At 36.8% G+C, this 144,179-nt stretch overlaps 1 protein-coding gene across 1 annotated transcript; it reads right to left on the bottom strand.

Annotated features, from left to right (window-relative positions):
- Positions 1-49,552: 49,552 nt before the first annotated feature.
- LOC136151626 (butyrophilin subfamily 1 member A1-like) lies at positions 49,553-103,465 on the bottom strand. The gene is made up of 12 exons (XM_065912897.1): positions 103,369-103,465; positions 86,938-87,048; positions 83,034-83,051; positions 79,856-79,876; positions 66,901-66,921; positions 65,550-65,570; positions 58,947-58,967; positions 52,890-52,910; positions 51,847-51,873; positions 51,309-51,335; positions 50,718-50,744; positions 49,553-50,550 (listed from the first exon to the last, which is right to left on the bottom strand). The coding sequence occupies exons 1-12, from the start codon at positions 103,427-103,429 to the stop codon at positions 50,027-50,029; spliced, it is 900 nt and encodes a 299-aa protein (XP_065768969.1). The 5' UTR covers positions 103,430-103,465; the 3' UTR covers positions 49,553-50,026.
- Positions 103,466-144,179: the final 40,714 nt, after the last annotated feature.

Genomic DNA, 144,179 nt, shown 5'->3' with positions numbered 1-144,179 from the left:
CATGTACATGGCCTCTGTGACAGGAGTCCTAATATTGGACATGTTCCAGGAAAAGATACAAAATGAAAACGATGTCCCTGTCAGATTAGTGCCTTTTATCTCATTGCCTTCTGAGTGAAATCATAGTAACTGCTTGGAAAACAGAAGAAGCTAATGCTATAGGGAAAGAGCACTTTGGAATGAAAAGGAAGGAATATGGAAAATATAGAAACAGGAAGTTGTAAGAAAAGAAACTTAATCTGAAAAAGTCTATAAGACGTTAATTAAAAAACTAAAGGTAGACCCCCAGGAGAAGTGTGAACCAGTGACTGACATCAGATGGAAAAGCAGGAAATGCTAACGCAACAGGAGAGCAGTCATTCCACTGAGGTGGGGAGGAGGTTTACAGGATTTCCGAAAATTTACCATATGATGTCCAATGTTGTTCTGAAATAATATCATGGAGAATGTGAAAAAATTCCAACTTAATGGAAAATTTATACATAATAATAAATCAGTGAGGACAAGATGCACACACACACACACAAATGCTGTGATATAGGGCCTGTTTTACCCTGAGGGTATACTCCCTGAAATTAAAATGTTATTAAATTAGTGAATTTAGTGATCTGTGAGAAAATTTTAGGAATACTATTTCCCATGGTTGCCTTTTAAAATGTTCCTTATCCTTTTAGACATTGCTTAGGGTTTTATTATTCAATTTGTATGATTTCATAAGCACACTGGTTTTCAATTTACATGCACCGTATTGACTCTATTTATTATACAATCTGTTTTCCACAATAAATACTAGATGAGAGGATCCTGAAGCACTGCTTCCAGAGATACTACACAGAAATTTACCTGGGCACCTCAATTCACTTTTTAACCAACTGATACATACATACATAACCTGTGTTTTGTAAGTTTCTATTTTTAATAAATCCCTAACTAATGTTCTTATTAATAAAATTACATGAAACGAGGAAAAGGAACTGTTACATATCAGTGAAATGTAACTGTAATGGTTTAAATCAAATAACCTGACATATCTAGGACAAAACTTTCTCATCTGCATTATGGAAATGCCAATACTTTAGATGTATATGTTTAATAAGTTGCCTGGCTTGAAAGGAATATCTGCATAGATTGCAACAAAAAGACAAATCAAAGAAGAAACAACTTGGGGTATTTGAATAGTAAATGATGATGGCAACCATCAGGGCAAAGATAAGGTTGGAGAAAATATAGTAAACATATGTAAGTTCAATGAGAATGATGATTTAAGGGGTTTAGAGAAAAGACAGAAAACAGATAATACTTTGATTAGGTACACAGGGAAATACATTAATGTGATTTGCCACTTTCTTCTTCTTATTTATTGAGAAAATAAAAGCAATAAAAAATTATTAATTCAAAATGAAGGCACAATATCAGGAAGAAAGGAAAACAGAACTTTCAAAGACTGTTATAGTTATCACTGTGATCCCAACTGGCACACATTCCTGAGAACTGGTGCTACAAGATTGAAAACCATCTCACCAATCAGAAAAAAAAAAAAAAAAAACCACTGTGTGTGTTTTACTTCCTTGTACCCCTTATCAACAAAGGAACAAGATTGCAAATACAGCACACAAGGAAGTAGACTCAAAAGCTATTCTATTTCTCTGGGATACAAGAAATATCAGTCATTGGTCTTGTATTTTACTTTCTACATCTTTCAGAATAAAATGAAAATACACACATATTCCTAAGAGAGATATTTGGAAATAGATGAAAAGAACAGTATGAAACTGTCCATCTGTCCATGACTCTGTGACTATAGTCATATAAAGATTACATACATGATAAATCAGCATATTCTTGAGTTCTCTTTGAATTAAAAACTTCCATGGAAAAACTATCATTAAAAGAGGTCGTTTAACTTCTAAGAAGTGTATTTGGGTATAAGAAATATATTTTTTAAAAACTTACACTAATAGTTGCCCATGCATTACATATGAGAAATTGAGGATTAAGAGATATACTATGATTGAGCACTCTCTGTGCTATAGAACTCCTCTTTACATATTTAATAGAAATTGCAGTTTGTGTTAATTATAAATGTGACAGTGAGAATGCCCAAAACACAAAACAATGCTTATGGCTAAAAAAGGTTCTGAGAATACTCATAGGAAACATTTTTACACCTGGGATTCTTTGGACAATAAGTTCTGTCACAGAGAATAAGCCTTCATTTCTCATTGACTAGTAGATTCTAACATAAATTTCTTAGGCTTTGAAAGAACAAAGGATGGACAAATTTCATTAAGTATGTGAGATCTGAGTGATCTCACCTCTCATCTCTTTTAGTTTGGGCAAGTTTCATTGGCATCGAAATGAGCCCATATTCTTGAGATATGTTCCAGAGTTCCCATCTTGCAATGTGTTCTGGAACAATATGCAGAATGGAAACAGTGTGCCTTTCAACTGAATACTCTTCATCCCAACAACTTCTTAATGAAATTATAACAGATCACAGAAAGAAGAAAATACTAATGATTACAGGAACAAAATTATATGGAGCAGAAAAAGTGAGAACTGAAAAAGATTATTAGAGAAACTAAGGAAAGAGAACATAATCTGAAGAACTGCAGCTTAAAAATTAGGGAGGGAAAGGCAGACACGTAGGAAAAGAACCAGACAAGGAAAGGTGTGTAGATTAAGAGCATGAAGATCTCAAGGGCTCAAGAAATCAATCATGTGAGAGCAGTCGGTGAGTAACAAGTTTTCAGAAATTTTACCATTTTTTTCCTGAGGATCTTCTGCAAAATAAAAATGGGGAGATCAATGAAAAATAATGTAAATACAAAGCGAATGCACAATTAATTTAAAATTTAGGTTTCAAACTAATCCTATCACAATTCAGATAAGCATGTCATTACTCACACATACAAGCATGCATACATTGCACGTAGGTACACAACGCATGCATACAGATGCATCATGTCTAAGGTCTCAATTTTCTCCATAGCATGCATGTGTGCTAAGTCGCTTCAGTTGTGTTCAACTCTCTGCGGTGCACCAGGCTCCTCTGTCTATGGAATTCTCCAGGCAAGAATACTGGAGGGGGTTGCCATGTTCTCCAGGGGATCTTCCTAACCCAGGGACTGAACACTCGCTCCTGTGGCTCCTGCATTGAAGGCAGATTCTTCACTGCTGAGCCACCAGGGAAGTCCTTTCCATAGCATATTCTCCCCCAAAGGAAAGTTGGCATGAAATGAATGAATGTAATGTATTGAGAAAAATTGGCAGAATATTTCTTTCCATGTTTACCTTTTTAAAATGGTCCTGATCCCTTTTGTCACTAGTTAGACTTTTATTACTCAGTTCATTGAGATTTGATAAGTTTATTTTGCTTTCAACTACTGCATATACTCAATTTTATATTGCAAAGGGTATGTGGCATAGAATTGCCACAAATACTAAATTAGAGAATATTGAATTACTGCATTGTAATATACTACAGGGTAATTTTTCTGTGTACTCTATTTATAAAATTTTCATCAACTGATTAATACATAAAACTGTATTTTGTGAATTTCTATTTAATGCCTAAATTAAATTCTTCTTAATGGAATCCCATGAAAGGAAAGGAGACATTTCTTTAATGGCAGCAGATTAAACCTAAGTCAAATGATCTGAATATATATATTGTGGATAAAACATTCACATTAACCATGTGGAAAATGTCAGCACTTCAGAGGTGTGTGATTAATAAAATTTCCTTGACTCAAAAGAAATATCTGCATAAATTACAACAATCTGATAAATTAAAGAGTCAATAAGAGGGGATCACGAATAACTGATGAAGCTTTCATTTGGAAAGATTGGTTTCAAGAACAAATCATGATCTTTGGGTGTGAAGAAAAAGGTGTAAGTCACAAATGAGTTAACTCAAGGTTCATGGTGAAAAACATTTATAGGAATTACCTTTGACTTCTTCACATTCATGAATAAAATAACAGAAAAGCAAATCAATATGAGGGCACAATATCAAGAAGGGAGGAGGATAAAGATTTTATTCACTTCCATAGTTTATAGAGCTCCTATCTTTGCATGTGTTTCAGAGAGACAAGCAAATATGCCTATCAACTTGGTTGCCCTTCAGCTCACCAATTTCTCCATGAAAATATTGCAAGTCTTTAGAAACAAAAAGTCAATGTCCATAGGTAAAGAACGGTATGGAATAAATGAAGTAAGAAAGGAATATGAAAGAAGTTTGTGAAATTAAAAGGAAGTTAACTTTAGTTAACTTAAGAAAGAAGTGCATAAATATTTAATTGAGAGGGAAGGTAGATATCCAGGAGAAGAGCAAGTCAATGGATGGTTATAGGTTAAAAGGCAAAAGACACTAATGCAAATAGAAAACATCATCTTGATGGGCTTGGGAGGAAGAGGTTTTTTGAAAATTTACCTGATTTCACTGGAGTTCTTTCTGAAAAACAAAATGAAAAGATCAAAATAAATATAATATAAAAAAGGGAAGGTCATTCAAATTTAATGCAAAAGTTGTCTTTCAAGTTGAACCCATGCAGATGTGCAAATATACACATGTATATGCCATTGCAGGAAGGCATCCACACTCGAATACTTATACAAGTGCCCAATAGTTGAGAGCCCAGTTTTATCCAGTGAGTGTTTTTCTCAAAGTGAAAATGGACATAAAGTTAGTCAGTATTCTGATTTGAGAGAACTTTCTAGAAACAGCAGTTCTCACGCTCACGTTAAAAATGTTCCTTCTGTGAGAAGGTTTTTTAAATTCAGTTCGTATGTTGTAATAAGTATTTTGTCTTTTAATATGTGTATTCAATCTGGTTATTATGACATTTATATGGTATAAAATAGCAACAAACACTGAATTGGAGGATCTGAAACCACTTCTTCAAGAGGTAATATAGGGTATACCACCTGGGCTCTTCTATTAAGGATATTTGCACTACCCAAGGAATATACAACATGGTGCATGTAAATTTATCTTTTGCAACTGTTGTTGTTCAGTCGTCCCACCATGTCAGACTCTTTGCAACCTCATGGACAGAAGCTCGCCAAGCCTCCATGTCCCTCACCATCTCTCAGAGTTTGTCCAAGTTCATGTTCATCATATCAATGATGCCATCCAGCCATCTCATCCTCTTATGGCCTCTTCTCCTTCTACTCTCAATCTTTCCCAGCATCAGGGACTTTTCCAATGAGTCATCCCTTCTCATCAGATGGCCAAAATACTGGAACTTCAGCTTCAGAATTAGTCCTTCCAGTGAATATTCAGGGTTGAACTCCCTTAGGATTGACTGGTTTGATCTCCTTGCTGTCCAAGGGACTTTCAGGAGTCTTCTCCAGCACCACAGTTCAAAGGCATCAATTCTTCACCATTCTGCCTTCTTTAAGGTCCAGCTTTCACAACCATATGTGACCATTGGGAAGACCATAGTCTTGACTATATGGACCTTTGCTGGCAGAGTAATGTCTCTGCTTTTCAGTACATTGTCTAGGTTTGTCATAGCTTTCCTGCTGATAATGAATCGTCTTCTGATTTCATGACTGCAATCACCATCCGAGGTGATTTTGGAGCCCAAGAAAAGGAAATCTGTCACTACTCCCACCTTTTACCCTTCCATTTGCCATGCAGTAACGGGGTCAGAAGCCAGCTCTTTCACTCCCCTCCTTCACTCTTATCAAGAGGTTGTTTAGTTCCTCTTCACTTTCTGTCATTAGTATGTTCTCATCTGCATATCTGAGGTTGTTGAAGTTTCTCCCATCTATCTTGATTCCAGCTTGTAACTCATCTAGCCTGGCATTTCTCATGATGTACTCAGCATCTTGATTAAACAAACAGGGTGACAACAGACAACCCTGTCTTACTCCTTTCTCTATCTTGAACCAATCAGTTGTTCCATACAGGGCCCTAACTCTTGCTTCTTGATCTGCAAACAGGTTTCTCGGGAGACAGATAAGATGGACTGGTATTCCCATGTCTCTAAGAACTTTTCACAGTTTGTCATGATCCATTTCCTCAAAGGCTTTAGCATAGTCCTTGGAACAGAGACAGATGGTTTTCTGAAATTCCCTTGCTTTCTCTATAATCCAGTGAATGTTGGCAATTTGATCTCTGGTTCCTCTTCCTTTTCTAAACCAAGATTGAATATCTGGAATTTCTTGGTTCACATTATGTTGAAGCCTACCATGCAAGATTTTAAGCATGACCTTACTAGCATGGGAGATGAGTGCAAATTTATCTTTTAACTATGTACAAATGAATTTTCTCTAAAGTTCCATGAATACAAAAGAAGTATTAAAAGTCAGTGAACCAGGTCTAAATGAAGTGACCTGAGCATATCTTAGAAAAAACTTTCACTTCAGCCACTTGAAAAGCCAACACGTTAGAGAATATTATTGATAAAATTTACTTGACTCAATGGATGGGAATGCCTGCATACATACAGCAAGAGGACAAATTAAATAGCAGTACTGGGGGATAATTGAATAGCTAATGAAGATGGAGCCCTTACTTGCAAAGATCAGACTAAAGAGAAAAAATCTTGTAAAATATGCATATCTTGGAGTTGAGAAAAATGTTGTTTGGCACTTGAATTAGAAGGTATTAGTAACAAGTAACAAGTAACAGCTGAAACCAGAATCTGTGGTAAAAAAAAAATCCACCTGCCAAGTAGGAGATGCCTGTTTGATCTCATAGAGAAGGAAATGGCAACCCACTTCAGTATTCTTGCCTGGAAAATGCCATGGATAGGAGCCTGGTGGATTACAGTCCATCGGACTTAAAAAATCAGACACAAGTTAGTGGTTAAACAATAATAAAACTGTTGAAACCATGCTTAAGGACAAAGGGAAATATTTTTATGGGGCTTTTATCTTTTTTTCTTCACCTTTGTCAAAAACTAAAATAAAGAAGCCATTCATTCAAAATGAGGCCCACTACCACAAAGGAGGAGGACAAAACTTTCAAGCATTTCCAAATTTGTTTCTGACAGCTGTCTTCTGAGAATTGAAAGTGCAGTAGTGTTCAAAGACCATCTCACTAACCAAAAGAAGATTTATTTCACTTCTGAGAAATCTCTTGATGACAAAGGGACTAAGCAGAAATCACAGAATGCAGGACAGTGGAATAGCACTTCCTCTGTGTTTAAAGCTATGTGTGTGCATGCTCAGTTGCTTCAGCCATGTCTGACTCTTTGAGACCCTATGGACTGTAGCCTGCCAGGCTCCTCTGTTTGTGGGATTCTCCAGGCAAGAATCCTGGGGTGAGTTGCCATTTCCTCCTCCAGGGGATTTTGCCAATCCAGGGGTTGAACCCGTGTCTCATGTCTCCTGCATTGGCAGGAGAGTTCTTTACCACTAATGCCAGCTGGGAAGCCTGGGTTAAAGGCTGTGGGATACATCAATCACTGATTTCTACTGGGCCTTTGACTTTTTTCAGAATAAAGGAAAACACAAAGGCATACAAAGAAAGAGGTACTTGAAAGGAGACAGAAAGTACAATTAAAGACACCATTGTAAAATATTCTCTGCATTGGTAAATTCATACAGGGTTTTATAGAAGCCTTAAATCAATATATACTTGAATTGTGTTCCCTTTAAAGTAGAATAATCATTTAACATATCATTGCTTGGGGTAAATGTACAAAATAAGGAGAAGGGTAAGCAAAGGAAAGAATAAAGATTAAGAGACTGGGAATGTTAAGGTCTCAAGAAGCCCACCATGTAAAAGGGTTTGTGAGAAGCAAGATTTTAGCATACATACCATTTCTTTCCTGAGGTTCTTTGTAAAAATAAAAGGATAGTTTAAGGTCAATATTATGGAAATGGAACAAGAAAAAACCAAAATGTATAAAAAATGTGTATTTAAAATTATAACACTCTGAAACCACATGTACAAACACACACTGCAAGCACAAACACACAACACACACGCACACAGTAGTTGAGAGCTCACTTCTTCAGGGGACTATTCTCCTATATGACAGTAGAGTAAGAGATAAAATTGTGTGCCTTAACTGAGGAAAAATATTAAAATAATAATTTTGAAGTTTACCTGAAAATATGTTCTTTACCTATTTAGATATTTGTAGTCTCTTTATTAGCTCTAATATGTTCCTTGGCAGTTACTAAGTAGATGGAATCAAGTTTATTATTGTAAAAGCAAAGATGTATTAAGAAGGCATGAACATTGAAATAACATTCTGAATCACTGCCATAGAGAAAATGTCTGGTTCATTTCCCATATGATTCTATTCATACTTAGGTCAACTAGTGAACACAAAAAGTCCTGTAACGTGAATTTCTACTTTAACTCAAACCTAAGTGATGCATGTCTTAATGAAATCATACAAAAAAGGGATTTAATTACTAACTGATAAAGAAATTGATCGTAAATCAAACAATGGCACATATTCTGGAGAAAACCCATACTTCAATAGCTTGAGAGAATGCAAAATTATGAAAAATACTATTACTCACATTTAGCTGACACAAAAGTAATGTCTGCCTAAATTACATCAAAATGAGAAATCACAGGAGTACTAATGGAGGAAATTAAATACCAATTACAGAAGGCAAACCTCTAATACCGAGGCTAATATCTCTCATGGCTACAAAAATCATAATAAAATAAGGGCACTTCACTGGCAACACATACAATAAAGCCTTAATGTTTACAGAGAAGAAAAGATATGAAACGAAAAACAAGAAATGAAAAAGGAAGGAATTTGTAAAATCAGCAGGAGGGAAATTAATACAGCATAGTCTATATCCAAAACTTAGGAGGGAAGGGTGAGCATATACATAGAAAGGCAGGGAATGTTAGCATCCATTTAAAGGTTATGGGGCAAAGAGTGTCAGAAAAATTTATTGATATTTTTCCTCCACAAATCTGAAAAGTAAAATGTAAATATGGAAAGAAACAAAAAAGATAATTCAATATTTTTGAAAAATTTTATACAGATCTGCATTTACTATAAAATAATTAAAATGCAGATACACACACAGATTAGGAAAACCCTTATGGAATGTGAGAATATATAAGAATACACACACACATGCTCATAAATCCACACTGGCAAACCTTGCTCTTGCTAAAAGATATTCTCCAGAAGTGAAGAGGGGTATAAGTTGATATATAAAATGTATCATACTTAGAAATATATTTAGAAACTTTGTCCTAGAATTTACCTTTTTAAAAATTCCTTAACTATGTTTGTCATTAGTACGGTTGTCTTTTTCAGTTTGTAAGACAAAATGGGCTATTTGGGTGCTACTATGCATCTTGAAAAAAGTATGGAAAATCACTAGACCATTCAGGTATGACTTATTCAAGACAGCATATTAAAAAGCAGAGACATTACTTTGCCAACAAAGGTTCATCTAGTCAAGGCTATGGTTTTTCCTGTGATCATGTATGGATGTGATACTTGGACTGTGAAGAAAGCTGAGTGCCAAAAAATTGATGCTTTTGAACTGTGGTGTTGGAGAAGACTCTTGAGAGTCCCTTGGACAGCAAGGAGATCCAACTAGTCCATCCTAAAGGAGATCAGTCCTGGGTGTTCATTGGAAGGACTGATGCTGAAGCTGAAATTCCAATACTTTGGCCACCTCATGCGAATAGTTGACTCATTGGAAAAGACCCTGATCCTGGGTGGGATTGGGGGCAGGAGGAGAAGGGGATGACAGAAGATGAGATGGCTGGATGGCATCACCAACTCGATGGACATGAGTTTGAGCAAACTCCGGAGTTGGTGATGGACAGGGAGGCCTGGCATGCTGCAGTCCATGGGATCACAAAGAGTCAAACACGACTGAGTGACTGAACTGAACTGATGACTATAGAGTGGCAGTGGCAAGTAGAGTCAAGGTTTTAGATCTGATAGTGAGTTTGAAGAACTATGGATGGAGGCTCATAACATTGTACAGGAGGTGGTGACCAAAACCATCTCCAAGGAAAAGAAATGCAACAAGGCAAAATGGTTGTGTGAAGAGGCCTCACAAATAGCTGAGAAGAGAAGTGAAAGGCAAAGGAAAAAGGGAAAGATTATACTCATTTGAATGCAGGGTTCCAAAGAATAGAATGGAGAAGTAAGAAACCCTTCTTAGTGAACAAGACAAAGGAATAGAGGAAAACCATAGAAAGGGAAAAACTAGAGATCTCTTGAGGAAAATTAGAGATACCAAGGGAACATTTCATGCAAAGATGGGCACAAAAAAGGACAGAAACAGTAAGGACCTAACAGAAGCAGAAGAGGTTAAGAAGAGGTAGCAAGAATGCACAGAAGAACTGTACAAAAAGGTCTTGATGACCCAGATAACCATGATGGTGTGGTCACTCAACTAGAACCAGACATCCTGCAGTGTGAAGTCAAGTGGGGCTTAGGAAGCATTACTATGAACAAAGCTAGTGGAGGAGATGAAATTCCAGCTGAGCAATTTCAAATCCTAAAAGATGCTGCCAAAGTGCTCTACGTATTATGCCAGCAAATATAGAAAACTCAGCAGTGGTGACAGAGCAGGAAAAGGTCAATTTTCATTCCAATCCTACATAAGGGCAATGCTAAAGAAAGTTCAAGCTTCCCACACAGTTGTGCACATTTCACATGCTAGTAAAGTAATGCTCAAAAATCCCTCAAGTTAGGTTTCAACAGTATGTGAACCGAGAACTTCCAGATGTATAAGCTGGATTTAGAAAAGGTGGAGGAACTAGAGATCAAATTGTCAGCATTCATCAAATCTTAGAAAAAGCAAGAAAATACTAGAAAAACATCTACTTCTGTTTCACTGACTAGGCTAAAGCCTTTGACTGTGTAGATCACAAAAAATCATGGAAAATTCATAAGAGATGGGAATACCAGACTATCTTACCTGCTTCCTGAGAAACCTGTATGCAGTTCAAGAAGCAACAGTTAGAACTGTCCTTGAAACAATGGACTGGTTCAAAACTGGGAAAGTAATACATCAAAGCCATGTATTGTCACCCTGCTTATTTAACTTGTATGCAGATTACATCATTGAAATGCTGGACTGGATGAATCACAAGCTAGAATCAAGATTGCAGGGAGAAATATCAACAACTGCAGAGAGGTAGATGATACCACCCTAGTGGCAGAAAGCAAAGAGGGAGTAAAGAGTCTCTTGATGAAGGTGAAAGAGGAGAGTGAAAAAGCTGGCTTAAAACTCAACACTCAAAAAGCGAATATCATAGTAACTGGTCTCATTACTTCATGACAAATAGAAGGGGAAACAATGGAAACAGTGAGAGACTTATATTCTAGGATTCCAAAATCACTGTGGATGGTGACTGCAGCCATAAAATTAAAGAAGCTTCCTTCTTGGAACAAAAGCTAATACAAACCAAGACAGTGTATTAAAAAGAAGAGACATTTTCCCTACAAAAGTCCACATAGTCAAGGCTATGGTTTTTCCAGTAGTCATCTATGGATGTGAGTGTTGACCATAAAGAAAACTGGGAGCCAAAGAATTGATGCTTTTGCACTGTGGAGCTGGATAAGACTCTTGAGAGTCCCCTGGGCAGCAAGGAGATCAAACCAGTCAATCTTAATGGAAATCAACCATGAATATTCATTGGAAGGACTCATGTTTAAGCTGAAGCTCTGATACTTTGGTTACCTGATGCAAAGAGTTGACTCATCAGAAAAGACCCTGATGCCAGGAAAGACTGAGGCCAAGAAGATAAGGGGGCCGCAGAGGATGAGAAAATTGGATGGCATCACTGACTCAAGGGACATGAGTTTGAGCAAGTTCAGGGAGATAGTGAAGGACAGGGAAGCCTGGCATACTGCAATCCATGGGGTCACAAAAGAGTCAGACATGACTGAGTGACTGAACAACAACAAATGCATCTCTGGGCTTCCTGAGTGGCTAGATGACATAGAATCTGCTACAATGCAGGATGGAAAAGGGAAAGTGAAAGTCGCTCAGTTGTGTCCAACTCTTTGTGACCCCATGGACTATAACCTGCCAGGCTCCTCAGTGCATGGAATACTGCAAGCCAGAATACTGGAGTGGGTAGACTCTCCATTCTCCAGTTTATCTTCCTGATCCAGGATTTGAACCAGGATCTAGTGTACTGCAGGTGGATTCTTTACCAGCTGGGTTACCATGGAAGCAATTCAGGATACTTGGGTTCAATCCTGGGTCAGGAAGTTCCACTGGAGGAGGGCATGGTAACCCACTCCTGTATTCTGGCCTGGAGGATTCCACGGACAGTGCAACTTGGCACATAGGCACACATTTCAACCAATGCCTAGATGAAATTATCTGAGTTAAATCTCATGAAAGGAAGGGAAATAAAATATTCAATTCCAGTGAAACTAGTTCTAAATTACATGACAAGAGCCTGTCTTAGACAAACTACAAGAGCCACACTGAAAATGACAGTAGTTCAGAGGTATATTATCACTATCTTTAAATTGACAGGAGGAAAACATCTGCAGAGATTGCAACTCTATGATGAATCATAAAAGTACCAGTGGGGAAAATTAAATAACAACAGAAAATGTCAAACATCCCTTGACAAGACAAAGAAATGAGACAAAAATCATACAAGAATGTTCATATAATATCTTTGAAAACGATGGTAACTGAATGTTAATGACAAAAATACCGTATCAGATGAATTCATGACTAGGTACACAGGGAAACACATCAATAGGATTTGCCACTTTTCCCCCCATATTTATTCACAAAGTCAAAGGAACAAATGATTCACTCAAAATGAAAATAAAAGGTCAGGAAGGAAAGAGGACAAAACCTTCTTTAGTTACCTATCAGATTCTAACTGACACATATTTCTGAGCACTGAAACTGTGAGATTCCAAGACTATTTCATTAAAGATAAAACAATGTATACCTTTATATATGCCTAGGTTTAAAAGAGAATATTATTGAAAATGACACCAGGCAAAAGAAACAAGACACTAGAAGGACAGAGTAAAGGCACCCATCTGTCAACAATTCTAGCTAAGATAGCAGTCAGATAAAACCTGCTACATAAACAAATTTGACATTTAACTGAATTGAATTATTTTTGAAATGAGCATTATTACTAAAGCTGTCTTTCGGAAATATCAAAGTTTCAAGCATTATATGCTGTTGTAGGTAAAGAAATTCTTTGGCAACTTCCTAGGACAATGTCTTCTTTGCCTTTCACATCAAAAGTTAAGAACTGAAAGAGATAATGTGAAAGTTAAAGTGGCTCCATCGTGACCGACTCACTGTGATCCAGTTCTTTGTGAATTCCCTTTGTGAATTCTTTGTGAAGACTCTTTGTGAATTCTCAAGGCCAGAATACTGGAATGTGTAGCCTTTCCCTTCCCCAGGGGATCTGCTCAACCCAGAGACTGAATCCAGGTCTCCCACCTTGCAGGCGGATTCTTTCCCAGCTGAGCCACAAGGGAACCCCAAGACTATTGGAGTGGGTAGCCTTTCCCTTCTCCAGCGGGTCTTCCCAATCCAGGAATCAAACCAGTGTCTGCTGCACTGCCAGCAGATTCTTTACCAACTGAGCTATGAGGCAAACCCAAGCAAGAGATAAACGTCTGAAAATTTCCTGGAATATATATTTCTTCTTAAAACACTAAACAAAGTTTGTGTTGCCAAGATGATCATTGTGGCATTCAAAATGCAAAACAACAATTCAAATGAAAAGGAAAAATTTACCATTGTTGAAAGAAAAAAATTTCTGAAAATAACTCTGAAAATGTTTTTTTGCCTGGAAATGCTAGGGCAATGTATCTGGGTACAATGGAAAAGTGTGTGTCAAATTTAGGGTCAGGAAGAGAAGCAGAATTTACACAGGCCTTCAAAGTGAGGAAGAACTAAAGAACTTCTTGATGAAAGTGAAAGAGGAGGGTGAAAAAGTTGGCTTAAAGCTCAACATTCAGAAAAATAAGATCATGGCATCCAGTCCCATCACTTCATGGCAAATAGATGGGAAAACAGTGGAAACAGTGGCTAACTTTGCTTTTCTGGGCTCCAAAATCACTGCAGATGGTGATTGCAGCCATGAGATTAAAATACGCTTACTCCTTGGAAGGAAACTTATGACCAACCTAGACAGCATATTAAAAAGCAGAGACATTTCTTTGTCAACAAAGGTCCATCTAGTCAAGTCTATCGTTTTTCCAGTGACCATGTATGGATGTGAGAGTTGGACTATAAAGAAAGCTGAGTGCCGAAGAAGATGCTTTTGAACTGTGGTGTTGGAGAAGACTCTTGAGAGTCCCTTTGACAGCAAGGAGATCCAACCAGTCCATCCTCAAGGAGATCAGTCCTGGGTGTTCACTGGAAGGACTGATGTTGAACCTGAAGCTCCAATACTTTGGCCACTTTATGTGAGGAGCTGACTCATTGGAAAAGACCCTGATGCTGGGAAAGATTGAGGGCAGGAGAAAGGGATGACAGAGGATAAGATGATTGGATGGCATCACTGACTCAATGGACATGGATTTGGGTGGACTCCGGGAGTTGGTGATGGACAAGGAGGCCTGTGTGCTGCGGTTCACGGGTTGCAAAGAACCGGACACGACTGAGCAATTGAACTGAACTGAACTGAAGGGACAATGAATAGACAAACTTCACTAAGGCTGTTAGGTATCTTCTCTGAACTGTGCAGATTTGGGGAAGTCTTATTGACCTAAATGTGTGCCCTTAAAAATAGAATATGATGAAGTTCCTGACTAGGAATGTGCCCAGAAGATGAATAGGATGGAACCCTGTGCTTTCAATTTAAGGTTCTTTAGCTCTTCATTTTCAGTGAGCTTACATCAAGTCCGCAGAAACAGACTGAGGAAAACAGAAAATGCTGATATGTGTAAGAAAGAAATGATGTGAAATGGGAAAGGTGGGAATTGAAATGGCTTTTCGGAGGAGAAACTAAATGGAGAGAACATCCTCTGAATAAGTCTATCAAAAATTTGGAGACATAGGACAGATATCTTGGGGAAGGGCAAGACAAGGAAACCTATGGATTAAGATATTGTGAATGGTTTAGTATGAAGAAATTAATTATGTGTAAGTATTTGTGAGTAATAAATTTTTACTTACCACTTCTTTCCTGAGGTTCTTTAGAAAAACAAAATGGAAAATGTAAGGTAAGTTATGGAAATGGAAGATCAAAAAACAAAATTTATAGCAAATATTGAATACATATTTAAATTTATAACTCTCAGAAAGCAAAAGGAAAAGATTACTAGTGTCTGAAGAAAAAATTGCAAGAATAACTTTGGAAATATTATTATACCTGGAAATGCATTCAGGCACAGTGGAAGAAAAGTGTTGTTTATGGATCAAGAAATGAAAGCAAAATTTATACAGGCTTTGAAGGGACAATGAACAGGCAAACTTCATTAGCCTGTTAACCTCCTTCTCTGATCTCTGCAGGCTTCAGGAAATCTCATTGACCTACATGTGGGCCTGAGATAATGGAACTGAGGTGCATCCTGGCAGATAAACAGGATGGAACCCAGTTCCTTTCAACCTGATATTCTTTATCTCATTAACTTTTAAGTAAGCCTATAACAAGTTGCTGAAAATAGATGAAAATTAAATAGAAAGGAAATGATATAGAATGGAAAAGGAATTGAAATAGATTTTAGAAGGGGAAATTAATGAAGTGAACTCTCTATGGGGAAATCTATAAGTAACAATTGGAGAGGTAAAGGTAGACATTCAGAAACAGGGCAATATAAAGAAAGCATGTGGATTATGAGAGTGGGAATGTCAAGCCTCAAGAAATCACTCATGTAAATGAAGTTTGTGAGAAACAAGTTTTAGGATACTTACCATTTTTCCTCTGGGGTCCTTTAAAAAGATAAAATGGGAAATTTAAGGGCAATATCATGGAAATGGTACACCAAGAAACAAAATTTATTGTAAAATTCATATTTAAATTTTAAGTATCCAAGTGCAGATACACACACACACACACACACACACACACACACACACACACACAGTGGCTGAGAGCTCACTTGGTTAAGAGATTATTCTCCAAAGGGAAATAAAGATAAAAAATAAAAGTATTGCATTAACTGTGAAAAAATTTAAAATAATAATTCTAAAGTTTTCAGTTAAAGAAAAGTTCTTTACCTATATTGAATGTACTACTCTTGTTATTATTTGGCTTATTAGCTCTAATAAACACCTGTGCTTTTACTACATAGATGCAGTCAACTTCATTACTGCTATAACTAAGAGAGATTGCAACAACAGGACAAATCACAGAATGTGGGAAATTGAGTAACAAACGAATGTCACACAACCATTGAAAAGACAAAAAGATGAGACAAATTATAGAAGAATATTAGTATCATGACTTTGAGGAAGATAATGATTGAGCATTGAAGACAAACGTTCAATGACAGATGAAACTATGATTCAATACCCAGGTCGTAGTACATTACGTACCCAGTACATTAGCAAGATCTTCCCTTTTTTTGCCTAACAGTTACTGACAGTCAAAAGACAAATACAAAATTCACCCCAAAAGAAGTACATGTCAGGAATGGAGGAGGACAAATTTTTCAAACACTGCCGTCGTTTTCTGAGGGGCCTACACAATATACATTTCTGAAAATCAGAATCATGAGATTCAAAGACCATTTCACCACTTAGAGGGAAATACAGTCTTTCTTGGTGGTTCAGATGGTAAAGAATCTGCCTGTAATGCAAGAGACCTATGTTCCATCCCTGGGTCGGTAAGATCCCCTGGAGAAGGGAACGGCTATCCACTCCAGTATTCTTGCCTGGAGAATTCCATGGACAGAAGAGTCTGGTGGGCTACGGTCCATGGGGTCACAAAGAGCAGGACATGATGAGCGACTAACACTTTCACTTTTCACTTTTTTCATGTTGCACTTCCATATATGCCCGGGTTCCAAAAAGAATAAGATTGAAAATGACACCATGCAAAGAGGTAGCAGAGCTTGCCCTCAGTGATAAAAGTCATATCAGTAACTGGTCTTGCCTTACTCCATTGCCCTTTTTAAGAACATGCAGACGACAAAGAACACTCATTTGCAAGAGGGGTACTTGAGAAGACATGAGGAGGGACCGAGTCCCTCTGTCCACAAATCTACCTGTAAGAGTAGTCATTTAACTCCTGTCAAATAACATTTATTTGATATTACTGAGCTGAATTCTCTTTGAAATAAAAATTCACTGAAAACTGTCAGTAAAGGATACCAAAATTATTAAAAGTTTATCCTCTTTTAGAAAAAACATTCTCAGTGACACTCCAGGACAATGGTTTCATTATCTTTTACGTCAAAAATAGAGACTTGAAAGAGAATACAAAAAAGTGAACATTTCCTGAGATACAAATGTAATATTGGAAATCTTAAATTCTGGAGTGTTTGGATAAGATACTCAAGCTCAGTGGATGAATGTGCCTCGAGTTTATAGATGAAGGAAGAATATCAGAGTATACACAGGCTTTGAAGGGACAGAGCAACTGCACTCCGTTGGCAGTTTCTCTCAACTCTGCAGGCCTGGGAAAGTCTCGTTGGCTTAAATGTGGATCGGTGGAATTGGACTGTGATAGACGTACTAACTAGGGAGGTGTCCTGGGAGACACACAAAGTGAACTCCTAACCTAAGCTCTTTATCTCATCAACTTGTCAGTGAGCCTTATAACAAAGCACTAAAAAATAGAAAAAATAAAGACAGTGTCAATAGGAAATAAATGATACATAATAGAAAAAATAAATTGAAATGAATTCTAGGTTGAGAAAATACATGGAGAGAACTTTCTATGGGGATGTCTATAAATGAAATCTGCAACTGCAAAGGTACACATCCAAGAGAAGGGCAAGACAAGGAAAAGAATTAAGTCTGGAAAGATAAGGCTGCAAGCAGTTCAGTCATGTAATAGGAATTTGTGAATAACAAGTTTTTAAAATACTTACTGTTTGTTTTCTGAGGTTCTTCAAAAAGATAAAATGAAAAATTTAAGGTCAATATCATGAAAATGGAAAACCAAGAAACAAAATTCATTATAAAATGTATATATAAATTTATAACTATCTGAATGCAGATACACAAACACACACCACACACTTAGGGGATAACATCTCACATTGTCAATAGAGGAAAAGGAGTAAAAAAAATCATCTTAAGAGAAAACTATTAAAAGAATAGTTTTGAAGTTTATATTTGAAAAATATTCTTGGACATCCTTAGTGTCTCCGTGGTAAAGAATCTGCCTGCCAATGCAGAAGACATGGGTTTAATTCCTGGCCCAGGAAGATCCCACATACCACAGAGCAGCTAAGCCCATGTGCCATCACTATGGAGCCTGTGCTCTGGAATTCGCTAACCACAACTACTGAGCCCACGTGCCACAACTACTGAAGCCTGTGCACTCTAGAGCTTGTGATCGGCCCACAACAGAGAGACGTCACTGCAATGAAAAGCCCACACACCACAACTGGAGAGTAACCTCTGTCTCTACAACTATAGAAAAGCCTGCACAAGGATGAAGATCCAGCAGAGCCAAAATCTAACTAAATGAAATTATACATATATATATATTCTTTAGCTTTTTTGCTATTTTGTCATATCAAGTGATTTATTATGAGTATTAGATTTATTTTTTACTATTACTAATTATTTATCATTAGAGTTATTAGCTGTAATAAATTCTTTGAGTTGTTACTTAATGAATGGTCTCCACTTCTTTATTATAATACCTAAGTTGTCTTTGAAGGTATGAACATTGACTTAACATCTTTGGCCAGTGTTGCAAAGGCAGAAAGGGAAGGAAGAGTTCAAATATTTTTTAATGCTTCCTTGGTTTTCTCTTAGATTAAACTGACAGACATCTGCAAGAATCCAAACCATATGGTTCGTGTCCATCTCACTAATGAGGTCATGTAGTTTGAAGTTCATACAATCATTTCCCAAATGGATATACAATGGGAAACAGCCCCATAAGAAGAGATAGATTAGCAGGTTCTGCAGGTTAAGCAACATCAATCTTTGGTATTGTGTTAGTCCTTCTAACTATATAAAAATAAAATAAAAATTAATATCATTAGCAGACATACTGGAGATATATTTAAAAAGTGATGAGGAAACAAACAGTAAGGGACCTTTCTCTATACATGGGTTAATGGAGAATCAGGTGCCTCCTACAAAATATAAAGAGATATCTTGCTAAATTGAATTTCTCTGAAATAAAAATGTAAGTGAAAAATATCAAGAGGGTAGAGGTGACAAAAACTTAGCAGATGAACTCACCTTTCCTGAAAAACTCTTTTAAAAGTTTCCAAGGAAAAAAATCACTATTTTTTTCACTAACACAACATTTCATTAATGAGAAATATGTTATGAAATGAGCCTTCTTCAACTGGGAAATTCTTATTTAAGAAAAATGCAGTTTTCAAAAACTAGTAATTTTGAAAGAAAACACAATATTAGGTAAAACATTGATTAACCTCAGAGCAAGTGGTTAATAAGATCAAGGTTTATTGGAGAGTTAGCTTAGAGCTCACACTTGACCAATGAATGACATCAGAATTTATAGTCTTTGGAGGAGCAGAAGATGGAGAAGTTTTACTTTGCAAATTTGGAGTTTTCTTTTCACTTAAGTTTTGGGTCAGTATCAATTGCATGGATATTTTCCCTTGAACTTGACAGGTCCTAGAGATTCTACATCAGTGGTTATTCGCATGAGAACATATACAGGATGGAAGTGATGTGGTGATCAACCTAACACATCTCAACTTTGCAAAAATCAAAATCAAACCAACAAGTCTCTGGAGACATATGAATCTTTTTAAAGCTAATGTGTACAGAAATAAAAGTTCTCCAAAGAAACCAAGGAATGGGAAGAGATAGAATTGTGTAAAAACAAATAGAAAAAATTACAATGGTTGTAGTCTATATAAAATATTGGCAAATGAAGGGAGAAAAATTACTCAATGAATGAAATACAAAGAGAAAGGCAGACAATGTTACAATAATTTATAGGTGTATGGGGTAAAGGATGTCAGAAAAATTTACCAAATATTTTTTGAAGATCCCCTGGAAAATAAAATGAGAAGATCTATGTAATTATTTAAGAAAACAAAGACTATTCACTTTATTTTAAATATTTCTTATAAAAATTAAAGTTATTCTTAGTTTAAAACACACAAATACAAAATAGTAAGACACTTATGGAACATAAATATACACAGGAACACACAGACACACACACATTTAACACATTCACAATGACCAAACCCCCACTTTGCTCAAAGATATGCTTTAGAAATAGAGAGGGGCATAAAGTAAGTCATTTTACTATATTGAGAAAGAATTTTAGGAATTTTAAGTCTAGAATTAATCTTTTAAATAGTTCATAGTCTCCTTTGTCATGAATTAGGCTTTCATTATTCAGTTTGTGCTTCTGTTAGGTCCACACTATTTTTGTCCTTTATGGTGCCCATTTTAATGTGGAAAATTCTTCAAGAGATGGGAATACCAGACCACCTCACCTTCCTCCTGAGAAATCTGTATTCAGGTCAAGAAGCAACAGTAAAAAGTGGACATGGAACAACAGACTGGTTCCAAACAAGAAAAGGCTGTATATTGCCACCCTGCTTATTTAACTTATATGTAGAATACATCATGTAAATGCTGGTCTGGAAGAAGCACAAGCTGGAATTGAGAATGCCAAGAGAAATATCAATAATCTCACATATGCAAATGACACCACCCTTATGGCAGAAAGCAAAGAAGAATTAAAGAGCCTCTTGAAGAAAGTGAAAGTGGAGAGTGGAAAAGTTGGCTTAAAACTCAACATTAGAAAACTGAGATCATGGCATCCAGTCCCATCACTTCATGGCAAATAGATGGGGAAATAATGGAAACAGTGAGAGACTTTATTTTCTTGGGCTACAAAACCACTGCAGATGGTGATGGCAGTCATGAAATTAAAAGACATTTGCTCCTTGGAAGAAAAACCCTGACCAACCTAGACAGCATATTAAAAAGCAGAGACATTACTTTGCTAACAAAGGTCCATCTAGTCAAAGCTATGGTTTTTCCAGTAGTCATGCATGGATGTGAGAGTTGGACTATAAAGAAAGCCGAGAACCAAAGAACTGATGCTTTTGAACCATGGTTTTGGAGAAGACTCTTGAGAGTCTATTGGACAGCAAAGAGATCCAACCAGTCAATCATAAAGGAAGTCAGTCCTGGATATTCACTGGAAGGACTGATGCTGAAGCTGAAACTCCAATACTTTGGCCACTTGATACAAAGAACTGACTCACTCGAAAAGACCCTGATTCTGGGAAAGATTGAAAGCGGGAGGAGAAGGGGATGACAGATGATGAGGTGGTTGGATGGCATCACCAACTCAATGGACATGAGTTTGAGTAAACTCTGAGATTTGGTGATGGACAGGGAGGCCTGGTGTGCTGCAGTCCACATGTGCTTGTGCGCTGTTGTCCAGAATCAGACAACACTGAATGGCTGAACTGAACTAAACTGATTCAGTTTGTAAGATAAAATAAGCTATTTGTCTTTCAACAGGGAAACTAAAAGAATAGAATTGTCTAAGGCAAAGTCTATATCATTAAACCTTATCTGTAACAGTACTCATATAATCATTAGATACATTTTTGAAATGAACTCCATTGAAATCTAAAATACAGTTGTAATATATCATTGCCTAAAATGCATTAAACACTAAAGATTATATTCTTGATTGAAAGTGATTCAAAGAAATGGAAAGATATTCCATGTTATTGGATTATAAGTAATAATACTGCTAAAATGTCCATACTACACAAAGCAATAAAAAGTTTAATGTGATCCCTAAAAATTACCTCTGACATTTTTCATAGAACTATAACAAGTAATCCTGAAATTTCTATGAAACAACAGAAGACCTAGAATTGCCAAAGCAATCCTGAGGAGAGAGAACCAAACTAGAGTCATAATGCTTCCAAACTTCAGACAGTAGTACTATTTTCCAGGAGAATTATGCAAAATTATTTGTATACCTGACAATGCTTGGACAGTATGGTACAGAGAACTGGATAAATGAGCTTCAAATTTACATTAACTAATGTCTGATGTTTACCCATGTTTGAGTGGAAAATACATGGAAAAACATTACTCACATGATAGACATCTTCTCTGATGTCTAAATGTTTGGTAAGTATCATTGCCATAGAAATGGTCCCTTGAATCTGATATACATGATGGACATCCTATCTTTGGATGTGTTTCAGAAGGGATAACAAAACATACTTATCAGACTAATGCCCTTCGTCTCACCAACTACTCAGCGAAATGACTGCAAGTGTCTGGAAAAGCCAATATCCATAGGTAAAGAATGGTTTAGAATTAAAAAAGCAGGAATGGAAAATAAAGGAAGTTTGGGAAACTAAAATGACACTAAATTTATGTCACTTAAGAAAGAAGTTCTGCTGCTGCTACTAAGTCGCTTCAGTCGTGTCCGACTCTGTGCGACCCCATAGACGGCAGTCCACCAGGCTTCTCTGTCCCTGGACTTCTCCAGGCAAGAATGCTGGAGTGGGTTGCCATTTCCTTCTCCAAGAAAGAAATGCATAATCGTTTAATTGAGAGGGAAATGTTGACATTCAGGAAAAGAGCAGGCCAATACTAGATACAGATTAAAAGGCAGAAAATGTTAATGCAATGAGAAACCATCATTTTAATGGAGTTGGAAGCAACAGGTTCCTTGAAAATTTACCTACTCTCATTGCAGGTCTTTCTGAAAGAGAAAATAAAGAGATCAAAGTAAATACAATGTAAAAATGGGAAGATAATTGAAATACAATAAAAAACTTATGTTTCAAAATGAACCCACATGGATGTGAACACAAATACACACATGTAAATACCACTGCATGAACATGCACATACTCTCACAATATATGCGTGTCCAGTGGCTGAGAGCTCAAATTTTTCCAAAGAATGTTTTTCTCAAAATGAAAATGGGCATAAAATGAATGAGTATTCTGATTTGATAAAACTTTTAAGAAACTTCAGTTCTTGTGATATCCTTTAAAAAGTTCCTCATCCTGTTTGATATAGCTAGACTTTTATCATTCAGTTTGTATGATGTGATAAGTACTTTGCTTTTTAGTTAATATGTACATTCATTTTGGTTATTACATCTAAGTGATATAAAGTAGCCACAAACACTGAACTGGAGGCTCTACCACTGAACGAGAGGATCTACCACTACTTCTAGTGGTAATATAGAATATATTGTCTGGGCTCCACTAATAAAAATATTTTCATCAACTAGGAATACATAACACTGTGTATGTGAATTTCTCTTTTCCTAAATAAAATTTCTCTTAAGTTCCTTTAGAAGAAAAATCAAATAATGACTGTGAAGTGGGTCTAAATCAAATGACTTAGGTATATCTTGGACAAAACTTTCACTTCAGCCACCTTGAAAATACTAATGGCTACAGAGGACTGGGATCAGTAAAATTTACTTGACTGAAAAAGAAATGTCTGCATTAATTACAATAACAGGAGAAATCAAATAACAATATTGGGAATATAATTTAATAGAAAATGAAGATGAAACCCTTAGTTGCAAAGATAAGATTCAGAAATAAATCATGTAAAATATTCACATCTTAGAGTTGAGATAAATGATCTTTAAAAGTTGAAGTGAAAAGCACAAGTAACGGATGAAACCACATGCATATAGACAGGGAAACACACTTATAGGACTTACCTTGTCCCTCTTCACATTTATCAATAAAAAAAGAAAGAAACAATTCATTCAAAACTGGTCATGATGTCAGAAAGAAGGAAGACAAAACTTTCAAATACTTCCAAAGTTGTTTCTGAGAGTTGTATTCTGAGAATACAGACTACAATGTTCAAAGACAATCTCATCAATCAAAGAAAGATTTATTGCATTTCTATACATGATGCACCTCCTAATGACAAAGGGATAAAGTGGAAATTATAGACTGCAAGGCAGTATGATAGTCCTCCCTCTGGGTTAAAGGATAGGGGATATGCCAATCATTGGTTTGTATTGGGCTTTCCACCTTTTTCAGAATAAAAGGAAAACACAGATTTATAACCAAAATGAGGTACTTGCAAAGAGAAAGAATAGATCAAAGCCACCATTGCCCAATAATCCTGGCATTACACACAGTTTCATTGAAATATTAAGTCAATATATAGTAGAATTTCCTCTAAAATAGAAATTATTTAAAAATACAAATACATGGAACATGTTAAAGTTCTAATTGCATTTTATTTATATTGCAAGACAATATCTTAGGCAAAATCTCACAGTAATGATCTCTATGTCTTTCACAGGAAAAATTGAGAAATCAGAAAAGTTAAAATGTTAGTTGCTCAGTCATGTCTGACTCTTTGTGAACCCATGGACTGTAGCCTGCCTGACTCCTCTGTCCAGGGGATTGTCCAGGCAAGAATACTGGAGTGGGCTGCCATTTCCTCCTCCAGGGGATCTTCCAAACCAGGGACTGAACCTGGATCTCCTGCATTGCAGGCAGATTATTTATGGTCTGAGAGGTACATAGCAATTGAACGTACCCTGTGAATTAAATTCTTTCTACAAATATAAAATAAGAACTGAAGTTTAATAGAAAATAAATTGTTTCATTGCAAAGGTAAAAGAGAAAGAATAACATTGTTATATACAAGAAAATTTCCATGAGAATCATAAAATAATATTCACATACTTTGTAAGTGTTCTTTATATATTCTAGATATTGTTGATGTTTAGTCTCTGAGTCACATTGGACTCCTTTGCGACCCCATGGACTATAGTCCACCAGCCTCCTCTGTCTGCGGAATTTCCTAGGAAAAGAATGCTGGAGTGTGTTGCCATTTCCTTCTCTATGGGATATTCTCCACCCAGGAACTGAACCTGAATGTCCTATATTAGCAGGTGTATTTTTAACACTGACTCCCCTGGAAGGTCCAAATATTCATATACTTTGGAATGCTGGGGTAATGCGCTCTATACCAGTGGAATAATGTGGCTCAAATTCATCTTTGAACAATGCACCATGTCAGAATTTACACGTGCCTTTTTAGATAGACAAACTAAAATCAGCAAATGAGAGTCTTCACTCATCTCTTAGATTATAAAAGCATCAGAGGTATAAAAACTGGCTCACGCACATGGCTTCTGTGACAGGAATCCTAATATTGAATGTGTTCCAGGAAAAGGTACTAAATGGAAATGATGTCCCTATCAGACTAATGCCATTTATCTCATTGCCTTCTGAGTGAAATCATAGCAAATGCTTGGAAAACAGAAAAAGCTAATGTTAGAGGGAAAGAGCACTTTGGAATGAAAAGAAAAGAATATGGAAAATACAGAAAGAGGGAAGTTGTAAGAAGTGAAACTTAATCTGGGAAAAGTCTGTAAGATGGTAAATGAGAAAGTAAAAGTAGATCCCCAAGAGAAGTGTGAACGGGTGACTGACATCAAATTAAAAAGGAGGGGATGTTAAGGCAACAGGAGAGCAGACATTCTACTGAGGTGGGGAGGAGGTTTACAGGATTTCAGAAAATTTACCATTTGATGTCCAATGTTCTGATATCAAAATGGAGAGATTAATGTAAATATCATGTAAATTCCAACTTAACGCAAAATTTATACATAGTAATAAACCAATGAGGACAATGATGCACACACACACAAATGCTGTGATATAGGGCCAGTTTTACCCTGAGAGTATACTCCTTGAAATAAAAATGTTATTAAATTAGTAAATTTAGTGATCTGCGAGAAAATTTTAGGAATAGTTGTTCTCATGGCTGCCTTTTAAAATGTTCCTTATCCTTTCAGACATTACTTAGGGTTTTATTATTCAATTTGTATGATTTCATAAGTATGCTGGTTTTCAATTTACATGCACTGTATTGACTATGTATTATACAATCTGTTTACCACAATAAATACTAGACAAGAGAATCTTGAAGCACTGCTTCCAGAGATACTACAGAGAAATTTACCTGGGCACCTCAATTCACTTTTTAACCAACTGATACATACATACATAATCTGTGTTTTGTGAGTTTTTATTTTTAATACATGCCTAACTAATGTTCTTATTAATAAAATTACATGAAAAAAAGAAAAGGAAGTGTTACATGGCAGTGAAATGTAGCTGTAATGGTTTAAATCAAAAGATCTGACATATCTTGGACAAAACTTCTGCATTATGGGAAATGCCAATCCTTTGATGTATATGTTTAATAAGTTGTCTGGCTTGAAAGGAATATCTGCATAGATTGCAACAAAAAGACAAATCAAAGAAGAAACAACTTGGGGTATTTGAATAGCAAATGATGATGGCAACCATCAGGGCACAGATAAGGTTGGAGAAAATATAGTAAACATATGTAAGTCCAATGAGAATGATGATTTAAGGGGTTTAGAGAAAATACAAAAAGCAGATGGTATTTTGATTACGTACACAGGGAAATACATTAATGTGATTTGCCACTTTCTTCTTCGTATTTATTGAGAAAATAAAAGCAAGAAAGAAACAATTAATTCAAAATGAGGGCACAATGTCAGGAAAATAGGAAAACAGAGCTTTCAAAGACTGTTATAGTTCTCACTGCAATCCTAACTGGCACACATTTCTGAGAATTGGTGCTACAAGATTGAAAGCCATCTCACCAATCAGAGAAAAAGAAAGCAAAACTGTATATGTGTTTTACTTCCTTATACCCCTTATTGAAAAAGGAACAAGATACACCACACAAGAAAGTAGACTCAAAAGCTATTCTATTTCTCTGGGATACAAGAAATATCAATCATTGGTCCTGTATTTTACCTCCTACATATTTCAGAACAAAATGAAAATGCATACTTATTCATAAGAGAGATACTGGGAAATAGATGAAAAGAAGAGTATAAAGTTGCCCATCTGTCCACGACTCTATCTGTGGCTATAGTCATATAAAGATTATATACATGATAAATCAGTATATTCTTGAGTTGAATTCTCTTTGAATTAAAAATTTTCATTGAAAAACTATCATTAAAAGAGGTCGTTTAACTTCTAAGAAGTGTATTTGGGTATAAGAAATATGTTTTTAAAAAACTTATAATAATAGTTGTCCATGCATTACATATGAAAAATTGATAATTAAGAGATATACTATGATTGAACACTCCCTGTGCTATAGAACTCCTCTTTACATATTTAATAGAAATTGCAGTTTGTGTTAATGATAAGTGTGACATTGAAAATACCCAAAACAGAAAATAATGCTTATGGTTAAAAAAAAATTCTGAGAATACTCATGGGAAATATTTTTATACCTGGGATTCTTTGGACAATAAGTTCTGTCACAGAGAATAAGCCTTCATTTCTCATTGTCTAGTGGATTCTAACATAAATTTCATAGGTTTTGAAATAACAAAGGATGAACAAATTTCTCTCAGTATGTGAGATCACGTCACATCTCTTTTAGTTTGGGCAACTTTTCACTGGCATCAAAATGAGCCCTTAAACTTGAGATATGTGCCAGAGTTCCTATCTTGCAACGTGTTCTGGAAAAATATGCAGAATGGAAACAGTGTACCTTTCAACTGAATGCTCTTCATCTCAACAACTTCTTAATGAAACTATAACAGATCACAGAAAGACAGAAAATGCTAATGAGTACGGGAACAAAATTATGTGGAGCAGAAAAAGTGAGACCTGAAAAAGATTATTAAAGAAACTAAGGAAAGAACATAATCTGAAGATCTGCAGCTTAAAAATTAGGGAGGGAAAGGTAGAGATATAGGAAAAGAACTAGACAAGGAAAAGTGTATAGATTAAGAGCATGGGAATCTCAAGGGCTCAGGAAATCAATCATGTAAGAGCAGTCTGTGAGTAACAAGTTTTCAGAAATTTTACCATTTTTTTCCTGAGGATCTTCTGAAAAATAAAAGGGGAGATCAATAAAAACATAATACATGTAACTATATGGCTGATTCATGTCAATGTATGACAAAACCCACTGAAATGTTGTAAAGTGATTGGCCTCCAACTAATAAAATAATATTAAAAAAAATAAAAAATAAAAAAAAAAAATAAATAAAAACATAATGTAAATACAAATCAAATGCACACTTAATTCAAAATTTATGTTTCAAACTAATCCTAACACAATTCAGATAAACACATTCTTACACACATATACAAGCATGCATACATTGCATGTAGGTACACATAAACTTATGCATACACAGGCACTATGTCTAAAATCTGAATTTTGTCCATAGCATGCATGTATGCTAAGTCGCTTCAGTTGTGTTCAACTCTCTGCGATGCACCAGGCTCCTCTGTCTATGGAATTCTCCAGGCAAGAATACTGGAGGGGGTTGCCATGTTCTCCAGGGGATCTTCCCAACCCAGGGACTGAACACTCGTCTCCTGTGGCTCTTGCATTGCAGGTGGATTTTTCACTGCTGAGCCACCAGGGTACTCCTGTTCATAGCATATTCTCCCCTAAAGGAAAGTTGGCATGAAATGAAAGAATGTAGTGTATTGACAAAAATTGTCAGGAATATTTCTTTCCATGTTCACCTTTTTTAAATGGTCCTGATCCCTTTTGTCACTAGTTAGGGTTTTATTATTCAGTTTATTGAGATTTAATGTTTTATTTTGCTTTTAACTACTGCATATACTCAATTTTATATTGCAAAGGGTATGTGGCATAGAATTGCCACAAATACTAAATTAGAGAATATTGAATTACTGCATTGTAATATATTACAGGGTAATTTTTCTGTGTACTCTATTTATAAAATTTTCATCAACTGATGCATCCATAAAACCATGTTTTGTGAATTTCTATTTAATGCCTAAATTAAGTTCTTCTTAATGAAATTCCATAAAAGCAAAGGAGACAAATCTTTAATGGCAACAGATTAAACCTAGGTCAAATGATCTGAATATATATATTGTGGATAAAGCATTCACATTAGCCATATGGAAAATGTCAGCACTTCAGAGGTGTGTGATTAATAAAATTTCCTTGACTCAAGAGGAATATCTGCATAAATTACAACAACCTGACAAATTAGAGTCAATAACAGAGAATGATGAATAACTGATGAAGCTAACTTTCAGTTGGAAAGATTGGTTTCAAGAACAAATCATGATCTTTCGGTGAGAAGAAAAAGGTGTAAGTCACAAATGAGATCACTCAAGGTAAATGGTGAAATACATTTATAGGAATTACCTTTGATCTCTTCACATTCATGAATAAAATAATTGAGAGAGAAGCAAATCAATATGAGGGCACAATATCAAGAAGGGAGGAGGATAAAGATTTTATATATTTCTATAATTTTCTCTGGAGCCCTAAGTGATACACATTTTGGAACCATGAAGTTCAAAGATCTCACCAAACAGAGTAAATACTGTTTTACTAGAAAACATCATTTGCTGTCAAAACAACTAAGCTTGTAAATGACACCATATTAGGAGATAGAATAGCACTTCCTTGGGAATAAAGATGTATATATAAAAAGCATTGATTTTTCATTGAGGCTTACATCTTTCAGAATAAAATAAAGACCTTTACTTACACAAGAAAGATGCTTATAAAGAGATAGAAAAACAGCAGAGTAAAGGCATCCTCTGTCCAAAACTATTTTAGCAGTAGTCAGATAGAGCCCAGTATATGTATTAATTTGATATATTCCCTTATTGAATCCCCTTGAAATTAAAAGATAAGTTGAAGAAATGGCATTAGAAAGAGCATGCTTTAGTTCTAATGATTATGATTATATTATTGTAAGACAAAAATGGGAACATTCTAGAATAATTGCTTCACATATCATGTAAGTGAAAATTAGGTCACAGGTCACACAATGCACTTGGATCCTGCTTCTTTTGACACACAGCTGGTAAGAGGAGAGATCCATTAGAATCAACATCCCAGACAAAGGATATTATCTATCTCCATTGGTACTTTATTTGATTATATCATGAGTTCTTGTCAATGAAAAGTGAGCAAAATTAATAGGGTTATTTCTTGCCTGGAACCTGTTTCCGTTGTGACTTTCTCATGACCTCTTTCTGCATGAAAAGGAAAAATATTAAAGTTACTTACTTCATAATTTTTGTTAAATTCATTCAATTTCCCAGTTTTCTTACTCTGATGAAATACACATAAGAAAATGTTTTATCTTAACCATTTTCCAGTGTAGAATTTGGTTGTGTTAAGTATATTCATATTGTGCAACCATCATGAACAACTACCTTCTAACACTGAAACTCTGTACCTATTAAAAAATAATACATATGATTCCCTCTTTTCAATCCCTGGAAACAATCATTGTACTTCAGCTTTCTTTCCTTTTTAAAAAAATTTCTCCCTTTTCTTCATGCTCCAGTTACTGATAGAGCAGCATTCTACTCTGTTTCTGTGTTTGGATTTTTTTTTTCTTTTGCGTCCACATATAAATCAGATCTTGCAATATTCATCTTTATATGTCTGGCTTATTTCACTTAGCAAAAATGTCTTCCAGCCTCATTCATCTTGTCACAAAAGGTAATACTTTATTGTTTCTTAAGGCTGAATAATATATCAACATATCCTATACATATTCTCCTTATATACTTGTCTGTTGATGTACAATTAGGTTTTTCAATGTCTTTGTTATTGTATAATGCAGCAATGAACATAAGAGTGAAGATATTGCTTTGTGCTCCTGTTTTCTTCTAGTGGTTTTATGATTTCAGATCTTATGTTTAAGTAATTCATAAGGGAAATAATACCAGAAGGAAAATCAAAGTGTCAGAAAAGACTAAACAACATCAGAAGTGGTAAATGTCTATGTGTATATGTGTAAGTAAATGTTAGTTGCTCAGTCATGTCCAACTCTTTGTGACCCCAAGGACTATGGCTTGCCAGGCTTCTCTGCCTACAGGGAATTCTCCAGGCAAGAATACTGTAAGCAGGTAGCCATTCCCTTTTCCAGGGGATCTTCCTGACCAGAGACTGAACCTGAGTCTCATGCATTGCATGCAGATTCTTTATTGTCTGAGCCACCAGAGTAAATATCTAGATATATAAAATAGTTAACTTTCTCTTATTTTCTCTTAAAGACATAAATATCTGATTTATAAAAAGTTGAATATTGACATGTGTTATTCATAAAGTACAGAAGGCAGGGGAGTTAAAAGGACCTATGTTGTTGCTGTTTCTATATTTTGAATAAATATAAAATGCAAGAATGATGTAAAGTGTTAGAGCTAAAAAGTCAAAAGATAAAACAACATCCTATCCTGAAGTTATTCAAATAATCCAAAGAAAACTGAAAAGGGAAGACAAAGTACAAAAATCAGAGGAGGTAAGTAAAAATATATACAAAATGGTAGACATGCATCCAACTATATCAAGAACTACACCAATGCACTGCAGAACATATTCTAGAAGCAAATTGAATGCAGAATATAACTAGAAGAAAGGCAATACTTACACTACTTTGAATGCTTTTTCAACAACTTGTCAATTTCCACTAAACAACAAAAATCTACAAAATAAAAGAAACAAATAATTGAGAAAAAAATTTAAAAGTCGAAATTTGGGTCTTTGCATAGAGCAGCAAAGTTGATAAAATATTCATCTATCTAATCAAGAATAATACAGATCAAGAGATATTGCAAATCACCAACATTAGGCATAAAGGTGGAGCTGTCATCAAAAATTCTGTATATATTAAAAGGATAGTGAAAGAATATTTTATCAACTTATAGGGCAAATTGCATAAGCTTGATTAAATTTTTTAAAATTCCTTGAAAATACAACCTACTAGAGGTGATGGAAGAGAAACATAAAATATCATTATCCCTAAGAAATGGAATTTATCAAAACCTTTCCTCAAAAAAAGTTCAGAACAGTGATTTCACTGGTGAATTCTGACTATTTAAAGAAGATATGACATGTCTTTTTACAAACTCTTGCATAAAATAGTAAATGACGAAACATTTATCAATTTGTTTCATGAGATCAGTATATATCTGAAAACAAAACCAGGCAAAGATATTACACAAAAAGTAAGTTTTCACACCATCAGCACTCCTAAGCAAAAATAAAAGAAATCTTTTACAAAGAAATTGCAACTCCAAATCCAAAATATATTAAGACTGGGGTCAGCAGAATTTATCCCCACAATGCCAAACTGTTCAGTCCTCTTAAAGCAATCAGTGCAACTCATCATATTAACAAAATAAAGGGGAAAAAACAGGTAATCATTTCAAGGACTTAAAAAGCATTTGAAAAAATATGCCATCTGTTCATAGTTTAAAAAACTAAAATGCCATTGTTATAGCAATGTGGGGAATCTCCTCAACTTGATCAATGACATTCATGAAAAAATCCTAAGACTTATATTGCACTTAATGTTGAAATATTGAATGTTTCCTCCAAGATTGAAAAACAGGAAAAGGAACCCATTCTCACTGCTCTTCATCAATAATTTACTTGAGGTTCTAGCCATTGCAGTAAAAAGGAAAAGAACGTTTAAAAATCAGAAAGTTAAAAAGTAAAACTATCTCTATTTGCAAATAATGCGTAGAATATACATGTAAAATTTCTAAAGAATCTACAAAGCATCTGCAACTAATAAGAGTATTTAGCAAGGTTTCAGAACACTGTTAATATACAAATATCAATTTAACTTTATATATTAGTGATAGACAGATGACAAATTAAATATAGAAAATGCATTTGTATTAACAAAAGTGTAAAATACTTAAGGCTATACATCACAAAAGGCATGTAGTATATCTGCTGTGAAAACTGCTGATTATTGTTAGGAAAAATTAAAGAAGGCATGAAGGGAGAGAAATTCCATTTTTTTCTTTTATGATTTATAAGACTCATAATTGTTAATTTTCTATTCTCCCTAAAATAATCTACAGCACCAACCTCATCTCCATGAAAAATTTAACCGCCTTTTCCTTTGTGGAAATTCACAAACTGATACCGAAGGGCCTATTTTAGTCAAAACAATATTAAAATGAGAAAAAAGTGAGAGTTTATATATATTTTTTTAATTTCAAAAAAGGTATATTAACTCAGAAAAGTATGTCATTAGCATTAGGAGAGATCCATAGACTAATGAACCTGAATGAGAAATACAGAAATCCATCCATATTTATAAGCTTAAATAATTAGCAATAAAAGTGCCAAAGCCATTCAATGGGAGAAAGAATAATTTTTCAACAAATGGCATTGGAACAATTCAGTATCCACTTAGAAAAAAATAATCAGCAACTCTAACTTCATAATATTAAAAAAATAAAATATTAGTAGGGTTGCATATAAAACAAATCATAGATGTTCTAGAAAAGCACACAGTGGGAATTTTCAGGACTTTAGGCAAGTATTTCTTAGAATATACAAAACACGAATTAAAAATAATTTATAAATTGAATCTTAAAATTTTTAAATTTTGTTCTTCAAAAGATATAATCAAGGAGAGAAAGGAAAATATTTACAAAATAGGTGGCAATTTTTTTTGTGATACAGCATGACCAATTCTGCAGGTAATCTATTCCCTTATGGGATGACAGAGCATAGTACTCTCAAATCGGCAGCAAAAGTCTAACTGGTACAATTCCTTTGTTTTCTTAAAAACTAAAGCTTTGATTTGAGCATCTGTATGAAAGAAAGTGGAGAGAATTATGTTTTTAAATCTTACAGGTCTCTTTTAACATGCTTTGCATTATCATGGCTTTCATATCCTGTTTTGTTGTTGTTGTTTAGTGGCTAAGTAATGTCAGACTCTTTCACAACCCCACAGACTGTAGCCTGCCGGGTTCCTCTGTCCTTGGCGATTTCCCAGGCAGGAATTCTGGAGTGGGTTGCCATTTCCTTCTCCGGGGATCTCCCTGACCCAGAGATCGAACCCATGTCTCTTGCAAGTCTCCTGCATTGCAGGTGGATTCTTTACTGCTGAGCCACCAGGGAAGCGCATCCTGTTTTAGACATTGATACTAAATAAGTAAGAGGGTACAAAGAAGTCTTATGAGGGATTTCAGTTTATAAAGGATTGACTTTAAGTAGAGAAGTACAGGGCAGAAACAGGACTCACAATATTCTCACATGACCGAAAAAAATGTCCGTTGGACAGATGGTGGTGGAAGGAGAATTCAGAAATGAAGGAAGGACAGAGACTGTGGAGGGGATCCATGACCAACAGAGAAAGAGCCAGACTAGTTGTGAGAGTCAGAGAGAGCAGGGTGAAGGCCCAGTATCCAACGCTGGAGAGCGCTCGGCTCTTCTAGAGGAGCTCTTAAGGTTTCTAACTAGGAAAAGAAAAAATAAAAGATAGACAAATCATGAGGATCAGAGCCACTAAATCTAGATCCTTTTATCTAAATTCACCATGTCTCTATTGCGCTTTCTCAGGCCCTTCATGCACACACACACGAACAAACACACACACACCCACACCCACACACTCCACTTCTCAATTCTCAGGAAACAAAAAACTTTAAACTCACCTGGCTTAATTATCACCAAAGCAGCGTCAGTTTCCTCTCTTCTCTTGAGCCCCCTCTGAAATACTGAAGCTTAGTCAGCTTCTTCCTCCCTGCTCTGTGACCAACAGGGATATGAGGGCGGCAGGAGGGCAGGAAGCAGCAGAGAAGGGAACTCTGGACTGCACTTTGCTCCTCTGCGTTCATAGGACGGTAATAAACACGGCGCACATGAACCTAAAGCTGATACATGCGCTCTTGTGAAGACACACACACATTTAAAAAGTCTGTGAAGAATGGCTGTCCTTCTTCCTGCTTTTATTGTATTATTTTCAAGAGAATAGCATAGAGGTAGATATTTAAGTAAAATATTATCATACTGACTTTCTAGAATTCTGTTATTCCCTTTTTCAGAGTAAGGAAGTGTATATATATATATATATATATATATATATATATATATATATATATATATATATATTTGCAATCTAAACTTATTAAAGTTTGTGGAAAATCTATGTGGGACACTGAGGGTGGCTGATTCTTAATTTTACAGTTCCATAATTGTTTATAACCTGTCTGTGCAAAAAGTCCTGATAGATATTTGCAATTGTCAAGTGTTTACTTTCTCCAGGATACCCCCATGCCTTAAACAATATCAATCCATAAAACTAAATTAAAAACTCTAATAGTTGCTACAGGCAAGAACTCAGAAACAACCCAACTTTCATTTGTTGGTCATTTGCACTAGCTTTTTAGGATATAAACTAAATTCTAGGGGTTATTACCAGAGTATATTAGATACATCTTGATTCCTCTCATTTTGGTCCCTGCTTGAGAACACCATTGACCCTCATGGCTGTCAGTCCCCACGCTAACATCAGCATCATGCATTTCTTTGGCAGTGGAGTCATTCATTCCATGTCTGAGAATGATCCCTTCTCTCAGGTGGGCAATTTGGATGACTGAACACAAGATGTTCCCACACCTACCCCCTCCTCCTGTCAGAGAGAGTGGTGAAAATATGTATCCCGAACATGTTGTAGATGAGAAATGCAGAACTCTGCTATTTGGAGGATGTACTTTGAAAATAACAGAAACGATTAAAAGCAGGTTTTAATGGTCTTGTATGTACGAAGGACATCTGATGAGCAAGCTCCTCTAGATCCTTCTTTCTTCCTTGCTTTGTAGAACTTCAAGAACTTGAAGAAAATTGTGGCCATAGTTTTGTGAATGTATAGATATCACAATGTCAAAGTGATGGTCTTCATATCCCTCTTAATCTATGAGCTTATTACTTGCTATTCACTGCCTTACTACTGGTGAAATTGTTGTTCCATATCAGTGTAAAAATATCAAACAGGAAAAGATTAAGCCCCAAATAACACCCAAGTCCTACCATAAAAATCCTATGAAAGTATCAGGAATTTCTGCCAAGTAACTGTACTTAACTTTCTAAGCTACTCAGTGACAGATCTTTGGCCTATTGCTGACTGGATAAGTGGGGGATGGTTTCTCTACAGTTAACTCACTATGGAGAACAGAAAAAAAAGTTAATACTGATAAACACATTCTGGGGAATCTTCATAAATCCTTCACTTTAAATCCTAACCTTATTGGTAAAAATGACTGGCTCAGCTTCCCTAGATTGAGACTAGCTTGTGTCTCACTCAGGTGTGTCAGTCCTCTGTGTAACTTCCCTTCCATTCAGTTTTTGGCATTTCTAAGTTTTATATATATATAAATATTTATAAATATATATATAATAAATATAAATATATATATAAATTTATATATATAAATATATATATATTATTATTTTTTTTTACTTTTGGAGTGTGTTGTGATTTTGCGTGTTTGTAATTTTGTGCTGTGTTACTTTAAGTGTGAACTCCATGGCCCAACCTGTTGGTGTCAGAATGGGAATTGAGCCTGGCACACCTCTTACAGGGGCAGATGAAGAAATGCCATGATGTACATTCCTCCAAGTGCATAGTTTTATCTCAAAATGTATTTTCAATAATAGAATTAAGTCAGATATCAAATAAAAGAATAATCATTTACTTGACCCACCTAGTGCTCAGATTCCTTGCTTTCCAGTTTTTTAAATTTTTATTAATTCATACTTGCTTGTGCAGTATGGAAAAGGGTGAAAACTGAGTTAAGTGCTTTTAGAACAAATGAACAGTTGAATTAATGGATTTATATGCCTTTATATTATCTTTATGACTCTATTGCAATCTACATTTTTAAATCATTCATATGACATAATTCATGCATCTTCCTTTTCAAGAGCTTGCTGATTTTCCCATCTCCATTTCTCTCCATGAATTCTCTACTGAGTGTAATCAGGAGACTGTCTCCCTGTCATTCTCTTTCTCTTTGCTCACTTCTTAGTATGTTTTTGATCTTTGAACATAGGACTTTAGAAAATATGAGAAGGAAATATAAATGTCTTTATTGCCCAGATAAGAATGATTACAGAAATAAATCAGTCGAAACTAATACTTAGCAAAGATATCTCTCTGGGCTATAAATTTGTTTACCTTTGTAATTTTGTCCATAGGTTGGGGAGGGGTGGTATTGCTCTTACTGCTGGGAGAGGAACTTAATGTAGAAACTGTTTTTGTGTTTCAGTGTTGAAAACTTAGAGAATCTTCTGGGTTTTGTAAAAAGGAACCAAAATATTGGTACTTTTCAGAGGCAAAGGCCATGATAAAATTGGTGCATGAGAGCAATTAGAGGAAAGATTTGAAAAGGATATAAAAAGCAAATATACAGATCAGAGAGACTTTCAGAAAGGGTAGAGAGAAAAATGCAAAGACCCCAGAGAATGTTGGAAGATCATTTCTGCACAGAGATAAATAACATCATCTATGGAAGTCAGTATTAACTGGTTGGTAGTAACAGGAGCTTGAATCTGGGCTAAGTCTAAGGTTGTGGTTATGATATACAAACCTAACGGGACATGGTAATGTATGAGCTCCTCCCTCAAAAAAAAAAAAAAAAAAGATTAAATGGTGACAAATCTAGACCATAATTAACTGAGAAACAAAACTGCAACTGGGACAATTTCTATGATTTACCTGCACAAGCACTCCCATGGTTTCTTGCACTTTCTCATCATCTCAAGCACTCAGAGATGTCCCTCTTCTCCAGAGTCTATGGTTCCCTTTGCTTTCATAATGTTTCCTCCAGTTTAGTATGGTCTTAGCCCCCAGAGATATTAACTTTCCACTGGATCCGTTACTTATGCATATTATGTTAGTCACCTCTTAAAAACAGCCTGAGGACATTTTAACCACCAATTTGGTAGGTAATTTTTCTCCCTTAAAGATCTGTCCACCATGTGTACCCTTATTCAGTCTTCAGTAGTGGTCATTAAGCCTATGACACTCAAATCTTGTTTGATTCCCATGAATCAATGGTTTGTATCTATGGTTCTCTGTAAGCCTGTTATAGGCCTACATCCCAGCTCTTAACCTCTTCCCTAGACCCCAATTATATTCATCTTGAGCTCCCAACAGATATTTAATGACTTCTAGAACATCTCACTTTGGTCATTTTATTTGTTCTTTGAATTCAGTGTATACAAACATGAATTCACCATTTACTCCTGAAATTTTGTCCTGCGCTATGTAATATCATTCTCAAAAAGTGTCAAATTATCCACTCATATTTAGGAGGTTCAATGTTTTCTGATCATTGTTCTTCAGAGAAAATACATTTTTGAAAGATACACTATTTTCTCTATTTTTACTTATGAGTCTTTCCATAGAAATTTTACATTCTTGTCATAATTTCAGAGAATTATTGCTGGGAGTACAGGTGTATTTGCTTGATATCTTAATTCTGTCTATCCAACCTGATATTTTAGCAGAATATAAGTACAAATGATCAGGTTCCTACAGGTTTAAGTTCTGCCATCTTTGAAAACATGGTTCAAAACCTGACAAATGTATATTTGCTGAGAGTTTTTCCTTCTAGGTAAGCTTTTTCTTGCAAGCACTTCAAAATTGTGGGAAATATTATACTACTCTCCTCTTTTCCCCTGCTACCCCTGCCAACCTCCTGCACTGCCCAGCACTTAATAAATGTCTCATGGGAAAAAATATGCCTCAGAGTGCGGGCCTCTAATTTCTGCTTCATTGCTGCAGATTCACCTGTCTGTCAAAGGCTATACCAGTGTCCCTCTGCTCCAACTAAGCCCTTTCCTGAATTAGCAAATGACCCCCAGGAAATAAACTGCCCAGTGAATCAGCTTATTTGTTCAAGTCAGTATTTCTTCCTTAGCTTTTGGTCATTAAGACCAAGCTCACTCTGCTTGCAGCACAAAAGGCCAATAAGTGTATAGATGTGATGTGAGGCAAATGTCATGCTTAGTTTCTGAGTTTGTCCAACTCTTTGCGACCCCATGGACTGTATCCCATCAGGCTCCTCTATCCATGGGCTTTCCCAAGAAAGAATACTGGAATGGATTGTTCCTTCCTTCTTTAGGGGATCTTCCCAACCCAGGGATCTAACCTGAGTTTCCTGTGTCTCCCACATTGGCAAGCAGATTTTTTACCACTGAGCTACCTAGGAAGCTCCCAGGTTGAGGCAAGGGATGTGACTTTATTAGGAAAGCCAGCAGATCAAGTACATGGCTTACTAATCAGGCTAATGTCTCAATAACCATCTTCTCGGGGTCTAGATACCAGATTCTTTTATATAACAGAGTTGAGGGGAGGTGAGGAAATGAAGTTAATCTGACAGATACCTCCTAGAACGGCAAGACTCAGGGACAGGATGTGGTTCATTTCTTCCTTCCTGTAGCCACCCACAGGTGGACAGGGTCCCAAACAAAGGCATTTTGGTTTAACATTCAAGCAGAGGGATAAGGTTTCCCAAGGCAGGCCATTAAGTATAAACAATATCCTTTCAGTGAACAAAAGCAATGTCAAGGTTAAAGTCAAAGAAGCAAATCCAACATGGAGACAAAATTGGCTCTTCCCAGTCATTTTGACTTGTTTAAATCTATGATTTAACTTACTCATTTCATTTATTCTCATTTTTTTTATTAAGAGTATTACCCACCACATTCTACTCAGAAACACAAGTCACCAATTAACTATGTTTCTTAGTGGAATAAATTTTAATGTGAATTTCCCTGCTCAATTTGATTTAATTTCACATGAAATAGAAGACAAACTCCTCTACCTCTCATGATCATTCTTTCTATATAAAATTTGAAATAAAAAGAATTAGAGAAATTTGTTTTTAAAGTTTAAATTTTTAATATATATAAAAGCAATTTAAATGCCAAATAAAGATAGTAGATTTCTTTGTTAAAAAACAAACATGCAAGATGGCGGAGGAATAGGACAGGGAGACCACTTTCTCTCCTACAAATTCATCAAAAGAATAATTGAATGCAGAGCAAACGTCACAAAACATCTTCTGATCACTAGCTGAGGTCATCAGGTGCCCAGAAAAGCAACCCATTGTCTTTGAAAGGAGGTAGGACAAAATATAAAAGATAATAAGAGAGACAATAGAGCTAAGGACGGAGATCCGTCCTGGGAAGGGAGTCTTAATAGAGGAAGTTTCCAAACACCAGGAAACCCTCACACTGGCGGGTCTGGGGGAAGTTTTTGAATCTCGGAGGGCAACCTGACTGGGAGGGAAAGAATAAATAAAACCCACAGATTACGTGCCTAAAAGCAACTCCCAGCAGAAAAGTACCCCAGACACCCACATCTGCCTCCAGCAAGTTTGGGCAGAACAGAGAGGAGCAGGCGGCATTGCTTAGGGTAAGGACCGGGCCTGAGTGCCCTGAGGACAATCGGAGGGAGCTTTTGTGAGTTACCAACTTAAACTGTGGGATAGCAAGAGAGAGAGAAAATTAACCGGCCCAAGTACACTGCCAGCTGTTGGCAGAACAAAGGGTCTGAGCAAGTCCAGAGAAGAGCTTGCAGGCTGCGGACTGGCATATCCCCGCCAGAGGCAGGAGGCAGTGGGGAGAGGAAAGGGGCAAACTTGGCCCCAAAGACGGCATCCCCTACCACACTGCAAACAGGCCTCCAGTTTCTAATCAAAGACTTCCTAAGATTCTGGATGGTCGACATCCGCTGGGAGGGTCGCGGCTAGACACAGGGCGCATGTACCCGACCAGCGCTGGCAGGGATTGGGGCTGGGACGCCGAGGGGAGAAGGCACACACACCCGACTGGCACGGGCGGAAACTGAGGCTGCGACCGCGGAGGGGAAAAGGCACGCCGCACCCGGGGAGAGTGCGCCCCATCAAGGGGAAGGCACAAAACTCAGGCGCAGCTTTTTGTTCTGCGCTTTTGTGGAACACCCGAGGGCTGGAACCATGCGCAGCGCAGGGCACACTCCATATAGAGCATCCGGGAGCCTGAGCAGCGCAGTCGGGGAAAGCAGCGCCAGTCCCTCCCCGCAGCGCGACGGAACTAGCAACCTGAATAAGAGACCACCTCCACCCGCCTGTGTCAGGGCGGAAATTAGGCACTGAAGAGACCAGCAAACAGAAGCCAAATAAACAAAGGGAACTACTTCAGAAGGGACCGGTGCAGCAGATTAAAATCCCTGTAGATAACACCAACTACACTGGAAGGGGCCTGTAGATATTGAGAAGTGTAAGCTGGAACGAGGAGCTATCTGAAACTGAACCGAACCCACACTGACTGCACCAGCTCCAGAGAAATTCCTAGATTTTACTTTTATTTTTAAGTAAAAAAAAAAAAAAAAATTTTCTTTTTTCTCTTTTATTTTCTTTTAAAATTCCCTATTACTCCCCCATTATTCCTTAACTTTCATTTTCATAGATTTTTATGATTTTTTTACTTAGGAAAAAATTTTCTTTTCTTGTTTTTTTTTTTTTTCCTTTTTCTCTTTTTCTTTTTTTCTTATTTCCTTTTAAAGTCCTCTGTTACTCCTCTACTACTCCTTAATTTTCATTTTCATTACACTATAACCTTACAAAAAAAAAAAAAAAGAGAGAGAAGCCCTATTTTTAAACCGAACTTCATATATAATCCTATAATTTTGTTGTGTTTCGGTTTTTGTTTTTAATATTGTATTTTTAAGAGTCTAACCTCTACTCTAGATTTTTAATCTTTGTTTTTCAGTATATGATATAAATTGTGGACATTTAAGAATCCAATATTCAGTTCCCATTTTTATTCAGGAATGTGTTGATTACTCTCTCCCAATCTTGACTCTCCGTTTTTTACCTCAGAACACCTCTATTTCCTCCTTTCCCCTTCTCTTCCCAATCCAATTCTGTGAATATTTGTGGGTGTCTGAGTTACGGAGAACACTCTGGGAACAGACAACTCCGTAGACCTGTCTGTCTCCTCTTGAGTCCCCCTTTTTCTCCTCCTGCTCATCTCTATCACCCTCCTCCCTCTCCTACTCTTCATGTAACTCTGTGAACCTCTCTGGGTGTCCCTCATGGTGGAGAATATTTTCACCATTAACCTAGAAGTTTTATTATCAGTGCTGTATAGTTGGAGAAGTCTTGAGACTACTGGAAGTATAAAACTGAAATCTAGAGGCAGGAGACTTAAGCCCAAAACCTGAGAACACCAGAAAACTCCTGACTACATGGAACATTAAGTAATAGGAGACCGTCCAAAAGCCTCCATACCTACACTGAAACTAGCCACCACTCAAGAGCCAATAAGTTTTAGAGCAAGACATACCACGCAAATTTTCCAGCAACAGAGGAACACAGCCCTGAACGTCAACATGCAGGCTGCCCAAGGTCACAACTAACACATAGACCCATCTCAAAACACATTACTGGGCACTCCATTGCACTCCAGAGAGAAGAAATCTAGTTCCACGCACCAGAACACTGACGCAAGCTTCCCTAACCAGGAAACATTGACAAGCCAATCATCCAACCCCAACCACTGGGTAAAACCTCCACAATAAAAAGGAACCACAGACCTCCAGAATACAGAAAGCCCACTCCTGACACAGCAATCTAAACAAGATGAAAAGGCAGAGAAATACCCAACAGGTAAAGGAACATGAAAAATGCCCACCAAGTCAAACAAAAGAGGACGAGACAGGGAATCTACCTGAAAAAGAATTTAGAATAATGATAATAAAAATGATCCAAAATCTTGAAAACAAAATGGAGTTACAGATAAATAGCCTGGAGACAAAGATTGAGAAGATGCAAGAAATGTTTAATGAAGACCTAAAAGAAATAAAAAAGAGTCAATTAAAAATGAATAATGCAATAAAAGAGATCAAAAACACTCTGGAGGGAACCAAGAGTAGAATAACGGAGACAGAAGATAGGATAAGTGAGGTAGAAGATAAAATGGTGGAAATAAATGAAGCAGAGAGGAAAAAAGAAAAAAGGATCAAAAGAAACGAGGACAAACTCAGGGACCTCTGGGACAATGTGAAACGCCCCAACATTCGAATCATAGGCGTCCCAGAAGAAGAAGACAAAAAGAAAGGCCATGAGAAAACACTCGAGGAGATAATAGCTGAAAACTTCCCTAAAATGGGGAAGGAAATAGCCACCCAAGTCCAAGAAACCGAGACAGTCCCAAACAGGATAAACCCAAGGCGAAACACCCCAAGACACATATTAATCAAATTAACAAAGATCAAACACAAAGAACAAATATTAAAAGCAGCAAGGGAGAAACAACAAATAACACACAAAGGGATTCCCATAAGGATAACAGCTGATCTATCAAGAGAAACCCTCCAGGCCAGAAGGGAATTGCGGGACATACTTAAAGTAATGAAAGAGAATAACCTACAACCTAGATTACTGTACCCAGCAAGGATCTCATTCAGATATGAAGGAGAATTCAAAAGCTTTACAGACAAGCAAAAGCTGAGAGAATTCAGCACCACCAAAGCAGCTCTTCAACAAATGTTAAAGAATCTTCTCTAGACAGGAAATGCAGAAAGGCTGTATAAACATGAACCCAAAACAACAAAGTAAATGGCAACGGAACCATACCTATTAATAATTACCTTACATGTAAATGGGTTGAATGCCCCAACCAAAAGACAAAGATTGGCTGAATGCATACAAAAACAAGACCCTTATATATGCTGTCTACAAGAGACCCACCTCAAAACAAGAGACACATACAGACTAAAAGTGAAGGGCTGGAAAAAATATTTCACGCAAATGGAGACCAAAAGAAAGCAGAGGTCGCAATACTCATATCAGAGAAAATAGATTTTCAAATAAAGATTGTGAAAAGAGACAAAGAAGGACACTACATAATGATCAAAGATCAATCCAGGCAGAAGATATAACAATTATAAATATATATGCACCCAACATAGGAGCACCGCAAAATGTACGGCAAATGCTAACGAGTATGAAAGAGGAAATTAATAGTAACACAATAATAGTGGGAGACTTTAATACCCCACTTACAACTATGGATAGATCAACTAAACAGAAAATTAACAAGGAAACACAAACCTCAAATGACACAATGGACCTGCTAGACCTAATTGATATCTATAGGACATTTCACCCCAAAACAATCAACTTCACCTTTTTCTCAAGTGCACACGGGACTTTCTCCAGAATAGATCACATCCTGGGCATAAATCTGGTCTTGGAAAATTCAAAAAAATTGAAATCATTCCAGTCATCTTTTCTGACCACAGTGCAGTAAGATTAAATCTCAATTACAGGAAAAAAATTGTTAAAAATTCAAACATATGATAAAAATCATACAATTATCTTAATAGATGCAGGAAAAGCCTTTGACAAAATCAACATCCATTTAAGATAAAAACTCTCCAGAAAGCAGGAATAGAAGGAACATGCCTCAACATAATAAAAGCTATGTATGACAAACCCACAGCAAACATTACCCTCAATGGTGAAAAATTGAAAGCATTTCCCCTAAAATCAGGAACAAGATAAGGATGCCCACTCTCCCCACTACTATTCAACATAGTTTTGGAATTTTTGGCCACAGCAATCAGAGCAGAAAAGGAAGTAAAAGGAATCCAGATAGGAAATGAAGAAGAAAAACTCTCGCTGTTTGCAGATGACATGATCCTCTACATAGAATACCCTGAAGACTCCACCAGAAAATTACTAGAGCTAATCAACGAATAAAGTAAAGTTGCAGGATATAAAATTAACACACAGAAATCCCTTGAATTCCTATACACGAACAATGAGAAAACAGAAAGAGAAATTAAGGAAACAATAACATTCACCATTGCAACAAAAAGAATAAAATACTTAGGAGTATATCTACCTAAAGAAACAAAAGACCTATACATAGAAAACTATAAAACACTGATGAAAGAAATCAAAGAAGACACAAACAGATGGAGACATATACCGTGTTCATGGATTGGAAGAATCAATATTGTCAAAATGGCTATTCTACCCAAAGCAATCTATAGATTCAATGCAATCCCTATCAAGCTACCAATGGTATTTTTCACAGAACTAGAACAAATAATTTCACAATTTGTATGGAAATACAAAAAACCTCGAATAGCCAAAGCAATCTTGAGAAAGAAGAATGGAACTGGAAGAATCAACCTGCCTGACTTCAGACTCTACTACAAAGCCACAGTCATCAAGACAATATGGTACTGGCACAAAGACAGAAATATGGATCAATGGAACAGAATAGAAAGCCCAGAGGTAAATCCATGAACCTATGGACACCTTATCTTCGACAAACGAGGCAAGGATATACAATGGAAAAAAGACAACCTCTTTAACAAATGGTGCTGGGAAAACTGGTCAACCACTTGTAAAAGAATGAAACTAGAACACTTTCTAACACCATACACAAAAATAAACTCAAAATGGATTAAAGATCTAAATGTAAGACCAGAAAATATAAAACTCCTAGAGGAGAACATAGGCAAAACACTCTCCGACATGAATCACAGCAGGATCTTCTATGACCCACCTCCCAGAATATTGGAAATAAAAGCAAAAATAAACAAGTTGAACCTAATGAAACTTAAAAGCTTTTGCACAAGAAAGGAAACTATAAGCAAGGTGAAAAGACAGCCCTCAGATTGGGAGAAAATAATAGCAAATGAAACAACAGACAAAGGATTAATCTCAAAAATATACAAGCAACTCCTGAAGCTCAATACCAGAAAAATAAATGACCCAATCAAAAAATGGGCCAAAGAGCTAAACAGACATTTCTCCAAAGAAGACATACAGATGGCTAACAAACACATGAAAAGATGCTCAACATCACCCATTATCAGAGAAATGCAAATCAAAACCACAATGAGGTACCATTACACGCCAGTCAGGATGACTGCTATCCAAAAGTCTACAAGCAATAAATGCTGGAGAGGGTGTGGAGAAGGGGGAACCCTCTTACACTGTTGGTGGGAATGCAAACTAGCACAGCCACTATGGAGAGCAGTGTGGAGATTTCTTAAAAAACTGGAAATAGATCTGCCATATGACCCAGCAATACCACTTCTGAGCATACACACCGAGGTAACCAGATCTGAAAGAGACACGTGCACCCCAGTGTTCATCACAGCACTGTTTATAATAGCCAGGACATGGAAGCAACCTAGATGCCCATCAGCAGATGAATGGATAAGGAAACTGTGGCACATATACACCATGGAATATTACTCAGCCATTAAAAAGAATTCATTTAAATCAGTTCTAATGAGATGGATGAAACTGAAGCCCATTATACAGAGTGAAGTAAGCCAGAAAGATAAAGAACATTACAGTATACTAACACATATATATGGAATTTAGAAAGATGGTAATGTTAACCCTATATGCAAAACAGAAAACGAGACACAGATGTACAGAACAGACTTTTGGACTCTGTGGGAGAAGGTGAGGGTGGGATGTTTCGAGAGAACAGCATGTATATTATCTATAGTGAAACAGATCGCCAGCCCAGTGAGATGTATGAGACAAGTGCTCGGGCCTGGTGCACTGAAAAGACCCAGAGGAATTGGGTGGAGACGGAGGTGGGAGGAGGCATCGGGATGGGGAATACATGTAACTCCATGGCTGAATCATGTCAATGTATGACAAAACTCACTGCAATGTTGTGAAGTAATTAACCTCCAACTAATAAAAAAAAAAAAAAAAATAGGGAAACCAACTTTGTTGATGAAATTAAAAATCTGTAATATAGTTCTTTTTTTTGGTAATACAGGCTAACTAATAATAATTAAATTCTCACTTGTCTCTTTTTTCTAGAATTAAGGTAAACATTTTGTTTAATTGAGGTTCAACATTATGGTTTCTTATCTCCAGATTTATTCCAGATGTTCATTAGTGTTGATCAATAATGAGATTTTATGTATTTCAGTGGAAATGACAAATAGATTCAAGGGATTAGAACTGATAGAGTGCCCGGAGAACTATGGATGGAGGTTCATAACATTGTACAGGAGGCAGTGATCAAAACCATCCCCAAGAAAAAGTAATACAAAAAGGTGAAGTGGTTGTCTGAGGAGGGCTTAAAAATAGCTGGTACAAGAAGAGGAGTAAAAGGAAAAGGAGGAAAGGATAGATATATCTATCTATGCAAAGTTCCAAAGAATAGCAGGGAATGATAAGAAAACATTTTTAAATGAACAATACCAAGAAATGGAGGAAAACAATAGAATGGGAAAGACTAGAGATCTCTTCAAGAAAATTAGAGTTATCAAAGGAACATTTTATGCAAAGATAGGCACAATAAGGACAGAAGCTGTATGGATCTAACAGAAGCAGAAGATATTAAGAAGAGGTGGCATGAATACACAGAAGATCTATACAAAAAAAGATCTTAATGACCTAGCTAACCTGGATGGTGTGATCACTCACCTAGAGCCAGGTGAGTCCGAAGTCAAGTGGGCCTTAGGAAGCATCACTATGAACAAGGCTAGTGGAGGTGATGGAATTCCAGTTGAGCTATTTCAAATCCTAAAAAATGATGCTGTGAAAGTGCTGTACTCAATCTGCCAGCAACATTGGAAAATTCAGCAGTGGCCACAGGACTGGAAAATGTTAGTTTTCATTTCAATCCCAAAGAAGGGCAATGCCAAAGGATGTTCAGACTACTGCACAATTGCACTCTTCTCACATGCTAGCAAAGTAATGCTCAAAATCTTTCAAGCTAGGTTTCAATAGGATGTGAACTGAGAATTTCCAGATGTCCAAGCTGGTTTTAGAAAAGGCAGAAGAACCAGAGATCAAATTGCCAACATCCATTGGATTATTTAAAAAGTAAGAGAGTTCCAGAAAAACATCTATTTCTGCTTTATTGACTATGCCAAAGCCTTTGACTGTGTGGATCACCACAAACTGGAAAATTCTTAAAGAGATGGGAATGCCAGACCACCTGACCTGCCTCCTGAGAAATCTGCATGCAGATTAAGAACCAGTTAGAACAGTTAGAACCAGACATGCAAGAACTGACTAGTTCTAAACTGGGAAAGTAGTATGTCAAGGTTGTATATTGTCAATCTGCTTATATAACTTCTATGCAGAGTACATCCTACAAAATGCTGAGCTGGATGAAGCACAAGGTGGAATCAAGATGGCCAGGAGAAATATCAATAACCTCAGATATGCAGATGATACCACCCTTATGGCAGAAAGTGAAGAGGAACTAAAAAGCCTCTTGATGAAGGTGAAAGAGGGGAGTGAAAAGGCTGGCTTAAAACTCAACATTAAAGAAATGAAGATCATGGCATCTGGCCCCATCACCTCATGGCAGATAGGTGGGGAAACAATGAAAACAGTGATAGACTTTTGGGCTCCAAAATCAAAGCAGACGGTGACTGCAGCCATGGAATTGAAAGACACTTGCTCTTTGGAAGAAAAGTTATGACCAATCAGAAGCAGAGGTATTACTTTGCCGACAGAGATACATATTGTCAAAGATATGGTTTTTCCAGTAGTCACATATGGATATGAAAGCTGGACAATAAAAAAGGCTGAGCACTGAAGAATTGATGTCTTCAAATTGTGATGCTGGAGAAGACTCTTGAGAGTCCCTTGGACAGCAAGGAGATCAAGCCAATCCATCCTAAATGAAATCAAGTCTGAATATTCATTAGAAGGACTGATGCTGAAGATAGAGCTCCAATAATTTGGCCACCTGATGCAAAGAGCCAACTCATTTGAAAAGACCCTGATGCTGGGAAAGATTGAGGGCAGGAGGAGAAGGGGACAACAGAGGATGAGATGGTTGGATGGCAAAGGACATAAGTTTGAGCAAACTGGGAGATGGTGAAGGACAGGGAAGCCTGGTGTGCTGCAGTCCATGGGATTGCAAAGAGTCAGACAAGACTGAGTGACTGAACAACAACAGTAACATGAATTCATGGGCATTTATTTTAGTTTATTATAGTCATTGTTTGGATGTCTCAAAAACTAGTCACTTTGTTTACATTTCAGTTTGACGACTTTGGGTCTATATAGTTCATGCTGAGATTTTGCCTTGTCTTCTTGTGTATAGATTTGCCTATTGTTCCTGGTTTGATATTACTAATGCCAGCCTCAAGTAGACAGCTAGTGCTAGACTCAATTTCAATATTGGATCTCCACTTGTTGAGGACTACATTCTGTCCTTCCTATACCAACTATCTACTTGATTTGGTTTCTGTTTGCTAGGCATGGCCAACAGAATCTGTCTAGTTTTTTCTGCTTTGTCCTCATGAAGGGCCCTTTTTGAGATGGATACCCGTCTACCTGTCCCTGCTATTATGTTATTTGAGATCTTCCTAACTTGATGGGCTCCTTCTTTTTCCTGCTGCTGGAATTGAGCCAAATATCTGCCTCATCTTCACCACCCTCCTCAGTGTATCTAGTTTCTCTAGCCTTCCTGTCTAGCTTGTCCAACTACCACCCAAACTCTAGTTTCATCTGAATATTCAACTATAGGTGTCATCTGCTACCATTCTTAATAGGAGGGTGCTTTAATACTGAGTTAGTATTGAATTGAATCACAACTGACAAAAATTCAGCATGCAAATGACTTAAGGATGTAAAATTTTATTTCTTATGGGTAGTAAATAATAGGGCATAGAGTAGTTTCATAAAGTTGTCAAAACCCCAAGGTGATTCCATCTTCTCATCCATGTATATCATATCACATGATAATATTACATGATCTGAGATGTTCTTAGAGATCCATCCATTATGCCACATTCCAGGCATCAGAAAAATTAAAGAAAATAAGAACATCACATAATTTTCCTTTAAAGACGCATTCCAAAGATCATAGATACTAATTCATCTTATAATGCACTGGTCATAATTTAGTCACATTTGGCAGGGAATGCTAAGAAATCTAATCTTTGTACTAGGATGTCATAGGCATAATCATAAGAGTTGATATGAGGGCAACCACCAGTCTGTGTATCAGAGCTTCATCTTGAGAATAAACCAGTAAGGGAGGAAGAAAAAGAATCAGTTTGTGTCTAGTGGGGAGAATTGTAATTGTCAGGGAAAGGTAGGCACACAAATTACAATATTAATGTGTTCTACTCCACTTGGACAATCGTCAAGGAGCCTGAGTCAGAGGACCAAAGTCTAAAAAGTGGTCTTAGGACACCATAAAATGTTTGCTTGGAAAATGTGAATATATGGGATTCATCTGTCATGTTATAGAAAGATACATCTCCAGCCTCATAATCCAGGAATACCCGCACCCTACAGGGTTTTTCTTTTAGAGTAAGAGAAGTTTCTGGGGATGTGAGGCCCCAGTACTCCCCTTCATAGAGCCTAATGGCCCAGAAGCCACTCTGTGGTGACATTGTGACCCTCCCATTCCTTGCTACATTATCCCTACAAACTCCCAGGTCCCAGGAATGTGCGTTCTTAACCTCCACCTCCCAAAAGCATTTCCCTGAGCTGACATGCAGCTGACCAAGCACACAGGGAAGGGAGACAAATCTCTGTGAGCAGCTGGGAAGTTCCTGAGATGGTTCTTTCCAGGTTACTCTTCTCCCCTCTTCAGACAGGAAGAGGGCAGGATGGGCAGTGGCTGCATCCAGAGTCAGATTTACTGCAAAGACAAGAGATCAGGTTTCTGGGAGGGTCTCAGTAGGTTTAGGCCAGAGTCTCCCTTCTGTGAGGGCTCCTCTGGCCCTGGGAGGTCCAGTTCACCTCTCTGCATCTTCCCTGGGACTACCTACAAGATACAGGGTCTGTCTTGGACTATGATAGACTCACCAGTCTGGAACTCTTCTTTTCTCCAATCTGCAAAGAACAAATGAACATGAGAATCCACCGTCTGACAGGTAGAGCTGCCCAACTGTCCAGAGCACTATAGTAATAAACTCCTTAATTCAAGAATAACAGCAAACAACAAAGAAAAAACCTCTTTTATATACTTGAACCTCTTTTTACAAGATGCTAAACTATATATGTCTTGTAGACCTGCCTTGTCCCTATGCTCTCCTCATCCAAAATTCATATAGGATAAATATTTGTAATCTATTTAGGATGTTTGAAAGGACATATAGTATATGATGAGTCTGGCCAAATAACTTATTGTTCACTTTAGATTCCTCAAATTTTAGCAGATGAAAATGATTCCATCTACACTGAAAACATAATGCTACCTGCAATCAAAAATAATAAAACTACTAAAATGCAAAGCTCCAGGCACACTATTATCTGTTAGAATAATGAGTTATCTATTGAATTCATGAAATAAATGCTTAGTGTTTCCTTAATTTTCAGCAAATGTTTTGCACACACTAAATGTTCTATAAAATCTATGATAATAGGATATTCTTCATCAGAGTCTGTATTGCTCACCAGGATACAATGGTGTTTCTCTCCATACTGCAAAAGAACAAAATAGAAAAAGCTTTACTTTTATCCTTTTATTCTTTCATTGTCTTTTTTGTTATATTAAAAACAAATATAAGAAATATTTGCCTTTGCTCTATTTCTTCTACTGAATCCTTTAAACTTCCTCTTTCTTTCCTATATCCTCATATTCCAACATTCAAACATGGTGATCAAAATGATTAGGTGGAGGATAGAAAGAAATATAGAAAAAAGCAAAGGTGGCAGGGATAGGAGCATGAAGGAAGGAGCATAGAAGGAAGGAAGGAAGGAAGGAAGAAATGAATGAAAGGGGAGGGGAAGAATTACAGGCTGAATAATTAGTGGCTTGCATTTCAGAGAGAATTTATTGAAAGCATTGATACTAATAAAGATAATGCTTCCAATGCTGCTGTGCTTACACTAAACACTTCTGTTGTATTTCTGCATTCTATTCCACTGACATAGGGGCAGAATCTAAGAAAAACAGAACAGTGAAGGTTTCTGAGAGATGATCATTACTCACCAGACTTGAATTGAGCCTTCTTCTTCTCTGAAAGAAAAGACACAATCATGTATGTATATATAAATAGATTTTCTTAACATCACAAAGAAGATGCCAGTAATGCCATACATCTGTCAATATTTGTGTCTGAAACTTGCTAAGTAATGTCCATTTCAAAAGCAATGAAAGAAATGTCTAAAGCTCATTTCACCTGGAAATTCCACTATAGTATGAAGAATATAATCTGATATGAAAGGACATGAGGATTTAATATTTTTATAGTAAAATACTAAAATAAAATAGAATAATCTTAGAAATTAACCATAAGATTTAGAGATATATTATCAATGAAGTTTATCTGAGTGACTGAAAAATGCTCAAGGCCCTGAAGGAAGAGAAATTTGTTGAATCAACTAATAAGTGGTTAAAATAAAAATGAATGAAGGGTAATAATTTTGGTTGGAAAGAAACAACGATGCAAAGTTATATAAAAAATATTTATATGCCTAAGATCACTGTAGATTATGGCCAAGCAAAGTGTATCAAGATTACACTTGACATTAGTATATGCAAAATATTTAAAAGGTCATCAAAGGAGGAACGTATCTTATTCAGCAACTTTGGAGTCTGAACCCTGTTCTTAAATTGAAAGAGTATAATATATAAAAAATTGGGACTCAATCTCAGAGCACATGAGGAAAAACCGAAGTTAAGGCAAGTTTTCTACTGAATGAAAATAACCACACTGTTCTTAGCCTAATCCCTTTCATCTCACCAACCTTTTTTTTTTTTTTTTTTTTTCACCAACCTTATAACAAAGTTATGGTAATCACTAGGAAGATAAAAGAAAAGGGATAGAATAAAAAGGTAGAGGAAAAAATTAAGAGAGTTAATATGGGAATTTTATTAGAAGTTCAGGATGCCAAAAAGAAAATGGATAAGGTCATTTTAAATTCACAAGCAGGCAAAGGAAAGACAGGATTATGTAAGAGGTGCATGTCAAGAAATAAGAGGAAAAAATATATCTAGGAAATAAATCTTTTGAAAAGAGTAATTAAACTTACCAATTTCCTTCTTGAGTTGTTCTGAAAAATATAATGGAAAAACTCATGTAAATTTCAAGGAAAACCAGTAAATGAAAGTGAAAATAAAATTTCCACTGCTCAGTAAATAGATAAGATGGATGTAATTAGAAGAAAAGAAAAAAACAAAGAAAAAGTCCTGAAAAATAATAAGGAAGCAAATATTTTTATCTTGGAAAACTGGTGACAATTTTTTCTTGCAGACAAAAAAATGTTGCCTGACATTTTGGTAAACAATGAATGTTACCTACGATGAAGACAACAGAACCAGATGGTGTACACTGGGGGGATTCAGGATGGAGAAAAACAGAATACTGGCCCCAGTAGTTAGGATGCATATCAAAGGAATAATTTCAATAAGCCCCGACTCTTGTATCTTACTATATATAAAAAAGCATTAACTTGAGATGGCTGCAATCATATTTAGCAAGTCATAAAGAAAATTCCATGGACAGAGGAGACTGGCAGGCTACAGTCCATGGGGTCGCAATGAGTTGGAACCGAATGAGCAACTGAGCACAAAGAAGCCTATGGCTTCTCAGGTGGCCCTAAACGTAAAGAACTCACCTGCCAATGCAGGAGATGTAAGTGACATGGGTTCAGTCCCTGGGTTGGGAAGATCCCCTGGATGAGAGCATGACAATTCACTTCAGTATTCTTGCCTGGAGAACCCCATGGATAGAGGGGTCTGGAAGGATGTGGGCCATGGGATCACAAAGAGTCAGAAACAACTGAAGTGACCAAGCACGCACGCACCCATGCACACAAAGAAGCTTTCAGTAAAAGCACTGGTCAGTCTAAAATAGTATCTGTAACTGTAGTCTTATGAAGGCTGCTCAGTATATAGAAGAGGTATATTTCTAGGTTCATTAAACCTGTAAACACAATACAGTTTGAAAACCATCATTAGGAAATCAAGGATGTTAAACTTTGAATGTTTATATCATTGTATTATGAAAAAATCTTTTGGGAGTATCTTATGATTATAGTTTCTCATGGCATTCACATAACATTTCAATATTGGGAAATGTGTTGTATGTTTCCTTAAATTAAAAATTCTTCTACCAAAATCTAAAAATAAGGGCAGTTTGCTAAATTAATAATAATGTCGGAATAAAAATGCAAGAAAAAATCAGAACAATTACTATAGTAGGACAGAAAATAAACCCAGGGTATACCATTAAATGTTTGTTATTTAGGGCACTTGGGTGATAGGATCAAAGTCAGTGAAAGAGGGAGCCTGAAAACCACACTGAAACCATGAAGGATATCTGAGTTTACATAGTCCTTAAAAGGACCATAGGCCAAGAAGCATCACTGAGAAAGAATGAAGTCTTAGCTCTCATCTCCTAAAGTTTGGGCAGATAGCAACTGCATAGTAAAGGACTTTGAATTTTGAATATATGGCACTTGCACTAACAATAGACAGCTTTCAGAAAATATATGCAAAATGCAATCATGTACCCATCAGTCTCTTCCCTTTTGTTTCACAACATTCACATGGAAACTGTGGTGAGACTCTACTGAATAAAAGAAGGCAGTGTTTAGAGAGAAGGAGCATGGTTCTGAAAAAATAAAAGAATGAGGCTAGAGGGTAGAAAAGCAGTATTTGAGACAACTTAATATGGATGATGTTTATGAAACAAAATAAGAGAAAATAACAGACATTGAATGCTAGGGCATGCCAAAAGATGGTGTATAGTTAAAAGAAAGGGAATGTGAAAGACTCAATGGAAGCAGTCATTTAGAGTCTTATTGGAGTAAAACACTTGTCAGAGAAATTTACCAAATTTTTTCAGAAGCTGGTCAGAAAAATAAAATGAAAAAATCCAAATAAGTGTTAGAGAACAGAAAAGAAAGAATATGCACATTTGATGAAAATTCACATGCAATGTTAAATGTACCAGGATGCAGGCCAATCCACAAAATACACACACATGTGCCAGCACACACACATATACAAACTGCAGCTGAAAACTACCATTTTCAGGAGAATATTGGTTAAGATTACAAAAGAAAAAACTGAATGAATTTACTTAGGGAAAACATCACAAACAGTACTAATAGTGGTAACTTTTAAAAAATGTTTCTGACATCCTGCTTTTATGCAATTTCTTTTTTTGCAAAGAATTTCTTTAAAAAATGAAAAGGAGAAAAATGAGTGAACTTTCTGTATTGGAAAAAAATTTTTTTTTTCTTCCAATTATTATCTTATAAAATTATCTTGATTTAGGTTGTTTAAATTTCTATTTCTTGGAGGTTAGCCTTCATAAGTTCCTTGACTGGTATTAAATTTAGAGACAATACTTATTATTTTGGTAGTGCTTGTTGTACACAATAGCCACACTCACTGAATTAAAAGAATCTGAATCACTGCTAATAGAAAAATATCATGTTAGTTTCCTGAGTGCTTCTTTTCACAAAGTTCTCAGCAACTGAGTAAACTATAACTTCTTAAAATACAGATTTCTATTTAAATGCATGGCTAAATGAAGTTCATCTTAATTAAATCACATGAAAGTAAGGAAATGATGCTCTAGACACAGCATATGGAAATTGAAATAAATGACCTGGGCATTTCAAACTAGTCTCTGAGAATGTCAATACTTTAGAAATGTATAGTTAATAAATTTACACGGCAGGAAGGTCTGTTTATGCCAGTTGAAACAAAAAATTAAAGAAATCATAAAAATTAAAAAACAAAAAATTAGAGAAATCATAAAATCAAAAAACAAAAAATTAAAGAAATCATAAAAATTAAAAAACAAAAAAATAAAGAAATCATAATGAGAGAAATTGAACGAGAAATAAAGATGATGAATTTCAGTTGGAAAGACAAAATACTGAGACAAAGCCACATAAAAGCACGCATAGAGACTTGAAGATAAAATACCAAAAAAGAATGAATCCATGACTAGGTAGGCAAAGAAGTTGCTTGACATTGGGGACTTGACACTTTCCTCTTCACATAAAAAAAAAAAAAAGAACTCAAAATACATTCAAAATGATGACCCAATGTGAGGAAGAAATAAAAAAAAATTTTAAATACTGCCATACTTTAGCCTTTGGTTCAACATGACCTCATTTTCTATAAGATCTGAAGACATTTCCAGAAATCAGGGAAAAGATTGTTTTACTTTCGTTCACCCTTTGGTGTCAAAGGAATCAAGACAGGAAATGACTCTGGAGAAGGAGATAGAAAGGACATCTTGGATAAACAATGTCCATCACTGGTCCTGTATTAGACTTTCTACATTTTTCAGAATAAACTGCAAACTCACAATTATACACAAGAGAACAAGTTAAAAAGAGATGAAGAAGCAAAGAGAAAAAGTGTTTATATTTTTTAAAATGTATAATGATAATCAGAAAATGTACACCTGTGGCTGATTCATGTCGATGTATGGCAAAAACCACAACAGTATTGTAAAGTAACTAGTCTCCAACTAAAATAAGTAAACTTATTAAAAAAATAATATGACGATGACAAGGGAATGCAAAATAAAATAAAATGTCTATTTCTTTGGCAGACAGGCCCTTTACCACTAGAACCACCTGGGAAATCCATACTTAATTATATCAGTACCTAAAAAAGGAAGATATTCAATATTATTTTTAAATGTTATATATTATCATAAGGAAATTAAAATATCATATCATATCCTGTTAAGTAAAGAGCAGGAAAAATATTCATTATCAAATAGGTCTTTACATTTTTAAATAAATTGTTGGCTTTTAAAGCTATCATTATGTCGCTAAATAAGCAATCTTCTTATCTTCTAACAACCCTTCAAATGGCATAGTTTATCATCCTCGGGTCTTAAATTTTCCTTGGGTCTTAAATTTTCCATTGGCCACTGACTAAAATTAATAAAATGAGTGTTAGAAAATTTGGAAAATCTCTATTCTTCTTAAAGGCAATATTTACATCTGCTAAATGTTAACAGCACTTAAAATTTGTGTCATGTATCAATTATACCTTGTCTTGCCTTGTTCTTTATTTCAGCCATAATTTTATGTATATTAAACTAAGCTCCCATAGATAATGGAAACATACTGTATAGCAGAGGGAACTCTACTCAGTGCTCTGTGGTAACCTAAATAGGAAGGAAATCAAAAGTGAGGAAACGTATATACATATAGTTGATTCGGACACGACTGAAGTGACTTAGCATGCATGCATAGTTGATTCACTATGCTGTACAGTAGAAACTAACACAATATTGTAAAGGAACTATACTCCAAATTTTTTTTTAAAGAGAGATGAGGAAGCAAAGAGAAAAACGTTCATTTTTCAAAAAATGTATAGCAATAGCAATGAATCCTGCTACATTAAGGAAATATATTCCTAAATATCATCTCCGCCTTTGAAAGCAGAATTACAATTGAAATTTTTCACTAGAAAAGAAGTATGTCAAGTTTAAAATGACTATTGGGGTGATATCAAAGAAAATAAAACAACTATAAAACCATAAAAATATTGGCTACATCTGATGCAAAGAGAACAGAAATTTGTAATCCTTTTATAGTTTATTCTAAGTTTCAATGTGGCCAATATATTTTTAATTGGAAGCAAAGATTTCTGAAGGACATATTGTCAAACAGGAGTAATGCTATATCTCATACACACACACACACCACGTGATGCAAAAATTATAAAGATGGAAAATGACACTGTGAGGTAGAATAAGACTTCTGAGATAAGCAACATAAATCATATGTATTTCATTGGACTTTCTCTTTTTGTCAGAATACAATCCAAACATGCACACATACATGAGTATTTAAGCTACTTAGGAAGTCATGAGGAAACCTACAACAAAAGCACCCATCTAGCTAAAACTCCATCAGTAGCAGTAGTCCTATGAAGCATGCTTCATGCCTTAAAGACATGTATTCCCTACTTACATTGAATCTGTAACCAAAAATATAGCTGAGAAATATCATTATAAAAGGAGAGATGCTAAACTTTTAATGGTTATATTAGTGTTTCATTAAAAAAAACATTTAGGAGTATCCTAGAACTCTAGCCTCTCATGGCATTCACATAAAACTTCAAAATGGAGAAATAAGTTGTAAACAATCTTGCTCAGTATATAGAGTCCTTCTACAAGCACTTCAAAATTATTGCTGCTTGCCACATCAATAATTATATTAATAAAATGCAAGAGTGGTATGAGGGAAAATAAACCAAGGAAATGGTATGAAAAATATTTGAACCTGAGAGAAGATTAGTGAATAGTCAAGGGCATTGGATGTGTGAGCCTAAAGTCCACACTGTATCTATGGGTTACACCGGAATTGACACAGTCTTCAAAAGGACAAGAGTTGGAGAAAATTCACTCAGCAAGTGTGGAGTCTGATCTCATAAAGCTTGGGGAGGTATCCATGGTATATTAATGCCCACCTGACTTTGAATACATGACAGAAAGATAAAGTTATTGAAAGTGTACCAGAAAGTAAATACATAATGTAAACAATGTGCCCCTCAGTCTCATCCCCGTCATCTCACAAAATTCATAGTGAAACTGAGAAGGTACTGGATGACAGAAAAAGACAGTGTTTATAGGGAAGGAACATAGGAAATGAAATAGGATGTACTGAGAAAGACTTACACAGATCTGGGCTAATAGATGGAGAGAATTTAATATAGAAAAGTCCATAAATGAAACATTGAGGAGAAAAGAGCAGATAATGAGATACAGTGTGAGCCAAAAAATGAAATGAAAGTAAAATGTTAGTTGCTTAATATGTCCAACTCCTTTGTGACTCTTTGGGTTGTAGCCCGCCAGGTTCCTTTCCATGGGATTTTCCAGGCAAGAATACTGGAGTGGGGTACCATTTCCTCCTCCAGGGGATATTCCCTACCCAGGGATCTAACCTGGGTCTTCTGCACTGCAGGCAGATTGTTTACTATCTGAGCTATCAGGGAAGCCCCAAGTCAAGGGTGGCATATAGATAAAAGAGAGAATGATAAAAGAATCAAAAATGTGGTTGTTTAAAGCTTATTGGAACAAAAATGTCTTCAGGAATATTTACCTATTTTTTCCAAAAGAACACCTGAAAAATTAAGAGAAAAAACAGATAAGTTGAATAGGATGAAAGGTCAAGGGAAACTAAATTTAGTGAAAAATTTACATACAATTATAAATGTAACACGATTTAAACAAACATACACACACAGAAACATATGCAGGTATATACAATGTGCCAAAGTAGCTGACAGCTTTCTTTGGTGCTGATCAAAAATTAAATGACGAAAATGAATAATCTTGCTGACTTTCCGAAAATTTCAGGTGTATTGGTAATGGTGGTTACCTTTTGATAAAAATAAATGGAAAAAAATAAAATAAACAATACTGAGTAGAAAAAAAGAAAGAAAATGTTCTTGAATTATTTGGACACAACTTGAGCTGCTTTGATTTGATTGATTACCTTTAATAAAGCCTTTTGCTCCTACTAAATATGAATCATTGTCTCACATAAAACATTCATAAGGGGTGAATTAGAGTGCACTGAATCACTTCTGGAATAACTGCAGGATTTGGTTCTTAGGAATCGTTATTAACATCTTTTTATGCAATGATGATATAACTTTATTTTTGGTGAATTGCTATTTTAGTTCATGCCAAAAAGAACCTCATCTAATCTTGATCACCTCCTCAAAAAAATGTAAATATGAACCCATGCAAACAAAATTTGTTAAGAAGAGATGAGGCACCAAAGAGAAAAAAAATCACCCATATGTTCAAAACATTGTCTGTAGCAATGACTACATGAACTCTGCTGCATGCATCAAAGAGATCAATTTCCTATGAAAACAAATGTATACTGAAAAATGTACTTAGAAAAAAATAGCATATTAAATTTTAATGAATAATTCTGTGTTTTATGGAAAAAATCTTATGGAACATTACAGAACAGAGATTTTGATTTCGTTCACATAAAATATTCAAGGTAGAAATATGTACTATTTTTTAACTTTTTTTTTTTGTTTGTTTGTTTGTTTTTAATTTTATTTTATTTTATTAGTTGGAGGCCAATCACTTCACAACATTTCAGTGGGTTTTGTTATACATTGACACGAATCAGCCATTGAGTTACACGTATTCCCCATTCCGATCCCCCCTCCCACCTCCCTCTCCACCCGATTCCTCTGGGTCCTCCCAGTGCACCAGGCCCGAGCACTTGTCTCATGCATCCCACCTGGGCTAGTGATCTGTTGCACCATAGATAATATACATGCTGTTCTTTCGAAACATCCCACCCTCACCTTCTCCCACGGAGTTCAAAAGTCTGTTCTGTACATCTGCGTCTCTTTTTCTGTTTTGCATATAGGGTTATCGTTACCATCTTTCTAAATTCCGTATATATGTGTTAGTATGCTGTAATGTTCTTTATCTTTCTGGCTTACTTCACTCTGTATAATGGGCTCCAGTTTCATCCATCTCATTAGAACTGATTCAAATGAATTCTTTTTAACGGCTGAGTAATATTCCATGGTGTGTATGTACCACAGCTTCCTTATCCATTCGTCTGGTGATGGGCATCTAGGTTGCTTCCATGTCCTGGCTATTATAAACAGTGCTGTGATGAACATTGGGGTGCACGTGTCTCTTTCAGATCTGGTTTCCTCAGTGTGTATGCCCAGAAGTGGTATTGCTGGGTCATATGGCAGTTCTATTTCCAGTTTTTTAAGAAATCTCCACACTGTTTTCCATAGTGGCTGTACTAGTTTGCATTCCCACCAACAGTATAAGAGGGTTCCCTTTTCTCCACACCCTCTCCAGCATTTATTGCTTGTAGACTTTTGGATAGCAGCCATCCTGACTGGCGTGTAATGGTATCTCATTGTGGTTTTGATTTGCATTTCTCTAATAATGAGTGATGTTGAGCATCTTTTCATGTGTTTGTTAGCCATCTGTAACATTGTTAACAATATAAAATCTTTTCACAAATAGTTTAAGTAATTGCAGTTGTCCATGTTAACAACTGTGTTAATAAAAGTAAGAATGAAAATTACACTCTTTGGATATAAAAAAATTTCAGGAAAAAAAAATCTGGGTACAATTCCCAGATTTTACGGCAGTTTAAGGATGACCTTCATCAATGAATCATTTCAGATTTTATTCAGGCTTTCAAAGAAGAGAAAAGAGAGGGATATAGGAGAAGATGACATGCAAAATATTGCTTTGAATGATAGAAATACTGTAGTGTGCAAACGAATGATGGCATATTGATGAAAAGGTGGGATATGTATAAACATTAAGAGAACAGGCATTTTAGAGTGTTTTGGGAATACAGGGATGTCAAAGATACTTGTATATTTTTCTGAATTTTTTCTGTGAAACACAATAAAAAAATCAATGTAATTTTCATTGAAAAGAAACACAAAGAACTAAGCTTTCATATTAGAAACTTAAAAATTGCAAAATTTTACAGTTAACTTCATATTTGTATATGCTTCACAAAGAGCGAATGTCTGCATAAATTGTACAGATGGGACAAAAGAAAGCAAAAGTAATGGAGCATTGAATAAGCCGTGAAGATGAAACCCTTCAGTTGAAATGATGATAAAATGAGAGAAAAACGATGTGAATTCATATTTACTTTGCAGTGGAGGAAGATGAACACTGAGAATTGAAGACCAAAGTCAAAGAAAGAGTGAAACATTACAAAGCACCAGTGTGAAATATTGTTGGGACTTGCCTCTATTCTGTTCAGCCTTATCTGAAAAATAAAAGGAAGAAATAACCAGTCAAACCGAATGAAGGCACAATGTGAGGAAGAGATGACAATTTAATTTCTTTTCATTGTATAGTCATTCAGCAAAGTGATTTCACCTCTCTAAGTATTAGAACCTAATGTCCCAAAGACCATGTAACTCATGAGAATCAATGCTGTTTTAAGTTCCCTCATCATTTTCTTCAAAGAAATTATCACATAAAAACTTCCTTTGGGAAAAATTGAATCAATATTTGGTTTTGAAATGGGATTTCCAGGTTTTTTTTAAGCCCATAACAAATGACAAACATACTCAAATATATGAAATAGGTACTGTAAATGTGATTTAAAAGTATATAATGAGAGTATGCCTCTCCGAAATTTGATCTGTGGCTGTATTCATATGAAGCCAGCTAAAAGCTTTAAAAGTATATGTTCCCAAGTTCTATCCAGTCTGTAAACCAAGAGGTAATTGAAAAATGTCATTTGAAAAGGAAGATGTCATACTTTGAAATTTGAAGTGCTTTATGAAGAAAATTTTTGGAATCATCCTAAAACAATAGCTACTATTGTCATTCACATAAAAATTCCTGAAAATTAAGACATATCATTTATCAATTCCTTAAGAGGTAACCTCATTGTTTAATTATTGAAAAGATATTGCAGTTTGCACAAACAATAATAACATTGATGAAAATTTCAAAATATAAATACTATACAGAGATGGGAAAAGACAAAAGTATACTGCAAAATATTAGCAGAACTGGAACGTTTGAGTAATTTGTTCAAGAATAGTAAAAGAGTGAGACTCAATCTCACACTATCCAGTGGATGGCACCAGAATTTATAAGATCTTTCAGAGGACAATGGAGGGAGAAACTTCATTATTAAATTGGATATCCTCTTTCCCTTAAGCATTGGGAAATATTAATGGTAGAGTAATCAACCCCTTCAACTTGGGCACATGTAAACATCCTAAATTAACTGACATTGCTCAGAAAACAAGGAGAGCATGGTAACCATGTGCTGATGAGTTCAGTCCCATCATCTCAGAAAATCATGATCCCATTTGGGAAGTCTCTGGAAGACAGACAAAGCCAATGTGATAAGAAGGAAAGGTAGAAAAGATGCAATGAGTAATGACGGAACATAGGGGGAAAACTATAGAAATGATGAAATAAGAAAGAAGTTCGTTTCCAAAAACTGGCCAGAAGTGAATGGCCACCCATGTGAAAAGTGAGCCAATGGATGGTGTAATGATAGAAGAACAGGGAATGTTCAATACAGTGTGGAAGCAGTCACTGGAAGAGTTACTGGAGTGAAGAGTTGTTACAAACTTACCAAGTTTTCTCAGATCACCTGGAAATAAAATGGAAGGCGTCATGTGATTATCATGGAAAACAAACATGAAGAAAAATCAAATGTTTTGCAGAACCTGAAACTAATGTTAACTGTATCTGTATACTATATAAACACATGCAGGCTTGCACACCATGAACACAAAACAGACTCAAGTATAGTGGCTGAAAGCTGCTGTCGTTCAAACATACAGCATTCTACTAAAAAAAGGCAGGGGGCAAATTCAATCAATTTTCTAAATGGAGAAAGATGTTTAGAAATATTAGTTCAGGTAGTTACCCTTTCAAAATTTTTGTGCACCTTTTGACTTTATTTAGGCTCTTATTATTCAATATGTTTGTTCTAGGAAGTTTCTTGGCAGCTACTGAAAATATATAGTCAGTTCTCAGTTTTCTTGGAGCTTAGTTTTTTAAGTTCACCATACACACTGAATCAAGAATCTTCAGCCTTTGCTCCTAGCAGAAAATACAGAATTAGGTTTTTGGGTGCCTCTATTCTCATCATCTATATTTACAAATTGGTTTAGGTGTGTTTTTAATCAATGAATGCCGAAATGAAGACAATGGTATGAGAAAAAGGTGCAACTTTAAGTAGGTTCATAGGGAAATACATCAGTGGGACTTGGGATTTTTCTCTTCACACTTATTGATAAAATATTAAGGGAAAGAACTCAAAATTCATTCAAAATGAAGGTGCAATGACAGGAAAGGAAAGGGACAAACATTTGAATAACTTCTATTCCTCACAGTGTGGTTCAGCCTCACCAAAATTTTTGAGTATTGGCACCACTTTCAATGAAGGCTTGACAGTCTTCTCAGAAGACAGAAGTACCATCTTTTTTTTCACTTCCGTTTACCTCTTTGATGCCAAAGAAACAAGACTGGAAATGACAGCATGGGAGGAGCTAGGTGAGGTCCTCCTCTTCGAAAAGCAGCACCCATATGGGGACTGTATTGCCTGTTTTCTTCAAAATCAACTACAAACACAATTCAAACACTGGAGTGCTATTTAAGATACTATTAGGGAGATTTTCCTGACAGTTCAATAGTTCAGACTCTGTGCTGTCACTGCAGGGGGCATGAGGTGGATCCTTGGTTAGAAATTTAAGGAACCACATGCTTGGATTTATCTTTGGATAAATCCTTTCTATCCTCTCATTGATCTACATTTGTTGTGGATTGACCTAGAGATTGTCATACAGAGTGAAGTAAGTCAGAACGAGAAAAACAAATATCATATAATATCACTTACAGGTGGAATACACAAAATTAGTACAGATGAACATATTTGCAAAACAGAAATAGAGTCACAAATATAGAGAACAAACTTATACACTGACTTGAGGGAAAATCTCAGTTGTATTTGTAGTGGTGGGTACCTTTTGAAAATGTTCTTGAATTTTTTGGCCACTACTTGGGCTGTTATGATTTGATTGGTTACCTTTAGTAAAGTCTGTTGCTGCTACTAAATGGAAATCGTCATCTCACATAAAATATCCACAAGGGGTGAATTAGAGTGTACTGAACTACTTCTAGAAAGATGCAGGATTTGTTCTTAGAAACCACTATTAACATTTTCTTATGCAATGATGTTATAATATTATTTGGGTGTATTTCTATTTTAGTTTATGTCAAAAAGAAGCTCATCTTATCTCGATCACCTTCTCAAATAAATGTAAATATGAACCCATGCAAGCAGAATTTGATAAGGAGAGATGAGGACTAAAGAGAAAAATAACACCCATATGTCCAAAACATTGTCTATAGCAATCACTATATGAACTCTGCTGCATTCATCAAGGAAATAAATACCCTCTGAACACAAATGTATACTGAAAAATGTCCTTAGAAAAGAATAAGATATTAAATTTTGATGAATAATTTTGTGTTTTAAGGGTAAAAATCTTATGGAATATTACAGAATAGAGATTATGATTTCATTCACATAAAATATTCAAGGTAGTAATAGGTACTATTTTTTTAACATTTCAAAGACCAGAAAAGAGAGGGATATTGAGAAAGTGAAAGCAAAATATGCCTTCGAATGCTAGAAATACTGTAGAGTCCAAACAATTGATGACTTTTGATGAAAAAGTGGGATATGTTTAAAACAGCAAGGAAACAGGCATTTTAAAGTTTTTTGGGAGTACAGGGATATCAAAGATACTTTATAATACTTTTCTTTGAATTTTGTCTGTGAAATAAAAAGAAAAATCAATGTAATTTTCATTGAAAAGAAATACAAAGAACTAAGCTTTCAGATCAGAAACTTAAAAGTTGCATAATTTTACAGTTAGGTTAATGTTTGTATACACTTCACAAAGAGAGAAAGCCTGCATAAATTGTACAGATGGGACAAATGAAACAAAAGTAATGGAACATTGAATAACACATGAAGATGAAACCCATCAGTTAAAATGATGATAAAATGAGAGAAAAACAATGTAAATTCATATCTACTTTGCAGTGGAGGAAGATGATCACTGAGACTTGAAGACCAAAGTCAAAGAAAGAGTGAAACATTACAAGGTACCAAGTGTGAAGTAGTATTGGGACTTACCTCTATCCTGTTCAGACTTATCTGAAAAACAAAAGGAGGAAATAACCAGTCAAACTGAATGAAGGCACAATGTGAGGAAGAGATGACAATAATTTCTTTCCATTATTTATTCACTCAATAAAGTGATTTCACCTCTCTAAGAATTAGAACCTAATGTCCCAAAGGCCAAGAAACTCATGAGAAGTAATGTTGTTTTAGTCCCCTCATCCTTTTCTGCAAAGGAATTACCTTGTGAGAACTTACTTTGGGAAAAACTGAATCAATATTTGATCTTGGATTGTGCTGTCCAGTTTTGTTTTATAAGTCCATAAGAAATGACAATCCTGCTCAAATATATGAAATAGATACTGTAAATGTGATTCAAAAGTATATAATGAGAGTATGCTTCTGTCAGAAATTTGATCTATGGCTGAATTCATATGAAGCTTGCAAAATTCCTAAAAAGTATATGTTCCCAAGTACTATCCAGTCCGTAAACCAAGAGGCAATTGAAAAATGTCATTAGAAAAGGAAGATATCATACTTTGAAATTTGAAGTGCTTTATGAAGAAAAATTTTGGAATCATCCTAGGACAAATGGTTTCCTTGTCATTCACATAAAAAGTCCATAAAATTGAGATACATCATTTTCAATTTTCCTCAAGACATAATTTCCTTGTTTAATTATTGAAAAAGAAATGCCATTGCAGAAATAAAAAGAGCATTGACAAAAATTTCAAAGTATAAATACTACACATAGATGGGAAAAGACAAAAGTATATCGCAAAATATTAGCAGAACAGGAACGTTTGAATAATTTGTTCAAGAACAGTAAAAGAGTGAGACTCAATCTCACACTATCCAGTGGATGGCACCAGATTTTACAAGATCTTTGACAGGACAATGGAGGGAGAAACTTCATTATTCAATTGGATATCCTCTTTCCCTTAAGCATGGAGAAATATTGACGGTAGAGTAATTGCCACCTTCAACTTAGGCACTTGTAAACGTCCTAAATTAACTGACATTTCTCAGAACACAAGGAGAGCATGGCAACCATGTGCTGATTTCAGTCCCGTCCTCTCAGAAAATCATGATACCATTGGGAAGTCTCTGGAAGACAGACAAAGCCAATGTGATAAGAAGGAAAGGTAGAAAAGATGCAATTAGTAATGACGGAATATGGGGGAAAACAACAGAAATGATGAAATAAAAAGAGGTTCATATCCAAAAACTGGCCAGAAGTGAATGGCCACCCATGTGAAAAGTGAGCCAATGGATGGCGTAATGATAGAAGGACAGGGAATGTTCAATACAGTGTGGAAGCAGTCACTGGAAGAGTTACTGGAGTGAAGAGTTGTTACAAACTTACCAAGTTTTCTCAGAAGATCACCTGGAAATAAAATAGAGAGTGCCACGTGAATATCATGGAAAACAAACATGAAGGAAAATAAAATGTTTGAAGAACCTGAGACTGATGTTAACTGTATCTGTATAGATATAAATACATGCAGGTTTGAACATCATGAACACAAAACAGACTCAAGAATAGTGGCTGAAAGCTGCTGTCTTTCAAACATACAACATTCTATTAAACAAAGGCAGGGGGCAAACTCAGTCAATTTTCTAAATGAAGAAAGATGTTTAGAAATATTAGTTCAGATAGTTACCTTTCAAAATTTTTGTGCACCTTTTGACTTTTTTAGGCTTTTATTATTCAATATATTTGTTCTACTATGTTTTTTGGCAGCTACTGAAAATATACAGTCAGCTCTCAGTTTTCTTGGAGCTTAGTTATTTAAGTTCACCATACTGAATCAAGAATCTTCAGCCTTTACTCCTAGCAGAAAATACAGAATTAGGTTTTTGGGTATACCTATTTGCATCATCTATATTTACAAAATGTTTTATGTATATTTCTATCAATGAATCCCTAAATGAAAATAATCGTACGAGAAAAAGGTGCAAGTTTAACTAGGGAAATACATCTGTGGGACTGGGGATTTTTCTCTTCACACTTATTGATAAAATATTAAGGGAAAGAACTCAAAATTCATGCAAAATGAAGGTGCAATGACAGAAAGGAAAAGGACAAACATTTGATTAACTTCCACTCCTCACAGTGTGGCTAATTTTTGAGAATTGGCACCATTTTCAATGAAGGCGTGATAGTCTTCTCAGAAGACAGAGGAACTGTTTTCTTTTCATTTCCATTTACCTCTTTGATGCCAAAGAAACAAGACTGGAAATGACAGCATGGGAGGAGCTAGGTGAGGTCCTCCTCTGCGATAAGCAGCACCCATATGGGGACTGTATTGCCTGTTTTCTTCAAAATAACTGCAAACACAATTCAAACACTCGAGTGCTATTTAAGATATTATTAGGGAGATTTCCCTGACAGTTCAGTAGTTCAGACTCTGTGTTTTCACTGCAGGGTGCATGAGGTGGATCCCTGGTCAGAAATTAAAGGATAAATCCACATGCTTGGATTTATCTTTGGACTTTCTATCCTCTCATTGATCTACATTTGTTGTGGATTGACCTAGAATTGTCATACAGAGTGAAGTAAGTCAGTACAAGAAAAACTAATATCATATAATATCACTTACATGTAGAATACACAAAAATAGTACAGATGAACATGTTGAAAAGACGAAATAGAAGCAGAGATGTACAGAACAAACTTATACACTGACTTGAGGAAAAATCTCAGGTGTTGGTAGTGAATGTTACCTTTTGAAAATGTTCTTGAATTATTTGGATACTACTTGGGTTGTTATGATTTGATAGATTACCGTTAATAATGTCTTTTGCTGTTACTAAATATAAATCATCATCTTACATGAAATATTGACAAGGGGTGATTTAGAGAGTACTGAACTACTTCTAGAAAGATGCAGGATTTGTTCTTGGAAACCACTATTAACATTTTCTTATGCAACGATGATATAACTTTATTTTGGTGAATTGCTATTTTAGTTCACGTCAAGACGAAGCTCATCAAAATCACCTTCTCAAATAAATGTATATATGAACCCATGCAAACAGGATTTGTTAAGGAGAGATGAGGAACCAAAGAGAAAAAAATCACCCATATGTTCAAAACATTGTCTGTAGCAATAACTACATGAACTCTGCTGCATGCATCAAAGAGATAAATCTTGAAAACAAATGTATACTGAAAAATGTCTATAGAATAGAATAGTATATTAAATTTTAATGAATAACATTGTGTTTTATGGGGAAAAATCTTATGGAACATTACAGAACAGAGATTATGATTTCATTCACATAAAATATCCAAGGTAGAAATAGGTACTATTTTTTAACATTTCTAACAATATAAAAAATTTTCACAAATAGCTGAAGTAATTGCAGTTGTCCATATTAACAGCTGTGTTAATAAAAGTAAGAATGAAAATTATTCTTTTTGGATATCAAAAAAAAATTAGGAAAAAAAAATATCTGGGTATGACTCCCTTATTTTAAGGTAGTGTAAGGATGACCTCCATCAATGAATCATTTCAGATTTTATTCAGGCTTTCAAAGACCAAAAAAGAGAGGGATATAAAAGAAGGTGACATGCAAAATATTGCCTTAGAATGGTAGAAATACTGTAAAGTGCAAACCGTTGATGACTTTTGATGAAAAGGCGGGATATATTTAAAATACCAAGAAAACAGGTTTTTAAAAGTGTTTTGGGAGTATAGGAATGTCAAAGATATATTATAATATTTTCTCTGAATTTTTCTGTGAAATACAATGAAAAATCAATGTAACTTTCATTGAAAAGAAACACAAAGAACTAAGCTTTCATATCAGAAACTTAAAAATTGCAAAATTTTACAGTTAACTTCATATTTGTATATACTTTAAAAGAGCGAATGTTTGCATAAATTGTACAGATGCGACAAATGAAAGCAAAAGTAATGAAGCATTGAATAACACATGAAGATGAAACCCTTCAGGTGAAATGCTGATAAAATGAGAGAAAAACAATGCAAATTCAAGTCTACTTTGCAGTAGAGGAAGATGATCACTGAGTTTGAAGACCAAAGTCAAAGAGGTGAAACATTACAAGGTACCAAGTGTGAAATAGTGTATTGGGACTTGCCTCTGTCCTGTTCAGACTTATCTGAAAAACAAAAGGAGGAAATAACCAGTCAAACCGAATGAAGGCACAATGTGAGGAAGAGATAACAATAATTTCTTTCCATTATTTATTCACTCAATAAAGTGATTCCACCTATCTAAAATTAGAATGTAGTGTGCCAAAGGCCATGTAACTCATGAGAGGCAATGCTGTTTTAGTCCCCTCATCCTTTTCTGCAAAGGGATTACCACGTGAAAACTTCCTTTGGGAACAACTGAATCAATATTTGATCTTTAATTGGGCTTTCCAGCTATTTTCTTTAAGTCCATAACAAATAACAAACACTCTGAAATACACGAAATATTTACTGTAATTGTGTTTCAAAAATATATAATGAAATTATGCCTCTGTCAGAAATTTGATCTGTGGCTGCATTGATATGAAGCCAGCTAAATGCCTTAAAAGTACATGTTCCCAAGTTCTATCCAATCAGTAAACCAAGAGGTAATTGAAAAATGTCATTAAAAAGGAGGATATTATACCTTGAAATTGAAGTGCTTTATGAAAGAAAATTTGGACTCAACATAGGTCAACAGCTTTCCTTGTCATTTACATAAAAAGTCCTGAAAATTGAGATACATCATTTATCAAATTTCCTCAAGGTATAACAGCCTTGTTTAATTATTGAAAGGCATTGCACTTTGCAGAAATAATAATAACATTGATAAAAATTTCAAAATATAAATACTACACATAGATGGGAAAAGACAAGATGTATTGCAAAATATTTGTAGAACTAGAACATTTGAGTAAATTGTTCAAGAATAGTAAAAGAGTGAGACTCAGTCTCACACTATCCAGCATCAGATTTTAAAAGATCTTTGACACAACAATGGAGGGAGAAACTTCATTATTAAACTGGGAATCCTCTTTCTCTTAAGCATTGGGAAATATTAATGGTAGAGTAATACCCCCTTCAACTTGGGTACTTGTAAGCATCTAAATTAACTGACATTGCTCAGAAAACAAGGAGAGCATGGTAACCATTTACTGATGAGTCCAATCCAGTCATCTCAGAAAATCATGATACCATTTGGGAAGTCTCTGGAAGACAGACAAAGCCAATGTGATAAGAAGGAAAGGTAGAAAAGTCACAATGAGTAATGACAGAACATAGTGGAAAAACAACGGAAATGATGAAATAAGAAAGAGGTTCATATCCCAAAACTGGCCAGAAGTGAATGGCCACCCAGGTGAAAAGTGAGCCAGTGGATGGTGTAATGATAGAAGGACAGGGAATGTTCAATACAGTGTGGAAGCAGTCACTGGAAGAGTTACTGGAGTGAAGAGTTGTTACAAACTTACCAAGTTTTCTCAGAAGATCACCTGGAAATAAAATGGAAAGTGTCACGTGAATGTCATGGAAAACAAATACGAAGAAAAATAAAATGTTTCGAAGAACCTGAAACTAATGTTAACTGTATGTGTATAAATATAAACACATGCAGGTTTGCATATCATGAACACAAAACAGACTCAAGAATGGTGGCTGAAAACTGCTGTCTTTCAAACATAGAACATTCTATTTAAAAAAGGGGGCAGGGCAAACACAGCCAATTTTCTAAATGAAGAAAGATGTTTAGAAATATTACTTCAGGTAGTTCAAAATTTTTGTGCACCTTTTGACTTTCTTTAGGATTTTATTATTCAATATGTTTGTTCTAATAAGTTTCCTGGCAGCTACTGAAAATATATAGTAGACTCTCAGTTTTATTGTAGCTTAGTTATTTAGTTCCCCATACACACTGAATCAAGCCTTTGCTCCTAGCAGAAAATACAGAATTAGGTTTTTGGGTGCCTCTATTCACATCATCTTTATTTACAAATTGGTTTACGTATGTTTCTATCAATGAGTGCCTAAATGAAGACAATGGTATGAGAAAAAGGTGCAACTTTAACTAGGTGCATAGGGAAATGCATCAATGGCACTTGGGAATTTTCTCTTCGCTTTTATTGATAACATATTAAGGGAAAGAACTCAAAATTCATTCAAAATGAAGGTGCAATGAAAGGAAAGGAAAGGGACAAACATTTGAATAAATTCCACTCCTCACAGTGTGGCTCAACCTGACCAAAATTTTTGAGTATTGGCACCATTTTCAATGAAGGCTTGACAGTCTTCTCAGAAGACAGAGGAACCTTTTTTTTTCCATTTCCATTTACCCCTTTGATGCCAAAGAAACAAGACTGGAAATGACAGCATGGGAGGAGCTAGGTGAGGTCCTCCTCTGTGATCAGCAGCACCCATATGGGGACTGTATTGTCTGTTTTCTTCAGAATCAACTGCAAACACAATTCAAAGACTAGAGTGCTATTTAAGATATTATGAGGGAGATTCCCCTGAGGGTTCAGTAGTTCAAACTCTGTGCTGTCACTGCAGGGTGCATGAGGTGGATCCCTGGTCAGAAAACTAAGATCCCACATGCTTGGATTTATCTTTGGGCTTTCTGTCCTCTCATTGATCTATATTTTTTTGTGGATTGACCTAGAGATTTTCATACAGACTGAAGAAAGTCAGAACGAAAAAATAAATGTCGTATAATATCACTTACATGTGGAATAGACAAAAATAGTACAAATGAACATATTTGCAAAGCAGAAATAGAAGCAGAGATGTAGAGAACAAACTTATACACCGACTTGAGGAAAAATCTCAGTTGTATTGGTAGTGGTGGTTACTTTTTGAAAATGTTCTTGAATTATTTGGCCACTACTTGAGCTGCTATGATTTGACTAGTTACCTTTAATAACATTTTTTGCTGCTACTATATAGAAATCATAATTTCACATAAAATATCCACAAGGGGTGAATTAGATTGTTCTGAACTACTTCTAGAAAAATGCAGGATTTGTCCTTAGGAATCACTATTAACATTTTCTTATGTAATGATGTTATAACTTCATTTTGGGTGTTCTGCTATTTAAGTTCACACCAAGAGGAAGCTCATTTATCTCAATCACCTTCTCAAATAAATGCATATATGAACACAAGGAAACAGAATTTGTTAAGGAGAGATGAGAAACCAAAGAGAAAAAAATCTCCAATATGTTCAAAACATTATCTATAGCAATGACTACATGAACTCTGCCACATGCATTAAAGGGATAAATTTCCTCTGAAAACAAATGTATACTGAAAAATGTCCTTACAAAAGAATAGGATATTAATTTTAATGAATAATTTTGAGTTTTCAGGGAAAAAATCTTATAGAAAATTACAGAACAGAGATTATGATTTCATTCACATAAAATATTCAAGGTAGAAATATGTACTACTTTGTAACATTTGTAACAGTATAAAATCTTTCACAAATAGCTGAAGTAATTGCAGTTGTCCATATTAACAACTGTGTTAATAAAAGTAAAAATGAAAATTATTCTCTTAAGATATCAAAAAAATTAAGTTAAAAAAAAAATCTGGGTATGACTCCCAGATTTTAAGTCAATGTAAGGATGACCTCCATCAATGAATCATTTCAGATTTTTAAGGCTTTCTAAAACCAGAAAAGAGAGGGATATAAGAGAAGGTGACAAGCAAAATATTGCCTGTGAATGCAAGAAATACTGTAGAGTGCAATGTCATACTTTGAAATTTGAAGTGCTTTATGAAGAAAAATTTTGGAATCATCCTAGGACAAATGGTTTCCTTGTCATTCACATAAAAAGTCCTTAAAATTGACATATGGCATTTCTCAATCTCCCTCAAGAAATAACTTCCTTGTTTAAATATTGGAAAGGCATTGCAGTTTGCACAAATAATAATACTATTGACAAAAATTTCAAAGTATAAATACTACACATAGATGGGAAAAGAGAGAAGTATACTGCAAAATATTAGCAGAACTGGAACATTTGAGTAATTTGTTCAAGAATAGTAATAGAGTGAGACTCAGTCTCACACTATCCAGTGGATGGCACCAGATTTTACAAGATCTTTGACAGGACAATGGAGGGAGAAACTTCATTATTCAATTGGATATCCTCTTTCTCTTAAGCATTGGGAAATATTAACAGTAGAGTTATTGCCCCCTTCAAATTGGGCACTCGTATACTTCCTAAATTAACTGACATTGCTCAGAAAACAAGGAAAGCATGGCAACCATTTGCTGATGAGTTCAGTCCCGTCATCTCAGAAAATCATGATGTCATTTGGGAAGTCTCTGGAAGACAGACAAAGCCAATGTGATAAGAAGGAAAGGTAGAAAAGAGTAATGAGTAATGACGTAATGAGTAATGAGTAAAGAGTAATTGCGTAATGAGTAACGACGAACATAGGGGAAAAACAACAGAAATGATGAAATAAGAAAGAGGTTCATAACCAAAAACTGGCCAGAAGTGAATGGCCACCCATGTGAAAAGTGAGCCAATGGATGGTGTAATGATAGAAGAACAGGGAATGTTCAATACAGTGTGGAAGCAGTCACTGAAAGAGTTACTGGAGTGAAGAGTTGTTACAAACTTACCAAGTTTTCTCAGAAGATCACCTGGAAATAAAATGGAAAGCATCACGTGAATATCATGGAAGACAAGAATGAAGAAAAATAAAATGTTTTGAAGAACCTGAAATTGATGATAGCTACATCTGTATAAGTATAAATAAATGCAGGTTTGCACATCACAAACACAAAACAGACTCAAGTATAGTGGCTGAAAACTGCTGTCTTTCAAACATACAACATTCCATTAAAAGAAGGGGGTTGGGGGAAACACAGTCAATTTTCTAAATGAAGAAAGATTTTAGAAATATTAGTTCAGGTAGTTATCCTTTCAAAATTTTTGTGCACCTTTTCAGATTATTTAGGCTCTTATTATTCAATATGTTTGTTCTAATAAGTTTCCTGGGAGCTACTGCAAATATATAGTCAGCTCTCAGTTTTATTGCAGCTTAGTTATTAAGTTCACCATGCACACTGAATCAAGAATCTTCAGCCTTTGCTCCTAGCAGAAAATACAGAATTAGGTTTTTGGGTGCCTCTGTTCTCATCATCTTTATTTACAAATTGGTTTAGGTATGTTTCTATCAATGAGTGCCTAGATGAAGACAATGGTATGAGAAAAAGGTGCAATTTAACTAGGTCCATAGGGAAATACATCAGTGGGACTTGGTAGTTTTCTCTTCACACTTACTGATAACATATTAAGGGAAAGAACTCAAAATTCATTCAAAATGAAGGTGCAATGACAGGAAAGGAATGGCACAATCATTTGAATAACTTCCACTCCTCACAGTGTGGCTCAACCTGACCAAAATTTTTGAGAATTGGCACCATTTTCAATGAAGGCTTGATAGCCTTCTCAGAAGACAGAAAAACCGTTTTGTTTTGTTTTGTTTTCACTTCTATTTACCTCTTTGATGCCAAAGAAACAGGACTGGAAGTGACAGCATGGCAGGAATTAAGTCAGGTCTTCCTCTGAAATAAGCAGCACCCAATGGGGACTGTATCACCTGTTTTCTTCAGAATCAAATGCAACCATAACTCAAATACTAGAGTGCTACTTAAGATATTATTAGGGAGATTCCCATAACAGTTCAGTAGTTCAGACTGCGTGCTTTCACTGCAGGGTGCATGAGGTGGATCCCTGGTCAGAAAACTAAGATCCCACATGCTTGGTTTTATCTTTGGACTTTCTGTCCTCTCACTGATCTATATTTTTTGTGAATTGACCTAGAGATTGTCATACAGAGTAAGTCAGAAGGAGAAAGACAAATATCACATAATATCACTTACATGTGGAATACACAAAAATAGTACAGGTGAACATATTCACAAAGCAGAAATAGAGATGTAGAGAACCAACTTATAATTATTATGTATAAAATATATAACTAATAGAGCTATGATATATAATAGCTATAACTACTGTATAGCACACGGAACTTTACTTAATGCTCCCTGGTGACCTGGGAAGGAAACATAAAAAAGAGTGGATGTATACATATCCATAACTGATCCCCTAGGTTGTAGAGCAGAAACTAACAAAGCATTGTAAAGCAACTATAATACAGAAACACAAACAAAGCAAAACACCAGAAATAGCAACAGTACTACCTCTTCCACAAAGCATAGGTGTTATTAGAAGAAAAGTAATCCCACAGCCCTCGTGATATAGGTAAGAAAAGTAAAGTACTAAAGATGCAAAAAATGTAAGCATGCACTTGCCCCAAGCTGTACTTGTACCAGATGTTATATGAAGGCAGCTAAATACATTAAAGTAACTCCTGTACTCCACTCCCTTGTAAAAAAAAATATTTACATGAAAAACGTTATTCAAGGAGAATGTTAAGCTTTCAATGACTCTTTTAGTACAGTAAGGGAAAGAAAATCCACAAACATTTGGCTACATTCTTATGGGAAGTTGACAGAAACATAAAATGCATATATGCTTACTCCAAGTTTCAAAGGGTCGAGTATTTTAGAACTGGGAGCAAAGTTTTCCAAAATACATCTTGTCACTCAATGGCATGCTTTTTGCATCCCCTCCCCACCCTCACCTCTTGATTCAAAAGTACAAAGATAGAATATGACGCTAAAAGAGGCAGAAAAGGATATCTTCCAGGATAAAAATATCAATCATATATATTTCAATGAACCTTCTTTCATTGTACTATTCTTTTCCAGAACACAATGCAAGCATGCACACAGATTGGAGTCAGATAAAAGCACCCATTTAGTTAAAACTCCATCTGTAGCAGTACTCATATGAGGCATGCTTCACACATAAAAGAAGTGCATTCCCTACTTTCATTCAATCTGTAACCAAAAATATAATGAAAGATATCACTATCAAGGGAAGAATGTTAAACTTTTAATGGTTATATTGAAAGTGAAAGTGAAAATCGCTCAGTCATGTGGGACTCTTTGCAACCCCATGGACTGTAGTCCATGGAATTCTGCAGGACAGAATACTGGCGTGGGTAGCCGTTCCCTTCTCCAGGGATCAAACCCACATCTCACTAATTGCAAGTGGATTCTTTACCAGCTGAACTACCAGGGAAGCCCAATGGTTATATTAGTGTTTCTTTGAACAAACATTTTGGAGTTTCTTCAGACTCTAGCCTCTCATGTCATTCACATAAAATTTCAAAATGGAGAAAGACACTATAAACAATCTTCGCTCAATATACTCAGTCTTTCTACAATACAAACACTGAAACTTATTGCAATCTGACAAGTTAAAAATTATGTCAATAAAATGCAAAAAAAAAGTGAAATTACTATTCTATGAGAGAAAAAAAACCCAATAAATTGTATGCAAAGTATCTGTGCACCTGAAAAAAGACTCTAGTAAATGGTCAAAGGGCACTGGAAGAGTGATCCTAACACCCACACTGGACGTATGAGTTGACACCTGAATTTACAGTCTCTGAAAGTACAAGAGTTGGAGAAACTTCACTCAACAAATTTATATTTGTTGTATATATATTTATATATATATGTATAAGATTTATGTAATCTTATATTACATCATAAAATTTGGGAGGCAAAAATGGCATATCAATGACCCCTTTAATTTTGAAAACATAGCAGACTTTCCAAGCCAATGAAAGTGCTCCAGATAATAAATATTGGCTGCAAACCATGTTTCCATCTTCCATGTTCCATATTCCATGTTTCCAGATGGAACATCACAAAATTTATAATGAAACTGGCAAAAATCTGAATGATAGTACCTGGCCATTTTTATAGGGAAGGAACATGGGAAATGAAAAAGGAAGCTTTGGTTAAAAATCAGTTGTAAGATTAAAAAAAAAAAGTGGAGAGAATTTAATATCAATAAAGTTCCTAAAGAGTTAAATAGGGAAGTTTGAGTAGACATCAAGGATAAAGGCAAGCCAACAGATAGTTTAGGGTTAAAAAGACAGTAAATATTCAAAGTTTGGAGAAAGAAGAGCCTCTTGATGAAAGTTAAAGAGGAGAGTTAAAAAGTTGGCTCAAAACTCAACATTCAAAAAAGTAAGATCATGTCGTCCAGTCCCATCACTTCATGGCAAACAGGTAAACAATGGAAAATGGTGACAGACTTTATTTACTGGGCTCCAAAACCACTGCAGATGGTGACTGAAGCCATGATAGTAAAAGATGCTTGCTCCTTAGAAGAAAAACTATGATCAACCTAGACAGCATATTAAAAAGCAGAAACATTACTTTGCCACAAAGTCCAGTAATGTATGGATGTGAGAGCTGGACTATAGAGAAAGTTGAGCACCACTGTGGTGTTGGAGAAGACTCTTGGGAGTCCCTTGGACAGAAAGGTTATCAAACCAGTCAATCTTAAAGGAAATCTGTCCTGAATATTCATTGGAAGTACTGATGCTGAAACTGAAGCTCCAATACTCTGACCACCCGATGCGAAGAACTGATTCATGGGAAAAGACCCTGATGCTGGGAAAGATTGAAGGCAGGAGGAGAGGGGGAAAACAGAGGGTGAGATGGTTGGATGGTATCACTGACTCAATGGACATGAGTTTGAGCAAGCTCCGGGAGTTAGTGATGGACAGGAAAGCCTGGCATGCTTCAGTCCATGAGGTCACAGAGAGTTGGACATGACTGAGCTACTGAACTGACTGACTAACTGTGTGCTTGGAATATCAAGGGCATTAGAGAAACTTTTTTCCTTTTTATACTCTTCAAGAGATTTTCAAGGCAAAAATACTGAAGTGGTCTGCAATTCCCTTCTGCTTAGCAAGCATAACTATGAACAAAGCTAGTGGAGGTGATGGAATTCCAGTTAAGCTATTTCAAATCCTAAAAGATGATGCTGTGAAAGTGGCACTTAATATGCCAGCAAATTAGGACAACTCATCAGTGACCACAGGACTGGAAAAGCAGTTTTCATTCCAATCCCTATGAAAGGCAACGCCAAAGAGTGCGCAAACTACCACACAATTGCATTCATCTCACATGCTACCAAAGTAATGCTCAAAATGCTCCAAGCCAGGCTTCAACAATACGTGAACAGTGAACTTCCAGATGTTTAAGTTGGTTTTAGAAAAGGCAGAGGAACTAGAGATCAAATTGCCAACATCCGCTGGATCATCGAAAAAGCAAGAGAGTTCCAGAAAAATTTTACTTTTGCATTACTGACTATGCCAAAACCTTTGACTGTGTGTGTGACAATATACTGTGGGAAATTCTGAAAGAGATGGGGATACCAGACTATCTGACCTGCCTCCTGAGAAATCTGTATGCAGATCAAGAAGCAACATTTAGAACTGGACATGGAACAACAGACTGGCTACAAATTGGGAAAGGTGTACATCAAGGCTGTATCTTGTCACCCTGCTTATTTAACTTCTATGCAGAGTGCATCATGAGAAATGCTGGACTGGATGAAGCCTAAGCTGGAGTCAAGATTGCTGAGAGAAATATGCATCACCTCAGATAGGCAGATAACCACCACCCTTATGATAGAAAGCAAAGAGGAACTAAAGAGCCTCTTGATGAAAGTGAAAGAGGAGAGTGAAAAAGTTGGCTTAAAACTCAACATTCCGAAAAGAAAGATCATGGCATCCAGTCCCATCACTCCATGGGAAATAGATGGGGAAACAGTGAAACAGCAACAGACTTAATTTGGGGGGCTCTAAAGTCATTGCAGATGGTGACTGCAGCTATGAAAATAAAAGACTCTTGTTCCTTGGAACAAAAGCTATTACCAACCTAGACATCTTATTAACAAGCAGAGACATTACTTTGCCGACGAACGGCCACCTAGTAAAGCTCTGGTTTTTCTAGTCATCATATATGGATGTGAGATTTGGACCATAAAGAAAGCTGAGTGCTGAAGAATTGATGTTTTTGAGCTGTGGTGTTGGAGATGACTTTTGAGAGTTCCTTGGACTGCAAGGAGATCCAACCAGTCAATCCTAAAGGAAATCAATCCTGAATATTCATTGGAAGGACTGATGCTGAAGGCGAAACTCCAATACTTTGGCCACCTGATGAGAAGAGCTGACTCATTTGAAAAGACCCTGATGCTGGGAAAGATTGAAGGCAGGAGGAGAAGGGGATGACAGAGGATGAGATAGCTGGATGACATTACTGACTTGATGGACATGAGTTTGAGCAAGCTCTGGGAGTTGGTGATGGACAGCGAAACCTGGTGTGTTGCAGTCCATGGGGTTGCAAAGAGTAGGACACGCCTGAGCAATTGAACTGAACTGAGAGAAACTTACCTATTTGTTTTTGAAGGTCATCTGAAAAAGAAATAGGAAACATCATTTTAAATATCATGGCTCAGAAATAAAAAGAAATTCAAATTTAGTCACTTATTCACGTACAATGTTAAATGTAATAGGATATAGACAAACACAATTTAGCAGCTAAACAATAGACAAGCACAGATACATGAACACATGTATGGAAGCACACACAAGTACAAATGTTGCTGAAAGTTTCCTTATGTCCTGATCATATTAATCAAATAAAGAGGAAAAAGGAGTGACCTTCCTGACCTGAGGAGCAACTTCAGAAATAAAACTACTAGTAGTTTTCCTTTAAACAGATTCTTGATTTATTGGACATCACTTGGTCTGTTAGTATTTGGTTGGTTGTTGTTATTTGGAAACATCACAGTACAATAGTTCTTGGTGTCATTAGCATAAAATATTCAGGATTGGGATAGATATTATTTTTCAACTTTCCTAACAATATAAAATCTTTCTACAAACAAGTAATTGCAGTTGGCCACATCGATAACTGTGTCAATAAAAGTAAATAAGAATGAAGTAAAATTACCCTTTTTTGATATAAAAGAATTCCAGGAAAAAAAATTATGTGAGTTTTTTTCATATATGGAATCTTAAGGCAATGTAATAATGACCCTCAAGTTTACTTGTGACCAATGAATGATTTCAGTTTTTATTCAGGCTTAGAAAGACCAGAAAGAGAGGAATATGGGATATATTGGCAACCAAACTGTTGCCTTAGAATGGTAGAGATCCTGGAGATGGCAAGTCAATGATTCCATTTTGAAGAAAAACTGGGATTTTTGTAAGACATCAGAAAATCAGGCTTTTTAAAGTGTTTTGGGAGTAGAGGGATATCAGAGATACTTTAACATTATTTTTCCAAATTTTGTCTGTAAAACACAATGAGAAGTCAAAGTAAGTTTCATTGGAAAGAAACATGAAGAAAATTCAGATTTATTGAAAATTGTATGTAAATTTAAATTATTAACAGATAAACATACAAAAACCATACACACTTACACAAATATATACATACACATATATACAGCATTTGAAAATTCCCTTTTGAATAATGAATAGTATTCAATAAATGAAGATGGGAAAAAGGAATATATTTCCTGAACTGAGAAGACTTAAGAAATACAGTTTTGGGTAATTATCTAATAAAACCTTTATGATTTGTTTTGGCAATAAGCACTATTTTGTTGCTCAGTTTTTCATCTTTAATTAAGTGATGTATGCTGTTAAATACATATACTCATCTGTCCTAGCACAGAGCTTTGCCATATGAAATCACAAAACATTGAGTTACAGAATCCTGAACTACTGCTCTTGTAGGATATCAGGGTCAGGTTCGTGGGTGCCTCTATTCACATTTTTCTCAACTGATTAATGCATAACTGTGTTTTGTGAGACTTTGATTTAACTCATTGTTCAATAAAGCTTATTTTCACAAAGCAAAATGAAAGGGAGGTTAATGAAATACTAAATGGAAGTGAAGGGGCTTCTGTACCAAATAAATGAAAATATCATGGATAAAACTTTCAGATCAGAAACTTATAAAAATTGCAAAGTTTGATAGTTAAGTTAGTATTTGTATACACTTAACAAAAAGAAAATGTCTGCATAAATTGCACAGATGGGACAAATGAAAGCAAAAATAACTCATGAAGAAAGTAGATTTCAATTGAAATAATCATAAAATGAGAAAAAATTTATGTAAACCTATATCTACATTGCAATGGAGGAAGATGATCACTGAGAGTTGAAGATCAAAGTAAAAGAAAGAGATGAAACATGACAAGGTAAAAAGTTTAAAATATTGATGGGACTAACATTTATCATTTTCACCCTTAACTGAAAAATAAAAGAAAGAAATAACCATTCAAACTAAATGAAGGCATATGTGAGGAAAAGATGACCATAATTTGATTACTTTCCATTATTTATTCATTCAACAAAATGGTCCCCTTTTTCACAGAATTTGAACCTAATGTTACAAAGATCATGACTCATGACAGGCAATGCTGTTTTAAGTTCTCTCATCCTTTCTGCAAAGGAACTACTATACAAAAGGAAATCAAGGTAAAGTGGAAATTCCTCTGGGATAAACAGAATTGATATTTGGTCTTGAATTGGGCTTTCCAGGTTTTTCATAATAAAGACACATGTGCTCACATAGATTAAATGGGTCTATGAATGTGATACAGAAGCTTATAGTTAAAAATACTCCTCTGTCAGAAATTTGATCTGTGGCAGTATTCATATGAAGCCTGCTACCTCCATTAAAGAGATAAGCTCCCAGTTTCATCCAATGTGTTAAACTAAGATACAGTTAAACATATAATTAGAAAAGGAGGATGTCAAACTAATTTGAAGAACTTTATGAAAAAAAAATTGGAATTATACTAGGCCAACAGCTTTTGTCATTCACATACAAAGTCCTAAATTTTGAGATATACTAGACAATTTTTTAAGATATAACATCCTTGTTTAATTACTGAAAAGATAATTTTCAATTATTTGTGCAGTTTGCAGGAATAATAATTGTACAAATAAAATGTAAAAGTATAAAGAATACTCTAGATGGGAAGAAAGACAAGAAACTATTGTAAAATATTTTAAAAACTGAATACTTTGAGTATTATGTTCAAGAACAGTGAAGAGTGTGACTCAATTTCACACTTAAGCAGTGGATGGCATCATATTTTTATAAGATCTTTGACAGGACAATGGAGATAGAAACTTCTTTATTAAGCTGGGAATCCTCTCGTCTCTTAAGCACTGGGAAAATATTAATAGTTTATTAATGGCCCCCTCTTCTTGGATACTGGCAAATGTCCAAAATTTACATGGCAACCATGTGTCAGGTAGCCCAATCCCTTCCTCTCAGAAAATTATGATACAAGTTTGGCGAGTCCTGGGGAGACAAAGAAAATCAATATAATTGGATGGAAATGGAAAAAAAGATGCAATGAGCAGTGATGGAACACAGGGAAACATCAGTGGAAAGATAAGAAAGAAGCTCACATCGAAAAATTGGATGGAAATGAATGGATATCCACGTGATGATGGGCCACTTGATAAAAGGGCAGAGAATGTTCAAGACTATGTGGAAGAAGTCACTGGAACTTACTGGAGTGAAGAGTTATTGCAAACTTACCAACTTTTTTCAGATCACCTAGAAAATAAAACAGAGAGCTTCACGTAAATACCATGGGAAACAAATATGAAGAAAAGTGAAATATTTTGAAGAATTCAAAAGTAATGTTAACACCATCATGATACACTGGAACACATTCACATATACACATCATGAACACAAAATAAATTCACCAATAATGGCTGAAATCAGCTCTGTTTTATCCAGAGAACATTCTATGGTTTAAAAAAAAGAAGAAGAAGAAGAAGAGCAAATGCAGTCAATTTTCTAAATGAAGAGAGATTTTTAGAAATATAAGTTCACATAGTTACATTTTCAAAAATTTTGTGTACATTTTGAATTTATTTAGGCTCTTATTATTCAATGCTGTGCTGTGCTTAGCCGTGTCTGACTCTTTGTGACCCCATGGACTATAGTCCACCAGGCTCCTCTGTCCATGCGGATTCTCCAGGGAAGAATACTAGAGTGGGTTGTTGTTTCCTTCTCCAGGACCTCTTTGCAACCCAGGCATCAAACCTGATCTCTTGTGTCTCCTGCATTGATTGGCTGGTGGATTCTTTACCCCTGTGATGTATCTAGGCATATTGTTATTCACAGAGGTTATTCTGCTTATATGTTTCCCAGTATTTTGCAAATTTAAATCTTCATCAAGTTTGAAAAACTTTTGACATTTTTCTTCAAATATGTTTTCTACCTCAGTCTTCCTCTCTCCTCTGGGAATCTCATGACTTCTATGTTAGAAGTTTTGATATTATCTTATAGTTTCTCCATCGCTCTCTTCATTGTTTAAATATATTTTCTTTTTTAGTCTTCAGATTTAAAAATATATATAGATTTATCTTCCAGCTTCTGGTCTTTTTACCTTGTCATCTATGTTCTGCTACTGTATCAATTTGATAATAATTAAATTATACATATTATATTTTTCAGTTCTAAAATTTTGATTTGGTTATCTTTTCTAATTTTTTTTCAGCTAAGAATTTCCATTCCAAGTTTCTACTATACTTGAGGTAGTGTGGCAATGGTTTATTTAACTATTCATTAAAAGGTATTTGCATTATTTAATGCTAATATAAATAAAGCTGCTATGAATATTTGTTTCTCTTCAAACACTCAGAACAGAGTCAATATTTGTGCAAATGTCACAGGAATAGGTCCTAGGGACTGACTGGCAAGCAGGCCTCCACTGCAGGCCCTTTACAGCACACATGAGAACCTCCTCTTTCCCGTGGCTACAGTCACTGAGGCCATTTCTGCTGCTGTTGTCACCTCTGTTGTCACAAATCTGGACCCAGGTCAAAAGTATCACGGAGGGTTTCCCTGGTGATCCAGTTGTTAAGAATCTGCCTGCCAATGTAGGGGGCACTGGTTCCATCTCTGCTCCAGGAAGACACCACATGCCACAGAGCAACTAAGCTCATGCACCACAACCACTGAGCTTGTGCTTTAGAGCCCATGAGCCACAACTACTGAGCCCAAGAGCTGTAACGACTGAAGTCCCCGCACATAGAGACTGTGCACACAGCAAGAGAAGCCACCGCAATGGGAAGCCTGCACACCTCAGCTAGAGAGGACCCCCCCCTGCTGCAATTAAAGAAAGCTGACACACAGCAGCAAAGACCCACCACAGCCAAAACATAAAACAAATAAATAAATAATTAAAAAAGAAAAAACAATGGAAGATTTAAGTTGTTCCTCATCCAGTAGATGTGTACGCATGGCAAGGACTAACATATGAACACATAGATATGACCGGCCAAATGTCAAATCTGGGCTTTCCTGATCAGACAGTAAAGAAAAGACTTTGCCTGCAATGGGGGAAACCCAAATTCAAGCCCCTGGTTGGGAAGATCCCCTGGAGAAGGGAATGGCCACTCACTCCAGTATTCTTGCCTGGAGAATTCCATGGATAGAGGAGCCTGGCTGGCTACAGTCCATGGGTTCTTGAAAAGAATGGGACACTACTGAACGACTTTCACTTTCTGGGCCTGACAGTGCAGAACCTATGGGATTCTGTAACTCAGAATATTCTCCCAATAAAATTATAATAATTTATATATGTAAGAGGCACATAAAGAAAATCAAATCCATCTACTTTATCAGTCTAAGAGAGTAGAACAGTAGCTCCCCTGCTTCTTGTTCTATATTTTTCAATGAAATATTTGTGATTAGCCATTCATAGCTAAGATGTTTGAATTCCTTAAATTGGATTGTGTGGCTCTATCCTTTGAAGTGAGCTTCTCTGATGACTCAGTGGTAAAGAATCCACCTGCCAATCAGGAGACTCAGGTTCAATCACTGGTTCGGGAAGACCCCTGTAGAAGGAAATGGCAACCCACTTAAGTATTCTTGTGTGGGAAATCCCATGAACAGGGGAGCCTGGCGGACTGCAGTCCATGGGGTCACAAAAGAGTCAGACACAACTTAGCAACTAAACAACAACAATCCTTTGAAGTAGATTCTAATACTATATTGATTGCTTTAGTTTATCATTAGGAATTTTAAAAGAATTGGTGAAATTTTGCATCCTGTTTTGTGCCAATATCCATTTTTATGTTGGGATGATTATATTAATTTAAATTGAGTTTTTAAAAATTTTATCTTGATTTGACTTAAGAGCATTTATTTAAAGCCAGTGTGTTTGTTTTTAGAATGAAATACTTTCATGGGATTTCATTCAATAATGTTCATTGATTTCTACTGCTGTCAAAGAATCTATACTGAAAAAAATCTGTGTATTTCCTTGAACATTTCTGCATATTCAGAAATAATGAGTTTGTAAAATATTGCATAATTTGTTTTCTAAGGAGTTTCTTTTTTTCTAAAAGCAACTTTAAAAACTGTGAAAACCCTGTGGTAAAATTTTTCTTAACATTACCCTGCAAATCTTGATTGAGAATATAGAATTTTTTCTTTACTATAATGCAATCTTCCACCTGAGTTAGGAATCTACTCTCTAATGTAAGAAAAATAATTTCTATATATGACCATGAAGATTTCAACAAAGACTTCCCTGGCGGTCCAGAGGTTAAGAATCTATATGCCAATGCTGGGGACATGGATTTGATCCCTGATCCTAGAAGATCTCTCAGGCCACAGAACAACTAAGCCTGTGCACCACAATTACTGAAGCAGTGCTTTAGAGCTCATGTGCTGTAACTACTTTAGAGCCCACGTGCTGAAATCCATGTGCCTAGAGCCTGTACTCTAGGATGAGAAAAGCCACTGCGATGAGAAACTTGTACACCACAACAAAGAGTAGCCCTTACTCAGCGCAATTAGAGAAAGCCAGTGTACAGCAACGAAGACCCAGCACAGCAATAAATAAATAAATATTTCAACAAAATTATATCAGTGGTAGTCAATTCATAACATTTTTGCAGATATATCCAATAATGAAAAAAGCACCATCATTAAAATATTTCCTAATAGATAGAGCCCAAATATGACTCTTAACAGCTTCAAGCAGGAATTCCTAATGCTAACAATTGAAATAACTCTGGAGAGAAAGCGAGAAACTGAGAGACTGAAAGAGAGAATCTACTCTTAATAAAAAGTTATCAAAATAGTTGACCAATGTCAACTATTTACTTATTCTGTTAATTTAAAAGATATGTTTTCAGAAACTTTGCAGTTTGGATGAATGGTACACTTGATGAACTGCAACTTGTCAAAATCTCTCTTAAATAGTGTTGTCCAGAACTAAATGAATGAGTTCCCACCAAAAGTACACAGTGGAGTGAGACTATTCCTGCTTTTGCCTCTAGTTCAGCTTTTATAAAGGGAAGTTCAGATCCTGCTCATCTCTATTATCATCACCATTCAGAAACCATGTCAAAGTCTGTCAGATAGTGGACAGTTCCCTTAAGATATCATGACTTTATTTAAGTACTTAGTAACTTACCATTTCTGTGATATTCCCTCCAGAATACTTCAATAATAAAGAACGTCACTAAGAGGTAGAGCATGTGAATTGCAGGGAAAGTGTCTACGCCGTCTACTCTGGGGGGAAATTCTGAAAAGGTACACCAGAAAATTTTCTTATTAACAACCAGACCAATCCTATTGTTGTTTCTACAATAAAATTTAATTCCACACTTCAAGTAACCTGTAAGTCTATGACCAAGTTTCAACCTTCATAGACAGACTTGGAGGGTCTCATTATTTCTAAGTATCATGCAGTGGATAGCAGCAACCACTCAGAAAACAATGTGGAATTGAATATCTCAGGGTAGGCCAAGGGTTGGCAAGATGCTTCTCCCATGGGATGTAAAGGATTGCTGAGTGTGGAATGCTCACAGTAAATGAGGGACTCTCTGTCAAATTCTGGATATGCCCTCATCATTTTGCTGTATCCTATGAGGTTTAACATGATCTAGGTCAGGTATTGCCTGACAATGGCCCACAGGCCAAATCAAATCTGAAATATATTTTTGGAAGATTTGTGATATCCGAGTGACTTTCACATTGTTACATCAATGGAAAAATGAAGAGTATTTGTGACACAAAATTGAAATTCAAATTTTGTTGTCATTCCATTGAACTCAGCTATGTTTATTCATATATGTATGTTTTATAACTTTTTTTCACTATAATAACATGAATAGTTTCATCAAGACTGAAATGCAGTGGCAGTTATAACTCCCTATTATTTTAAGTGACTGGACTGTCACAGCATTGCAAAATTTTACTTTATATCTTTGCTTTAGTGCCAGGGAACACTAAACATGTCAAAACAAGTAAAAGAGGGGGAAAAAGTAGAATTTGAATAAAATGTTTTGAGATACATTAGGGTATGCATTGTCTTATTGTTGAATTATATGTATTTATTATGCAACAATACTTGCAGTTTTGCTAAAAGATAGCAATATGCACTGGCATTGTCAGACTAGCACTCATTACAATATTTTCAAATTATGGTAAAGCAACCATAAGAAAAATCATAAAATTAAAAATTAAATAGCTCATTATAGAAAATATTTCTTCATGAAAATATAAAAGGAAAATAATATTGCACCAGAGAAGCTTTTATAATTCACTTCTTAGTCAAGCAAGAGATGCCATTAACCAATGGTAAGTGAGATTAATTTTGTTTGATTGAAGAAGCTAAAGAAATGTGTCCAGACAGAGAAAATAAACTCAAGTCTAGGGGGAGGAGTTAAGATGGTGGAGGAGTAGGATGGGGAGACCACTTTCTCCCCTACAAATTCATCAAAAGAACATTTGAACGCTGAGCAAACTCCACAAAGCAACTTCTGAACTCTAGCAGAGGACATCAGGTGCCCAGAAAAGCAGCCCATTGTCTTCAGAAGGAGGTAGGACAGAATATAAAAGATAAAAAGAGAGAGCAAAAGAGCTAGGGACAGAGACCCATCCCAGGAAGGGAGTCATAATAGAGGAAGTTTCCAAACATCAGGAAACCCTCTCACTGGCAGGTCTGGGGGAAGTTTTCAAACCTCGGAGGGCAACCTAACTGGGAGGAAAAATAAATAAAACCCACAGATTACATGCCTAAAAGCAACTCCCAGCAGAAAAGTATCCCAGACGCTCGCACCCACCACCAGCAAGTGGGGGCTGAATGGAGAGGAGCGGGCGGCATTGCTTAGGGTAAGGACCACGCCTGAATGCCCTGAGGGCAATCGGAGGGAGCTAACACAAGATAGCAACTTAAACTGTGGGATAGCAAGAGAGAGAGAAAATTAACCGGCCGAACACACTGCCGGCCGTTCGCAGAACAAAGGGACTGAGAAATTCCAGATAAGAGCTAGCCATCTGTGGACCGGCCCAACCCCTGAGGGAGGCAGGATGCAGGGGGGAGGAGAAAGGGGCAAACTTGGCCCCAGAGGCCCCAGAGACTGCATCCCCTACCAAACTGCAAACAGGCTTCCAGTTTCTAACCAAAAACTTCCTGAGATTCTGGATGGTTGACATCTGCCAGAAGGGTCACGGCTAGAGACAAGCTCCCCAGAACAGACACAAGGTGCACCGGGCTGGGGCGCAGGGAAACTGAGGCAGGCCCGCCGAGGGGATAAGGTGCACCGCACCCGGGGAGAGTGTGCCCGTCAGGCTCCTGGCTGCCTGAGCTGCTCAGGCGGGGAAGGCACAAAACGCAGGCCCAACCCAGTCCGCGCTTTTGTGGAGTACCCGAAAACTGGAACCGTAGGCAACTCAGGACCTGCTCCCTATAGAGCAACCTGGAGCCTGAGCAGTGTAGAGGGGGAAGCACACACGCCTGTGAGCGGGGGCAAACCCAATGTGGCCGGAACACTGCGAGTGCTCCCCACACAGGCCAGTGATGTTTGTCTGCAGGCCCCTCCCTCCCCGCAGCAGGACTGAACAAGCAAACCTAAACAAGAGACCACCTCCGCCGCTCGCTTGTGTCAGGGCAGAAATTAGACACTGAAAAGACCTGCAAACAGAAGCCAAATAAACAAAGGGAACCGCTTCAGAAGTGACAACTGCAACATATTAAAATCCCTGTAGTTAACACCGACTACACAGGAAGGGGCCTATAGATATTGAGAAGTGTAAGCTGGAACGAGGAGCCGTCTGAAACTGAACTAAACCCACACTGCCCACAACAGCTCCAGAGAAATTCCTAGATATATTTTTACTATGTTTTTTAATTAAAAAAATTTTTTTCCCTTTTTTTTATTTTTATTTTTTCTCTTTTGTTTTCTTTTAAAATTCCCTATTACTCCTCTATTACTCCTTAATTTTCACTTTCTTTTATTTTCTTTTAAAGTCCTCTATTACTCCTTAATTTTCATTTTCATTTCACTATAACCTCGCAAAAAAAAAAATACCCTATTTTTAAAGGGAACTTCATATATATTTCTTAATTTTTTGTGTGTTTTTGTTTTTGTTTTCAATATTGTATTTTTAAGCATCTAACCTCTACTCTAGATTTTCCATCTTTGTTTTTCAGTATTTGATATCAATTTTAGACATTTAAGAATCCAATATTCAGTACCCATTTTTACTCAGGAGTGTGATGATTACTCTCTCCCCCTTTTGACTCTCCTTTTTCTCCCCCAGATCACCTCTATTTCCTCCCTCCCCCTTCTCCTCTCAATTCAATTCTGTGAATCTCTGTGGGTGTTCTGGGCTATGGAGAACACTTAAGGAATACAGTACTGCATAGATCTATCTCTCTCCTCTTGAGTCTCCCTTTCTCTCCTTCTGCTCATCTCCATCTCCCTCCTCCCTCTCCTCTTCTTCATGTAACTCTGTGAACATCTCTGGGTGTCCCTCACTGTGGAGAATCTTTTTGCCATTAACCTAGAAGTTTTATTATCAGTGCTGTATAGTTGGAGAAGTCTTGAGGCTACTGGAAGAATAAGACTGAAATCCAGAGGAAGGAGACTTAAGTCCAAAACCTGAGAACACTGGGAAACTCCTAACTACAGGGAACATTAAGTAATAAGATATCATCCAAAAGCCTCCATACCTACACTGAAACCAACCACGACCCAAGAGCCAATAAGTTCCAGAGCAGGACATACCACACAAATTCTCCAGCAATACAAGAACATAGCCCTGAGTGTCAATATACAGGCTGCCCAAAGTCACACCAAACACATAGGCCCATTTCAAAACTCACTACTGGGCATCCATTGCACCCCAGAGAGAAGAAATACAATTCCATGCACCAGAACACCGACGCAAGCTTCCCTAACCAAAAAACCTTGACAAGCCAATCGTCCAAACTCACCCACTGGGTGAAACCTCCACAATAAAAGGAACCACAGACCACCAGAATACAGAAAGGCCACTCCAAACACAGCAATCTAAACAAGATGAAAGGGCAGAGAAATACCCAGCAGGTAAAGGAACATGAAAAATACCAATCAAGCCAAACAAAAGAGGAGGAGATAGAGAATCTACCTGAAAAAGAATTTAGAATAATGATAATAAAAATGATCCAAAAATCTTGAAAACAAAATGGAGTTACAGATAAATAGCCTGGAGACAAGGATAGAGAAGATGCAAGAAATGTTTAATAAGGACCTAGAAGAAATAAAAAAGAGTCAATTAAAAATGAATAATGCAATGAATGAGGTCAAAAGCACTCTGGAGGGAACCAAGAATAGAATAACGGAGGCAGGAGATAAGATAAGTGTGGTAGAAGATAAAATGGTGGTAATAAATGAAGCAGAGAGGAAAAAAGAAAAAAGAATCAAAAGAAATGAGGACAACCTCAGGGACCTCTGGGACAATGTGAAACACCCCAACATTCAAATCATAGGAGTCCCAGAAGAAGAAGACAAAAAGAAAGGCCATGAGAAAATACTCGAGGAGATAATAGCTGAAAACTTCCCTAAAATGGGGAAGGAAATAGTTACACAAGTCCAAGAAACCAAGAGAGTACCAAACAGGATAAACCCAAGGCAAAACACCCCAACACACATATTAATCAAATTAACAAAGATCAAACACAAATATTAAAAGCAGCAAGGGAGAAACAACAAATAACACACAAAGGGATTCCCATAAGGATAACAACTGATCTATCAATAGAAACTCTTCAGGCTAGAAGGGAATGGCAGGACATACTGAAAGTAAAGAAAGAGAATAACCTACAACCCAGATTACTGTACCCAGCAAAGATCTCATTCAGATATAAAGGAGAATTCAAAAGCTTTACAGACAAGCAAAAGCTGAGAGAATTCAGCACCAACAAACCAGCTCTTCAACAAATGCTAAAGGGTCTTCTCTAGACAGGAAACACAGAAAGGTTGTATAAATGCAAACCCAAAACAACAAAGCATATGGCAACGGGACCATACCTATTAATAATTACCTTAAATGTAAGTGGGTTGAATGCCCCAACCAAAAGACAAAGTCTGACTGAATGGATGCAAAAGCAAGACCCCTATATATGCTGTCTATAAGAGACCCACCTCAAAACAAGGGACACATACAGACTGAAAGTTAAGGGCTGGAAAAAACTATTTCACGCAAACTGAGACCAAAAGAAAGCAGGAGTCGCAATACTCATATCAGATAAAATAGACTAAAATAAAGGCTGTGAAAAGAGACAAAGCAGGACACTACATAATGATCAAGGGATCAATCCAAGAAGAAGATATAGCAATTATAAATATATATGCACTCAACATAGGAGCACAGCAATACATAAGGCAAATGCTAATGAGTATGAAAGGGGAAATCAACAATAACACAATAATAGTGAGAAACTTTAATACCCGACTCACAACTATGGATAGATCAACTAAACAGAAAACTAACAAGGAAACACAAACTTTAAATGACACAATGTTCCAGCTAGACCTAATGGATACCTATAGGTCATTTTGCCCCCAAACAATCAACTTCACCTTTTTCTCAAGTGCACACAGAACCTTCTCCAGAATAGATCACATCCTGGACCATAAATCTAGCCTTGGGAAATCCAAAAAAATTGAAATCATTCCAGTCATCTTTTCTGACCACAGTGCAGTAAGATTAGATCTCAATTACAGGGAAAAAACTATCAAAAATTCAAACACATGGAGGCTAAATGACATGCTTCTGAATAACCAACAAATCATAGAATAAATCAAAAAAGAAATCAAAATATGCATAGAAATGAATGAAAATGAAAACACAACAACCCAAAACCTATGGGACACTGTAGAAACAGTGTAAAGGGGAATGTTCATAGTATTACAGGCTTACCTCAAGAAACAAGAAAAATGTCAAATAAATAACCTAACTCTACACCTAAAGCAACAAGAAAAGAAGAAATGAAGAACCCCAGGGTTAGCAGAAGGAAAGAAATCTTAAAAATCAGGCATATATAAATGGAAAAGAAACAAAAGAGACCATAGCAAAACTCAACAAAGCTAAAAGTTGGTTTTTTGAAAAGATAAACAAAATTACAAAAACCGTTAGCCAGACTCATTAAGAAACAAAGGGAGAAGAACCAAATCAACAAAATAAGAAATGAAAACGGAGAAATCACAACAGACAACACTGAAATACAAAGGATCATAAGAGAATACTACCAGAAGCTCTATGCCAATAAAATGGACAACTTGGAAGAAACAGACAAATTCTTAGAAAAGTATAACTTTCCAAAACTGAACCAGGAAGAAATTGAAGATCTTAACAGACCCATTACAAGCAAGGAAATCGAAACTGTAATCAAAAATCTTCCAGCAAACAAAAGCCCAGGACCAGATGGCTTCACAGCTGAATTCTACCAAAAATTTAGAGAAGAGCCAACACCTTTCTTACTCAAACTCTTCCAGAAAATTTCAGAAGAAGGTAAACTTCCAAACTCATTCTATGAGGCCACTATCACCCTAATTCCAAAACCAGACAAAGATGCCACAAAAAGCAAAACTACAGGCCAATATCACTGATGAACATAGATGCAAAAATCCTTAACAAAATTCTAGCAAACAGAATCCAACAACATATTAAAAAAATCATACATCATGACCAAGTGGGCTTTATCCCAGGAATGCAAGGATTCTTTAATATCCACAAATCAATCAATGTAATACATCACATTAACAAATTGAAAGATAAAAACCATATGATTATCTTAATACATGCAGAAAAAGCCTTTGACAAAATTCAACATCCATTTATGATTAAAACTCTCCAGAAAACAGGAATAGAAGGAACATACCTCAATATAATAAAAGCTATAAATGACAAACCCACAGCAAACATTATCCTCAATGGTGAAAAATGGAAAGCATTTCCCTTAAAATCAGGAACAAGACAAGTATGCCCACTCTCACCACTACTCTTCAACATAGTTTTGGAAGTTTTGGCCACAGCAATCAGAGCAGAAAAGAAATAAAAGGAATCCAGATAGGAAAAGAAGTTAAGCTCTCGCTGTTTGGAGATGACGTGATCCTCTACATAGAAAAGCCTAAAGTCTCTGCCAGAAAATTACTAATCAATGAATATAGTAAAGTTGCAGGATATAAAATTAACACACAGAAATCCCTTGCATTCCTATACACTAACAATGAGAAAACAGAAAGAGAAATTAAGGAAACAATATCATTCACTATTGCAACAAAAAGAATAAAATACTTAGGAGCATATCTACCTAAAGAAATAAAAGACCTATATATAGAAAACTGTAAAACGCTGATGAAAGAAATCAAAGAGCATACAAACAGATGGAGAAATATACCGTGTTCATGGATTGGAAGAATCAATATTGTCAAAATGGCTATTCTACCCAAAGCAATCTATAGATTCAATGCAATCCCTATCAAGCTACCAACGGTATTTTTTCACAGAACTAGAACAAATAATTTCACAACTTGTATGGAACTACAAAAAACCTTGAATAGCCAAAGTAATCTTGAGAAAGAATGGAACTGGAGGAATCAACCTGCCTGACTTCAGGTTGTACTACAAATCCACAGTCATCAAGAAAGTGTGGTACTGGCAGTAAGACAGAAATATAGATCAACAGAACAGAATAGAAAGCCCAGAGATAAATTCACGCACCTATGGACACCTTATCTTTGACAAAGGAGGCAAGAATATACAAAGGATGAAAGATGACCTCTTTAAAAAGTGGTGCTGGGAAAACTGGTCAACCACTTGTAAAAGAATGAAACTAGAACACTTTCTAACACCATATACAAAAATAAACTCAAAATGGATTAAAGATCTAAATGTAAGACCAGAAACTATAAAACTCTTAGAGGAGAACATAGGTAAAACACTCTCTGACATAAACCACATCAGGATCCTCTATGACCCACCTCCCAGAATATTGGAAATAAAAGCAAAAATAAACAAATGGGACCTAATGAAACTTAAAAGCTTTTGCACAACAAAGGAAGCTATAAGCAAGGTGAAAAGACAGCCCTCAGATTGGGAGAAAATTATTGCAAACTAAGCAACAGATAAAGGATTAATCCCCAAAATATACAAGCTACTCCTGCAACTCAATTCCAGAAAAATAAATGACCCAATCAAAAAATGGGCCAAAGATCTCAGCAGACATTTCTCCAAAGAAGACATACAGATGGCTAATAAACACATGAAAAGATGCTCAACATCACTCATTATCAGAGAAATGCAAATCAAAACCACAATGAGGTACCATTACACGCCAGTCAGAATGGCTGCTATCCAAAAGTCTACAAGCAATAAATGCTGGAGAGGGTGTGGAAAAAAGGGAACCCTCTTACACTGTTGGTGGGAATGCAAACTAGTACAGCCACTATGGAGAACAGTGTGGAGATTCCTTAAAAAACTGGAAATAGAATGCCATATGACCCAGTAATCCCACTCCTGGGCATACACAGCGAGGAAACCAGATCTGAAAGAGACACATGCACCCCAATGTTCATCACAACACTGTTTATAATAGCCAGGATGTGGAAGCAACCTAGATGCCCATCAGCAGACAAATGGATAAGAAAGCTGTGGTACATATACACAATGGAATATTACTCAGCCATTAAAAAGAACACAATTGAATCGGTTCTAATGAGATGGATAAAACTGGAGCCCATCATACACAGTGAAGTAAGCCAGAAAGATAAACACCAATACTGTATACTAATGCATATATATGGAATTTAGAAAGATGGTAACGATAACCCTATATGCAAGACAGAAAAAGAGACACAGATGTACAGAACAGACTTTTGGACTCTATGGGAGAAGGTGAGGGTTTAATGACCTGAGAAAACAGCATCGAAACATGTATATTACCATGTGTGAAACAGATTGCCAGTCCAGGTTGGAAGCATAAGACAAGTGCTTGGGGCTGGTACACTGGGATGACCCAGAGGGTTGGGGTGGGGAGGGAGGTGGGAGGGGGGTTCAGGTTGGGAAACACATGTAAATCCATGACTGATTTATGTCAATGTATGGCAAAAACCACTACAATATTGTAAAGGAATTAGTCTCCAACTGATAAAAATAATTGGGAAAAATAAATAAATAAATAAATAAACTCAAGTCTATTAGTGCTTTGCTGAGCACATTTGTTCAAGTAGTTGAAGACATTAGAAAAATATCATCAGTCAATTAAGAAACCAGGGGATTATCTAGTTCTGGGAAATATTGGAATAGACACTTTTCCCTGTGCCCCTCATAACTGAAGCCCCAAGCAGTATAATATATAATACAAAAAGACTCTAAACAATGTCAGCAATGACATATAGTGAGCTCGCTCTCTCTCTTTCTCTCTCTCTCTCTCTTTTTTTCTACTAATGTATCCCTGAGTGGGTGCTGGAGAAACCAACAATCCAGAAATGCCGCTGGGTAAAGACAAAGCTTCCCAGATGCTGGTGGTGCTGGTGAAATCACTGTTGTGTCTGACTCTTTGCAACCCCAAGAACTACACAGTCCATGGAATTCTCCAGGCCAGAATACTAGAGTAGGTAGCCTTTCCCTTCTCCATGGGATCTGCCCAACCCAGAAATTGAACCCAGTTCTCCCGCAACCCAGTTCTACCAGATGAACCACGAGGGAAACCCAAATGACTGCTTGGTAAAGAATCTCCTCCCAATGCAAGAGACACAGGAAACATGCGTTGGATTCCTAGGTCAGGAAGATTCCCTAGAGGAGGAAATGGAAGCCCACTCCACTATGCTTGCATGGAAAATCCCATGGACGCAAAAGCCTAGAGGGCTACAGGACATGGGTGGCAGAGAGTTGGGCAAGACTGAGTACACGCACGCATGCTAAGACATAGTAACCCCCAAGAAAAGCTTGCCCTTTGTGGTCACAGGACCAGGAATGGGCAACCTAATAAAATGAAAACTTTTAAGTTGTAACTTCCTGACTCCAGCTACACACCACAGAGAAAATCATAATCCCACTTCTGCTATTCAGCAAAGACTGAATAGCCTAGTGGTTCACCGTCACTCGGTTAACAATGTACCCCATCCTGTCCTGGTTGGTGTCAGTGAAGGCAAAATGGAGAGCTGGAACTTTCATTCCCACTCAGCAGCAGTGAGGTCAGTGGTGCTGCCCTGCCACAGAGTCGGTGGAGATACACAGAAAATAGTAATGAGGTGGCCCTCACTCTGCGAGATGAGGTACTGTCAGCAGAGGACCAAACGGAAACCCGAGCTTTCAGCCATACCCAGCAGTAACAAAGTGCCTTTCTCCTTCCACAGTATTAAATAATGCTAAGTGGGAAACCTCTATTTCCACCTTCACTTAGCAAAATGAGATGATATCTTTGTTTTCCCATACATGTGGTGCCATTTTAGGCTTGATATAATAGATGATGCAATAAAATACACAGCCTCATAACACAAGATGTCAATGGTACAATAGAAAACCACACTTAATAATCTGGGAGAACCAAGAAAATATCATCTTAAATGAAAAAATGGCAATACATACCAGCATCAAAATGACAAAGATATTTGTAAAGGATTTTATGTGGTAATCATAAAAATAAGCAATTACAAACTCACTTTTAACAAATGAAAAAATATAGTCTTAGTAAATAAATAGAAGATATAAAGAATAAAATAGAAATTTATGAAACAGAAAATACAATATTCAAAATAAAATAGTCACTGAATAGGCTTAGCAGAGAATGGAGATGATAGAAGAATTAGTCAGTGAGCTTGAAGATCATATTATGCCAATTATCCAAACTGGACAATGAAGAGGAAATAGACTGAAATAAACCAATAAAATATCAGAGTCCTGTGGTGCTATAACAAAAGATCTAATGCACTTGTCTTTGGGGTCCCAGGAGAGTTGAAAGACTGTGGAGCTGAGAAAGTATTTGAAGAAGTAATGACTAAAAATGTCCCAAATTTGACAAAAGATATTAATGTATATATTCAATAAGCAGAGCAAATCACAAATAAGATAAAGCTAAACAAATCCATGCCAAGATACATCATAATCCAACCTCTGAAAAGTAAAGAGAAAAAAACATCTTGAAGTAGGGGAATGATTCTTTACTTTAATGAGAAAAACAGTTTTAATTGTATTAACAGTAGATTTCTAAACAGAAACCAGAGAAGTCTGAGGAAGGGGCAGAATATTTTAATGTGGTGAAAGAAAATAACACAATTCTATACTCAGTGAAAACAGCCTTTGGGAAATAAAGACATTTTCAGATTAAGGTAAGCTAAGAGAATTTCTTGCCAGCAGATCTGTCCTAAAATAATGGCTAAATACAGGTCTTGAAATTGAAAGGGACTGATAAAATAAGAAGTCTTGGAACATCATTAAGGAAGACAGGACAAGGGAAGGAGTACAAACATAGACAAATATGACAGGTTTTTCTTTTCTTTTGGTTTTTCTAAAATACATTTGATGGTTGAAGCAAAAGTTGTAACATTATGTGACATGCTTCTCAATGTGCATAGAGGTTATAGTTAATATAATTATAAAGGGGGAAAGTAAATGAATTTAAGTGAGGTAAATTTTCAAAAGCGTATTAAAAAGCAGAGACATAACTTTGCCGACAAAGGTCCACATAGTCAAAGCTATAGTTTTTTCAGTAGTCATGTATGGATGTGAGAGTTGCACCATAAAGAAAATTGAGTGTCAAAGAATTGATGCTTTTGAACTGTGATGTTAGAAAAGACTCTTGAGAGTCCCTTGGACTGCAAGGAGATCAAGCCCTGAATATTCATTGAAAGAACTTCTACTGAAGCTGAAGTGCCAATACTTTGGCCACCTGATGCCAAGAGCCGACTCATTAGAAAAGACTCTGATGCTGGGAAAGATTGAAGGCAGAAGAAGGGGACGACCAAGGATGAGATGGTTGGACGGCATCACTGATTCAATGGACAGAAGTTTGAGCAAATTCCGGGAGATAGTGAAGGACAGGGAGGCATGGCGTTCTGCAGTCCACGGGGTCGCAAAGAGTGAGCCACTAAACAACAGCAACAAAGTTTCAAACATGTATTCAAAGCAGTGAAATATCAGCACCAGTAGTCTGTGATAAAGTATTCACACAGCATGCTATCAGACTATTCTCCCGTTTGTCTACTCAGATAACCCTTAATTTTTGCTTTCATTGTGATGTGAGCTACATATTCAGCCTCCCAATATTTTTTCAGAATCCGGTGATACATCTGGACCTTCTTTTTCACAACCATTTCTCTTTTTTTCCTTTTTTACTTTTCGTCTCTCTCTTTGACTCTTAACCATCCATGCTATCAGGAAGTTACCTTCCCACCCAAGACCACATATCACATTCCAGCTCAGAGGGAACTGGTCATCTTTCGGGCCTGGTTTCCTGCTTTGTGTGTGGCCCCAGACACACCCAGGAGCCCTAAGCCTTGAATGTGGTACAGAGGATCATATTCTTGGTGCTGCAAGGAGGGAATGTGATTACATTTAAAAACAACAAGCAATTATTCTCCTCCCCTTTTGAAATTAAGCAAATAAGTGTGTACATTAGGCACTGTATCACTCACAAGAGCAAAATAAAATGCTATTGCGTTTTCCAGGTAGTTGTGTAAGAAATCCCATTTTCTACATATTTTTATTTTGAAAAAAAATGTCATTCTTTTATATATATGTGTGTGGAATATATGTATATAGAATATTACTCAACCGCAAAAAAAAAAAAAATGAAATTCTGTCATTTACAACAAAATGGATGGATCTGGGTGGTATTATGCTTGATGAAATAAGTCAGACAGAGAAATAAAAATTCTGTTTATTTTCTATTATATGTGGAATCTGAAAAACAAAACAAATAAGCCAATACAACAAAAGAGAAACTGACACAGATACAGAGAATAGCTAGTGGTTACAAGGAGAAAGAAAATTGGTGGAAGAGGGCAGAAAGGGGAAGAGGATTAAGAGGTATAAACTGCTGCAGCTTCTGCTGCTGCTGCTGCTGCTGCTAAATCGTTTCAGTCGTGTCCAACTCTGTGTGACCCCATAAACGGCAGCCCACCAGGCTCCCCCATCCCTAGGATTCTCCAGGCAAGAACACTGGAGTGGGTTGCCATTTCCTTCTCCAATGCATGAAAGTGAAAAGTGAAAGTGAAGTCACTCAGTCGTGTCCGACTCTTAGCGACCCCATGGACTGCAGCCTACCAAGCTCCCCATCCATGGGATTTTCCAGGCAAGAGTACTGGAGTGGGTTGCCATTTCCTTCTCCAATAAACTGCTAGATATAAATAAATAATATACTAGAATGTAATGTGCAGCACAGAGTATGTAGCAACATTATGTAATAATTTAAATAAAGTGTAATACACAAAAACATTGAATCAATATGTTGCATACATGACACTATAAATCAACTATACTTCAATAAGAAAGAAACAGTAAAAATGATACACTTAAATATTCCAGTTATGAGTGCTTCACCTAAATATTTAAAACATCTAACTGCAAACTAACAGAGGCTAGCAGATAATTTATTTAAAGATATAAATTTGGCTAAGAATCCAAAAGAATTTTGTATAAATAGTAAAATCTTTTCCAATTGATTTCCTAGAAATTTAAATTTGAGTACATAACAATACTTTACAACAATATATAAAAGATAAAATCTGCCAGAGTCCCAAAGTCTGTTCTGTACATCTGTGTCTCTTTTTCTGTTTTGCATATAGGGTTATGGTTCAGGATGGGGAACACAAGTAAATCCATGGCTGATTCGTGTCAATGTATGGCAGAAACCACTACAATATTGTAAAATAATTAGCCTCCAACTGATAAAAATAAATTTAAAAAAAGCTAAAGGGAAAATAAAATAAAATAAAATGCAAGGTTCAAAAAAAAAAGATAAAATCTGCAATTTTATTTGGTGAGGCAAACACTATGTAAGACAGAATCACATCCAGGAGAATCAAATTTTATGACAAAAAGCAAGAATCTGAGAAATGAGTAGTAAACAGGGAAAATTCTTTTTCATCTCTAAATCTGATGTTTACTTTGGAAGCCTACATGAAAAAACATTCATTCTCTTTTTATATACAGTTTTAAAGGAGGGAGGGGCAACATAAGAGTGCTATGGGTATGGGAGGTACAAATTATTGAGTGTAAGATAGGCTACAAGGATGAACTGTACAACACAGGAAATATAGTCAATATTTTGCAATTACTGTAAATGGAGCATAACCTTTAAAAATTATGTGAAAAAGCCCATTCATTTAAATGTAAATTCTATGTTTAAATATTTTCATAAAATGCATCTGAAGTTAATAATATAGTCTTATATGTCATTCAGATTATTTAATTGCTGTTTTTTAAAATGAATAAGTAATTGATATAAATTTCAAAAATTCTAAGAATTTAAGTCTAAGATGTATCCATCTTTACTTAATGAAATATCATTTTACAGTTTCATTATGTGTAATGTTGTGTTTTACACAAAAAGAAGTGTAAAATGTTCTCACTTCTTTTTGTTTATATTATTATTTTTCTTCTTGCTAGATATCTACCAATTCCCTATCTATTTTCTCAGCCAAATGCCTGAGAAATGCCTGAGAGAACTGACTTTATCTACTTAATTACGATTGGTACCATTTGAGCAGAAAGATTGGTTCAGCTCTCCTTCTAGGTAAATTGTCATATCATCTACTGGTATTTTAGCTCCATCATCCTATCTTCTTCCTCAAAAAGTGACCAGATAACCTACCATTGTCTTATCTATCATGTATAATTATACTTCTTCTCCTAGATTTTACTGCAAATTCACAGGTAATGGTCAGCAGCAATAACATTGCTAAATCACCTTTTTATTTTTCAACCAATGTCCTTCAGAAAACATTATTTCCTACATCCATTCCTACCCATAGGACTATCATTCTCTGCCACTTCTTTGTCCTCATATTTTTCCACTACTGAGTATTGCTTTGAAAGCAAGCAAATTATTATGTATATGAAATACATACATAAAATCATAATAAGTAAGGCAATGAGAAAAATTGTGTTAAATTTCAAAAGTGACATATAATCATCATTGAGGAAGTCAATATAACAAACTACATTATCTTTCTTATTATATATGCATATTTTAGACTCTAAATGGATTAATCAATAATAGCAAAAATGTGTATGTGATAATATGGTCTTCTACATAAAGAAACTTACTTGTACATATCAACCATTCTAATGAAAAAATAGCTGCAACAAAAGGTCTTCATTACATACTGCAAAGCAGTTCAACATTTAAAGTTAATATCAAAGTAGTCCAATGCCATATTCTTGCATAAAACAGTTTTAGGGCATTATATAAATCTTATGTTACAATAATTTGAATAATACCCTACTGATGGCCAGAAAAAAATTTTCCAGTCTCTATCTGTTCATGAGTTGTCCTTGCTCATTTTTCCAAACAGAGATGGTTACTTTTCAGGACTTGCTGCTGCTGCTGCTAAGTTGCTTCAATCGTGTCCGACTCTGTGCGACCCCATAGACAGCAGCGCACCAGGCTCCCCCGCCCCTGGGATTCACCAGGCAAGAACACTGGAGTGGGTTGCCATTTCCTTCTCCAATGCAGGAAAGTGAAAAGTGAAAGTGATGTCGCTCAGTCGCTCTTAGCGACCCCAGGGACTGCAGCCTACTAGGCTCCTCCGTCCATGGGATTTTCCAGGCAAGAGTACTGGAGTAGGGTGCCATTGCCTTCTCCATTTCAGGACTTACTATATAACAAAATATTAGCCACCACAAGTTGCATCTCTACTCCACTCCTAAATATTTCTAATTACTGCACTTTAAAACGTATTCACAATGGATATTAAAATTCATGAATATAAAAATATTAAAATAATATCTTGGAATTCCACAGCAATGTGTTCCTTAAAAGAAGCTTTTATTTCATCATTACACAGAGTGGTCAGTTTTGAGAGTAAAGTGTGCTAGTTGCTCAGTCACGTCTGATTCTTTGCAACCCCATGAACTGTAGCCTGCCTGCCAGGCTCCTCTGTCCATGGAATTCTCCAGGCAAGAATACTGCAGTGGGTAGCCATTTCCTTAGAGTAGCTTCCCGACCCAGGGTTTGGACCCAAGTCTCCTGCATTGCAAGCAGATTCCTTACTGTCTGAACCATCAGGGAAGCCAGTATAAGAGTATTAATTTTCAGTTCTATGAGGTAATTTTTCATGACGTTAGAATGCAAATATCACACATTAATTGCTAATTGCTGGTTATATTTTTGAAATAAGTGATGTTCGAATGACAAACAGAAAAGAATGTATGGAAGTCAGATTGACCAGACTTGAGGGAGTGAAAATCCAAGTCTCATGCCTTGTACCCTGAGGTCTGCTCTATTTTTGTGACTCAAATGCTTTTGTTAGAAGCACTGGCTAGACGTACAGGCTCTCTCTCTCTCTCTCTAACGCATGCACACACAAAAGCACAAACAATATCAGCAGTATCAAAAAATAAAACTCACCTTTATGACTTTTGCTTAGCATAGGTGATTTTCTATAGTGATCTATTGGATAAGGCACCATCTTAAGAAGGAAATTGTTTCACGTCTGTCACTTGTGGCCCAAAGAAAGTCTTAACTTGGTCCTGAGTTGTGTTGGCAGGATTTTGAAATATCTTTGTGTCCCTTCTACAAACACAGAGGAGGAAGAGATTTTATGACCCAAGGCAATATTCCTGGATCAGAGAGGTTTCAGTTGTATGAATCAGGTTTCTGGTTCTTGAGTGCTGCAGGTGCAGTATGGAATTAACCAGAAGCAGGAAAGGAGACCTATGTACTCTGAACCTTTTATGATCATAAAACAATACTTCAATAGCAGTTATTCATTTGAATTAATTCACAAATAACTGCATATACACAGAAAATCAACTGATAAATCTCAGATTAGATTTCTTTTTTAATTTTTCTCTTCGTTCAAGTCAACCATAGAGTGTCTAGTGCTGAAACAGGAAGAACTTTTTTGTTCACTTGATCATTTATGTAGACCAATTATAGACCAATTAAACTAAGCCAGAATTGTTACTGCTTAACAATCCTGCCCAGGTCCTATCTCAGACTAATCAAATAGAAATTTCTTAGGGGTGGAAGGAAGGAAGAGAAGGCAGAACTATGAATCGGTAATTTAAAATATATTCTCAACTGATTATACGGTGCCCTAGTACTCCCGTGATCAGTTATGTCCCACTCTTGTATGCCCCCATCGACTGCAGCCTGCCAGGCTCCTCTGGCCATGGGATTTTCCAGACAAGAATACTGAAGTGGGTTGCCATTTCCTCCTCTGGGGATCTTCCCAACCCAGGGATTGAATCTTGGTCTCTAGCATTGCAGGCAGATTCTTTACCTCTGAACCAACAGGGAAGCTGATTGTACAGTACAACCCAGAATTAAGAAATGCAGTCTTAGGCTGACTGACTTCTCCATACCTCCTACCCCTTATCTGTCAGCTCCTGTTAAGCCCTCAAATCAAGGTGAGGTGGAAGGGAGTGTATTGTTCAAGGATCCTCTTATCAAACCAGCCACTGATTATCCAAAGAAATATTTTGAACTCTGTTCAATCACAATTGAGTTTTCTTGATTCTTATCACTGTCTTCATGAGTATAAAGACACTGGTCCCTCAATAAAAAATGTGTTGTATGTCACTAAAAATCATGAGGGTAGTTAAAGTATAATTAGTCTTTGAGTAAAGGTAGAGCTTAGTACTTTGCTCTAAGCCTGCACAGGGCAAGTTATATTTTGAATCCATTTGTAAAACTTGCAGTTTGGACCTCAAAGCCCTGTTAACTAAAAAATTTATTTACAATGTAAAAGTTGAGTTGTGTTTTTTAAATTAATTTATTCATTTTAATTGGAGGCTAATTACTTTACAATTTTGTGTTAGTTTTTGCCATACATTGACATGAAACAGCCATGGGTATACATGTGTCCCTCATCCTGAGCCCCCATTCCACCTCCCTTCCCGTCTCATCCCTCAGGGTTGTCCCAGTGCACTGACTTCAAGTGCCCTGTTTCATGCATCGAACTTGGACTGGTGATGTATTTCACATATGGTAATATACATGTTTCAGTGTTATTCTCTCAAATCATCCATCCTCCTCTTGTCCCACAGGGTCCAAAAGTCTGTTCTTCATATCTGTGTCTCTTTTGCTGTCTCACATATAGGGGCATCGTTACTGTTAGGTAGTTAGAATAGGAAATAGGAGTCCAAAATGGTGGTGGCTAAAAGACAAGGAAGGGAAAAGTCCGTGAAAATAGAAAAAGAGGAGCCAAAGGGCTCTCTCCCTCTCTGTCTCTCCCCCGCTTGCTCGCTCTCTCTCTCTCTCTCTCTCTCCCTCTCTCTCTCTCTCTCTCTCTCTCTCTCTCTCTCGGGGCCTCTCTCTCTTTCTCTCTAGTGTTCTCTTTCTTTCTCTCCCTCTTTCTCTCCCATGCGCTGGGGCACTCTTCTTCGCGTCTTTGAGTCGACATGCCCTCAGGCCTGGAGGATGGATTCTCCTGCCATTTTCTAAATAAAATAAACCTGTAAAACTGATTTGTCTAAGAGCTATAACATGGTCTGTCCAACACCCAAGAGCTTTAATGTCTGTCACTCCAAATCTTTGTTGTGACGAGACAGAACCAAGGAGTATACACTCACCTGACATCACCATCTTTCTAAATTCCATATATATGTGTTAATATACTGTACTGGTGTTTCTCTTTGTGACTTACTTCACTCTATATAATAGGCTCCAGTTTCATCCACCTCATTAGAACTGATTCAAATGTGTTTTTTTTAAGAGCTGAATAATATTTCATTGTGCATATGTACCACAGCTTTCTTACCCATTCATCTACCAATGGACATCTAGGTTGTTTCCATGTACTAGTTATTGTGAACAGTGCTGTGATGAACATTGGGGTACACGTGGCTCTTTCCTTGAGTGTATGCCCAGCAGTGGGATTGCTGGGTCATATGGCAGTTCTATTTCCAGTTTTTTAAGAAATCTCCACACTGTTCTCTATAGTGGCTATAGTAGTTTGCATTCCCCCCAACAGTGTAAGAGCATTCCCTTTTCTCCGAACCCTCTCCAGCATTCATTGTTTGTAGACTTTTGATAGCAGCCATTCTGACCGGTGGGAGATGGTACCTCATTGTGGTTTTGATTTGCATTTCTGCATCACTATGAACAAAGATACTGGAGGTGATAGAATTGCAGTTGAGCTATTTCAAATCCTGAAAGATGATGCTGTGAAAGTGCTGCACTCAATATATAAGCAAATTTGGAAAACTCAGCAGTGGCCACAGTACTGGAAAGGTCAGTTTTCATTCCAGTCCCTAAGAAAGGCATTCCCAAAGAATGCTCAAACTACCACACAATTGCACTCATCTCACATGCTAGTAAAGTAATGCTCAAAATTCTCCAAGCCAGGCCTCAGCAATACATGAACCGTTAACTTCCAGATATTCAAGCTGGTTATAGAAAGGGCAGAGGAACCAGAGGTCAAATTGCCAACATCTGCTGGATCATTGAGAAAGCAACAGAGTTCCAAAAAAACATCTATTTCTGCTTTATTGACCATGCCAAAGCCTTTGACTGTGTGAATAACAATAAACTGTGGAAATTTCTGAAAGAGATGGGAATACCAGACCACCTGACCTGCCTCTTGAGAAAACTGTATGCAGGTCAGGAAGCAACAGTTAGAACTGGACATGGAACAACACACTGGTTCCAAATAGGAAAAGAAGTACGTCAAGGCTGTATATTTTCACCTTGCTTATTTAACTTATATGCAGAGTACATCATGAGTAACGCTGGGCTGGAAGAAGCACAAGCTGGAATCAAGATTGCCGGGAGAAACATCAATAACCTCAGATATGCAGATGACACCACCCTTATGGCAGAAAGTGAAGAGGAACTAAAAAACCTCTTGATGAATGTGAAAGAGGAGAATGAAAAAGTTGGCTTAAAGCTCAACATTCAGAAAACTAAGATCATGGCATCTGGTCCCATCACTTGATGGCAAATAGATCGGGAAACGGTGGAAACAGTGGCTGAATTTATTTTGGGGGGCTCCAAAATCACTGCAGATGGTGACTGCAGCCATGAATTTAAAAGACGCTTACTCCTTGGAAGGAAAGTTATGACCAACCTAGACAGCATATTAAAAAGTAGAGATATTACTTTGCTAACAAAGGTCTGTCTAGTCTAGGCCATGGTTTTTCCAGTGGTCATGTATGGCTGTGAGAGTTGGACTGTGAAGAAAGGTGAGCACCAAAGAATTGATGCTCTAGAACTGTGGTGTTGGAGAAGACTCTTGAGAGTCCCTTGGATTGCAAGGAGATCCAACCAGTCCATCCTAAAGGAGATCAGTCCTGGGTGTTCATTGGAAGGACTGTTGTGAAACGAAACTCCAGTACTTTGGCCACCTCATGTGAAGAGTTGACTTATTGGAAAAGTATCTGATGCTGGGAGGATTGGGGGCAGGAGGAGAAGGGAACGACAGAGGATGAGATGGCTGGATGGCATCACCGATTCAATGGACATAAGTTTGACACGACTGAGAGACTGAACTGACTGAACTGATAATGAGTGATGTTGAGCATCTATTCATGTGTTTGTTAGCCATCTGTATGTCTTCTTTGGAGAAATGTCTGTTTAGTTCTTTGGCCCATTTTTTGATTGGGTCGTTTATTTTTGGAATTGAGCTGCAGAAGCTTCTTGTATATTTTTTTGATATTAATTCTTGGTCATTTGCTTCATCTGTCATTACTTTCTCCCATTCTGAAGAATGTCTTTTCTCCTTGCTTATAGTTTCCTTCATTGTGCAAAAACTTTTAAATTTAATTAGGTCCCATTTGTTTATTTTTGCTTTTATTTCCATTACTCTGGGAGGTGGGTCATAGAGGATCCTGCTGGGATTTATGTCAAAGAGTGTTTTGCCTATGTTTTCCTCTAGGAGTTTTATAGTTTCTGGTCTTACAGTTAGATCTTTAATCCGTTTTGAGTTTATTTTTGTGTATGGTGTTAGAAAGTGTTCTAGGTTCATTCTTTTATAGGTGGTTGACCAGTTTCCCTAGCCCCACTTGTTAAAGAGATTATCTTTTCTCCATTGTATATTCTTGCCTCCTTTGTCAAAGATAAGGTGTCCATGGGTGCGTGGATTTATCTCTGGGCTTTCCGTTTTGTTCCATTGATCTATATTTTTGTCTTTGTGGCAGTTCCATACTGTCTTGATGACTGTAGCTTTCTAATATAGTCTGAAGACAGGCAGGTTGATTTCTCCATTTCCATTCTTCTGTCTCAAGATTGCTTTGGCTATTTGAGGTTTTTTTGTATTTCCTAGAAATTGTGAAATTATGTGTTCTAGTTCTGTGAAAACTACCATTGGTAGCTTGATAGGGATTGCATTGAATCTATAGGTTGCTTTGGGTAGAATACTCATTTTCACTATGTTGAGTCCTCTGATCCATGAACATCGTATATTTCTCCATCTATTTGTGTCATCTTTGATATCTTTCATCAGTGTTTTATAGTTTTCTATATATAGGTCTTTTGTTTATTTAGGTAGATTTATTCCTAAGTATTTTATTATTTTCATCACAATGGTGAATGGAATTTTTTTCTTAATTTCTCTGTTTCTCATTGCTAGTGTATAGGAATGCAAGAGATTTTTGTGTATTAATTTTATATCCTGCAACTTTACTATATTCATTGATTAGCTTTTCTGGTGATGTCTTTAGTGGTTTCTATGTAGAGGATCATGTCATCTGCAAACAGTGAGAGTTTTACTTTTTTAACAGATATATTGAGAACTTGAAGACTGGGGAGATAGCATCTCAAGTAACTTTGAGAGAACTGCTCCAAGGAGGTGAGGGGGGAGCTAACATATTTAGGAGTTTTACAACAAAGAAGAGGCAGTAGGAACAAAAGACTACTCTTAATAAAAGAAAACTAGACATCTCAAGCTAAAGAATCTAGCACTTTATATATATATATATATATATATATATATATATATATATATATATATATATGAAGAAGCAAGTACCTGGGCTCGCTAAAATCATTTCTTTGACATGCACCTCAGCTACTTATCTCATCATAAGTATCCTCAGGGCTCACTGTAGCGAATGGCTGCTCTCTGGTGGCTGCTATGGGGGCAGGTACCCTTGGTAATCCTGGGGGCAGGAGTACGTCAAGGTTGTATATTGTCACCCTGCTTATTTAACTTATGTGCACAGTACATCATGAGAAATGCTGGACTGGATGAAGCACAAACTGGAATCAAGATTGCCAGCAGAATTATCAATAACCTCAGATATGCAGATGAACCACCCTTATGGCAGACAGCGAAGAAAAGCTAAAGAGTCTCTTGTTGAAAGTCAAAGAGGAGAGTGAAAAAGTTGGCTTAAAGCTCAACATTCAGAAAACTAAGATCATGGCATCTGGTCCCATCACTTGATGGCAAATATATGGGGAAACAGTGGAAACAGTGACAGACATTATTTTGGGGGGACTCCAAAATCTCTGCAGATGCTGATTGCAGTCATGAAATTAAAAGATGCTTGCTCCTTTGAAGAAAAGCTATGACCAACCTAGACAGCATACTAAAAAGCAGAGACATTACTTTGCCAACAAAGACCCTCTAGTCGTCAAAGCTATGGTTTTTCCAGTAGTCATGTATGGATGTGAGAGTTAGACTATAAAGAAAGCAGAGCATCAAAGAATTGATGCTTTTGAATTGTGGTGTTAGAGAATATTCTTGAGAGTCCCTTGGACTGCAAGGAGATCCAACCAGTCCATTCTAAAGGAAATCAGGCCTGACTATTCATAGAAAGGACTGATGCTGAAGCTAAAAATCCAATACTTTGGCCACCTAATGCGAAGAACTGACTCATTGGAAAAGACCCTGATGCTGGGAAAGATTGAAGGTGGGAGGAGGAGGGGACAACAGAGGATGAGATGGTTAGATGGCATCACTAATTTCATTGACATGAGTTTGAGTAAACTCTGGGAGTTAGTGATGCACAGGGAGGCCTGGCATGCTACAGTCCATGGGGTTGCAAAGAGTTGGACAGGACTGAGCAACTGAACTGAATTAACGGAACTCTTTAGTTCCTTCCTAAGTCCCCTTAGGACTGACCAGCTCACCTGTGCTGCAGTAGATGATTGTGACATGCTTTGTTTACTGATATGCTGGCAATATTTTATTCCTCACTTTGAAACTTGCTTAAGTATATAATAATCTCAGTTAGAGATTTAGGTTTTCATTTCCTAAAAGTCTGAGGTTTGACAAGTGTATAAATGCCACTCAGCTTTTAAGGAAAAAAAAAAATAGACTTAGCAATTCACCTAATCTAAACCTTGATGTTAATGTTAAAGGGTCACCATGTTGCACCTCTCCAATCCAGATGTCAAAGTCCATAGAAGAGTTTTGCAAACTACAGTCTGTGGACATGTTCTGCATGGGTGCATGCTCAGATGCTTCAGTCATGGCTGACTCTTTGTATCTCCAAGGACTGTAGCCCACCAGGCTCCTCTGTCCAAGGGATTCTCAAGGCAAGAATACTGGAGTGGGTTGCCATTTCCTTCTCCAAGGGGATCTTTCTGACCCAGGGATCAAACCCGGGTCTCTTGCATTGCAGGTGGATTCTTTACTGACTGAACTACCAGTGAAGCCGGTAAACCACCACTAAATTGCATTTATTTTTAATACTATTTGCTAAGTCATATCTGACTGTTTTGCAACCCAGAATGAACTGTAACTCCTCAGGCTCCTCTGTCCATGGGATTTCCCAGGCAAGAATACTGGAGTGGGTAGGCATGCCTTCTTCCAGGGGATCTTCCAGGCCCAGGGATCAGACCTGTGTCTTCTGTCTCTTGCATTGCACTGATTCTTTACAACTGAGCCCCCAGGGAAGCCCTGTGGACCTGTTCTGACCACTGTAAACTTTTTTATAGTTCACAACCAAGAAGATTTTTCACATTTTAAAAAGGATACGGGGGAGGGGCGGGCAAAATATATGACACAGACTACATGTGACCTCCAAAAACTAAAAGATTTACTTTATGGCCCTTTATAGAATAAACTTACTGATTTCTAGTCTATAGGATTGATATTGAGGTATGCAGTGCACACTTGTGCAGCTTTATAAGGTCTCCATGATATTTTCATATTTTGTCCAAATATGTATTGTATGTATTGTATGTATGTATGTATTGTATATGTATTGTATGTATTGTATGTATTTTGTATTTCATATTTTGTCCAAAACTGCTCCGTCCTTTAGCTTTTCCTTTCAAGCTTCTGTTTATATTTGATACTTGTCTCCCTGTTTCTGTTTTTAAATAATATGAATTATTATTAACAGAAAAACCTAACCTACAATTTTTCTATTTATTCATTCATCTATTTTCTTTAAAACGATGTCTTATTTTTCTCTCCTGTGTAGCAAAAAGCTCTACTCAAGGATGAAAAATATGCTATTGTTAAGTCACTAAGTGGTGTCAGACTCTTTGTGACCCCATGGACTGCAGCATACCAGCCTCCTCTGTCCTTCACTATCTCCCGGAGTTTGCTCAAATTCATGCCCATTGACGTGGTGATGCTATTCAACCCTCTCATCTTCTGTCATCCTCTTCTCTTTTTGTCTTCAATCTTTCCCAGCATCAGGATCTTTTCTAATGCATCAGCTCTTTGCATCAGGTGGCCAAAGTATTGGAACTTCAGCTTCAGCATCAGTCCTTCCAATGAATATTTAGAGTTGATTTCCTTTAGGATTGACTGGTTTGATCTTCTTGCAGTCTAAGGGACTCTCAAGAGTCTTCTTCAGCACCATAAATTGAAAACATCAAATCTCTGGGCACTCAGCCTTCTTTACGGTCCAATTCTCACATCTGTACATGACACATAAATAAAACACACCTCAAAATGTACACTAGCTTTTTGTGTATATCTGTGTGATCTCTGACATATGGGTATACTGGATTGGATTCCAGATTTGCCAATCATGTATGACTCCTCCTGGAAACATGAGGTACATACATCAGTAAACGAAGGATGTCACTGTCATCAGGGATTGCAGCCACAGCCAATCAATGTTGAGTTGGTGAGCCCTAAGAGAACTCAGGAAAGAAAAGAATATGTGCCATCTAGCAGCCATCAGGCTTCCTAGGGCTTCCCAGAGGCTCAGTAGTAAAGAATCCACATGCCAATGAAGGAGCTGTAGGAGACCTGGGTTTGATCCCTGGGTCGGGAAGATCCCCTGGAGGAGGAAAAGGCAATCCACTCAAGTATTATTGCCAAGATATTCCCATAGACAGAGGAGCCTGGTGGGCTACAGTCCATGGGGTCACAAAGAGTCGGATACGGCTGAGGAACTGAACACACACAGCAACCATCAGACAGCAACCACTCCCCATGGTGAATTCTGAAGGGACTCAGGATGGGAAAGAAAACACAGGATAGTGGCCCCACATAGCTGAGGTGCATAGCAAAGGAATGATTTCAGTGAACCCAGACTCTTGCCATACAAAGAAAAGTACTAAATTCCTTAACTTGAGATGTCTCCTTGTTGTTTAGTCGCTCAATTGTGTCCAACTCTTTGTGTCCCCATGGATTGCAGTATGCCAGGCTTCCCTGTCCTTCATAATCTCTGCCATCTACCTTTCCCAACACCAGGGTCTTTCCAAATAAGTTGGCTTTTCACACCAGGTTGCCAAAGTATTGGAGCTTCAGCTTCAGCATCAGTCCTTCCAATGAATATTCAGGATTTATTTCCTTTAGGATTGACTGGTTTATCTCCTTGCAGTTCAAGGGATTCCCAAGAGTCTTCTCCAACACCACAGTACAAAAGCATCAATTCTTTGGTGCTCAACTTTCTTTATGGTCCAGCTCTCACATCCATACATAATTACTGGAAACCCAAATAGATTTGACTATGTGGACCTTTGTTGGCAAAGTAATGCCTCTGCTTTTTAATGAGTTGTCTAGTTTTCTTTTATTAACAATACTTTTCTGTTCCTACTATCTGTTCTTTGTTGCAAAACTCCTATATATCCAGGCTCCCCCCTCACTTCCTTGGAGTAGTTTTCTCAAGGTTACTTGAGATGCTGACTCCCAGGCTTGAAGTCCTTAGTATGTCTTCTGAATAAAACATAGCTCTCAACTTTTTAGTTGTGTACATTATTTTTTTAGTTGACAAAAGCAATACCAGAATAAACATATATTTGGGGATTAGTTTATGTAGACACACCTAGGAAGGTTTAGCATTCCAAAAACCACAAAATTTCTTAAATATGAAATCTCTGTGTGATGTGTATAGAACTTTGGTTCTTCAGGCTATGTGCAAATGATTATTACACACACTCACTTAGAATACACTTAAAATCATAAAAGTGTAATAGGATAAACTGGAAAATATACCCAGTAATCTGGACCTTCTCCATCTCAACCAAAAAAGCTTTGAGTCTATGGACAACACAGGCTTCAGAAAGTTTTTTCCTGTGTCAGCAACTGCTCTGTGCTCCTTACAGGTGTACAGGGCACAGGTGGTGCCCATCGTTATGAAAGGACATTTATGAGTATATTCAAACTTAGCAACATATTTACTCAACCTTAATTCAAAGAAGCTAAAAAATTCTTATATTTAATATATGCATCACCTAGACTCTGCAGTTTTTATTAGGTCTCAATTGATGATCATAGATATTTTTCACATTTTTAAAATAACAATGCTTCAGCTTGTGGTTGTGAAGTTGTACAAGTTTGATTCTTGTTCCATTTATGAGGTTATTTATTGCCCACAGATGAGCCAACCTTTCTGTTGTTCCCTAAGGGAGAATTCTGTCTACTTTCCAATACCCTCCAGAGAGGAGATTCTTATTCTTCCCCTTATTTTTCTCTTTCCTGTCATTACCCAGACATCTAGCAGCCCTTTTTATGAAACATTTCCATCCCATGCACTCCAGTCTCTTGGCTTCCTCCTGCCAATCTCTTCTTTCATAGAGATATTTTTCCTTCCTGATGGTACATCATATTTTATTGATGAGTGTTAAGCAGAGCATTATTTTAATTACCATATAGTATATCCTCATGGGAATGTATTAGTTAATTCTTTCCTCCCGTTCACACCAGGCAAAAACACACCAGAAACAATTTGCTCATTGTTTTATTCATTTTGGCTTTGTTTTCAGAAATGTTTTTTAATACAGATACTTAGATCTTAGGCTTGTTTACTTACAGCACAGTCTACAAACATGAGAGGGCATTATCCAATAGAAACCATATCCGCTTTTACCAGTATTTCTGGCAATTGCCCATCTTATAGAGCTTCACTGGGGGCTCAGTGGTAAAGAATCCATCTGCACAAAGCAGAAGACACGGGTCCCATCCTTGGGTTGGGAAGATCCCTTGGAGAAGGGAGTGGCAGCCCACTCCAGTATTCTTGCCATGGGAAATCCAATGGACAGAGGAGCCTGGTGGGTTACAGTCCAAGGGGTTGCAAAAGAGTTGGTCACAACTTAGTGACAGAACAACAAGCCCATCTTATAAGGATATTCATTCCTTCTGACTTTTCTCTGCACTTTCTCCCTCCCGCCCTCTCAAAAGTATTTGTCTAGTGTTTAATCGGTTGTACCAGTTACACTTTTACTTCTATTTTGTTAAGTATATTAATTAAGTACTGGTTGTACCAGTTACACTTTTACTTCTATTTTGTTAAGTATATTAATGTTGATATTTTTCCCTGTACAGTGAGAGTCTTTTCACTTAGCTCATATCTGTGCTTAATCCTTCAGTTGTGTCCAACTCTTCACAGTCCCATGGACTATAGTCTGCCAGAGAACCAAAGTCTAAAAAGAGGTTTTAGGACAACACAAAATGTGTTCTGGTGAAAGGTGAAAATGTGAAATCTATCTGTCATATCATAGAAAGACACACCCCTAGCCTCATAATCCAGGGATACCCCCACACTAAGGGGTTTTCATCTTACAGTAAGAAGGGTTTCTGGGGAGGTGAGGGCATAGTACTCCCCCTTGTAGAGCCTGATGACCCAGAAACCATTCTGTGGGGGCATTGGGATGCTCCCCTTCCTTCTTACATTCTTGCAACAAACTCCTAGGTCCCAAGAACAGGTGTTCCCAACCTGCACCTTCCAGAAGTAGTTCCCTGAGCTGATGCTCAGTTGACCCAGCACACAAAGAATGGAGTCGAATCTCTGTGTGGAGCTGGGAAGATCTTGACACTTGTTTTGCCAGGAAACTCGTCTCCTTTATTCAGACAGGAGGAGAACAGGATGAGCTGTGGCTGCATCCAGGGTCATATTTGCTGCAAAGACAAGTGGACCATCATGTTTCTGGAAAGGGTCTCAGTAGACCTGGCCCAGAGGGTTCTCACTCTCTGAGGACTCCTCTGACCCTGGGTAGATCCAGCTCACTTCCACTCAACGTCCCTCCAGGCTGTCCCACAAAGAGAAAGGTCCCTCGTGGATCATCACATACTCACCAGCTTTGAATTCTTTCCTCCAACCTACAAGGAAAAAGTGAACATGAGAACCCACTATCTGAAAAACATAGCTGCCTGTCTGTCCAAAATACTATGAGTATAAATTCCCTAGAATTAATTAAAGAATAATAGCACCAAAGAAAATACTCTTTAATACCTTGAACTTCTGTTTACAATCTACTAAATTATGTCTGACTTGAGACCTGATCCATCCTTAGCCCTCTCAGAAGGGTAGACATTCTTGCAGGATAAATATCTAGAATCTATTTTTAGTGTTAGAGAGGAAATAGGGAACATGGCATGTCTGGTCAAATAATTTATTTTTCAAGTCAGTTTCCACAGCATTTAACTTATGAAAACCACCCTACATATGCTCAGAACACATTGTAAGATACAATTAAAACAAACAAAAAAAATCTGTTAAAATGTAATGTTTCAAACACATTATTATCTGTTTATGAGTAATCTATAGAATTCAAGTTATGTATACTATGGAGTTTCCTTAATTTTCAGTATACTATTTTGCACATTGTAGCTGTTCATTTAGAATATCTTTGATAGTAGGATGTTATTCATCAGAGCCCATATCACTAACCAGGATATAATGGTGCATTCCTCCAGGCTGGAAAAGAACAAATAGGAAACCCTTTACCTTTTTTCCTTCCCTGTTTTTCTCTTGTCTTTTTCATCCCTCCCTGTCTTTATCCCATTTACTCTTTTGAATTCCTTGGACTTCCTCTTCTATCCTGCATCACCTTTATATTCCATTTTCTTTCAGATGTGATAATAAAAATTATTATCACGTGAGTGTAAGACAGAATAAACAAAAGGTGATAGGGACAGAGTTGGAGCATCACAGAGACAGCATGAGATAAAGACAAGGCAGAAAGGAGGAGAAGAGGAAGAATATGTTGAATAATTCCTCATTTACATTTCAGAGAGAATTCATCAAAATACAGAAATTTATGGGCTTCCCTGGTGGCTCAGATGGTAAAGAATCTGCCTGCAGTGTGGAAGACCTGGGTTTGATTCCTGGGTTGGGAAGATCCCCTGGAGGAGGGCATGGCAATCCACTCCAGTATTCTTGCCTGGAGAATACCTGTGGACAGAAAAGACTGGCAGGCTATAGTCCAAGAGGTCGTAGAGAGTCGGACATGACTGAGTGACTAAGCACAGCACAGTACAGAGAAAGAAAAATAAATGCTTCTTTGCCAACTGTAGACCTTTTAATTTTTATTCCCATATCTTATCCTATTGCTATAGAGACAGGACCCAAGAGAGATGGAAGGATGAAACTTTCTGAGGGATAACCCTTTACTCACCATGTTTGAACTGAACCTTCCTCCTGTCTGAGAGAAAACACACAAATATGAATATATATGACAGGATTTCTTAACAGTATAAAGAAGATGAGTTAAAGCTGTACATCTGCTAACAGTTGTGTCTGCATATTTGCCAAGTAATGCATATTTCTAAAATAATCAGAGAAAGCTCTAAAGTCTATTCTAAATGAAAAATTCACTTCAATTTGAAGAGAACTATCTGATACATAGGGTCATGAGAATTTAAACAGTTCACACAGTGCAGTCCTAAAAACTATATTGTAGGACTACCTCATAAAATAGCCTTAGACTGTAGAGATACATTGTCACTGAAGTTTACTTGAGCAAAAAGTGCAATATAAAATATCCTGAAGGAAGAGTAATTTCTTGAATTAGTGTTTGAATTGAAGTAAAAATGAATAATAACTAAGGTAGGGAAGAGAAAATAAGTAGGCAAAATCAGGAAAAATATTTATAGACATTGGATTATCTGAGAGTATAATGCCCAAATTTCTCCAAGCCAGGCTTCAATAGTACATGATCTGTGAACTTCCAGATGTTCAAACTGGATTTAGAAAAGGCAGAGGAATCAGAGATCAAATTGTCTACATCAGTTGGACTATTGAAAAAGCAAGAGAGTTACACAAAAACATCTACTTCTGCTTTATTGACTACACCAAAGCCTTTGACTGTGTGGATCACAATAAACTGTGAAAAATTCTTAAAGACATGGGAATCCCAGACCACCTGACCTGCCTCCTGAGAAATCTGTATGCAGGTCGAGAAGCAACAGTTAGAACTGGACATGAAACAACAGGCTGGTTTCAAATCAGGAAAAGAGTACGTCAAGGCTGTATATTGTCACCCTGCTTATTTAACTTATATGCAGAGTACATCATGTGAAATATTGGACTGGATGAAGCACAAGCTGGAATCAAGATTGCTAACCCTAAAACTAATCCTAATTTCAATTAGGAGAAATATCAATAATCTCAGATATGCAGATGACAGCACCCTTACAGCGGAAAGCGAAGAAGAACTAAAGAGCCTCCTGATGAAAGTGGAAGAGGAGAGTGAAAAAACTAGCTTAAAACTCAATATTCAGGAAACTAAGATCATGGCATCCAGTCCCATCTCTTCATGGCAAATAGATGGAGAAAAAAATGGAAACAGTGGGGAACTTTACTTTGGGGGGCTTCAAAATCACTGCAGATGGTGACTGCAACCATGAAATTAAAACATGCTTGCTCCTTGGAAGAAAAGTTATGACCAAACTAGAGAGCATACTAAAAAGCAGAGACATTACTTTGTCAACAAAGGTCTGTCTAGTCATCAAAACTATGTTTTTCCAGTAGTCAACTGTGGATGTGAGAATTGGACTATAAAGAAAGCTGAGTGCCTAAGAATCAATGATTTGAACTGTGGTGTTGGAGAAGACTCTTGAGAGTCCCTTGGACTGCAAAGAGATCCAACCTGTCAATCCTAAAGGAAATCAGGCCTGAATATTCATTGGAATGACTGATGCTGAAGCTGAAACTCCAATACTTTGGCCACCTGATGGGCAGAACTGACTCACTAGAAAAGACCCTGATGTTGGGAAAGATTGAAGGCAGGAGGAGAAAGGGACGACAGAGGATGAGATGGTTGGCTGGCATCACTGACTTGATGGACTTGAGTTTGAGTAAACTCTGGGTGCTGGTGATAGACAGGGAAGCTGGAGTGCTACATTCCATGCGGTCACAAAGAGTTGGACAGGACTGAGCGACTGAAATGAACTGAACTGAAAGTATGTCAAGAAATGAGGACCAAGTCTCAGATTTATGTGTGATATTAGTAATAAATTTATAAAAGGACAACAATAAGAAACTTATAATAGACAAAATGTGTAAATCAAACAGGAAAACATGTCTCTTTCACCAGGTTTGGAGTTTGAACCATTTCTTTAAAACCCGTGACAAAATCTTGAACAAAATCATGGGCATACTATCACAGGGGACGAGTTGAAGAATCCAAGCTAAAGAAAGCTTTCTAGTATTAAATAGAGAAAACACTAACCTTCTTAGTCCAACCATCTTCATTGAAGCAACCTTATAGTGAAACAATGATAATCTTCAGGAAAATAGTACCTTGAAAATGAACGTTGCTCAGTCGTGTCCGACTCTTTGCAACTCCATGGACTGTAGCCTACCAGGATCCTCTGTCCATGGGATTTTCCAGGCAAGAGTACTGGAGTGGGTTGCCATTTCCTTCTCCAGGGGATCATCCTGACCCAGGGATCGAACCTGGGTCTTCCGCATTGTAGGCAGAAACTTTAACGTCGGAGCCACCAGTACCTTAAGACTGTGTTAAAGGAAAAAAAAGTAAACTAAGAAAAAGTATTTCTAGGTAATACATTTGAGAAAGAAAAAGATCAGAAAAAATTTACCAATTTCAACCTGAAGTACATCTGAAAAACAAACCAAAAAAAAAAAAGTCAAATTCATGTAAATATCATAGAAAATCAACAGAAAATAAAAGTAAGATGAACATTTCCAAGTATGGAATTCCTAATTCAAAATTTAGACTAAATATGTATTTAGTGAAACAATAAAATGTTTTACAGTAAATATTATACATGTGAGAGATTAAACAAGATTTTTTAAGTAAAGACATTATTTGTTTAATAGTGATAAACTCAGGTTTAAGTTCTGAAAATGTCTTTTCAGAAGATCCCACAGCCTGTTTAGAAAGTGAATGAATGTGTGTATGGGTACAAACTTTTTGCAAGTCTGATGATTTTTAATTCTTTACATTTAGCAAATTAACAATAAAATTAATTATGTTACAAATTCATAAGGCTTTCAAAATTAACTTTGAAAGCCTGCACACTCTAACTTTATCACCTATTTCAGAAAATAAAAAATTGAGTGATATGGCTCTAACCAAATTCACTCCACTCCTTATGCAATAACTTACATAGTAGTAGAAAATTTCTCAGCAAACAAACCTTTTATAAACAAACAGAAAACAAATGGAATAAAATTGATACTTATGACTGACTCATGTATTTGGGGAAAACATATTGACAAAAGTGAGTTAACGGAGGGGAAAAGATACTAGGATCACATGAGCAAAGTGTTAGAAAGCTGTGCTTTATATGCTTATTTTATCTTCTTTCTATAATGCAGCTCCAGACTTTATTGAGGTCTCTTAAATTTTCATGCAAGTTTCAAGAGATTAGCTCATTTCTAGAATTGAAATTTTATTAAAAGAGAGCATTTGAGACCCCTTAGAATGTATAGAATTCAAGTTTTTATGTACTAGGTACCCTTTTACTTGTCCTACATTATTGGAGGAAACCTTTTTGGCAGTGTTATGTCCACTATGCAGTCTTTTCTCAACTCTTCTGTGTTTGCTAGACTAAAACATCAATCTGTATTCCAGGCTGTAACTTTCCTAAATTTAGATGCCTTTTAGGTATAATTCCTCAGTTTAAAAGAAAGGAAACTAATGTAATCTCATATACCCTCCAGTAAGGAAAAACTCATTTCTCTAAATTAAATAACAGGAAAGTAATAGAAAAGAGGTGTTATGTGGCAGTGAAGAGACATCTGTGTCAAATGAGACTATCTTGATGAAAACTGATAGGTCAGAACTTTAAAATGCTCAAACTTGGCACATATCTTCATAAAAAATTCTTTTCATGGAAATTATTAGAGACATCACTTTGCTGATAAAGGTCTGCATAGTCAAAGCTATGATTTTTCCATTACTCATGCACAATGTGAGAGTTAGACTAAAAAGAAGGCTGAGCACTGAAGAATTGATGCTTTTTTTTTCCATTTATTTTTATTAGTTGGAGACTAATTACTTTACAATATTATAGTGGAAAGAATTGATGCTTTTGAACTGTGGTGCTGGAGAAGACTTTTGAGAGTCCTTTGAGAAGGAAATGGCAACCCACTCCAGTATTCTTGCCTGGAAAATCCCATGGCTGGAGAAACCTGGTAGGTTACAGTCCATGGGTCGCAAAGTGTCGGACACAACTGAGCAATTTCACTTTCACTTTCCAGTATTCTTGCCTGGAAAATCCCATGGACAGAGAAGCCTGGTAGGCTACAGTACATGGGGTTGCAAAGAGTTGGACATGACTGAGCGACTTCCCTTTCTTTCTTTCTTTCATCCTTTCTTTTTTTCTGTCTTCCTTTCTTTCTGTCTGTCTTCCTTTCTATCTTTCTTTCTGTCTTTGGACAACAAGATCAAACCAGTCAATCCTAAAGGAAGTCAACCCTGAATATTCATTGGAAACTGATGCTGAGGCTGAAGCTCCAATAATTTGGCCAACTGATCCAAAGAGCCAACTCATTGAAAAAGATGGTGATGTCGGGAAACATTGAGGGGAGGAGGAGAAAGGGACGACAGAGGATGAGATTGTTGGATGGCATTACTGACTCATTGGACATAAATTTGAGTAAATTTCAGGAGATGGTAAACAACAGGCAAGTCTGGCTCACTGCAGTCCATGGGGTCACAAAAAGTTGGACACGACTTAGCAATTGAACAACAACAACATTCATGGAAAGGCTCTGGCTCCTTGACTGCAATGACTGGAAATACAAAAGAGGTAATAATGCTGTAAATTGAATAGCAAATGAAGATGGGTGACTTGAGTTAGAAGGATAAGATACTGACATAAAAGCATGTAAAACTATGTCTTTGTTTGCATTTAAAGGGATGATCTTGAAGAGTGGAAGGCAAGAGCATAAGAAATAGATGAAAGAATGGCAATGTACCCAGTGGAATATGTTATTTGTACATGCCTTTTTCCTGTTCACTCTCCTTTGAAAAATAGAAGGAAGAAATAAGCAATTCATTCCAAATAGAAGCATAATGTTAAGAAGGAAGGAGATCCTCAGTGCCTAATTTCCTGCTATTATACAGAGTGAAGTAAGCCAGAAAGATAAAGAACATTACAACATACGAACACATATATATGGAATTTAGAAAGATGGTAATGATAACCCTATATGCAAAACAGAAAAAGAGACACAGATGTACAGAACAGACTTTTGGACTCTGTGGGAGAAGGCAAGGATGGGATGTTTTGAGAGAACAGCATCAAAACATGTATATTATCTATAGTGAAACAGATCACCAGCCCAGGTTGGATGCATGAGACAAGTGCTCAGGCCTGGTGCACTGGGAAGACCCAGAGGGATCGGGTAGAGAGGGAGGTGGGAGAGGGGATTGGGATGGGGAATACATGTAAATCCATGGCTGATTCATGTCAATATATGACAAAACCCACTACAATATTGTAAAGTAATTAGCCTCCAACTAATGAAAATAAATGGAAAAAAAAAAAGGAAGGAAGGAGATCCAAAATTGGAACTTCTTTCATGGTTTACTATGTGATATAACTTGATGCATATTTGTGAAAACTGAGGCTATAAATTTCCAAAGGACATCTCACCAATCAGAGGCTGGGCTGTTTTATATCCTTTTGCCCCTTTGTACAAGAGGAACTAAATTAGGAAGTAAAACCCTAAGAGGAGATGGGGCAGGAATTCTTTGGGGATACAAGTATCAACCATTAGTTTTTGTTGGACCATCATTTTTCACACTGAAATGCAGATATGGACACATGTAGGACACAGCGGGGCTTCCCAGGTGGCTTAGTGGTAAAGAATCTGCCTGCCAATGCAGGAGGCTTGGGTTCAATCCCTGGATCTGGAAGATCCCCTGGAGAAGGAAATGGCAACCCACTCCAGTATTGTTGCCTAGAAATCCCATAGACAGCGGTTCCTGGCAGCTCCAGGGACTGCAAAAGAGTCAGACAGGATCTAGGACTAAACAACAACAACAGGAGACAGGTACTTAAAAAGCGAGGAGGAAGCATACATTGAAGGCACCCCCACCCATCAGTGCAAAAATGTATCTATAGCAGAGGTCATATGAGACTTCTTATTTACATTAAAGAGATAAAATTCTTAAATTTCATTCCCAAAAAAGAATATAACCGAAATTTTCATGAGAAATTTGTACCACCGTTTTGGAAAACAGTGTTATGTATCTTCAAAATACATAAATAAGGTTAATATTATGATCCAGACTTTTCTCTCCAAAGAAAAAGAACTAAAATGGAATTTTTACATAGACATTGTTAATGAATGTTCACAGCAACTTTCCTGTACAGGGCAAAAATGTGAAAAATAAATAAGTATTCATTGTCAGGAGAAAGATAAAAAAGTTGTTGCATATGCCTACAATGAGATAACACACAACAGTAGAGAATAAAAAGTAGATTGTGGATACATGCAGCAATATGGATAATTGCAAAATGAGTATTCTGAATGAAGTAAGCCAAATATAAAAATTATACAAAAAATGTGCATTTGCATAAAATTCTTGAAATTAGGAGATAATCTGTATTCAGACAGACATCCATGATTGCATAGGAACAAGATGGGGCAGAAAAAGACTTGAAGGAGTCATTGCAAAAGTCATGAGAAAGCTTAACGGTATAGATAGTTTCATTTCTTTAAGTGTTGTTATTACTTCATGGATGTGTATGTATGTTACAATGCATTCAATTAGACATTTTTCACAAGTACTACTTGCTGTATTTCAACTGAACCTCAATAAAGCATTGAGGCAAACCTCTCTTCAACTTCCAGCCCTGAGTTCTTCCCCATTTTCCCAAATCACAATTTCTTTGTTAGGATTGCTTTTGCCATAATCATATTTTACTTTTTCTCAAGCAATTTAATAGATACCCAAGGATACTTTTAACTTATCCAAAGATTCCCCTTTACTGACTTTAATTTACTAAGCACACAAATGCTCCTGAGCTTATAATGATATCCTTTGAGCAGAAAAACAAGTAGTAAGTTTAGGAAGTTACTGTAGTCACTCAGGGAATAACTAACATTCAGTAAGACCACTGTAATGGGAAGAAGTGGGGAGGAAGTAAATACATGTTTTTCTTAACCATTGTGTATTTCTCAAATTATTAATTGGCTTCCCAGGTGGCTTGTGGCTCAGCTGGTAAAAATCTGCCTGCAAAACGGGAGACCTGGGTTCGATTCCTAGCTTGGGAAGATCCCCAGGAGAAGGGAAAGGCTACCCACTCCAGTATTCTGGTCTGGAGATTCCATGGACTATAGCCCATGGAGTCTCAAAGAGTCAGACATGGCTTGGTGACTTTCACTCACTCACTCAAGTTAAGTCCTATGACGATCCTGTTGTTCTGCTTTGAGGCACTACCTGGACTTCAATTGAAAGAAGAGTGAGACCAAGAGAATCTTGTGGTAATCCTCAGGTGAAGCCAGTAAGATCAGTTTCTGTGGGTCAAGGGAGCTGGTTTTGTATAACTGAATATAATGAGGAGGAAATTTTTCAAAGAAATAACTCCAAATATTGGCTTAGATTTCTTGATTCTATTGCTGAGTTTAAGCTATGCATACACAGGGTGCAACTAATGAAGTGAGGCAAAAAATAGCAACGAATCTATAATATTTATAGGAGTTATATAGGACTGGAAGGGATTTAAGTTAATAGCAGCTAGAAAGAAGAGCTTTCATTGCACATATGGGCCTTGAGAAAACACCAAAATATGGGCAAATCTAGTGGTAAGACAAAATTAATTACATACTCAAGACTACCCTAATCTTGATTTGACAAAATTTAAAATAAACCTTAAAAGAACCAAGGCAATTTTTAAGTAATTAAACTCTGTGCCAGACAAATTCAGTCCTCAAAAAAACAAAACACAGAAGCCAGCAGTCAACAATGTAATATTCAAAATATCCAACATCCTACAAGCAATTGCTTACTATGTGGAGGAGAAAAGTTTAATCCATAACTAGGAGAGAAAGATTTAAAAAAAAAAAGGCCTAGAATGGGAGATATCAGGGAATTAAATACTGGCTTAAAGATAGTATTTTGTTTATATTATTAATATAAACATTAATTTAAAAAACATAAAACACAGCAAGAAAAAAAGTATAAAGTAAAAAAGGAGATAATACAATGCTTAAGAAAAAAAAATAGTCTTTGAAAATTTAGTTTACTGGATAAGGGTATATATTAAGCACTGCAGAAGCAAAAATATTAAAATTTGAAACAAAAATTATAACCAAACTAAAGCACAGAGAAAAAATGGCATCAACTGAATTGACACACATGTGTTTTAGATCCTAGAAGCAGTAGAATGAGTAGAGACAGTGAAGAAGAAATAATTGTCTAAATTTCTCCCAATTTTATAAGACTAGAAAGCCACAACTGACTCCAAACTGGATAAACAAAAAGAGTTCCTCACTAAGACACATTTTTAAAAAATCTGGAAACAGTCAGAGAAAAAGATTTTAACAAAAATAAAATAAATACAAGAATGTATTTCTTACAGTTTTTTGTCATTAAATATGCAAACTGTAAGACTATCAAATCACAACTTGAAAGTCTAAAAAGGAAAAAAAAATTAAAACTATTGTTTTAATATATAATTTTTCTATAGTTGGTGATATGTCCTTCAAAATTAAAAGGAAAATTATTTTTAAAACAAACAAATGTAGAAGCTTATGTTGCCAGAATAGTGCCACTACAAGATAAAAGTCAATGTTTATTTAGAATGAATGAAATAAAATAAAAATAGGAGAATAAGAATGTATGGAAGGTACAGAGACAGAAATGATCAGAACTTAAATAGGGAGAGGTCCAACATTGAAAATTTTAGATGTGAAAAACAGATATCCTGGAGCGGAGGGAGCTAAGAAATGGTTAAATGGCTTATAGATTTTTTAAAAAGCAGGGAATCATAAAGACATCCAGAAACCAATTTCTCAAAGGGCTTCAAGCATAAAGGATATCTGAAAACTTGCCAACTTTTTTCTGAAGTTCTTCTGAAAAATATAAATGCAAAGATCAATGTAAATTTCATGAGATAGACACAAAATATGGCATTTAAAATTATTGAAATATTTGTATTTAAAATTTACACTATCAGGATGCAGAAGACTACTCACACTTACACACACAGAGAAACACACAGGGAATCAGAACTAACTTTTTATATGGCTTGTTTTCTTTTGTTTGGTCTTTGACTGCTGTTAAATATACAGTCATTTTTTCATAATGTGGTAGCTACATGTATAAAGTTACTTCAAACACTGCATTAGGAAAAACAGAATCACTGCTCCAAAATTGCCTAATATAGAATTGGGTTTCTAGATGCATCTATGCTCAAAGATTCTGTCTACCAGTTACTATGGAATTTTATTGAATTTGAGTTTCTGTTTTAAACCAGCCTTAAAAATGCTGATCTTCACTATATCACATGGGGTGGGGGTGTGGGGGCAGTACTAAATGACAATAAAGGAGGTTTAAATCAAATGATCTGGTTTTTTAAAAGAGAAATCTGGCATATCATAAACCTTAAACACTTCGAAATTTCAAAGGTATCTTGATACAATTTATGAGAAAACAACTATCTGTTCTTTGATTGCAACAAGAAGACCAATCAAAGAAGTAATGATGGGGAAGACTGAGTGGCAACCTCAGTTGGAAAAATAAATTAACAAGACAAAAATCAAATAAAAATATGTGTCTGTGTGACTTGAAGAAGGAGATCCTTGCTTGTTGAAGGTAAGGGTACAAGAAACAGATGAAATAATGAAAAGGTCCCCAGTGGAATATATTATTGGTACTTGCCTTTTTCATGTTCACTGTCCTCTAAAAAGTAGAAGGGAAAGAACAATCCATTGAATTGGATGGACAAAATTGAAAGCCCTTTTATAATTTACTCTTTGGTTATATTGACTCAGGCCTTCCCTGGTGGCTTCGTGATAAAGAATCTGCCTGCCAAGTAGGAATCCTGGGATTGATCTCTGGGTTGGATACATGATGTGGAGTAGGAAATGGCAACCCACTTCAGTATTCTTGCCTGGGAAGTTCCATGGACAGAGGAGCCTGATGGGCTACACTGCAAAGTGTTGGGAAGAGCTGGACACGATATAGTGACTAAACAACAGCAAAGGAATAGAAAAGAGATGTCAAATGTAACTGAAGAGGTATCTATATCAATTGAGTTTATCCTGGAGAAAAATGATAGGTCAACAAATTAGAATACACAAACTTGGCACCTATCTTAGAAATAAAATTCTGTTCACAGAAAGGATATGTCTCCTTGACGGCCATGACTAGAAAGACAAGACAGGTAATAATGCCGTAAATTGAATAGCAAATGAAAGTGGGTAACTTGAGTTGGATGAATAAGATACTCACATAAAAGCATGTAAAATCATGTCTCTGTTTGCATTCAAGAGAGGTGATCTTTAAGATTTGAAGGCCAAAAAAAAAAAAAAAAAAAGAGTTGAAGGCAAGAGCATAAGAAATAGATGAGAGAATGACAATATACACAGCGGAATACGTTATAGGTATGCATTTTCCTATTCATTTTCCTCTGAAAAGTAGAAGGAAGAAATAAGTGATTCATTCCAAATAAAAGCATAATATTAAGAAGGAAGAAAACAAAAATTTGGACTTCTTTCATAGTGTACTGTCTGGTCCAACTTGATCTATATTTGTGGAAACTGGAGCCATAAATTTCCAAAGGACATGTCACCAATCAGAGGCTGGGTTGCCTTACGTCCCTCCCCCACTTCTGCTAAAGGAACTAAATTAGGAAATAAAACCATAATAGGAGATAAGGCCAGAATTCTTAAGGGATGCACAATATCAGTCACTCTTCTTTTGTAGGACCATCCTATTTACACTGAAATGCAGATATACACACATACGGGTTTTCCAGGTGGCTCAGTGGTAAAGAATCCATCTGCCAATGCAGGAAATGGGGGGTTGGACATGACTTAGTGACTAAAGAACATCGACAGGAAACAGGAGGACCCTGAGGAGTCGGGTGGGGAGGGAGGTGGGAGGGGGGATCGGGATGGGGAATACATGTAACTATATGGCTGATTCATGTCAATGTATGACAAAACCCACTGAAATGTTGTAAAGTGATTGGCCTCCAACTAATAAAATAATATTAAAAAAAAAAAAAAAAAAAAAAAAAATAAAAGATGAGGAAGCATACAGTGAAGGCACGTATCAATGCAAAAATGTAGCTGTAGCAGAGTCATATGAGACTTACTACAAACATTAAAGATATATGCTCCTAAATCCCATTTACAAAGAAGAATATAACTTAAATTGTCATGAGAAAGTGGTACAACTGTTTTGGAAAACAGTGTTAGGGTATGTTGAAAATATAGGAATAAGCTTCCTGCTATGTTCCAGAATTTATTCTCCAAGGAAAAAGTAATGAAATAGAATTACTACTCAAATTTTTGTTTTTTATTTTTATTTGTGCAATTTAATCAGATTTAATTATACCTTTTTAATTAATTTATTTTAATTGGAGGATAATTCAGTTCATTTCAGTCAGTCAGTCGTGTCTGACTCTTTGCGGCCCCATGAACAGCAGCACGCCATGCCTCCCTATCCATTACTAACTCCCAGAGTCCACCCAAACCCATGTCCATCAAGTCGGTGATGCCATCCAACCATCTCATCCTCTGTTGTCCCCTTCTCCTCCTGCCCTCAATCTTTCCCAGCATCAGGGTCTTTTCAAATGAGTCAGCTCTTCGCATCAGGTGGCCAAAATATTGGAGTTTCAGCTTCAACATCAGTCCTTCCAATGAATACCTAGGACTGATCTCCTTTAGGAAGGACTGTTTGGATCTCCTTGCAGTCCAAGGGACACTCAAAAGTCTTCTCCAATACCACAGTTCAAAAGCTTCAATTCTTCAGCACTCAGCTTTCTTTATAGTCCAACTCTCACATCCATACATGACCACTGGAGAAACCATAGCCTTGACTAGATGGACCTTTGTTGGCAAAGTATTGTCTCTGCTTTTTAATATGCTATCTAGGTTGGTCCTAACTTTCCTTCCAAGGAGTAAGCATCTTTTAATTTCATGGCTGCAATCATATTCTGCAGTGATTTTGGAGCCCAGAAAAATAAAGTCAGCCACTTTTTCCAATGTTTCCCTGTCTATTTGCCATGAAGTGATGGGACCAGATGCCATGAACTTAGTTTTCTGAATGTTGAGCTTTAAGCCAACTTTTTCACTCTCCTCTTTCACTTTAATCAGAGGCTCTTCAGCTCTTCTTCGCTTTCTGCTATAAGAGTTGTGTCATGTGCATATCTGAGGTTAATGATATTTCTCCCATCAGTCTTGATCCCAGCTTGTCCTTCCTCCAGCCCAGTGTTTCTCATGATGTGCATCACTGACTCGATGGATATGGGTTTGGGTGGACTCTGGGAGTTGGTGATGGACAGGGAGGCCTGGTGTGCTGTGGTTTATGGAGTCGCAAAGAGTCGGACATGACTAAGCAACTGAAATGAACTGAACTGAACTCTGCATATAAGTTAAATAAGTAGAGTGACAACATACAGCCTTGATGTACTCCTTTTTCTATTTGGAACCAGTCTGTTGTTCCATGTCCAGTTCTAACTGTTGCTTCCTGACCTGCATACAGGTTTCTCAAGAGGCAGGTCTTACTTTACAATATTGTAGTGGCTTTAGCCAAACATCGACATGAATCAAGCATGGGTGTACATGCGTTCCCCATCCTGAAATCCTGACCAAACTCCCTCCCCATCCCATCCCTCAGAGTCATCCCAGTGCAACTGGCCCTGAGCGCCCTGTCTCATGCATTGAATATGGCCTGGCAATCTATTTCACATATGGTAATATACATGTTTCAATGCTATTCTCTCAAATCATCCCACCCTCGCCTTCTTCCCGAGTCCAAAAGCCTGTTCTTTATCTCTGTGTCTCTTTTGCTGTCTCACATATAGGGTCAACGTTACCATCATTCTAAATTATATATATATATATATATATATATATATATATATATATATATGCATTAATATACTGTATTTGTGTTTTTCTTTCTGACCTACTTCACTCTGTATAATAGGCTCCAGTTTCATCCACCTCATTAGAGCTGACTCAAATGAATTCTTTTTAATAGCTGAGGAATATTCCATGTGTATATGTACCACTGCTTTCTTATCCATTTGTCCACTGATGGGCATCTAGGTTGCTTCCATGTCCTGGCTATTATAAACAGTGCTGTGATGAACACTGGAGTGCACGTGTCTCTTTCAGATCTGGTTTCCTTGGTGTGTATGCCCAGCAGTGGGATTGCTGGGTCATATGGCAGTTCTATTTCCAGTTTTTTAAGGAATCTCCACACTGTTCTCCATAGTGGCTGTACTAGTTTGCATTCCAACCAACAGTGTAAGAGGGTTCCCTATTGTCCACATCCTTTACAGCATGTATTGTTTGTAGACTTTTTGATAGCAGCCATTCTGACCGGTGGGAGATGTTATCTCATTGTGGTTTTGATTTGCATTTCTCTGATAATGAGAGATGTTGCGCATCTTTTCATGTGTTTGTTAGCCATCTGTGTATCTTCTTTGGAGAAATGTCTGTTTAGTTCTTTGGCCCATTTTTTGATTGGGTCATTTATTTTTCTGGAATTGAGCTGTATGAGATGCTTGTATATTTTTTTGAGATTATTTGTCAGTTGTTCGTTTGCTATTATTTTCTCCCATTCTGAAGGCTGTCTTTTCACTTTGCTTATAGTTTCCTTCATTGTGCAAAAGCTTTTAAGTTTAATTAGATCCCATTTGTTTATTTTTGCTTTTATTTCCATTACTCTGGGAGGTTGGTCATAGAGAATCCTGCTGGGATTTATGTCAGAAAGTGTTTTGCTTATGTTTTCCTCTAAGAATTTTATAGTTTCTGGTCTTGCATTTAGATCTTTAATCCATTTTGAGTTTATTTTTGTGTATGGTGTTAGTAAGTGTTCTAGTTTCATTCTTTTACAGGTAGTTGACCAGTTTTCCCAGTACCACTTGTTAAAGAGATTATCTTTTCTCCACTGTATGTTCTTGCCTCCTTTGTCAAAGATAAGGTGTCTATAGATGCATGGATTTATCTCTGGACTTTCTATTTTGTTCCATCGATCTATGTTTCTGTCTTTGTGATGGTACCATACTATATTGATGACTGTAGCTTTGTAATATACTCTGAAGTCAGGCACGTTGACTCCTCCAGTTCCATTCTACTTTCTCAAGGTTGCTTTGGTTATTCGAGGTTTTTTGTTATTTTTATACAAACTGTGAAATTATTTGTTCTAGTTCTCTGAAAAACTAGTTCTACCAACGGGTAGTTTGATAGGGATTGCATTGAATCTATGGATTGCTTTGGGTTGTATAATCATTTTCACCATATTGAGTCTTCTGATCCATGAATATAGTATATTTCTCCATCTATTTGTGTCCTCTTTGATTTTTTTCATTGGTGTTTTATAGTTTTCTATTTAGAGGTCTTTTGTTTCTTTAGGTAGATTTATTCCTAAGTATTTTTACTCTTTTTGTTGCAAAGCTGAATGGAATTATTTCCTTAATTTCTCTTTCTGTTTTCTCATTGTTATTGTATAGGCATGCAAGGGATTTCTGTGTGTTAATTTTATATCCTGCAACTTTAGTATATTCATAGGTTAGCTCTAGTAATTTTCTGGTGGTGTCTTTAGGGTTTTCTATGTAGAGGATCATGTCGCCTGCAAAAGAGTTAAAGTTTTACTTCTTCTTTTCCAATCTTTTTCTGCTCCAATTGCTTTGGCTAAAACTTTCAAACCTATGTTGAATGCTAATGGTGAGAGTGAGCACCCTTGTCTTGTTCCTGATTTTAGGGGAAATGCTTTCAATTTTTTAGCATTGAGGATAATGTTTGCTTGTGGGTTTATCATATATGGCTTTCATTATGTTGAGGTATGTTTCTTCTATGCCTGCTTTCTGGAAGGTTTTTATCATAAATGGATGTTGAATTTTGTCAAAGGCTTTCTCTGCATCTATTGAGATAATCATATGGTTTTATCTTTCAATTTGTTAATGTGGTATATCACATTGATTGATTTGTGCATATTGAAGAATCCTTGCATCCCTGGGGTAAATCCCACTTGGTCATGATGTGTGATCCTTTTAAAATGTTGTTGGATTCTGGTTGCTAGAATTTTGTTAAGGATGTCTGCATCTATGTTCAGCAGTGATATTGGCTTGTAGTTTTCTTTTTGTGTAGCTTCTTTGACTGTTTTTGGAATTAGGGTGATGGTGGCCTCATAGAATGAGTTTGACAGTTTACCTTCCTCTCCAATTTTCTGGAAGAGTTTGAGCATGACAGGTGCTAATTCTTCTCTAAATATTTGGTAGGATTCACCTATGAAGACATCCGGTCCTGGGCTTTTGTTTGTTAGAAAATTTCTGATTACATTTTTGATTTCCATGCTTGCGATGGGTCTGTTAAAATTTTCTATTTCTTCCTGGTTCAGTTTTGGAAAGTTGTACTTTTCTAAGAATTTGTCCATTGCTTCCAAGTTGTCCATTTTATTGGCATATGGTTGCTGATAGTAGTCTCCTATGATCCTTTGTATTTCTGTGTTGTCTGTTGTGATTTCTCCATTTTCCTTTCTAATTTTGTTGATTTGATTCTTCTCCCTTTGTTTCTTGATGAATCTGGCTACTGGTTTGTCTATTTTATTTATCTTCTTAAAGAACCAGCTTTTAGTTTTGTTGATGTTTGCTATAGTCTCCTTTGTTTCTTTTTCATTTATTTCTGCTCTAATTTTATGATTTCTTTCCTTCTTCGAGCCCTGGGGTTCTTCATTTCTTCTTTTTCTAGTTGATTTAGGTGTAAAGTTAGGTTATTTATTGATTTTTTTTTCTTGTTTCTAGAGGTAAACTTGTATTTCTATGAACCTTCCCCTTAGTGCTGCTTTAACTGAATCCCATGGGTTGTCATGAATTCATTTCCACTTGTTTCTAAGCATATTTTGATTTCTTCTATGATTTGTTGGTTTTCAGAAGTGTGAGGTTAGCCTCCATAAGTTTGTATTTTCAATAGTTTTTTTTTTTTTTTCTGTAGTTGACATCTAATCTTACCTCATTGTGATCAGAAAAGATGCTTGAAATGATTTCCGTTTTTCTGAGTTTACCAAGTCTAGATTTATGGTGCAGAATGTGACCTATCCTGGGGAATGTTCCGTGTGCACTTGAGAAAAAGGTGAAATTCATTATTTTGGGGTTAAATACCCTATAGATATCAATTAGGTCTAACTGATCCATTGTATCATTTAAAGTTTGTGTTTCCTTGCTAATTTTCTTTTTCATTGATCTATTCATAGGTGTGAGTGGGGTACTAAAGTCTCCCACTATTATTGAGTTACTGTTTTTTCCCCTTTCATACTTGTCAGCATTTGCCTTACATATTGTGGTACTATGTTGGGTACCTTGAATTTATCCTGTTTGGGACTCTCTGTGTTTCTTGGACTTGGGTGTCTATTTCCTTCCCCATTTTAGGGAAGTTTTTAACTATTATCTCCTCAAGTATTTCCTCATGCCCTTTGTTTTTGCCTTCTTCTTCTGGGACCACTATGATCCAAATTTGGGGGCATTTAACATTGTACCAGGGGTCTCTGAGGTTGTCCTCATTTCTTTTAATTCTTTTTTTCTTTTTTCCTCTCTGCTTCATTTATTTCCACCATTCTATCTTCCACCTTACTCATCCTATCTTCTGCCTTAGTTATTCTATTGCTGGTTCCCTCCAGAGTGCTTTTGATCTAGTTATTGCATTATTCATTGAGATTGACTAATTTTTATTTCTTCTATTTCCTTGTTAAACATTTCTTGAATCTTCTCAATCCTCATCTCTAGTCAATTTGTCTGTAACTCCATTTTGTTCTCAAGATTTTGGATCATTTTTACTCTCATTATTATGAATTCTTTTTCAGGTAAACTCCCAGTGTCCTCCTCTTTGGTTTGGTTTGATGGGCATTTACATGTTCCTTTACCTGCTGATTATTTCTTTCTGCCTTTTCATTTTGTTTAGATTGCTGTGTTTGGGGTGGCCATTCTGTAGACTGGAAGTTAGTGGTTCCTCTTTATTGTGGAGGTTGCCCTCTTTGGTAGGGTTGAACTAGTGGCTTGTCAAGATTTCCTGGTTAAGGAAGCTTGTGTCTGTGTTCTGGTGGGTGGAGCTGAATCTCTTCTCTCTGGAGTGCAATGAAGTGTCCAGTAGTGAGTTTTGGGATGTCTATGGATTTGGCATGACTTTGGGCAGCCTGTGTTTTAATGATCAGGGCTGTGTTCTTGCGTTGCTAGAGAATTAGAGTGTTATGTTGTGCTCTGTAACTTGTTGGCTCTTGGGTGGATTTGGTTGCAGTGTAGGTATGGAGGCTTTTGGATGAGCTCTTGTTGATTAATATTCCCTGGAATCAGGAGTTTTCTGGTGTTCTCAAGTTTTGATTTTAAGCCTCCTGCATCTGACTTTCAGTCTTATTCTTATAGTAGCCTTAAGAGTTCTCCATCCGTAGAGCACCAATGATATAACATCTAGGTTAATGGTGAAAAGATTCTCCAGAGTGAGAGACACCCAGAGAGGTTCACAGAGTTACATGGAGTAGAGAAGAGGGAGGAGGGAGATAAAGGTGACCAGGAAGAGAAGAGGAGGAGTCGAAAGGGGAGAGAGCAATCTGGCCAGTAGTCAATTCCCTATGTGCTCTCCACAGTCTGGAACACTCAGAAAGGTTCATGGAATTACATAGAGAAGAGGGAGGAGGGAGATAGAAGTGACCAAGCAGAGAAGAGGGGGAGTCAAAAGGGGAGAGACCAATCTAGCCAGTAATCAGTTCCCTAAGGAGGAGAAGGGGATGACAGAGAATGAGACAGTTGGATGGCATCACCGACTCAATGGACATGGGTTTGGGTAGGCTCCGGGAGTTGGTGATGGACAGGGAGGCCTGGCATGCTGTGGTTCATGAGTTCGCAAACAGTCTGGTATTACTGAGCGACTGAACTGAACTGAACTGAAGTATTCTCAACAGCCCGGAACACCCAGACAGATTCAGAGTTAAGTAGAGAAGAAAAGGGTGATGGAGGAGATAGAGGTGACCCGGGGGAGAAAAGGGAGAGTCAAAAGGGGAGAGAGCAATCAAACCAGAAATCACAACCTTAAGTGAAAATGAATACTGAAGATTAGATTCTTAAAGGTACAAAATTGATAACAGATAACAAAAAGCAACGGTTAAAAATATAAAGTAGTGGTTAGATTCTCAAAAATATAATATTAAAAATACAAAACAAAATCAATCACAAAAATTATAAAATATATATATGTGAAATTTGCTTTAAAAATAGGGTCTCATTTTTGGCAATGTAGGTTATAAAAATGAAAATTAAAGGAGTAATAAAGAACTTAAAAAGATTTTAAAATTTTAAAAATTATTTTAAAAATAATAGTAAAAATATATCTAGGAATTTCTCTGGAGCTGTTGTTGGCAGTGTGGGTCAGTTCAGTTTCAGATAGTTCCTTGTTCCAGCTTGTACTTCTTCTTGAGGTCTATAGGCCCCTTCCAATGCTTAGTCAATGTTAACTACAGGGTTTTAATCTGTTGCACATGTCACTGCCAGAGTGGTTCCCTCCTCTTTGTTTATTCTGGCTTCCTCTGTTTGCATGTCTCTTCCAGTGTCTAATTTCCATCCTGACAAAAGGGGGAGAAAGTGGTCACTTCTTTAGGCTCCCTTGTTCAGTTGTGTTGGGAGAGAGGAACACTGCAAACAAATATCACTGGTGTGTTGCAGGGTGATTGCAGTGTACGGACCACCCTGTGTTTGCCCCAGCTCAAGGCAGTATGTGCTTTCCGGGTCTACACTGCTCAGGCTCCAGGTTGCTCTGCAGGGGAACTATCCAAAGTGGGCCCTGAATTTCGTGCACTTCCCAGGTCTGAGCTGCTCAGGTTCAGTTCTCGAGTACTCTGCAAGGGCAGGGACTTGGTTGGGCATGCCTTTTGTGTCCTTGAAGGAAATGGCAACCCACTCCAGTATTCTTGCCTGGAAAATCCCATGGACTGAGGATCCTGGTAAGCTACAGTCCATGGGGTTGCAAAGAGCTGGACACAACTGAGCAACTTCACTTCACTTCACTTCAGGTCCGAGCAGCTCAGGTGACCATGTGCTTGATGAGCACACTGTCCCAGGTGGGTCATGTATCTTCATCACCTCCCTGGTCCCAGCCTCTCAGTTTCCTGGGTGCACTGTGAGAGCACTGTCTCAGGTGTGCCGTGTGTCTCCTCTGGGAAGATGATCTCAGGCTGTGACCCTCCTGGCAGACATCAACTGTTCAGGATCCCAGGAAGACTTGGTTAGAACTGGAGCCAGGAGCCTGCTCACAGTTCGGTGGAGGATGCCAGTCTCTGGGGCCGAGATGGCCTGCCTCTGCCTCTGGCAGCAGGGCAGTGGCCTGTATACAGCTGGCTAGCTCTCCTTTTGTATTTGCTCAATCCTTTTTATTCTGTGCGCGGGCCAGGCTGTGCATTAGATTAGAGCCTTTCGTGGGAAAGTTCTCTTTTCTTTTTTCCCTCTCTCTGACTATCCCCCAGTTTCGGTGGCTATCTCACATAGCTCCCTCAGATTGTCCTCAGGGCATTCAGGCCCGGTCCTTACCTTAAGCATACAACCCACGCCTCCCTGTCCAACCCGCCACCCCCCTTATTGATGGCAGACGCGAGCATCCGGCTACTTCTCCGCTGGGAGTTGCGGTTAGGAGCATATTTTGTGTGTGTGTGTGTGTGTGTGTGTGTGTGATTGTCCTCCCAGTTATGTTTCCCTTAAAATTCCAAAATTCCCTACAGACCCATCATTGAGATGGTTTCCTGGTGTTTGGAAACTTTTCCTCCTTCACGACTCCCCCCATCCCTAAATCTTTTGTCTCTCTTTTTGTCTTTTATATTTTGTCCTACCTCATTTTGAAGAGAATGACTGTGTTTCTTGGTGCCTCATGTCCTCCGCCAGAGTTCAAAAGTTATTTGTGGAAGTTGCTCATCATTCAATTGATCTTTTCATGAATTTGTGGAGAAGAAAGTTGTCTCCCCTTCCTCTTCCTCTGCCATCTTGGGACCGCCTCCAAATATTGAATTGAAAGCCAACTTTTTCACTCTCCCATTTCGCTTTCATCAAGAGGCTCTTTAGTTCTTCTTTGCTTTCTGCCATATGGGTGGTGTCATTTATATATCTGGGATTGTTGATATTTCTCCTGGAAGTCTTGATTCCAGTTTGTGCTTCATCCAGCTTGCATTTTGCATGATGTACTCTGCATATGGATGGAGGTTCATGACACTGTACAGGAGACAGGGATTAAGACCATTCCCAAGAAAAAGAAATGCAAAAAAGCAAATTAGCTGCCTGAGGAGGCCTTATAAATAGCTGTGGAAAGAAGGGAAGTGAAAAGTTAAGAAGGAAAGGAAGGATATACCCATTTGAATGCAGAGTTACAAAGAATAACAAGGAGAGATAAAAAAGCCTTCCTCAGAGATCAATGCAAAACATAGAGGAAAACAATAGAATGAGAAAGACTAGAGATCTCTTCAAGAAAATTAGAGATTCCAAGGGAATACTTTATGCAAAGATGGGCTCAATAAAGGACAGAAATGGTAGGGACCCAACAGAAGCAGAAGATACTAAGAAGAGGTGGCAAGAATACACAGAAGAACTGTACAAAAAAGACCTTCATGACACAGATAATCACAATGGTGTGATCACTCACCTAGAGCCAGACATCTTGGAATGTGAAGTCAAATGGGCCTTAGGAAGCCTCACTATGAACAAAGCTAGTGCAGGTGATGGAATTCCAGTTGAGCTATTTCAAATCCTAAAAGATGATGCTGTGAATGTGCTGCACTCAAAATGCCAGCAAATTTGGAAAACTCAACAGTGGCCACAGGACTGGAAAAGGTCACTTTTCATTCCAGTCCCAAAGAAAGGCAATTCCAAAGAAAGCTCAAACTACCACACAATTGTACTCATCTCACATGCTAGTAAAGTGATGCTTAAAATTCTCAAAGCCAGGCTTCAGCAACATGTGAACTGTGAACTTCCAGATGCTAGGCTGGTTTTAGAAAAGGCAGAGGAGCCAGAGATCAAATGCTGACATCTGATGGATCATCAAAAAAACAAGAGAGTTCCAGAAAAACATCTATTTCTGCTTTATTTACTATGCCAAAGCCTTTGACTGTATGGATCACAATAAACTGTGGAAAATTCTGAAAGAGATGGGAATACCAGACCGCCTGACCTGCCTCTTGAGAAACCTGTAGGCAGGTCGGGAAGCAACAGTTAAAACTGGACATGGAACAACACACTGGTTCCAAATAGGAAAAGGAGTACATCAAGGTTGTATATTGTCACCTGGCTTATTTAACTTATATGCAGAGTACATCATGAGAAATGCTGGGCTGGAAGAAGCACAAGCTGGAATCAAGATTGTTGCGAGAAGTATCAATAACCTCAGATATGCAGGTAACACCACCCTTATGGCAGAAAGTGAAGAAGAACTAAAGAGCCTCTTGATGAAAGTGAAAGAGGAGAGTGAAAAAGTTGGTTTAAATCTCAGCATTCATAAAACTAAGATCATGGCATCCGGTCCCATCACTGCATGGCAAATAGAAGGGGAAACAGTGGAAACAGTGACTAACTTTATTTTTCTGGGCTCCAAACTCACTGCCGATGGTGACTGCAGCCAAGATATTAAAAGATGCTTACTCCTTGGAAGGAAAGTTATGACCAACCTAGGTAGCGTATTAAAAAGCAGAGATACTACTCTGTCACCAAAGTCCATCTAGTCAAAGCTATGGTTTTTCCAGCGGTCATGTATGGATGTGAGAGTTGGACTATAAAGAAAGCTGAGCACCGAAGTGTGGAAAGCTCAGCGCAGTAGACTCTGAAAAAAGGACACGGACAGTCTCTCTGGGAGACTGACAAAACTTTACTTCTACAGCGAGTCGTTTTATACTTGAAAGCAAGGAAATAGCTTACAAAAACCAAGGTTACACAGATGGAGCTTGAGCATGTACAAAGTTGATAACAGCAAGTTTACGAAGTTCATGAGACACATAGACTCTATTTTCTCAGGATTAAAAGACAGTCTGTTTTCCTCAAGGCAAGCTTGTTATTCTCAGCACTATTCTCATGCAGTCGTAAAAGTCACATGTGCAGGAAATGTTTCCCAAGGCAAAACATCAAGACATACTTGGCGGCCCTGGCCCTTTGCCAGTTCCTTGTGAGGACCTTCTCCTCAAGGCAGCCATGTAGTTTCTCTCAACATTTCCTCATTTTCTTTTTTAGTGTTAGGACTGCAGCCATCAATTTTATTCCTGTAGCTTGGGTTCAGGAGGATCTGATCCAGAGGCATCGGAAGCCTATAATACCAATGCATATAATGAGAATCATTAGTACATATGAGACAATATGGGCAGACGAAACCCAAGATCGAGGATCTAGTGATGAAAAGACGGAAGTTAATGCATCGTAAAACTGTGAACTATATAATTCTGGGGGTAAGTGAGAATAACTGTCACTTATTTGTTTTTTCAATTTTTCAATATTAAGACTTATGTTAGTTTTTTCTAATTGCAGATGAGTTTTAATCGTGTCCCAAGGGTACTCAGAGGCATTGTAGGGTAAATTAGTAATACAAAAGTTTGTAAAGTTTCAATGACATTTCAGTTTAAGTTGTAATTGTAATTGATTTACTTGGTTTCCAACATATAATAAAGCATCCTGTATTTCATCTAACCAGGCCTGGATCTGCTGATCAATTTCTGCTTGTCGTGTCCACAGCTCATGGGAATCTTTGTGCCATGAAGTGATGAACTCATGATTTTGAATGTAATTATATTAGGCCATGCCTGACACAGTGCCAAGAGACACGACTGTCATGAGGCTAATAATGCCCAATATAATCCAACCAATGAAGTGTTTATTTCTTTTAACAACTCTTTTTAATAAAAATGATAGAAACATAGAGTCAGACCATGGTTCATCAAGAGAAATAGGTATCCATAATTCTGCTCTGTGTTTCATAAGGAAAATTCCCTCTCTACTATGATTGAATGGCAAACTATGGTTTAAGCAAGTGTAGAGTTTAAAGTTTGTGCAATTTACTAGTTGTGTAGAGTTTGTAATAATGAATTCTCCTATAGCAAACAGAAAAGGAGGGTGTACACATGCTTGAATGAACCCAGTGCCATTATAAGTGATACTATAGTTTTGGGGCCCTGAAGTATGAGCATGTCCTATAAGGGTAGCAAATTGGTGTAAAGAGGCGGGTATTTTCCAGATGTGTCAATGTTCAGGCCTGAGTTGAGGATGGATCATACAGGACCTGGGTGGAGACAGGCCACCATTACACCAATTGAGGATATCATTCTGTTGATGCCATAGTCCCCCAAAGAATGATTAAATCTAATATTTTTTGTCCCATTACAGTTTTCCTCTTCCCAGTCAGAGCAATTAACAAACATTCCATGTGGTCCCCAATCAATAAAAGTAACATTCAAATAACGAGATATTTTTCCAATAATTCCCCGGCACTTGGACCATAATAATGGAGGGCCCTGATGTTTTCTTTGCCAGGATACTGCTTCACAGGGAGTAAAAATAAAGGTAAAAATAAAGCATTTGTACTGTTAGAAATTTGCCCATGATAGTATCTTTCAGATTGATTTAACAGAAATGAAGCAGCAGCAAAAAAAAAAAAAAAAAAAAAAAACCCAACCTAAAACCTGTGCCATTGTTATAGAAATAACTCCACCATTGAGGAAATATAGACATGTAAGGAGAACTTACACCGAAGCAAATAGGTAAAACCTTATACGCTATGGATATGTTGATTCCCTCTTAATCAGGATGAGTAGGTTCAGCTCTAGACCATGGGGGAGGGAAGTGTTGGCTATCATTAGTGAAGACCAGAGGGCTAGGTTCACTCCAATCAACAAATTGCAACAAAGGCGGAGCTGGAATGTAAGTCCAGTATGTATAATTAGCACTCACCACCGATGTACAGGTCAATACAGCTAGCATACCCAAGAAAAGTTTATCAGGAGTTAAAGGGGTTCTGGTTTCTTTCAGTACATCTTCAGCTTTCCTTGTCAGGTTCTTGATCTGTGCCCAAGTGGGATACAGTTGAGCTGGGGTAGTTCTTCTACTCTTCCATTGTTTCTCTTCCTCCAGTGACATTGTGGCCATTCTCTTGGTGATGTGGGTCACCCATTTCTTTGCTCCCAAGGGATCCTGGTTGTCAAGGATGTATACACTGCTGTGGAGCCCAGATGTCTTTTCCATCTGTAGAGACCAGACCATATCCTCTGCCTAGGAGCTTTAACACCCCTGACTTCCAGTTACTGAATCGTTTAACCCAAACATCCAAATTCAAAAATTGCTCAAAAACATTAGTCTTGGGCATATTCAAGAAAGCCTTCTGTCTCTAGTCATCTTTTCTGAAGATTCGTTCAAAAATTTATGGTAAATAAAGTAAGAGGTAAATATCCTTTTGGGCCATATTTTGTATAGAGTGTCCCCCTTTTTAATTTATTTAAAGTTAATTTAAGGGTCCTATGGGCCTGTTCGATAATGGCTTGCCCCTGGGAGTTATAGGGGATTCCACGAAGATGAAGGATGTTCCAATCTGAAAGAAAAGTCGCAAAACCCTTTGAAGTAAAAGCGGGACCGTTATCAGTTTTCAAGGCATGAGGTAGGCCCATCACTGAAAAAGCGGACAAGAAGCCCTGGATTGCTGCTTTGGTTGACTCAGAAGAAGCAGGAACAGCCCAAATGAAGCCTGAATGAGTGTCAACTACAATGAAAAGCAGAGAAGCACAGGGTAAAGAAAAGTGGGTAAAATCAGCTTGCCATAATTCATTAGGATGGAGGCCATGAGGATCAGCTCCTGATGGTGACATCCGTTGATGTAATGGGGAACAGACAGAACAAGAGCACACAATATTGCAAGCAGCAGATAAAGGAATATGACAGTGGCCATGTAGGCGATTAGCATTGGTATGAAGGAGTTCATATTCTTCCTTTGGAGAGGAGAAGAGAGCACTTATTAACTTATCAACCTTGTTATTTTCAGCTGCCAAAGGTTCAGGAAGGCCTGAGTGAGCAAGGATATGTGTAATATAGAAAGGGCATGAATGTGATTGTATGAGAGTCTGAACAGACAGAAACAATTGAGTCAATTCCAAATCTGAAGAAGAAAGAGGAACTGTGACAAAATTAGGAAACTTGGAGGCAATGTATAATAAATCTGCAAGTACATTAAAAGGGGAAGATTCACATTCTAGTAGAAGATATAAAGCATAAAGTTCAGCTTTATGAACAGAGGAAAAATGACTTTTTACTCGTTTCACCCAATGAGGACCCACTATTCCAGAATATCCTTGTTTATTTCCATCTATGTAATAGGTAGGTGCTTCTGGAATAGGGGTTTCAGATATGATGGAATTGACAACGAAAGGAGTTGTTTTCAGAAAGTCCCAAAATTTACCTTTAGGCAAATTTGGAAGTAAAGTTCCCTGGAAATTAGAAAAGGCAATTTGTATCATAATATTGTTTTGCAATGCTGCATTAAATTCTAACTTTGAAATGGGGATGTATATACCATCAGGATCATATCCAGTTAATGTCTGTATATGAGCACGGCCCTGATGGACAATAGGACCAAAAAGGTCAAGGTAAGAGACAATTTTCTTGGCCTGTTTTGAATGGAGATATACCCATTCTAATGGAGAATTTTCTTGTGATATAACAGCAGTAGGGGACCTGATAGTGGGAAAAACATATTAAAAAATTGGAAGATTAGGTTGGATACGATGAACGAAGGCTTCAGCAATACATTTTTCTACTAATTCTAATTCTTGTTTCGCCTCAGAGGTCAGATGGCGAGAACTATTTAAGTCTGGAGGTCCCTTTAAAGTTTTAAAAAAATTTTGCAAGGCATATGTGGGAATGCCCAAGGAGGGTCGCAACCAATTAATGTTGCCCAACAATTTCTGAAAATCATTTAAAATCTTCATGAAATCCATTCTAATGGACATTTTCTGTGGTTTTACTTTGGTTTTTTGTTTGTTTTTTTTTGTTGTTGTTGTTGTTGTTGTTGTTAAAAGATAGCCCAAGTAATTAAAAGGTTTTGTACATTGGATTTTTTCTTCTGATATGATTAAGTCATGACTTTGTAACTGCTGAACAGTGTCTGAAAAAATCTTGTCTAATTGGAGCGGCGAAGCATCAGCCAGCAGAATATCATCCATATAGTGTATAATGTAAGTGTTAGGGTATGCGTCCCTCACGGGCTGCAAAGTCTGGGTGACAAGATATTGGCAGATGGCAGGGGAATTTTTCATACCTTGAGGTAAAACTTTCCAATGATATCTCTGAACAAGATGAACATTATTTGTCATGGGAATAGAAAAGGCGAAACATTGTCTATCTTCCTCATGAAGAGGCAGTGTAAAAAAGCAGTCTTGAAGATCTATAATGATAACAGGCCAATTTTTTGGAATCATAGCAGGATTTGAAAGACCAGGCTGTAATGCTCCCATGGTTACCATGGTGTCATTAACATTGCGCAGGTCAATAAGCATTCTCCACTTACCTGACTTCTTTTTAGTAACAAATACATGAGAATTCCATGGAGAAAAAGAAGATTCAATTCTCCCATAATTCAATTGTTCCTTCACCAAATCCTTTAAAGCCGCTAATTTTACTGTAGTCAGGGGCCACTGGGCAGTCCACACAGGTTCATCAGATCTCCATTGTAGACGTAGCAGTGATAAACCAGTGGCCCCGATCAAAAAGGTTCATTAAGTACAAGTCTTGCTTACGTTTGTTTTAAGAAATCTCAGCCCTAAAGATTAATAGGAACTTCAGTAATATAGGGTTTTATATAAATTGTAATGTGGTCTGGACCATGAGCTTATAAATAGGAAACACTTTCAAAAATGGTTAAGGAGTTAGCTTCTCCTACACCAATTATTCTATTAGAGGCCAATCATGTGGGCCATTCTGGGGCCAATTCGGAGCGGTGTATAATGGAGATAACCGCTCCAGTTTCTAGCATGCCCTCAGAAATTTTTCCCCGAATACTAAGTCATAGTAAAGGTTTTTTAAGTTCATGTAATAAAGTAGTTAATCCTGCAGTAATGTTAGTGCTGCTGAAACCCCCCGTTCTGGCAGTGGTAGAAGTCTTTTGTGGTTTTATATATGGTAGAAGAAGTAACTGAGCAAACCTGTCACCTTTCTGCAAATATAAATTCCGGGTGACTTGAACCATTACTGAAATTTCCCCTACATAATCCTCATCAATAACTCCAGTCATGACCGTGAGCCCTTGCATAGTACAACTGCTGCGACCTAAAATCAGTCCCACAGTTTGAAGGGGTATCGGGCCATAATATCCAGTGTTAATTTTATAAGGAGAATTTATCATCAAAAGTTCCATATCTTTAGGACAAGGAATATCAACACAAGCACTGTGTTGTGTAGCTGCCTGCAACTGAAGAATATTAGGAAGATTCCGTTCTTTGTG

Source organism: Muntiacus reevesi, chromosome 20, assembly GCF_963930625.1.
Source record: "Muntiacus reevesi chromosome 20, mMunRee1.1, whole genome shotgun sequence".
Classification (NCBI taxonomy): domain Eukaryota; kingdom Metazoa; phylum Chordata; class Mammalia; order Artiodactyla; family Cervidae; genus Muntiacus; species Muntiacus reevesi.
Note: the sequence above shows the minus strand (reverse complement) of the source record. Positions and strands in the feature narration are given on the sequence as shown.

Excerpts from the sequence above, each read along its gene's own strand:
- LOC136151626 (XM_065912897.1), bottom strand. The coding sequence starts at position 103,429 with ATGGTGCCTTATCCAATAGATCACTATAGAAAATCACCTATGCTAAGC. Across the intron at positions 87,049-103,368 it reads GCTAAGCAAAAGTCATAAAG|AATTTCCCCCCAGAGTAGAC; the intron begins GTGAGTTTTATT and ends GTACCTTTTCAG. Across the intron at positions 52,911-58,946 it reads TGTTCTTTTGGAAAAAATAG|AACAACTCAAGAAGGAAATT; the intron begins GTAAATATTCCT and ends TATATTTTTCAG.